Source organism: Silene latifolia, chromosome Y (genome assembly GCF_048544455.1).
Source record: "Silene latifolia isolate original U9 population chromosome Y, ASM4854445v1, whole genome shotgun sequence".
Classification (NCBI taxonomy): domain Eukaryota; kingdom Viridiplantae; phylum Streptophyta; class Magnoliopsida; order Caryophyllales; family Caryophyllaceae; genus Silene; species Silene latifolia.
In genome coordinates this window covers 85,419,852-85,549,900 of record NC_133538.1, presented here as the reverse complement: position 1 = coordinate 85,549,900, position 130,049 = coordinate 85,419,852, and the positions used below count along the sequence as shown (strand labels likewise).

Here is a 130,049-nt window from a genome sequence, read left to right as displayed (position 1 = left end):
TATCTCCCCCCTTATAGCAATAGTCTTGGCCCCCATTTTCTCATTTGAAACAAAAATTTTCACGCAGACCCCTATTTTTCTCCCCTATTCACACACATGATCTAAAACAATCTCATCCCTTGAAAGATCGATCCTTGTCTCCGAAACTTATCTCAAATTTATCCAACCTAGTGAAAAACTAAACCCTTATTTATAGAAAAATCCACCATCCAATGGAAACTAACCCTTGCTCTCGACTTTGTTGTTTTTTAGGAAAATAAAACCAATATGAAGTTCATATATATAATACTTGGGACTGAGAGTTTTTAGATTTTGTTGATTAATACCTATTTGTTTTTCAATTGGTCAAGAAAAATAATAATATCTACTTTGCATAATCAACTCAACGATGCAACAAATCTCCTTCTTTAGAATAACAACCATAATTTAATCATTGTTGGGTCAAATGGTAGTTACGTAAAAACATTTACATGTAGCTAAATGTTATATCTCCCGGTCAAACTATAGACGTACCTTTGAATGCGAACCAAATTTCAACGCAATACTACATGGCTGGGGCTGCTTATGACATCTCCCTATAACAATAGTCTTGCCCCCATCTTCTCATTTGAAACAAAATCTTTCACTCAAACCCCTATTTTTTTCCCTATTCACACACATGATCTGAAACAATCTTATCCCTTGAAAGATCAATCCTTGTCTTCAAAACTTCTCTCAAATTTATCCAACCAAGTGAAAAACTAAACCACTACTTCTTGAAAAATCCACAATCCAATGAAAACTAACCCTTGCTCGCGACAATGTTGTTAGAATTAAGATTTTACTTTAATTTGGGTTGATGGGGGTCAAGATTAAGTTTATCAGTATGATCTTTTGAGGTTTCTCCTTATTATTCATGTTACCTATATGTTTTAATGCAAGCGATATTTTGCTGATAAATAACCTTATTTATTATCACTATCCTCGTTAAACTCATCACCCTCCACAAATGCACCCTCCCTCTACCCCACTAATTTACCCGCAAAGTAAAACATCAGCCACTATGATTAGTTCTCACTACTTGAAACAACCTCCAATCCACTATCACTATCACTACCTTTCTGCCACGTTTTACATCTAAGAAGTTATAAATCACATTCACCTCCATTAAACACCAATCTTTACTCCAGATGATATGGATCCTCTTCTCCCTTATCGAAGATAATTTATTTCTCCTTCAACAAAGAAAAGTTTAAGAAACAACCTTCCATCTTATCTCTCTCCCTTTCCCTTCCTAGTCTTTTTCTCGTCCCCTCCCTTACCTCCATTCCAGATACTCAAACAAAGTGTTTGGGTACTATGTTTGTAAACTGAACAAGTTTGAATAATATATATATACACGAACTTTGCTATTTATTTAATTTTCCATAAATAAATCGTACTACCTCCATCTCATTTTTATTGTCATTTTATCTTCAAATTTTACTATCTCATAATTATTATCCCCTTTTTAGATCTATTAAGAAAAACTTTAGTCAACCAACTCGTCGTAATCAACCGCATTCCCACTCAAAACAACCTTTAGCCGACTACTTAATCCCTTCGGTTCACACATAAAACGGTCTAAAATGAAAAGCTTTCACATCTCTCTTGAAAATTCCATCTAACTAACAGAAAACTAACCGCTACTTTTTGAACTTCATCATTTTTACATCCCGTAAAGATTAAGTTGAACATGACAAAAAAATGCAGAAACTTAGGTTTTGTTTGATAACGACAGATTGAACATTTTTTTTTAGCATTTTGAGAGTTTTTACACTATTTAAATAACAAATTTGCTATTTTGAGTGTTGATGATCGACATATTGAAATAGTAGACTGTGGTGTAATTTTCTGTTTTACATTATGACCTTTAATTAGTATATTATAAGAAAATAAAAATTGAGTTTTTTTTTTATCTCTGAGGAAATTAAAGATCAAACTTTATCTTTATCATATTTATAATTATTTTTCTTCACTTAAAATATATAAATTTAAGCAAGTTCAAATAAGTTAGCTAAAAGTTATAAATCACAAATTGTATGAAGCAGTATATTGATTTTTTTTATTAATATGAAATAAATGTCCTAAATTTCATGAGAATATTAATGCGGTAGAGAACTATAGAAGAGTTGGCAAGTACGTAACCCCCTTTTAGGTTTAAATTTTTTCCATTTGTTTTTATATTTTTGCCTAAAGGTGGTTAAACCATCGTATTATGCATGACGAATATGAACCCTTCCCTAATTCTTATCTCTCCCTAAATTATAGTGATGATGTACTCAATTTACACCAAAAAAAAATATATAGCATCAACAATAATTAGTTTGCTCCATATAATTGAATATTACCGTTTTTTATGCATGTAAATTTGTCAAAAGAAAAGCTTGAGAGAGACGGTCTTCACTATGTTAGGGAAAGACTTGTCTTACCCTTTTATATGTTTTTCATGATTTTTTTTAATGTTGATCGTTGCTTGAATTGAATCTTAACCTTATACATATTTCTATAATAAGTGTATCTAATTTATCTTCAAGCCTCATTCAAATCTATTTTATTACTCGTGGTACCATTTTTACTTTAAATTGTAAAACAATCGCAAAATAAAGTTTTTCAAAATATTTACTCATTTGTCATAATATGATATTTCGATTCGCAAATTAGCACCAACTTTCTTTATCTTTTAATACTCCTTGAAAAATAGATATCAAACTTTGTACTTATCAATAATTTGTGAATATCATATTTAAATTTTGATTAATATACTTTTATATAATGACAAATGAATGTAAATAATATAATAATAAATTATCAATAGAAGTTGAAGTGTTTTGTGAGGGAAATAACTTTAAAATTAGTAGGAGAAATACATATGACCTTTGAAAAATAAACTTCGTATTATGTATAATTAAATATGACATTAGCAATTACAAAAGACGTAGGGGCATATTTCCGCGTTTATTTTACTCTTTACATGAGTAAATTCCATGTAGTACGTATTATACATGCACATTTGTCACAACCCAGTTCGCCCTAGGGCCTTTTAGCCTCATAATACCTCATTTTTTTTAATCGAAAGTTGTTATAAAATTGGATATTATAAATATATCAAAGATTTTTTTCCTTCTAATTTAATAAAAAGTGAACAAATACTAATGAATAATTTTTTAATATTAATAAATTGTAGATAATTAATTTATTTCCTGTTTCTAATAATAAAATTGTAAAATAATTAATTAATTCTCATTTCTAATAGGAAAATCATATTCCTAATTATAATAGAAATTTTTTAAATAATTATTCTCTCCTAATTCTAATAGTATAATTAGGAAAAAAAGCCTTATAAATTGTTAATTTATTTCCTATTTCTAATAGGAAAATGGTGAAATAATTAATTAATTCTCATTTTTAGTAGGAAAATTATATTCCTAATTATAATAGAAAAATTATAAATAATTAATTATCTCCCAATTCTAATGTTAATAGTATAATTAGAAAAAAAAGCCTACTTTAGTTATATATAAGAAAAATTGTAAATAATCTAATTATCTCCGAATTCTAATGTTAATAGTATAATCAATGTATATATATATATATATACATATATATATATATATATACATATATATATACATATATATATATATATATATACATATATATATATATATATATATATATATATATATATATATATATATACATATATATATATATATATATACATATATATATATATATATATATATATATATATATATATATATATATACATATATATATATATATATATATATATATATATATATATATATATATATATAGATTTGGGATCCTGTGAGAACCATCAAGATAATGAGAACCGTGAGAACCACTCACAGCCCTTGGATCAAACTGAAATTTGGCGGTGAGATGAACATTGATTTGGCCATATTATAATTCTAATTTTGTAAACCGTCGTCCTACCCCTAAAACCTCAAGGCACTTTCATTTTTACAAATTTCCTTTCTCTCTCATCTTTGTTTTCTCTCTCTTCGACTATCAAATCGTTCAACGCATTCTAGCTCTTTCTTTCTCTACGTTAGATCGTCACAAGCATTCTGATCAAAATCTCCGACGATCAAAATATTACACGCTTCTCCGTCAATGGATCCTAGTAATTTGACAAGGTGAAGTTTTGATATTGATGATTAATTTTTGTGAAATTACAGTTTATGTCTTTTTCTCTTTGTAATTTTTTAATTTGTAGATTAAATTAGTTGAATTTAGGCTTGATTAATGTGTTAAAGTCGTAATGATGGATTATGTTTGTGAAAATTAGGGTTTTCGTGAATTGGATTGGGGAAACTGAGAAATTAGGGTTGGGGAAGTTGGGAAATTACATACATTGGTTGAAATCATGAAATTAGGGACTGAATTTCAAAAAGTTTCCCTAATTAAGCTAATTCATTGCTCTTATCAAATTCTTAGATTCATAGTGTTATTGTTCAACCTATGTGGAATTTAAGTTTCAGTCCCAGTTAAGCAATAATCAAACGTACGAAAATGCTTTATTTCGCTTCGTTGATCATACAATTTTTCATCATGTTTCGATTATTTTCGAATTGTTCTTTATGAAATTTGCGGTATCATCGCAAAAAGTGAATCCAATCGAAATCACCTACCATCAAGTATAGAACTCTATAAATGTGCATTTATTGAGAAAATAATTTTGGATATTGCTTTTCGTTTTTGTATGCTAAACGTAATAACTGGATGTTTGGTAGGCTTGATCACAAAGATGTGATGATAAAATTATAGATAGCAAAACATGTGTCCAGTGTAACTATTTCTAGAATAAATAAGAAAAAATTTGTCTACTGTTGTGTCCTTTTTCTTTAGAATGTACCCCAAGAATCATTATAGTAATAATTGATCAAAGTGTTTAGTTTGATTGAGATTTTATTCTTTTTTTATACGTATATTATGTTACTTCGACACCTTAATTTTGGTCTCGTGTCGCATGTCCGACACTTTATTTTAGACTAATAAAATGAAAATTTCATGGGAAATAATAGTATCTTGACACTTGCAGCCAAGTGAGAGTTACAGAAGTGTATAGTACCTCGATTAATCATTTGTGAAATTAACCATTTATGAATTTACAACTCGTATTAAAATGGTTGATGTCGATGAAAATTGCAGATACATGGAGTGCTAAATGCTATAAGTTGGGGTATACTAATGTCATTAGGAGCCATAATAGCAAGGTATTTGAGGGTGTTCAAGTGAGCGGACCCAACTTGGTTTTACATACACATTACTTTCCAAACCTCGGCCTATATTCTCGGAGTTGCTGGTTGGGGGCACCGGTCTTAAACTCGATAGTGAATCAGCCGGGATCGTTTACCATGCTCACCGGAACATTGAGATCATTCTTTTATGCCTCACCACGCTTCAGGTTCGGATTTTTCACCCTTATTTCCTTTGATGTTAATTAAGCTATAATTGAACAAGCACTCTCTGTTTACTACATAATTAGGCAATTTCTATGGTTGTGTATTTTTTGCTTGATTGTGGAGTAGTTCGTCATTATTAATTTGGTTGACCACACTTATGCTAAGCACTCCCCTTTTGTTTTGATAGGGAACTTGAGAACTCATTCTATGGTTACACTCTTTATTAGGAATGAAGTTAGATGCTTAGGTTTCCCAGTTAATCTTTCTACTTATGAGTCCTTATTTCATGCCAGAATTACATATAAGATGGCTTTGCCCAATACTATCATGTCTTAGTCTTCTTTTATACAGTGGAATAGCATTCCTAAGCTTATGCTTATACTTTTTTGCTTTATATGACAATTGGGACTTTGATTTGTGAGCCACCTTCTGCTCGCTCCAGAACTTTTTGAAGAAGCATTAAATCAGATTATATATGTATGAAATAAGGTTCTGTGTGCATGAAATAAGGTTCTATGTTCATTAAAAAGTTCTTCAGTTGCATCAGTTGGTTCTGTTATGATAATAATTACTGTTGGTTAAGGACCTTAATTTTATACGTGTATGAAATAAGATTCTATATGCATGAAATAATGTTCTATGTGTATGAAATAAGGTTATATGTTCATGAAATAAGTGTTAAATGAGCATGAAATAAGCTTCTATGTGCATGAAATAAGGTTCTATGTGCATTAAAAAGTTCATCAGTTGGTTATGTTATGATACTAATTATTGTTGCTTAAGAACATTAATTTTATATAGGCATGAAATAAGATTATATATGCATGAAATAAGGTTCTATGTGCATGAAATCAGGGAAATAACTGTAGAGGAGATTTAATGTATTTACCGGTCTTTCAAGGTCTATTACATATTTTACTAATATGTGAGAAAAGTTTCAGTGTACTTATATCAGTTGTTTAGGCGGCCATAATCATATGGTACCCCGTTATTTCATACTCGTATTTGTTTAGCTTATTTTAAAGGCTATTAGCTCAATGGTAGAGCGAAGTGCTAATTTTGCACAAAGATATGGGTTCGAATCCCATATAGCCTATCAAATAACAAATTCCATGTTTGCATCTTGTCGAAGACGAGATGCAAGCGGTACAGCCCAGCTAAGATTAGGCATGCCATAATCATATATACATTTATACTTGATGCTCTTCAGTTTCACTACCATTCTCTCAGATGCAATGTGATGGGCAAAAAAATTTTGTTCTTATTTGCAGCCATTTCAGCAAAACCAAATAACACTGTAGAGCGTTCAGAATCTTCATAAGTGGTAGAGTTTCTCAGTGATAGCGAATCCAATCCATATAGTTATGCTGAATCCCTTCTTCGTCTAAGCGGCCATCAAAATCAACTACGACTAGTTTTGATTTCAGTGACATAACTTGGATATTTCTTAATTATGTTCATAATCTATGGCATCAGAAACAAAATAAACACCAACATCAATCATTTTGATATTCAACAAACATAAAGAAAGTATCGGTCTCATTACACTTATTAGGAAGTTTTAACCCTCGATGAGTGATATTCGACAACTAACGTGCAAATGTGTTGGTAAAGCCAATATGGGAGTTGAACCCATATCTTGTGCATTGCACAATGCTCTCCCTTTTGAGCTAATTGACTTTTATATAAAGTAAGACGATAATATTCGTAATGTAAATGTGCCAATGTGCGATATCAAAAAAATTAAACATGAACAAGGGAAAGGGAAAGTGAGGCTAACAGAATTGGCCCCGACTTGCCATATGAAAAGACTAAAATATTGCTTCAGAAACTGGGAAGTGACAGCGCCATGGGCAGGTGCGCAAGTAAGAGTTCCAGTGAAGTTTATAGTAGGAGACATGGACCTTACTTACCATATGAAAGGAGTAAAAGATTATCTCAACAACGGAAAGATGAAGAATGTCGTGCCAATTTTGCAGGAAGTCGTTATACTTTGAAGGAGTTGGCCATTTCCTTCAGGAAGAGACGCCTGATGTTGACCTTGCTTGTCACTTTATTTGAGTATCGGATTGCCGCTATGGTTGTTCCTGTCATAAGGAATGTGTATGCCCACCATACTAATGAAAATCTCCAATTTCATCACAAAAATTAACCTCGGATATTAAATTTCTACTGTCAACTTTAACAGAACAAGGAAAAAAAATTGAACAGTGCAACTTAAATAAGACCGGAAAGTCGGAAACCTGAACTGGCCAAATGTTCATAAATCGGCACTGTGAACTGACATTAAGATTAACTACCAGCCAAATAACATAAACCTTAGTACTCATGACCCTTCATTACTAATTACCCCACTAAAACCCGATTGTCTGACTCTTAACAATTGAACGAACATAACCACATCCCAAATAATCAGATAAGTGCATAATACAACTGAAAGGACTCAAATTGGCTGTAGCTAAATGGCATGGTGAAGGTTTGTAGTGACTGATGGAGGGATTCTTAGAATTAAAAATAGGAGGGTTATGAATGGAGCGAAGAAGAAGCTGACTCTTATTGGGTGGTAGTACGCACAATGAACTGCCTCAAAATAAAAAGTTATCTTCAGTGCATAGAATATGGTCACTATGATTACTAAGGCTACTGAAATGTATCATAAAATAGTGTTTATAATAGCTAAGAATTCATTCTACAAAGTGTTTGGTTGAAAACTATGAGAGCATAGCCATAACATCTAAAGCCGTGAAAGCTATGTACTTGAACTCGTCTTTTCCCTTAAACTCATTAACCCGCATAATATCATTAGCTGCTTCTTACCTTCCTCATCCCGAGGCACAAGCCCAACTGGAATATCTTGTTGACAGGCCATAAAAGAGCGAGGCTTAGACTTGGATACAAAAGTCAGAGTTAAGGTGGAGCATAAATAACAAGAAATTATACGAGACAGTCTTAATTACATGGGAGATCAACTTAGTTTCCGTCTTAATTACATAAGAACCTAATCAAGTCAAGATGGTATAATTGAAATTAAAAATTCATTAAAGCTCCTATTGATGAATAGAACGGAGCCAAATTAAAGAAATCCCAATGCATTTACAACAGAGCACTCAAGTGATGACAAATTTGTTTATTAAAAATGAATGGCTCTTAGAATTTCATTCTCAAATCAAATAAAACATTAGAACAATACTTTTATCAGAGAAATTGTTGGAAACGTAAAATGGAAAGGAGTATAGATAAATGTGAACCTTGCTCCCAAGATGACACCAACACATCGTCAATTAGAAGTTTTGTTAATATGCCACCTCTTCTAGAGCCAATATAGTGCAGGTACGTAATTGAGCTCCCAGGATGACATCACTGCATTGGGATTTCTTAATATTTTCCTTATACGTGCGTGGAAAAGCGATGTATGTGCATGAAAAAGACTTGTTCGTGTATGAAATATGTAAAATCCTAATTTTATTGCACATAAACAAAAATTACACGCACCTAAATAATGATATGACGATTATAAAGACTATCAATTTCACGAAATTAACTCCCCAATTTCTTGTTTTCAACAAATTTAGGTAATTTCTGAATTTCTGCAACCCTGATTTCTCAATTTCCCCAATCTAATTCACGAAACTCTAATTTCACAAGCATAATTCATCAATTTTGAAAGTTAATCAACAAATCAAAAAATCTACAAATGATGCAAACATAAACACTCCATAAATCAATGAATTCAGGGAAAGAAACAATATTTACACATTTATACTGGCAAAATCAAAACTAAATTAGAAAAAAATAGCGAACCTCAACGAAATTGGTGAACTTTGGATCTCTGTTAACAACCAATCGATGAACCTAAACAGAATAAACTCAAAATTAGCAAAATTAATGGTGTATGAGCGTATAATTAAAAACTCATCAACATTAAATAAAAAAAAACAAGAGAAAACTCGAATTCGACTTCATGCTTCTCGGAATCTTCAAGAGGAACGTAATACTTAGCAAGCCGCGTCTTTCCTTGCCGATTCTGCAACAATATGAATTGGATCTAGGAATGTTTTTGAAGAATTAACAAAATAAAACAAATTAGTGATTTAAAAGGGAGAAAACTATACTGTAAATCAAAATTAAAAGCGATAAAGTGCAGGAAAAGAAATTAGTGATTTAGTAGAAGAGAGAGAAAGAAAGGAGAAATAGAAAATGACTAAGGATTGGAAAATTGGAAGGTCGTTTGATTTTTTCAAAAGTACAGTCGTCCGTGTTATTTTTAGATTTCAATAGTGGTTCTCATGGTTCTCATTATACTAGTGGTTCTCACCGGATCCCGACCCTATATATATATATATATATATATATATATATATATATATATATATATATATATATATATATATATATATATATATATATATATATATATATATATATAAGAGGCTTTTTCCAAGGCACGTGGTAGTCTCTAGATTTTTCAAAACACTTATTATTTAAAGATAATTACTTATTTTTTAAAACTTAATCTGTTATACTCCATATAATATTTTATACAATCTATGGAAAAATTTATCATAAACTCCTATAACTACTTAATTAATTAATTAATTAATATGTACTAGATAGGAAACTTTTGTCGGTTGCTTGAGTCCGGCCAAGATTAATTAGGACTCCTTAGACCAAACAAACACGTAATCTATATATAAGTCAATCCATGCCAAACAAACTACTTCATCTTTAGCTATATAAACTTCATATCGCATGCATTGTATCCTACACCAAACATTCCCACGTTTGATTTTGCATTATTGATCATTAGAGAATTTTTTTTCTATATATACTTATGATTGATGAAGTTATTTAAGTTTTAATCCTTAGATGTTTATATTAATGGTTGTGTTTTTTTTTCATGATTATATATACATGCACGAGGTTACATCTTATGGAGCAAAATATCATGATATATATCATCTTATGGAGCAATATATATTAGTTTTTCTTTGTTTATTACTATGTATATAAATTTATTTTGGGTTAGCAATTTTTTATCTGTTGTTTTCATTCCACGCATTATTTATTAAATTGTTCGGTACATAAGTGAAACCGTGATCGTGATTCTTGATATAAATACAATTGTGAATAAGCCTATGATATAACTAATACTTACTAATCACCTTTATTTCTTTAAAAAATAGGGGGTAGTAGTGGTAGTTTACCCATTAAACATACTAAATTTAGAAAAGGACAATTATTAATTGAATAAATTTCAAGAAAAATGGAACATAGCTGTTATAAGTTCATCACATATTCACATGTTGTACGACTTAGAGAATTAATGGACAATTCCATATCACAATTGTAATTTGGACAATTGGACAATATAAACGAAGGTACAATGGTACATATGAATGTAGTTTTACGTTAAATGCATGGTTAGCATCATATGATTTCAATATGAAACCTTTAATAAATCGAGCTGTAAATTTGATGGCGTAGAACAAATTCTACCTCATAGTTAAGCAAGATGAATTTTATACTAACACAAATTGTGGATAAAATAAGCCGTTTTTAATTATTTATTGAGTACAATATAAAATAAAGATCTTATTATTGTAAAGATCGATATAATATAAGATCTTATATTCATTCTCATTTTGAAAACGACAACTATTTGAAGATGGATGGAAAATAATATTTGAGATTAATAGACGAAATTATTATTTCTAATTACACCTTTTTTTTAGATCTTACCATGGCTAAATAAATAGAACCCTCCAAAAATTACAGAGGATAGCTATTGTTTATATGTGACTATTCAAATCTCAAATTATATATGTAATTGATAATACTCCCTCCATTCAATTCCACATTATAAGTTTGCTTTTTCACGTTTGCTAATGCGTGTTTTATGTTGGAGCTTGCGTCCTCCACAAATTAGTGTGATAACATTTGTAAATCTCTTACAGGTTCACAAGGGTATACTTTGTATTTTATCAGTTGATTAACGATTACCTAATAACGGTTGGCTTGCTAGAAAGTTTGACGTTATTATCATACAGATGGCGGTGATCAACTGGTCCCTAAAAGTCACACCTAAAGGATGTGTTTGAGAGATGTGATTATGAAATGTAATCACATTGATGCCTTATATGACTACAAGGTTAGTTAATGTATTTGACTAAACAGTTAGTCAATGTGATGATGAGACGATTATTTAATGCCGATTAAATAATATTAGCTGAGACGAATTAAGTTGTTAATTCGTAAATTGAATATAAACTGTTATATTTAATTAATGTATATAATGTTAGCTTAAACGAATTAAGTTGTTAATTCGTGATTAAATGTAACCAGTTATATTTAATTAGCAAATTATAAATATGTTATATTTATAGTTAATGTATATATTATGCGGAATTGTCATAATATAATGTTGACATACTGGTATTGATAAATCGACTACAAACTGTTATAAGTGGACTTATTAATACATGTCGACATATATATGACAATTGATATAAAATACACATTTGATACATTTATAAAATAACCAAAAATAAGAAGATTTATCTCCTTATTTTTGGTTTGGTGAAACCGAAATAAAGAGATAAAAGAGGAAGAATAAAATCTCCCCCTTGGTCTCATTATTCTACACGGTTTTGTAGAGCAAAGAGAGGTTATTTTTCTCTCTAATTCTCTTGACCTAATTCTCTCATCATTCACACAAACCCTAAAAATTAATCATCTAATTTTTGGGGATCTATTCTAGCAAGAACAAAGGCATATCTCATACCATCTTGGGTGCAACTGATAGGCGAATATCATTGCGATATTGTTCTTAGGCCAATTTTGCTAGGACCGAAGGTTGATTTCATAATCTCTCTATTTTGTTTATGCGAATTTCTTTTATGACTAGTTTTCATATCTGTAATTTCGTTATAATCCTTATAATGTTAATGGAAGTATACCGATATTTCCTACAAGTGGTATCAGAGCCAAGGCCACGGAATTATTTTTGTGATTTTTATAATTGAATTTAAACAAAATTTTAAAAAAAAAAATCATTTCGGCAGAAATTTTTTTTAGCCGTGATTTTTTTTTTTTCATTTTGCCGATTTGTTTTTCCTTTTGTTTGATGATTTGTTCCATTTTGATTTATTCATATTATTATTTTAATAGATTAAGATGATAATATGATAATTTGTAGATGTTTTGATTTGATGAGGATTAAATTAAAATGTAAATGGAAATCGTCTTGATTGATGATGTTAAATTTGTTTTTGCTATATAGTTTTTAGCATATATGGTTGTAAATCGTTGTTTAACATCATGTTTCATTAATTTATATATTCATGATTATGCCAATCTTGTTCTAATAGCAATTATAAACAAATTTGTTCTTCTAAATGTTATTTTTCGGTAAAAGAAAAAATTATAGGGCTGTTTTCGTTTTTTTGATTTCGGCCGTGAGTTTTGAAAAAAAAAAACTGTTTTTTTTTTTATATTTGGCTGAAATGCCGTGAAAAGAAAAAAAAAACATGCTGTATTTTTTTATGCCGAGTGCATTCTATAAAATTTTTTTTTTCTGTTTTTTTTTATTTGGCACATTGCCGTTAGTAAGAAAATAACAGGGGCTGGTTTTATTTTTGTGCAAATGCCGAGACCATAAAAGAAAAGAAAAGGTTTTTTTTTGTTTTGGCCAATATTGATTATACATTAAATTTATAATGTATTAATTGTTGTGAAAAGGTTCACAAATCATAGATACCTAATTATTTTAAAGAGGTTTAAAATAATGTGAGATTAATTCATATTATAGGTCAATATGAATTTAGATTGGAATTATTGTGAGTAATTGAGAAATTGTCACATAATTTGATCATTTAATAAAGGTGGTTTGGGAAATTAATCTACATAATAAAGGAATTATGTCTTGCATGTTTAATTTTTAGTTGATGCATTTCTTTTGTTGAATGAATCGTTGAGTGGATTTATTTACGTATTTTTGCAATCAGTTGTAATTTGTAATACCTAGTGTGGCCTTAGTTAAATTATGTTTTCGTAATGATGGAAACATAATTTTTAATGTAATTTGAGATCTTGTATCTCCGTTTGGTTTTTTTTATTTATTACGGTTTTGAAATTAGAATGTAAATAGGTCTATTATGTAATTTTAAATTGTAATTTTTGAGAAGACTAAAGATGGAGATTGGATTGCTCACTCCCGCTACATGGATCAAGATGGAACATCAAGACTAGATTCTCGGGTCCAAGGATGGATTCCAAAGTTGTATTTATGTTCATTTTGGTAGATAGGCCACACTAGGACTTTATTTTGTTTTACGTTTTACCGTTCTTGTTGCTTTTCATTCACATGTTAGTTAGTGCATCCTATTCTGCCTAAAACCAAACCACCTACTAAAATGCATGAAAATTGACTCATATAGATTGTATGTTAGTTTTCATAGACATACAGATGTCACACAGTTTAACCCATCACCTTAGTTTATTCATTCTCGCATGCTAGATATTAGTTCACTTAAAATGAATTAAAATAAAGTTGATGAGATCTTCCTCTAAAACGGAAATTGAGACTAGTCTTTATAAGGGCAAACAACTATGAATCCCTTCTTCGTCGGTAGGCATAATATGACCCCTTCTATGTTGGGTAAGTAGTTTGTGTTGACTTAGTTTATCTCAACATTATAGTCCGAAGAGTTTCTCGTGATTATGATGGACTAATGATAGAATTTACAGAAATTTATCGACCAAGAATTCTAACGGTAGAATTAGCCAAAAGGTTGGCTTATAAATTCACAGATAATTGAGTCTTGGGATCATTTATATAATTCTTGAGGGAGGTCAATTGTATAAATGCTTGAGTCTTCGCTTATAACAGTTTTGCATTAAGACTTAAAATCATAACGATGCATATGCTTATTATTTTTATTCTTGTTTTCGCAGTGTAGAATACGTTTATTTTGATAATACTGTTACAACAAATGGCTGGAAATAACGAAATCCCAATGCCGAGTGCCACACTTGGACGTGAGTCCTGGCTAAAAGTTTTTATGGACAACATGAATTAGTTCACACGACTGAAGAATGATGGGTCCAACTTTGCGGACTGGGAGGCAGCATTACGAAATGCTGCCATTGCTGACGGTAAGCTCAAGTACTTAACTGAGCCAATACTAGTAAACCCAGGCCCCAATGCATGAGTTAACGCGTCACTTGCTTATAGTGATTTCATCATGGAAGCGGGTGCGATAAAGAACGTACTCATCTTTGCAATGGAAACCAATTTGCAGAGACGCTTCATTGCCCAAGTTGCAAACAAGATTTTCACCACGCTCACTAACGAGTTCTAAAAAGCACCGAGAATCGTTACTTATGAGCATACCCGTCGCTTGTTTGATGCGAAACTTCAGAAGGGCCAACCGGTTAGCCCACACATTCTTAACATGATTGAGAATGTCGAGAAATTGGAGGCACTTGATTGTAAAATCAGTGAGAGTATAGTCATTGACCGTATGCTTCATTCACTTCATGATGGTTTTGCCCTTTTTAGGGCAAATTACTACATGAATGATTTGAAGAAAAGTCCTCATGAGCTACACTCACTTCTCGTACAGACCGAGAAGGATATGAAATTGAGTGGGAGCATGAAGCAGGATGTTCTTATGATTTCCAACAAGAATAAGGGTAAGAGCAAAGCTCCCGGCGACCTAACTGTAGGTAAGCCAAAGTTCAAGAAGCCAGGAAACAGTATGAGTGGGCCTGGTGAGACTAGTGGCTCACAAGGCAAGGCAAAGAGCAAGGGCGGTGACATTGAGTGCCACCATTGTCACAAGACTGGACATTAGAGGAGGAACTGTCCCGTGTACCGTGAGTTCATAAAAGCAGGCCGCGTTGTTCCTGTTGGTATGTCATATTATATTCATATGATTGAGATTAACCATGCAAGTTTCGGAACTTGGGTACTTGATACTGGTTGTGGTTCTCATTTGTGTAATCATTTGCAGGGCCTAAAATACATTACACCTCTCGGAAAGGGTGCTGTGGACCTGCGAGTCGGGAATGGAGCTAGAGTTGCTGCAGTCTCGAAGGGAACATACGTAATCCAACTCCCTAGCGATTTTGAGTTATATTTATATAACTGTTACTATGTACCCAGTTTGTCTAAGAACATTATTTCTGTTTCCGTACTTGATAAGGACGGTTTTTCATTTTTAATAGAGGATAATAGCTGTAGTTTCTCTTTCAATGAAATGATTTATGGCAAAGCAGTTTCCATGAATGGAATTTACATCTTAGATCAAACCAAGAAAATATTACACGTGAATAATAAGAAATTAAAGGTTAGTGACAAAGATCAAACCTATCTATGGCATTGTCGAATGAGACATATAAATGAAAAACGTGTAAAGATACTCGTCGATAATGGGACTATTCCCGCATTCGATTTTTCTACATTTGGCACGTGTGAATCATGTCTTATCGGCAAGATGACTCGAATTTCCTTCAAAGGTGTTGGAATGCGCGCTAGTGACCTATTAGGACTCATACATACTGATGTTTGTGGACCTATGTCAATTACCTCTAGAGATGGCTATAGATATTTTATCACTTTCACGGACGATTTGAGTAGATACGGATATGTCTATGATACCCGTCGTTGTGAGTACCAAAAATAAGATTTATAATTTCCTATTAAAACTAACCTAGGCTAGTGGTAACAGGGTCGAACCACAAGGAGGCGAATGTAATTTCTAATTGTCTAATTTAGTCTACGGTAACAAGTGGGGGTTGAATTGATTTGGTCTACAGCTAATAGCAAAGAAAAACAATAAACTAAATACGTGAAAAAGACAGATATAAAAAGGGGTGCAAGGATGATCGGTTCACTATAGTTTCGGCGGCAGCATACTAAACAGGTCTAAATCAAAACACATGAGGCGGGAAATAAAGAGGTCCTCTCGGTCCACTCTTAACAAATAGCATCTTTCGACCTCGCTATAAGTCCCTTAATATCACTAATACAACTTTCGTCCTGAAAAGTGACTTATAATCTAAACTTTACCTATCTTTCGATCTCAGCATAGTTTAGTCATTTTAATTGGTGATCTAGCAACTGTCCCTATCTCTCGATCTAATGGGTCAGTTATATCCTAAACATTCAACTAGTCGTGTGCACTCGATTCGTCGAATTAAGAATTAAAACAACTAAAACGAAAATAAAAACCTCACGTGGTCAGTCGATCGACCAGGCATGGCGGTCGATCGACCAACACGCGAATCAGGCCGTGTTCATCATATTGCCGCCTACGCTATAATTCCCCTACATCCTAGCACAAACTAATTAGCTACTCATACTAACGATGATAACGACAATGAAATTAACGAAATAGGTAGAAGAATTCATGCTTAAAACGAATGAACAAACAATTAACAATAATGATAAATTGGGTTCGGGAGACTAACTAACAAATCTAAATCTATGAATGCGAATAAAGTAATAAACTGGAATAAGAAGAATACCAAGATCGCAGAAGAATTGTAACGGAATGATTGAAAGCACAACGAAAATCCAATGCGAAATAGTTTCCCAAACCCTAATTATTTGATAAACTAAACTGATAAAGAACCTAATGAAAAACTCCCTCCTTAAAGTTCTTAGTCAGGTTACGTTATATAGCAAACTAACGTAACTAAATCCCTAAACCTAATATAGCTTTGGGCTTTGTATTTCTCGATCTTTATGTTTAATCCGCGTATCAGCTCGTAACTTGGTCGATCGACCATGTTTCTCAGTCGATCGACCAACCTATACTGAACAGTAGCTTCTGATCTCGTGCTCTGGTCGATCGACCAAGGTTGCTGTACAGTAGTGCATTCTGACGAATTCAACAGCGCGCACCGATCTTAAAATAGCTGCCATTTCTTCGTTCCTTGGTCAAATCAGGCGTTCTACGCGGCGTTGGAAAGCTAAGAGGATAAGCTTTCACCTCCAATTGGAATCACTGGATTATCAGCTCTAGAACTCGAGATATTGGCATCTGAAGCAGGCTGCAATATTGTGAAGTGCTTCTTTGCTTGTTAAACTCGTACGCACCCGTGCTTTTGCTACCTTTAGGCCTTGAAACGCGCACCAAGTTCATTCCTCGAGTCAATACTCCATGTCAAATGCAATGCTAAGTACTTAGGGACGGATTTGGCTCGATTTCCGCTGGATTCTTTACATTTCTGCAATAATGTACAAAAATACGAAAGTAGACGGAAATAGGGAGAAATGTAGCATTAACTACATAAATGAGCTCTGAAATGCGTGTAAAAAGGGATGTAAAATATCATATAAAAGACACGCATCAAACTTCCCCAAACCAAACCCTTGCTTGTCCCCAAGCAAGAACTAGACTCGGTCCTAAAACCTAATGGAACGAGTTCAATCTCAGAGCGAAATGCAACCTGTCAAGCCTAAACCATTTTAATGCACAACCAACAATCAATTAGCAAATGAATCATGCAAACGAGTTATGAAGTCGTTAAAAACTGCTGAACTGTAGAGACTTATCAAATTGGACTCTCACGGGTCGCTAAATCACTCAATAAATACAGGTGAATATATGTAAGATAGAAAGAATTAATTTTGTAGTGACTCTCACCTAACTACGACCTATGAAGACATTCCAGCAATAAAATATGAAAATGATCTCTATGACCGTACTTATGCATTCCAACCAACAAAATGACCATGACACATGCCGAGGTATATATGGGATATGTGAGGTATGGGTAAGAAGAGGCAGAACATTTATGGAAAAGTGGAGGTACAGGTGATCAAGCTAGTACCAAAACGGAACCATATGGCATCATCCAACTTCTTGCTCAAAATCAATAGAAACGGTGCTATAGCAAGCACAAAACTCACAATCTCCAGTATAACAGTAATCAACTAACTCCCCATAAGATATAAATAAATCATGGGAGCAAAAATCGCCATCTAACAAAGACTTGAATCATGCGAAATTGATTTTCTTTTTCTTTCGGACCTCAGTCGATCGACCAGAATGAGCAGTCGATCGACTGATTTGAACAGTAAGAACTCCCTTTTTTTCTTTTTTTCGTATCATTTTTCATCTTTTCTATTTTCTTTTTCAATTCTTTTTTCTCCTTCATTTCATTTTTCCAACAACATCTCAAAAGAGCATATGCCACCAAAAACGAGGTAACAATCCCAACAGCAAAACTACTAGCTTGACAAGGGCAGGCTAAATGTAGGATGTAGTAATGGGACAAAAAGGCTATTTTTGGCAGTGTGGAGCTTATAGGTAAAATGAGAAAAGGGAAACCTCTACCACATGTGTCAACTAACCACGAACCGAATACATACAGGTATTAAGCAGATTAAGTTCATATTTATGCAAATTAAAGAAACATGTCTAATAAGGAGTACTACTCACATTCCTAGATAAACCGGTCATGAATGTCACCAGTTATAGGCTCTAAATCTCAGAAATATGATGTAGGTTGCCAAAAATCTAAGTCAAATCTCAAGTTCAGCAAGAATGTAACGAAAACTCGTAGATATGCATTTACGATTCTACTAATAACATGTTAATCAAGCAAGGCTCAGGCAAAACAGGTGCAATTGCAGTATCATCCTTGAAATACTACCGTTCCGACTCGACCTATATGCTAAAATAAACGTGCATTTAATGGAATTTTTTTGAAATTTTTTCAATTTTTTTGAATTTTTGTATAAATGGATGAAATGGAATAAAACAACGCAAAACAGAATTAAACGTGAATGCAAACAAATGAAATGAGACGCAAAACCCTTCCCCAAACCAAATCACACAATGTCCCCATTGTGCAAAATCATATAATGAAGAAAAGAGAAATGGGAATTTGCGAGAAATAAATAAATATGACATGAAGTGGAAATCGGGAACTCACAAGACTTTGAGCGCAGCAAAGGAAACCTCCCCAAACCAGCGTGAGCTAGGAGGTTTCAGTAGCCAGTAGTGCTACCAAGAAGTGCCTGAAAAGACAGAAAATACCACGCATAAGGCTTGAGAAAAAAATTTTGAAGCGGTAAAGTTGTGCATAAATGAGAGAACAGAAGAAATATATAAATTTTACGGAAGATAAAATGGAGTAGAAAACTCCCTTAAGTCCGCATATCGACCAAACACAGCAGGGGAGAGGTCGTGGACAAATACAACAGCAGCAGTGGTCGATCGACCAAGAAGATCAGTCGATCGACCAAGTGGGCGTGAACAGTAGCTCCTGTAAACCTGCAAATCAGTCGATCGACCATATAGGCCAGTCGATCGACTGAAAACACTGCTGCAAATTCTTATTTCTTCGTATTAGCTCAATAACTAGAGCTACCGAGGTCTAAAAACCTGCAAATGCACAATAATACACGCCCAAAATCGCGCAAAACCCGAAGTAAAGTCTAAAGTATTAAAAATCCAAAGCAAGCAAAATAAAATGCGAAGTCTCGCGCACACATAATACTAAAAAGGAAGTCTAACAAAAAGCAACAAAAACAATGTTTTATGAGGAAGCAATTGATCAACTAATAGTTGATCAAGAACGGCCACGGAATGGCCCACTACTAGGCTTCTGACTGAACGCAGTGGCTTCAGAAACTGTCAAATCTACCCCCGGCCTCCACAACATGGCAACGGAAGAACAACAACATCTCGCAGCATCCGGATCCCAATCTTTCACCTTAGCGCACAGCTTCTTCTTAGACGGCATGTCCTCATCAGGACCTCCTCTTGGATCATATATCCGGGCAGTGCCAGACTTCAAGCTAGGAACACGCAACTCACCTCCGGGGTTTTTGAACCTGCCAAGACCTGTAGAAAGAGAAACAAAGCGATGTTCCTCCAATTTATTCCCAAACTGGGACAGAGGCGTCAATCCTACAGCAACAAATGGTTCAACAGAAGGAGTAGGAAGGTATACATAATCGACTAAAGGAGTGGAATTACCTCTAATCGGATAGGAGTGGTCTTCATTTACCTTCTCATCATCATCCGGAATAGGCGTTGGTGACGATTTAACAATTCCCAAGGCTGCAGGGGTTGATCGAACAACATCACTAATCGATCGAGTAGTTTCCTCCTCCAAAGATAATCGGTCGATCGACCACCGGTTCCGGTCGATCGACCGCTCTTCCTTCTCGCAATGTCATTCGTTCGACCACACAAATCGCTTGATCGAATTCTTCATGTGGCACAAAGCATTGAAGTCTTCAATTGACGCTTCATCTTCCTCCAAATCATCATCCTCCGAGTCATACACATCATCGTTTTGCTCGGCAGCTACTTGAGCCAAGAGAAGCTCAAGTCTTTTGAAAGAAGCTTCTCTCTGTTCAGCGATTTCTTGCATTTGGAGTTTAATCATCTCCATCATAGACTTCATTTCCGCACTCTCTCTTGAAGGAAGAGGGTCTTCACGAGGCGGTGCAAAGGAATATGAAGGCTCTTGGAAGTCTTCTTTGGTAGTACGGATGTGGTGGCACATAATGACCTTGTTTATAATGCCAGTAAGCATAGACTTGGTCCATATCATTCGGCACATAACGAAGCATGCCCCTCGCCGCCACATCTCCCACAAATCTCCACATGCCGCTCCCAAGAATGGAACATGAGTGGACTCTCTGAAATACCGCAAATAAACAACACTAAAGGAGAAGATAAGAACGCCTCAAGGTACTCGGTCTTCCCTTGAGGCGAAAAACAGACTAAAATAAAGACAACCAAAAATTAGAACAATTGCCTCCCAAGAACGGCGCCAAAATTTGATACCCGTCGTTGTGAGTACCAAAAATAAGATTTATAATTTCCTATTAAAACTAACCTAGGCTAGTGGTAACAGGGTCGAACCACAAGGAGGCGAATGTAATTTCTAATTGTCTAATTTAGTCTACGGTAACAAGTGGGGGTTGAATTGATTTGGTCTACAGCTAATAGCAAAGAAAAACAATAAACTAAATACGTGAAAAAGACAGATATAAAAAGGGGTGCAAGGATGATCGGTTCACTATAGTTTCGGCGGCAGCATACTAAACAGGTCTAAATCAAAACACATGAGGCGGGAAATAAAGAGGTCCTCTCGGTCCACTCTTAACAAATAGCATCTTTCGACCTCGCTATAAGTCCCTTAATATCACTAATACGACTTTCGTCCTGAAAAGTGACTTATAATCTAAACTTTACCTATCTTTCGATCTCAGCATAGTTTAGTCATTTTAATTGGTGATCTAGCAACTGTCCCTATCTCTCGATCTAATGGGTCAGTCATATCCTAAACATTCAGCTAGTCGTGTGCACTCGATTCGTCGAATTAAGAATTAAAACAATTAAAACGAAAATAAAAACCTCACGTGGTCAGTCGATCGACCAGGCATGGCGGTCGATCGACCAACACGCGAATCAGGCCGTGTTCATCATATTGCCGCCTACGCTATAATTCCCCTACATCCTAGCACAAACTAATTAGCTACTCATACTAACGATGATAACGACAATGAAATTAACGAAATAGGTAGAAGAATTCATGCTTAAAACGAATGAACAAACAATTAACAATAATGATAAATTGGGTTCGGGAGACTAACTAACAATTCTAAATCTATGAATGCGAATAAAGTAATAAACTGGAATAAGAAGAATACCAAGATCGCAGAAGAATTGTAACGGAATGATTGAAAGCACAACGAAAATCCAATGCGAAATAGTTTCCCAAACCCTAATTATTTGATAAACTAAACTGATAAAGAACCTAATGAAAAACTCCCTCCTTAAAGTTCTTAGTCAGGTTACGTTATATAGCAAACTAACGTAACTAAATCCCTAAACCTAATATAGCTTTGGGCTTTGTATTTCTCGATCTTTATGTTTAATCCGCGTATCATTTCAGAATTTGGTCGATCGACCATGTTGCTCAGTCGATCGACCAACCTATACTGAACAGTAGCTTTCGATCTCGTGCTCTGGTCGATCGACCATAAGCATCGTCGATCGACCAAGGTTGTCTGACAAAGAGTGCATTCGACGAATTCAACAAAGCAAGCGCACCGATCTTAAAATAGCTGCCATTTCTTCGTTCCTTGGTCAAATCAGGCGTTCTATGCGGCGTTGGAAAGCTAAGAGGATAAGCTTTCACCTCCAATTGAAATCACTGGATTATCAGCTCTAGAACTCGAGATATTGCCATCTGAAGCAGGCTGCAATATTGTGAAGTGCTTCTTTGCTTGTTAAACTCGTACGCACCCGTGCTTTTGCTACCTTTAGGCCTTGAAACGCGCACCAAGTTCATTCCTCGAGTCAATACTCCATGTCAAATGCAATGCTAAGTACTTAGGGACGGATTTGGCTCGATTTCCGCTGGATTCTTCACATTTCTGCAATAATGTACAAAAATACGAAAGTAGACGGAAATAGGGAGAAATGTAGCATTAACTACATAAATGAGCTCTGAAATGCGTGTAAAAAGGGATGTAAAACATCATATAAAAGACACGCATCAGTCTACTTGATGAAGCATAAAAGTGAGTCCTTTGAGAAATTCAAGGAATACCAGAACAAGGTTGAGAACCAACTGGATAGAAAGGTTAAAGCACTCCGTTCAGATCGGGGTGGCGAATATCTTTCAAATGAGTTTGATCAACACCTTAAAGACTGTGGAATCGTTTTACAGTTAACTCCACCTGGAACACCTCAATTAAATGGTGTGTCAGAACGGAGAAATCGAACCTTACTTGATATGGTTCGATCCATGATGAGTCACACGGTAGTACCTGATTCATTATGGGGTTTTTCTCTTTTGTCAGCTGCTCTTATACTTAACCGAACTCCGACTAAAGCTGTCGACAAGAATCCATATGAAATGTGGAAGGAAACGGTCCCCCAACTTGTCCTTTATTCGGGTTTGGGGCTGTGAGGCTTATGTCAAGTGGAGACACGAGGATAAGCTTGGCCCGCGATCGGTCAAGACATACTTTATTGGTTATCCAAAAGGAACGTTTGGTCATTACATCTATTCGCCTACCGACCATAGAGTTTTTGTTGCGGCTAGTGCGACGTTCTTAGAGAAAGAATTTCTCGAGAACAAGACAAGTAATAGAACCTTCGAGCTGTCGAAGATTCCAGAACCAACAACCGAGGAACAGATGGAGGAAGTTGTTCCTCCAACTGATGATACGGTTAATATTCCTCAGGAACCTAGGAGGCCGGGTAGAGTTTCTAATCCTCCGGACAGATACATTGGTATGGTCGAGGAGAGTGACATTTTACTCCTAGAGAGTAATGAATCCGCTACCTATAAAGGTGCAATGACCTGTTCCGACTCAAAGCTATGGCTTGAAGCCATGCAATCCGAGATGGACTCCATGTATGAGAATGACGTATGGGATCTAGTTGATTTACCTTATAAGGTAAAACCTCTACAGTGCAAATGGCTTTACAAAATAAAGCGTTCTGTAGACGGGCAACCAGATACCTATAAGGCACGACTAGTGGCAAAAGGTTTCACTCAAGTGCACGGATTGCGTTATGATGAAATTTTTGCACCTGTAGTCATGCTACGTTCCATTCGGATAATCTTAGCGATTGCCGCTTTTCATGACTATGAAATTTGAAAAATGGATGTGAAAACCGCCTTCTTAAACGGTTATTTGGAGGAAGAGTTGTACATGGTGCAACCCGAAGGTTTCATAGATCCTGAAAATCCTAAGAAAGTGTGCAAGCTTAAGCGTTCCATTTATGGACTCAAGCAAGATTCTCGGAGTTGGAATCATCGTTTCGACCAAGTGATAAAAGAGTATGGTTTCACTCGATCGGTCGAGGAACCATGCTTATATATCAAGTCGAGTGGGAGCAAGATTGTTTTCTTGATATTTTATGTCGATGACATACTCTTGATTGGGAATGACATTCCTCTCCTATCTTCGGTTAAAGGATGATTGAAGAACCATTTCTAGATGAAAGATCTGGGTGAGGCACAACGTATATTGGGAATCCGTATCTACCGAGATATATCACGACGGACGTTATCACTTAGTCAGGAGTCTTATTTGGATAAGATTATTGAAAGGTTCAGCATGACCAACTCCAAGAAGGGGAACCTTCCAATGACGTCTGGTATGCAGTTGAGCAAGTCTCAGTCACCCACGACGCCTGAAGGGATTGAGCGCATGAGTCGTGTTCCTTATGCATCTGCAATAGGATCAATCATGTATGCCATGATATGCACACGTCCAGACGTGGCATATGCATTGAGTATGACGAGTCGGTATCAAAAGAATCTAGGTGAAGCACACTGGATAGCTGTTAAAAACATCCTTTAGTACATACGAAGGACTAAGGATAGAGTATTGACTTATGGAGGAGATACTAAGCTATGCGCAATCGGTTACGCAGATGCTAGCTTCCAAACGGATCGAGATGATTCAAAATCTCAGTCCGGGTTCGTCTTTACTCTTAATGGTGTTGCGGTCGGCTGGAAGAGTTCCAAACAGGATGTTGTAGCAGATTCTACCACTGAATCCGAGTACTATGCCGCTTCGGAAGCAGTTAAGGAAGCTATATGGATGCGTCAATTCTTACAAGGACTTACGATAGTTCCTAGTTCGAATGACCCGATCACCATCTATGGTGACAATAGAGGTTCCATCTTCCAGGCTAAGGAGCCTAAGTCTAGCAACAAATCTAGACATGTACATCGGAAAGCTCACCTGATCCGTGATTACGTGGAGCAAGAAGAGATAGTGATTGACAAGATAACTTCGGATGATAACATCGCGGATCCTCTCACTAAACCGTTGAATTATGATAAGCATGAAGGGCACGTTATTTCCATGGGAATTAAACGTGTTCCTGAGTTGTAGTAGTTGATTATGGATTCGATACATTATCTTTTTCATATACTATCTATAACTTCATCGTTTTAATATAATATTTTGTTTTTCATGTGGATTGTACTGACAACATTGAACGCCACAAAGTGAACTGAATTACATTATATTTGTTTTGGTCCGTAATCGCCTTAATGAGCTGATAACTCTGGCTATTATATTGTGCAGTCGATTGATGGCGGGTTCAACGAGCCATAAGTCAATCAGTTGGCTGATCGATCATAAATACGGGTTATAACTGTTCCGGGTGTAATTCCAGAGCAAGTATTGTTACCACCCGTGCTTGTAGAATGACGTCCTTGCTTGAATCCTCCTTTCGGTCTCCTGAAACAGTGAACAAACTGAGGGCTCGGCCTTGGACCGAGCGAACTCACTCCGACGCTCAAGTCAGTAAACTTAGAGAGATAAGTTGTGTGTTACTTGGCGAAGTATATATTGTAGAGAGATAAGGAAGATATTACCAGATGAATAGTGTATCTAGGTTTAGTTGTGAGATTCATTCCCCCTCTCCTCAATGAAGGTTGAAGAGTATTTATAGACTTTCACCTTTTGTCACGTAGTGGCCAAGTGGCCAAGTGACAGAGCAGGTGGAAAGTCTGTTCTACCCTCGGCCGAGGGACCCATGGCAGGCCGGCGGGCCCTGTTGACTCGCCGCCGAGGGTTCTTGGATATGAGTTCGCGGATATGTGCCTCGGCTGGCTGGCTGCCGTGGCCGAGGCACAAGAGACAGGCCGACAGGCTGCGTCGGTTAGGCTGTCCAAGTTGTTGACTTGCTGTGGATATCTTTGACCTTGCTCAATATGTTGACTCGGTCAGCGGGTGCAGAATATGCCCCATCAATTTGCCCCCAGCGTAGTCTATGCCGTGGTATGGGCTCCGATGTATGTTGAGCGTATATTCTGCGGAAGGAAAAATTTTCTGCCCCGGCTTCCTCTACCTCGGCTTGGGTCCTTAGGCCGTACCATATCCCCCTCCACATGGATGTGTAATGGACATCCGATGTGGAAAAGAAAACGACGCTGGCTGAGACCAGGGTGGAGAGTGCCGGTTGTTTCTGATTGCCCCCTGGCCGGTGCTATCTGACTTGGTTGATCATGTAGCCGGCGGTGAACAGATACTAAGGAGCTTGTTGAGGAAGATGAATAGGCAGAGAGATATAAAGGGGCGTGTTGAAGACGCTTGGTCACTGTAAACATGTTAGCGTATCGGTCGTTGTGGCCCCGCTGCTTCCCGGCCTTGGCCGAGGGAATCGGGGTTACGGCGCGACAGCGTTCGTATCTATAGACCATTATTGATTGCGTCCTCGTTCACGCTCGGTCTTAATTCGCCGAGGTGTCAGATTTGCGTCTCAACGGTACTTATACATTCTTAAGCTCGGTCTTAATTAGCCGAGGGCAAGTCGTGGTTCCCTCGTCACTCTCGGTCTTAGTTAGCCGAGGTGATTACGTTCTGACTGCCGTTGTAAATATCTAGGCATATCGGCTCGTTCCCCCGTCGCCCTCGGTTTTAATTTAGCCGAGGTGATCGAGGTTTTGGCTTGATTGCATTTACCGGCTCGTTCCCCCGTCACTCCCGGCTTTGGCCGAGGTGATCGAGGTTTTGGCTCGATTGCATCTTTCGGCTCGTTCCCCCGTTACTCCCGGCTTTGGCCGAGGTGATCGAGGTTTTGGCTCGATTGCATCTTTCGGCTCGTTCCCCCGTCACTCCCGGCTTTGGCCGAGGTGATCGAGGTTTTGGCTCGATTGCATCTTTCGGCTCGTTCCCCCGTCACTCCCGGCTTTGGCCGAGGTGATCGAGGTTTTGGCTTGATTGCATTTACCGGCTCGCTCCCCCGTCACTCCCGGCTTTGGCCGAGGTGATCGAGGTTTTGGCTCGATTGCATTTACCGGCTCGCTCCCCCGTCACTCCCGGCTTTGGCCGAGGTGATCGAGGTTTTGGCTCGATTGCATCTTTCGCTCGTTCCCCGTCACTCCGGCTTTGGCCGAGGTGATCGAGGTTTTGGCTCGATTGCATCTTTCGGCTCGTTCCCCGTCACTCCGGCTTTGGCCGAGGTGATCGAGGTTTTGGCTCGATTGCATCTTTCGGCTCGTTCCCCCGTCACTCCCGGCTTTGGCCGAGGTGATCGAGGTTTTGGCTCGATTGCATCTTTCGGCTCGTTCCCCGTCACTCCGGCTTTGGCCGAGGTGATCGAAGTTTTGGCTCGATTGCATCTTTCGGCTCGTTCCCCGTTACTCCGGCTTTGGCCGAGGTGATCGAGGTTTTGGCTCGATTGCATCTTTCGGCTCGTTCCCCAGTCACTCCCGGCTTTGGCCGAGGTGATCGAGGTTTTGGCTCGATTGCATCTTTCATTGCTCGTTCCCCGTCACTCCGGCTTTGGCCGAGGTGATCGAAGTTTTGGCTCGATTGCATCTACTTTGTTCCTGGGCCTCCAGCTACATACTTGCTGAGGCTCCCCTTCCGGATAAGTTCTTCGATGGCATTCTTCGATGATGCAGCGATTATCGATTAAGTGACCGGTGTGGCCGTGGTACTCGCAGTACTGGCTCGTGTCACCGTCACTCCTCGGCCTGGGAGGTCTTTCCCACTTCTGACCCTCGCTCTTGCTCAGGGCGAAGACCTCGGCAGCAGAGACTCGAAGGCCTCGGCATGGTCGCTTGGCATGTGACCATACCGACATGTGAGACTCGAAGGCCTCGGCATGGTCGCTTGGGTCACCTTCTCCTTTGTATGATATGGGCGGCAACTTTAACTTAGTCGGCACCGGGACGTCAAGGACATAAGCACTGAGGGGCTGTCTGACCACGTGTCGAATGACACGCGGCGATCGGCTCCTCGCATTCCTAGTCCGGCTCCTCTCCTCGTAGCGGGAAGGGCTTCTCCTTCAACTATGGTAAGTCGGGCTTCTTCTCCGACTCTGACGAGTCGGACTTCTTTCACTCCTTTGGGACAGGCCTCGTGGGTGCCGCGGCGACGCTGTCCTCCCACGAGTGCGGGAAGGACTTTGGTCTGCCACTGGCACTATGGGCACTGCCGTTGTCTTCGTTCGGCCTGCTTCTTCTAGGACTCCGTTCAAGTTTCTCGGAGTTATATTTAGGGCCCTGGTCTCCTGAACGGGTTCCGTCGCTCTTGTCGGTGTGACAGTGTGAGCCGGCGTACTACCAATTAGGTCCAGGAGTAGCTTCAGTTTTGCTGCATCAACCACATGTCCCATGATGGTGACCTGGTCGGCGGGCAGCGGCGTATCTTGTTCCTTTGGCGTCCCGTTCGTCGTATCAGTGATACGGCCGGTGGGGGACTGCCCGATTTCCGAGTTGTGGAATGTGTCGTCTTGGTAGAATTCGTTTTCCACCAACACCTTCTCTGGTTGTTTCGACATCTTTTTTAGCTTTTTGGGTGGGTTTTTGTTTTGAGTTTTTTTTTTTTTTGTTTGGGAATGAATGTGACTAGCTTCTAGTGTCTTCCCCACAGACGGCGCCAATTGTTCCGGGTGTAATTCCAGAGCAAGTATTGTTACCACCCGTGCTTGTAGAATGACGTCCTTGCTTGAATCCTCCTTTCGGTCTCCTGAAACAGTGAACAAACTGAGGGCTCGGCCTTGGACCGAGCGAACTCACTCCGACGCTCAAGTCAGTAAACTTAGAGAGATAAGTTGTGTGTTACTTGGCGAAGTATATATTGTAGAGAGATAAGGAAGATATTACCAGATGAATAGTGTATCTAGGTTTAGTTGTGAGATTCATTCCCCCTCTCCTCAATGAAGGTTGAAGAGTATTTATAGACTTTCACCTTTTGTCACGTAGTGGCCAAGTGGCCAAGTGACAGAGCGGTGGAAAGTCCGTTTCTACCCTCGCCGAGGGACCCATGGCAGGCCGCGGGCCCTGTTGACTCGCCGCCGAGGGTTCTTGGATATGAGTTCGCGGATATGTGCCTCTACCTGGCTGGTGCCGTGGCCGAGGCACAAGAGACAGCCGACAATTTCGCGTCGGTTAATTTGTCCAAGTTGTTGACTTGCTGTGGATATCTTTGACCTTGCTCAATATGTTGACTCGGTCAGCGGGTGCAGAATATGCCCCATCAATAACGATACCTCGTAGGACAATTTTTTTTGTGACAACATAATGGGGTCCTAAATATTTAAAAACATTCGGTGCCAGGTCGTGGATTGGACGTCCATTGTGTTCCTAGAGTCGATTCTTTTGACTATCGACTGTCTCTTGAGATTAAGGCAGTTTTTGGGTGACTTTGGTTTCTTTCTCATGGTCTGCCGTAACAGGAGACTAAGTAGATTATTTCTGGGTCATTTCATACTGTGCTTACATCTGCAGGATTCGAGTTGAAGAAAATATCCAACTTTTATCAGGTTTAGTTATTTCTCAGGGCCACTCGAGGAGTTGTAACTGAAATGCATGGCCATGCTCGAATGATGATTCGTTTATCAGTTAAGTTACTCTCTAGTCGGGGAAACCACTCTTGATATTGATCACTTGTAAAATACGACCTTTGTGAATACGGATTTTGCAAATTTTTTTACATTGAGTGGGAGAAATTTTAGGTTATGAGAATCGGTTATCGCACATACACTTGTGAGGACAAGTGGGAGTTTGTTGGAGCTTGTGTCCTCCACAAATTAGTGTGATAACATTTGTAAATGTCTTACAGGTTCACAAGGGTATACTTTGTATTTTGTTAGTTGATTAACGATTACCTAATAACGGTTGGCTTGCTAGAAAGTTTGACGTTATTATTATACAGATGGTGGTGATCAACTGGTCCCTAAAAGTCACACCTAAAGGATGTGTTTGAGAGATGTGATTATGAAATGTAATCACATTGATGCCTTATATGATTAAAAGGTTAGTTAATGTATTTGATTAAACAGTTAGTCAATGTGAGGATGAGACGATTATTTAATGCCGATTAAATAATATTAGCTGAGACGAATTAAGTTGTTAATTCGTAAATTGAATATAAACTGTTATATTTAATTAATGTATATAATGTTAGCTTAAACGAAATAAGTTGTTAATTCGTGATTAAATGTAACCAGTTATATTTAATTAGCAAATTATAAATATGTTATATTTATAGTTAATGTATATATTATGCGGAATTGTCATAATATAATGTTGACAGACTGGTATTGATAAATCGACTGCAAACTGTTTTAAGTGGACTTATTAATACATGTCGACATATATATGACAATTGATATAAAATACACATTTTATACATTTATAAAATAACCAAAAATAAGAAGATTTCTCTCCTTATTTTTGGGTTGGTGAAATCGAAATAAAGAGATAAAAGAGGAAGAATAAAATCTCCCCCTTGGTCTCATTATTCTACACGGTTTTGTAGAGCAAATAGAGATTATTTTTCTCTCTAATTCTCTTGACCTAATTCTCTCATCATTCACACAAACCCTAAAAATTAATCATCTAATTTTTGGGGATCTATTCTAGCAAGAACAAAGGCATATCTCATATCATCTTGGGTGCAACTGATAGGCGAATATCATTGCGATATTGTTCTTAGGCCGATTTTGCTAGGACCGGAGGTTGATTTCATAATCTCTCTATTTTGTTTATGCAAATTTCTTTTATGACTAGTTTTCATATCTATAATTTCGTTATAATCCTTATAATGTTAATGGAAGTATACCGATATTTCCTACATTTTACGCGCTAAATATCTTTAGCTATGTATTTGCAAAAATTATAAAAGTTAGATATTCTTAATGTGCTCCTAAAGACGAATTAAATAAGATCTCACATGAATATATTTTCATTTATATATCGAGAGAAAATCGACATTGAATGTTCACTTGTGAATAGTGTACAAAAGAAAAACTTGTAATGTGGAGTTGAATGGAGGGAGTAGTATCTACCATATCAGTCTTACAAAACACTAATTTAGAATTAAAGACTAGTTGAACTTAAATTTTTCAGAAGTCTGTCACATATTAGGTGGTATTTGGTCAGAGTTTTGAATAATTTGGAGTGAATCAATTCATTCTAATATTTGACTGAATCATTTTTGGAATAGTGTTTTAAAAGTGAATAGATTCTAACACATTAAAACTTCATGAAATTTCTTACCCTAAATTTCTAACTCCATTCCACCTAATATTATTATTATGTAATTTTTGTTCCATCTCACGATCTAACCAAATAAATACAAACAATGGTGTTATTCTAACTCTACACAATACACATATAGGGTATTAAACCCCATTTAAATTCATTTCGATTACTTGAACTAAGTAACCCTAAAGTCAATAGTTATTCTACAAAAAATACATATTTTTCAAATGCAAAAAGTTCCATTTTTTACCAACTCACATAAAAATAAAACAATATTTAGTTACCCGTGCAATGCGCGGGCATGAAATCTAGTTAGAAAAAAAAAGCCTCCTTTAGTATATATATATTGATTGATTGATTCCATAACTACCCTTCCTCACAAAAAGACCTAAAAAGAGTTGTCTCTCTTCTCTCTTACAAGCCTAACCAATTCATTAACTCGACAATTATGAATCGTAATTCGCACCAATTCATTAACTCGTAATTTCTCTGCTTAATCAATAATTTTATTAATACCGTATTCTAATTGCGTTTTTTTACAATTAGGGTTTGGAATATCAGAAAACAAGAAAAAGACGCTACCGTCAGTAGTTCTGCAATGACGATGTTCAATGTTTCCATCTCCATATCATGCAAGTTGTCAGGAAGCAATGAGTAATTGTGCTTTTGAATCACTTTAACGCACAAATAAGAAAGAATTCACATAATTGAAAGGGTAATTATGTTAAATTGACAGTAAAAAATTCACGCAACTAAGAAAGAATTCTCATTTCCGATTTGCTAATTAAATTGGCTAATTAAATGTTCAACAAAATGGAAAACTGAACTATCAGTCTATACTTACGGTGGTAGTCTGTTCGGCGGCGAAGTTTTCGGTTTGCTGTCACTTGAGGTTGGGAGGGGACGAAGGGGCCAGTGAGAGGGTTTTTTGGGTTTTTTCATTAGGGGTGAAAAAAGAAAAGGGGTACATTCGGAATAAGGGGAGAAAATGTGCGGAATTAAGTAAAATATTGTGCGAGATTTAGCACATCCCTACAAATTCTAATACGTGATCATATGTTGTAGACTTCTTAATGTAGACGTTATTGGATTGGTACTACTCCGAGTCATGTTAATACTCATGAGTCATGACAGATGTAATTGGTAGTTGGCGCATAATGAATGAGTGATAAAGCGATGAAATGGTTTGTGATGGATCATACAAAGGTGCTCCGGCGCAAAAAATAAATTGGGATGCATATATACTTAAGTGACAAATGTCGCCAAGTTATGTAGGAAACAATTGAACTGCGCGACATTAACATTCACGATAGAATAACAATATTATGACGAAAATCCGTCGCAAAAATCATACATAAGACTATCACATACAGTATATCATTAAATTTCATCCTAAAATTGTGTATTTATGTTTCATCATTTGATCGTTCCAAATCAGAGAATTTTGCTTCATTTAGGCAATGTGTTTTTGGATTGAAATTGTTTAAATTGAACTAAACTGAACTTAATGGAGGTGAACTGAACTGAACTTAATGGAGGTGAACTGAACTGAACTTAATGGAGGTGAACTGAACTGAAATAATAATAAAAAGATGATAATAATAATACCAATAATAATAATAATAAATATTATAATAACAATAATAATAAATATTATAATAATATTATTCATTAATAATAATATATTAATATAATATAATAATAATATAATAAGATATATAAAAAATAAAACATTAATATAATAATAAATATAGTAATAATAATAATAATAATAATATAAATATATTAGTAATATAAATAACATTATTAATAATAATATAATATATTAATAATAATAACTAAAAAATAAATATGATAAGTAATATAAATAATAATAATAATAGGTCTAATATAATAGCTTATTAATATAATAATATTAAATATAATAATAATAATAATAAATATTTTCTTAATAATATTAATAATAATGAACATATTAATAAAATAATAATAATAATATATAATAATATATAATAATAATAATAAATATCAATACTACTAATATTATCATTAATCAAAATAATATAATAATAAATAAATATATAAAATATAAATATAATAAAATAAACAATACGAATTAATTAATAATACATACAATAGTAATATAATAAATATAAAAATAATATAATAATGAAATAATAATAACAATAGTAAATAAATTAATATAATAATAATGATAAAAATAATAATATAAAATAAGACAATAATATTAATGTTGAAATAAACTAAGCTGAACTGAACTTAATGGAGCTGAACTGAACTGAACTGAAGTTATTAGAACTGAAATTAAGTCCAAATAAAAGATCAGGGTCTAAAGTGTGTGTATTATAAGGATTGTGAATCTTGCGATTCTCTCGAGACGTATCCTTATTTTAATATTTTATTCTAAATTTGGAGAAAAAATAACTAATATAGTTAATAAGATTGCTTAACTATCAATAGTTAAATGATATGGAGTAGTATATAGAATATACGATCAGTTGTAATACAATTGGTGGTATAATTGTGAACTTTATACGAGTAATAAAGTATTTAAACTTAAGTGTAAGTATATGAGATTTATTGTAAAATTTATGAGTTTCTTTACATAAATATTGTGCTCAAAAAGTAATAATGAAATTCAGAAATAATACAGAAAAACTCAATTAGATTTTAGTCTCGATGTCAAAAAAAATTAAAATATAATCCAATTTTTTTTTAAAGTTCAAGAAAACTACACATAAATTATTATTGTATAATGCTCCTTTACAACTGGTAATACTGGTCATATAATTTTTTTCTCTGTTACGTGATGAGTTGGCCTTGTTTAAATGATTTGTTTTTCCACAAGAGATACTACTCGAAACAAAAAAAATGGCAAAAATAATAGTTTATTTTGATTGGGTAAAACAAGCCAAAAAGAACATAAAAAACATACGGTTTTTATGACTGACTGAAACGATAATAATATTGGATGCAACATCTTCTCAAACGCTACAACTCTAATGTACAATATGTCAATATCTACCGTGATCGGAACACGTAAAGTGCCGATAATCCGCTGATAATTCGCTTAATAAAACCATACAACTTATTTAGTCGATGTTAAAACAAATCACAAATTTGTACACATAATTTCATCATACAATTAAACTAAGTATTATCCCCCTCTCTAATAAATATATTTCCCATTTGACCTTAAAATGTTTTAAGTTTCACTTTGATTATAAATTTCTGGATTCATCTATTACAAGTACTTATGATGCGGGAGCATTAGAGTACAGTAAAAATAAAGTTAAAATGTGCCTCAAATATTTTGAAGGATTAAAAAGAGCTCAAGTCAAGTGAACATGATAACGTGGAAGAACAACGAAGGCTACAGTAGGCCACGGATTCCAAGGGTGGTTAACGCGCTGTTGCTGAACACACTACTATTACTTGGTCAAGTTACTTGGAGCACAAGGAATTGGAGTTGTTTTATACGATTTCCAAAACCGTGCAATAATTGGTGGTGATTATATGATCATCTTAGTTTCCTTGTTTTATTTAGCTAATAAATTTAAGGTAGTGTTGTTTTCTTTCCTAATCTTAGCAAGGTTGTAATAAGGTCATTTTGCCATCTAGAAGTCGGTTTTAGGAGCTGTTTTAGGACGTCTTTCCTAGTCATTTCCTAGTCAATTTAAGTGAGTTGGTATTCAGTTTTAAGAATAGAAGTTAGATAAATTAATACAAGAGTTCCTTGTTGTTCTAATTGCTTGGAGTTATTAGATTTTATTATTTCGTTCTTGTGAAGGTGAGATAATACACATTCTTCCTTGCAAGGTTAAGTTCCAGTCGTATTCAAATTCTAGTTCCTTGCAAGGGAGGATAGCGTGATCACGTCATATTGTGGACATGGGCCACCCGCGCCGCGCCCACGGAACCTTGGTTTTGCCAAAGCACGTCATGGGCCGTTACCGATTGGTGAGGCATTGAAAACGGTGAAAGGTTGAATAAGCCTGCATTTGTGGAGTCGCCACCAATTTATTGTGTAAAAATTGAAAATCGTTCGAATACCTCATGCCATGTCAAGACACAAAGTAATGACCTGAACACTAAGAACTCGTTACCCTTAGCATTCCATGTCTAGAATGACTCTCGAGATGCCAATGGACACAGGTCTCCAAAGATGACTAGAGTAAGGGGTGAGGGTACGTATTAGAAAGCTCTTTAATTCGAACACCTAATCCCGCCCGCCTCGATAGCGGCCTCTATTAATGATTAGGGAAATTGTTCATAGTTGATATGTCGTCGATGTAATGCATGCAATGCAACAAACAATAAATTAATCCTAGCATGTGCAAGTAGACTAAGTCGGTTAACACATATTTTAGCACTCAATTGGGTTTAAGTAGATGTTATATTAATTACATGTGAATGCCATACAATTAAATCAATACTTAAAAATAATTACGATAAATGAATTACATTAATTAAAATTACAAAAATTACAAGCTCCATTTGATTTACGTCAAAAGCACGCTCAAAGACGGGACTTTGAAGAAGAAAGTAAAAGGAAAATAAAATTGGAATTAAAATATGAGAATATGTCAGAACATAGGTGATAATACGGATAATAGTTGATTTAAATCGTAATTAGAAGCCACGTCAAATCGAAAGAGAAAATTCAGAGATAGAAACCAACCCAGAACAGGCGCAACATCTACTGCGTCCTCTGGAAGAGGCGCAACACTTCCTGCATCCATTTCTGAGTTGGATTCTGGCTGTGAAGTCAGAATCGCGGATTGTTATCGTTCATTGGTAATTTAAGATCGATTATTGATGTTAGACTCGAGTTGAAGTGATTTAATAGATTATATACATACTAATATCGTCACAAGTCAGATTAAAGGCTAAGTTTAAATGAATTATTACAGCGATTTGCATAATTATAATCATAATCATACGATGTCAGATTTACAAAGGTCGAAACTTTAAGCTTGAAAACGGAATGAAATTTGATGAACTGAAATCAAATAAAAAACTATGTACAAAAGACGAACTCTAAAGACTCGATATGAGAAAATCAAACCTTTAAAATCCGGGTTTGAAATAGATGACGAAAACCCGCAAGTATTGAATTATAAGGGATTTATGACGAATTATCTTTATAATTTGAAAAGGATTAATTAAAACCATGTTTATGTACTGAAACAAACAAAAGAAACGAAAGAATAAGAAAAAAAAGAAAACTGCAGAAAGTCCAGGAAGAAGAAGAAGAGCAGGAGCAGCGGCAGCCTCAGGAAGAGGCGCAGCAGATGCTGCAACTCTTCGAAGAGGCGCAGCTGCTGCTGCATTTTTTCTCGACGTCAGACCTCCATTGTTTTATTAAAACGGTTTTGAAAGATAGATTTTAAGACGGGTTTGAACGTGCTTTTGATATAGACCTTACATTAGAAGATACAAAATAAAAAGTACAATTAATAAAATGGGATTTACACCCTCATACTTACATGTTTGACGAAACGAGATTGACTAAATTTATCATTCAGTTATTGCTCGACTCGAATATGCGTGGAGAGTGTCCTTGTTAAAGGATTTAAGATAAATTGATTAAGTTGATTAAAGTGAAGTTGGTCAAATTGGTCGGTCTATGCAACATGACTGGGACTCAGAATGATCTGAGCTTACATGGTCGATTGATCAAGCATGTAGGCGTCGAAAGCAATAGTGTAGTCTAGAATGCAAAGAGAGAAGAGAAGGGGCGGAACACTCGCGTGCCAAATATGGAGGCCGAAGGTCTCTATTTATACTAAACACATGAAGGAGTTTAGGAATGACACGGATACGGAAACAAATCACGGAAATATTCTGGAAAGCATGGAAAGAGGGCTGGGGAAGAGGCGCATCAGCCACTGCGACCCTTGGAAGAGGCGCAGCACCTGCTGTGTCATTTCCCCAGAGGTTTCCTCCCCAACAAGAAAGATTTTCGCATTTTTTATGGAATTTCAGTAGATATACACTTCCTTATTCCGTGAAACACAATATGTGGAAGATATTTTCTTAAAAATATTAAATTTAACTAGGACTAAATATCCAGAGAATTCTAGAACACTTCGGAATATTCCAACTCGGCATTTAAACGGTTTTTAGAAAATGAAGTGGTTTTTGACTCGGACTCCAAATAAACTATAATTACTGTCAAAACGACCGTATCGGCATGTAGATGATGACCATGAGGTTGACTCGAGTGTTTGAGCTATCACTTGTCGATGAACTTATGAATTGTCATAAAATCGTTCCGCGTATCAAATATGCGGCCCAATCATCACTGGGTGGTTGGCGGGAGGTGCTGAAATGAGGTATCTACAGAGCCCCGACTTTGGCTGAGGCTTGGACAAGGCAAAAGTCAAAGTATAGTCATCAGATCAATCAAAGATTACAACCTGACGACTATGGCGACGCGAGGCGGCTCAAGGGGTCTGAACCAAGGACTTGTCGTCGGGAACATTTTACAGTCTGTCGACTATCGGGGAGGGTCGTTTAAAGTCCATTAGACTACGTAAGGAAGCTCGCCAGCCATAAGAAGAAACATACCTGAGTTGGCAACGGCGCTCTTGGTACCGTGAGGGAGAATCATGAAGGTCGACAACGATGCGTCCTTAGCATCGCTGAGGAAGAAGAAAATAAATGTTCGACATGCCCTTTGCATTGCTGAGGAGAAAATAAAGGTTCGACACGCCCTTTGCCTTGCTGAGGAGGAAATAAAGGTTCAACACGCCCATGCTGAGGAGAAAATAAAGGTTCGACACGCCCTTGCTGAGGAGAAAGGTTCGACACGCCCTTGCTGAGGAGAAAGGATCGACACGACCTTGCTGAGGAGAAAGGTTCGACATGCCCTTTGCCTCGTTGAGGAAAGAAAAATCCGCCCGGGTAGTCATAAATGAAATTCCGGTAAAGAGGATAAGCTCATGAACTGTATTTGGTGATCATGAACTCTCGCTGGGGAACAAAATGTCGTGGTTATGTGTAGTCTGTTGAGGAGAAAATACCGATTCGGACGAAGAGAACACCCAAAAAGAAGCCGTATGTTGGGAAAGAGGCGTATGAAGCCTGGCCCCACAAATAATGAACTTATAACGAATTTTGACGAATTTTTAGGAAACCTGTTAAGGAAAAGGCGCAGCAAAAGCTACGACCTTTGGAAGAGGCGCATGAGGTGCTGCATCCTTCCCTGAGCTCGTCCCTGTCTGGGTAAAAACCCGACTTAAGTCATGTTTTATTTTCATTTCAAAACACAAATATTTCATTTTCTCATAAAAAGTTAACCAAATTCCGTCAAGAACTTGATCAAATCTTGCCCTAAACCATGACTAATCAAGGTATGTGTCTTGTTCTTGCTTTACTTTGCATTTGAGCTTGATTTTGGGTCAAAAATTAGGGTTTATACACCCATTTATGTCGAAAATTTGGGGCTTTCGTCCCAAATGAATTTGCCTCATGAAATTGATATTAGAAATGAGTAATTGGCCATGCTAGGAATATAACCATATATCCCTTTCGAATTTTTGTCGAGTATTAAGGATTTGAGGGCGAAATGTGACGGTTTCTCTGCTAAACCGTAAAACCCTTCGAAAATGGCCCTATACTAGTCCATTTTTGATGAAACTTAGTGTTTTGGAACCCTTGAGTAGTGGGAAACTTGCTACCATGTCGGATTTTTTATTCGTGACAGCTCCTCCGGGACACTTTTATATGGCATGGTTGACATTGTAGCGAAATGCTTCCGAATTTTTGACTCAAACCCGCAAGTAGGCTCGAACTTAGACTCATCTTGACTCATACTACCACATGTGTGGTTGGACTTTGGAAAGCGTGGCCAAAGATGGCCAGAAATGCCGCTTTAAAATGCTTGAGACGTTCGAAAATGCTTTAATACACGCTTAACATTGCTTTGTTTGCTTCGATTTGCAGAGGATATTCCTTCTAAGTTGGGGAAAGACTTAATAAAGACCGATGTTGAGCCTTCTACATACGGGGTGGCCATTAGCTCGCAGGAGCGCCTGAGTGGGCCGAGAAATGGGATGGTAGACTTCTCATTTGGGCGGCAGAGAACCACTTGTCGTACAGGACGGCGAGGAGTTTGGTAAGCCTTCAACTTATCCATTACACATTCATTTATTTATTTTTAATTTCCTTGTTTATTTATTTATGCTTTTCTATGCTTAAGAAAGCTTTCTTTTGAATTGGCGCAGGAGGCTGGGAACATGAGGTCCTTTTATGGTTACACGACGATGATGGACGCCTTTGGGAAGCTATCGGAGGAGGAGAAGGCAATCATCAAGCAGGGAGCTCTCGGTGCCTTGGTGCGAGGCTGGAGGGAGATCAAGGAAATGAAGATTCGGGCTAACCTTTGCCTGATTCGAGGCTTTCTTGATCGGTTCTGGGACACGACCTCGACTTTCTATATGCCTTTTGGAGAGATCATGGTCACCCTGGAGGACTACGACATGATGTCGGGCCTGCCGTGTGGAGAGGAGCCAGTGGTGTGGCCGTCAACGGGCATGAGAGTAGACTCGACCGAGGCGAGGAGTCTGATCGGCTGGAACCTGGCTACGAGTGCGGCCCAGGTTCCTAGTTTAATACCGAGTACTTATGTCAGGGACTACTTCAGCGGTAGGGTTCCGGTGAGGGTGAGGATGGATGGACGCATGGTGCCTCCACCACCTTGTACTGCTGAGCAGAGGGCTCGTCTGTGGCTGTGGTGGTTCTTGTCTTCGATTTACCTCGGAGACAAGGGGAGAGGCTGTCGAGGAAGCTTCTTCCGTTTCTTACTGACTTGAGTAGCCTAGGTCATTGGGATTGGGTTACTCTTAGCTTTGCGGTCCTCACACGCTACATGAGGGCCATGGTTCGTCCGAAGTTGATGGAGAAGGGGACTTCTCCTACCACTGTCGGTCCTGAACTTCTGTTGGAGGTATGAACCTTTCTTACAAATATGAAAGATCATTTTGTCATTTTTCTCCTCTTTTTTAAAAATATGAAGGATAATTTCGGTGGAGAATAATTTATAATTACTATTATCTTATCTGCAGGCGTGGGTGTGCTCCTACTTTCGTAGCTTCGCGCCCAAGAGGGCGGCGGATGTGCCGAGAGCGTACCCTGTCATGAAGGACTAGTTTGTTGGCTGTTTGTTGTACACTTGTACATTTTTTGGATGTCACTTTGGGCAGGAGCCCGTACTTTGATGTACATTTTGCATTTTTGGGTTGTATATATGATGGCATGTGTGCCTTTGTTGCTGGGTGTTTGCTGTATCTACAGGTTAGCTTTAAAAAACAGGTTTGGCATGTGACGGTTTATGTAACACCCACCATTTTAATAAATCTCATTTATTTGATTTTCGTTAAAGAGGTTTATTTTTATTTCTTTTTATACTAATTTTGGTTTAGTGTTTTATTTAACACCATTTTTATTAATTTTAGTCCTATTTTATAAATGGACCGACTTTTAATTATATGTCACTTTTTTTTATAAAATGGAAAAACGATTCTGGTTCATCACTTTTTTTTGACCGTGTATTTTATATCTAGAAAATTTATTTTGAAAACTTTTTTTTTATATCTTTTACTTTAAGTCTTTGATAAATTGTTTTTATTCGATTTCTAATTATTTTACAATAAAAATTAGAAGGTATTTTCTTTGACTTATTCCCTCTTGTGGCTGGTTTTTCTAGAGCTTTTCAAGGAGATTTTATTACTTATATTTATATTTATTCTTTCTCTCTTAAACACTCTACTTTATGACTACATTCATTAGGTCATTTATCATTCACATATCTATCCCTCTTGCAAAAAAAAAATATGGAACGTAAACCCTCTTCCGCCGTTCTCTGTTTCTAAAGAATAAAATTTACGTACGTGCTTGCCTTCTTGCTTCCTTATTTACGTTTTACAAATCATTCTACGTACGTGCTTGCCTTCTTGCTTCTTTATTTCGATCGACCTTCCCTCATCATCCGTTCATCTTTTTCTAAGGGTTTGTAGAGGAGATATTGAAGGCTAGCATATGTGGATTGGGATTCGTAACAAGGTAACTACGACGTTACTCGGTATTACATCGATTTAATTGTTGTAGTTGTATGTATTATTGGATTTTTAATGTTTTATGATGATTTATTGATACATATGATGAAACCTTTAATTTCTGATCTTTTGATATCCATAATTTATTTTGACTATGTATAAATTTTATTTTGTCAATAGGAATATATTTTGGTTGATTTACAAGTTTTATGATCAAATCGATTGTTTTGATATTAGGGTTTTAATAATTCGTTTTTATAATTTAAACAGATGTAAATTATTTTTCTGGAATTATTAGTTGATTTTAAGATGCCATGAATTTTCGTGGTAATTATTTTGGAGTTTTAGTATTTATTTCGTAATTTAATGTATCGATGCGTTTCATGATTATAGCATTTCTGTTCGGTTTTAATTATGTTAAAAATACTAAATAAAATTGTAAATTTACAATATTTTAGTATATGGCAGAGACATGGAGTATTAGGTTGTGTATAAATTTGTAGGTCTTAAATCATTATTTTCGATTTATGGTGTATTTTACAAGTTTGATGAAAACCGTTGTTAAATCTGTCAAATATGTTCGTCTGTTTGTAAAATTCATATCACCTGTTTTTATTTCGAATTTGCAAAAGTGTAAAGAATAGACTCCTGTTATTTTAAAGTGTAGAGTCTGTATAAAAATTTTCATAAGATTTAAACTTACAGTTTGGTCAGAATAAATTATTTGTGAACAGCTCGTCTGTAAAACGCGTTTCTAACTTCTCTCAAAGATTCATTTTTAAAAGATATTTCGCTTTTGATACAGTAGCTAATCTTTTTCTCAATGAAGATTTATCATGTTTAGTTATGTTTAAAATTATGCCTTGCCTTAAAATGTTTTCTAAAAGTAGATTTATTAACTGAAACATTATGGGTGACGTTTTCTGACAGTTTTTAGAAATGCATTTTTAGACCCCTGATACTTTCCTAATTTAAAGTTTGTCAAAACATGAAAGTTGTAGATAAAAGCTACAGGAAACCATGAAAATTGGCCTTACGTCATTTAGATTTTTCTGTAATTAATTATAAATTTTACAATACTGCTGTTCAGTTTTATAAACTAATGTAGAGCTCCGTCTCATTTAAGCCTAAGTAATAAGTCTTTACTAAAGTACCTTAAGTCAAAGGATGGTCTTTAAAGTTTAATTTCAGTAACTTAATTTATTTAAAGTCCTTAAATAAATTTTATACTTTTGGATTTAAGTTTAAGCTTTCTAATTCGAAGAAAATAAAAGTGTAGTTCACTTACGAACCATTTGAATAATATACTATATCACTTGGAATACTTTTAAGTTTGGAATAATGAAAGTAAAGGCAAAGAATAATAAACTAAGGCATACGGGTTCTTATACAGCTATAAGATTGGGTATCCTGCGGGCGGTACAGATTGTCGTAGAGTCATGTACATGTACTTAGACTAGGACTTCGACATGCGTGGTAAGACGTGTCCTATTATAGCTTGTTGTCTAGTGAGCGAACTTGGAGTTGGTCACCTTTGCGTGACACCGAGTTCCCGAAACTAGTGTAAGATGTCATGTGTCAAGGAGTATAGCTAAAGTGAATATCTAGCCTCGAACTATATTATTTCCATTCTATCATTTGAGGAATTTTGCTTTTAAGCAAAGACGACGTTGGTTAACGTGATTTGGTAATCATATTTTGTTACTTATGTTTTATAACATTTCAATTTACTTTGATATATTAATTGGATCTGTAACATTTATATCATGTGATATGGCTGGGAGAACGTCGAGTTACTCCCCATCGATTGTGGGTCATTATGTTTATAACATGACAGGTATTAGCTTTGCTGGGGATTTCTGTGTGAGCTAGCGAGTAGTTTGCAGATCCTACTCTGTTTTCTACTTTCTTTTATGGTTTTTAGTTTTAACACTTTTGAGGAATTTTATTTTCGCCCTTTTTATAAAAGTGGCATTTGTTTAGACTTAACCATTTAATTTTATCCTTGAGAATTTTATACATTCTCAATTTATAACAGTTAGAACTTTTATCTTTGTGCATTTAATCCCATTCGACAGTGTTTCCGCCACTGTTTTGCACTAGATTTTATAGGGGATTACATTGGTATCGAGCATCATTTGCTCCCGACGCTCACCCATTGATCTTTAGGAAAATGCCTAATAAATGATTTGACTAAATAAATGATTTAGTGAGAGATGGGTAGAAACCATAAGGACTTGAATGTTAGTTTATGTGTTCCTGCAAAATCAATGACTAGCATTGAATCTATGTTTTGTTTTTATTTTCTCCGACAAAGAAGATGAAAGAAGGTGGACGTGAACGTTGTGTTTTTTAGGACTTAACGCGATCATTATGGTGATATTGAACTCGCTCAACAACCTAGCTAACCGCTTGGAGAACTTGATGCCACAAGGAAGAGACAATGGTTGTTCCAGCCCAGATTCAGTTTTGCTCAAGCTACAGACCAGTTGGCCAAGAGAGGACTCAAGTTCCATAATGGTGCAGTACACCCAGAGTAATTACACTGTGGATCCGTCAGATGGAGCGACCCAAGACTGTTGTGTTTGTTTTCTCTACAAGGTGATGAAGTGATCCAACGAGCCATATTGCGTACTCTGGATGCCTGAAGATTCCTTCTCTGATCTCAGACTTTATTAGTCTGCGATCATCATTCTTATTCCTTCAATCTTTTTCAGTCTTAGCTGATTCCAATGTCCTTATTATAAATTTTCATCTTCTATTCTGATGAATTAATCCTTCTTTGTGATTCCTCCACATTGGTATCTATTCTCTTGAGATTCATTGGTTAAACTGACTCTTTCTTGGAGAAATGTGACGGAAGTTAAGTAGGTTTGAGGTCTAGTGAAGCATTGTTACTTATGGTTTGAGGATAGTAAGTTTTATCTTTAATGCCTAATCTTGTAAGAGCTTTCATTCCATAAGGATTAACTTGAGTGGTGGCTAGTGGATTATGGATTTTGGATTTTAGCTTAGATGTTGGCTTTGGATTACAACCAGCTTACATATTTTGGACTGGAGGTGATTAAGGTTTTATAGTATCCATGTGTCATTTTTGGTTGATCTAGATTAATCTCAGTTTCTATTCTTATGGATTTAGATTGTTGAGTTCTGATGTAAGGTTGTAACCTTGGAACTTTTGGTTGTGTGACTTCACTTTATTTGGGTTTCTTAGTGTTAACCTCGAGAATAAGGAGTGTCTTAGCCCAACTGCAGTTTGGATTGATTATATTGATTTGAAGAATTATGAACCCGGAGTTGAGAATTATGTATACGTATCATATCTTAATGTCTTAACCTTAGTACATGTATTTCTCTAAGGAATATTTTGGTCTGAATTACCTTAAAGGAAATCGTTGTTTGATGACCTTATATGATCGAAATTGTTGCTTGGTTGAGTTCTTAACCCCTAGTGTTAAAGTGTTATGATTGAGAATTTAATGAACTGCTAAGAGACCTTTATATTCATTTGATGGACTTCTAAGAGAGCTTTATCTTCGTTAGATTGTACTTGTGGATGTTAGAGGCATTGTTGCTTTCAGTTCAGAGGAATTCTCATTAGAGCTTTGTTAGACGATGATTTATGTTTGGTGTTTTGAGGAGTCTTATGGATTTGATAACTTGAGGAATTTAATTAGTCAGTTGGATGTTGAAGTACTTGATGGATTTCTTTACCATGATGTTTTGAGAGGATGATCAGTCATGTAAGGATTTGAGATGGAAGTTGTGTTAATCGATAATTTTGGAGGATGTAGACTAGGAAGTTTGGCAATTCTGAGCTTGACAACTTAGTTGCCTGAGTTTTATAACCTTGATGTTGTTTTCGATGGATATAGAAAAAGCTTGGGTTCCATAGAGGAGTCGTACCAAGAATCTTGAGATCTTTAACCTCTTCTGTAATCCTTGAGAGAGCTTTGTATAGCTCTTGAATCTCTCATTCTCACTTCTTCACCTGAGCATCTGTTACTACCTTAACCTTGGCTTAAGTTTGAAATTTTTACCTTTAGCCTTTTTCCTCGAATATTTCTTTTTATACAAGGTCTGACTCCAAAGTTTTGATTATCTTGAAAACTTATGATTTCAAAGTGTTAAACTTTTATTTTCGTTTTACTCTTGGTTAGTATCTAAATTTTGTCTTGTCTTCAAATGGTTTTTAAAACTCGTTTGAAAGTATTTTGGAATTGTTTGAAAATTTTTGTTTGGGTGCTTCTAAAACTTTCAAAAGTTATGTGTATTTACAATTCGATTTGTACAAAGGTTTTAAGTAAAATTTGCACTCCTTCTTTTGAATCTCGAGATGTTTATCCCCTTTCATAATCCTTGAGAGAGTTATATATGACTCTTAAATCCTTCTCTCCCTTGCTTTAGTTTCAAAACTTTTGTCTTGATTTACCATTGACCTTTTTCCTAGGATATTTCCATTTTATACAAGAGTTTCGGCTTTTACCAAGTTTGGTTCTCGGAAATTTTAATTTTGAGTTATGATTTAAAAACATTTCATATTTAGTGTTACTCTGGATTAGTGTCTAAACTTGGTTTTGTTTCAAAATGTCTTAAAACTCGTTTGGAAATATACAGGAATTGTTTCAAATAAAGTTATTTAATGCATAAAAAAAAAAAAAAAACCATTCAAATGTTATGTTGTATATACGAATTTGATTTCTCGTGAACCTTTTTCTTTGACAAATTCCATCTTACACAAAATATTTTGACTTTTATAAAGATATTTTGATTATCTTGGAAGTTCTGAATTATGACTAGCTTCAAAGTTTTGAACTTCTCTTTCTCTTTTAGTTTTGGGTTATCATTTAAATTTGGTTTTGTTTCGAAATGACTTGAAATTCGTTTGAAAATACTTCCGAATTTTGTTTTTCAAATACTTTGATGCCTTGAGAAACTTTCAAAAGTGGTGTTGTATTTTCAAAATTTGATTTGCTCAAAGGTTTTATGTTAAATTGGCACATTTACTTTTGAATTTCGACATTGGTGGATGCTAGGACTTGTCATTAAAGACGTCTAATGACTGGTTCAGTACTTGCTGATGCATGGTTGTAAGATTTGATTTTTCCAATGTTGACTTACCCTTATCTTGGACGACAGAATCCTGGTTCGCGACAGTATTCTCTCGTTCCATGAGATGAGATAAGTGATTTTAATAGTTCAATTTTGAAAACTTGTTTAAAAATTGTATGACCTCAACGATGATTTCTCGAATTTAAGTGTCAACTGAAATGATAAAAAAAAAAATCTTGTTCTTTAAATTTTATTTTTTTACTTTTAGTTTCGAGGACGAAACTTTCTTTTAGTGGGGGAGATTGTAACACCCACCATTTTAATAAATCTCATTTATTTGATTTTCGTTAAAGAGGTTTATTTTTATTTCTTTTTATACTAATTTTGGTTTAGTGTTTTATTTAACACCATTTTTATTAATTTTAGTCCTATTTTATAAATGGACCGACTTTTAATTATATGTCACTTTTTTTTATAAAATGGAAAAACGATTCTCGGTTCATCACTTTTTTTGACCGTGTATTTTATATCTAGAAAATTTATTTTGAAAACTTTTTTTTATATCTTTTACTTTAAGTCTTTGATAAATTGTTTTTATTCGATTTCTAATTATTTTACAATAAAAATTAGAAGGTATTTTCTTTGACTTATTCCCTCTTGTGGCTGGTTTTTCTAGAGCTTTTCAAGGAGATTTTATTACTTATATTTATATTTATTCTTTCCCTCTTAAACACTCTACTTTATGACTACATTCATTAGGTCATTTATCATTCACATATCTATCCCTCTTGCAAAAAAAAAATATGGAACGTAAACCCTCTTCCGCCGTTCTCTGTTTCTAAAGAATAAAATTTACGTACGTGCTTGCCTTCTTGCTTCCTTATTACGTTTTACAAATCATTCTACGTACGTGCTTGCCTTCTTGCTTCTTTATTTCGATCGACCTTCCCTCATCATCCGTTCATCTTTTTCTAAGGGTTTGTAGAGGAGATATTGAAGGCTAGCATATGTGGATTGGGATTCGTAACAAGGTAACTACGACGTTACTCGGTATTACATCGATTTAATTGTTGTAGTTGTATGTATTATTGGATTTTTAATGTTTTATGATGATTTATTGATACATATGATGAAACCTTTAATTTCTGATCTTTTGATATCCATAATTTATTTTGACTATGTATAAATTTTATTTTGTCAATAGGAATATATTTTGGTTGATTTACAAGTTTTATGATCAAATCGATTGTTTTGATATTAGGGTTTTAATAATTCGTTTTTATAATTTAAACAGATGTAAATTATTTTTCTGGAATTATTAGTTGATTTTAAGATGCCATGAATTTTCGTGGTAATTATTTTGGAGTTTTAGTATTTATTTCGTAATTTAATGTATCGATGCAGTTTCTGCGATTATAGCATTTCTGTTCGGTTTTAATTATGTTAAAAATACTAAATAAAATTGTAAATTTACAATATTTTAGTATATGGCAGAGACATGGAGTATTAGGTTGTGTATAAATTTGTAGGTCTTAAATCATTATTTTCGATTTATGGTGTATTTTACAAGTTTGATGAAAACCGTTGTTAAATCTGTCAAATATGTTCGTCTGTTTGTAAAATTCATATCACCTGTTTTTATTTCGAATTTGCAAAAGTGTAAAGAATAGACTCCTGTTATTTTAAAGTGTAGAGTCTGTATAAAAATTTTCATAAGATTTAAACTTACAGTTTGGTCAGAATAAATTATTTGTGAACAGCTCGTCTGTAAAACGCGTTTCTGACTTCTCTCAAAGATTCATTTTTAAAAGATATTTCGCTTTTGATACAGTAGCTAATCTTTTTCTCAATGAAGATTTATCATGTTTAGTTATGTTTAAAATTATGCCTTGCCTTAAAATGTTTTCTAAAAGTAGATTTATTAACTGAAACATTATGGGTGACGTTTTCTGACAGTTTTTAGAAATGCATTTTTAGACCCCTGATACTTTCCTAATTTAAAGTTTGTCAAAACATGAAAGTTGTAGATAAAAGCTACAGGAAACCATGAAAATTGGCCTTACGTCATTTAGATTTTTCTGTAATTAATTATAAATTTTACAATACTGCTGTTCAGTTTTATAAACTAATGTAGAGCTCCGTCTCATTTAAGCCTAAGTAATAAGTCTTTACTAAAGTACCTTAAGTCAAAGGATGGTCTTTAAAGTTTAATTTCAGTAACTTAATTTATTTAAAGTCCTTAAATAAATTTTATACTTTTGGATTTAAGTTTAAGCTTTCTAATTCGAAGAAAATAAAAGTGTAGTTCACTTACGAACCATTTGAATAATATACTATATCACTTGGAATACTTTTAAGTTTGGAATAATGAAAGTAAAGGCAAAGAATAATAAACTAAGGCATACGGGTTCTTATACAGCTATAAGATTGGGTATCCTGCGGGCGGTACAGATTGTCGTAGAGTCATGTACATGTACTTAGACTAGGACTTCGCACTGCGTGGTAAGACGTGTCCTATTATAGCTTGTTGTCTAGTGAGCGAACTTGGAGTTGGTCACCTTTGCCTGACACCGAGTTCCCGAAACTAGTGTAAGATGCGGTGTCAAGGAGTATAGCTAAAGTGAATATCTAGCCTGAACTATATTATTTCCATTCTATCATTTGAGGAATTTTGCTTTTAAGCATGCAAAGACGTTGGTTAACGTGATTTGGTAATCATATTTTGTTACTTATGTTTTATAACATTTCAATTTACTTTGATATATTAATTGCATCTGTAACATTTATATCATGTGATATGGTAGGGGAGAACGTCGAGTTACTCCCCATCGATTGTGTTCGTTATGTTTATAACATGACGGGTATTAGCTTTTTGGGATTTTTGTGTGAGCTAGCGAGTAGTTTGCGAGATCCTACTGTTTTCTACTTTCTTTTATGGTTTTTAGTTTTAACACTTTTGAGGAATTTTATTTTCGCCCTTTTTATAAAAGTGGCATTTGTTTAGACTTAACCATTTAATTTTATCCTTGAGAATTTTATACATTCTCAATTTATAACAGTTAGAACTTTTATCTTTGTGTATTTAATCCCATTCGACAGTGTTTCCGCCACTGTTTTGCACTAGATTTTATAGGGGATTACAGTTTACATCGTCATGCTGCCGAAATTCACGTAGAAAATCACATAGCAAAGCATGTAATAAAAGGAATTAACTTAAATAAATGGCCTAAATAAACGCGAAAATGAAAAAAAATGCCTGAAAAAGTGACGAAAATGTGCCTAAAAATGGACAAAAAAGAGGAAAATGAAAAAAAGTGTCCGAAGATGGACAAAAAAGGACAAAAATGACGAAAATGAAAAAAAGTGCCCGAAAATGGACAAAATGACGCGTATGACAAAATGACGTGACCGGACGGTAGGGAGGGCTACCTCCTAAAAAAAATTAAAAGAAATGTCTAAGTGTATTAGAAACATTTTTGAAAAGAGAGAGTGAAATGATTCCCCAAAGAAAAAAATAAAATAAAAATGAGTAAGTGTGCGTATTTGGCGAAAATGTTGATTTTGCCTCAAAAAACGAACCCGTAAAGATTAGGAAACTCAAATTTGGTAACTATTCGGAATTACCGAATCAAATCCCTATAGGAATATGAAATTTTAACTAAAATGGATTTAGGAAAGATCCACGGCTGTCAAAGGAGGTAAAGCACCTGGGGAAGAGGCGCAGTAGGAGCTACGATCCTTCGAAGAGGCGCAGCAACTGCTGCGTCTTTTCTCTAGCTTGTCCGTCCTCAGCTGAAATTAGGAAACAACGAATATTATAAATAGAGACCTCGGTTGAGCTTCTATTCTTACAATTCTCTCTTTCTCGACTTCGTCTATTACATAAAACCTCCTATATATCTTCTCAAAATTTTCCAACAAAAATATGGATGCCTTTGAAAATCGCATGAAGGTGTGGACGAACGAATTTACAAATGTGGAGAAACACGATATGGGTGCTTTCAATTTGGGATCAATTATAAGTTTGAAACTGGTGAAGGTAGTTAGGCCCTTTTTGGATGCTTATCTTGTATATTGGGACCCGAATTTCCATCTATTTGCCTTTCCGGGAGGCGAAATTTGTTCCTTTCCTGAAGAAATTGCTGCGGTTGGAGGATGGGATGCAGAAAGTGTTCCGGTTATTCCCCCTAGCTCTCAAGGGTATAAAAACAAATTTAGGGATTTGCTTGGATTGATCAAGGCTGAGGTAGATCATCTTGTGACCTCAAAAGGTGTCCGCATGTTTGAATTTATCGATCGATTTATACATAGGGAGGACCCCACTATTTCTTATGTGGCGAGGGGCCGAGATTATGGATTCTGCCTTCTTCATTGCTATGTCCTTCGAGGGCATAGGGTGACCCTTGATTTTTAGGCATAGTGGAGCAAATGGAACTGCGCAGGAGCCCAGCATGCTTGATTCTAGGGGAGACCATTCTAGGATTGGACAATAGGAAGGTGAACCGCGAGCAACCCTATCTTGGGGGTCCTATCATTTTACAGGTAAGAACCCGTTTTCTTATCCTATTCGGCCGTTTTTTTTATATTTTTTTTCCGGTTTTGGAACTGACTCCCGTCTCCTCTTTTTGCAAGTCTGGTTGATGGAAAGACTGCGGTTGATCGAGCCCCCAATTGATGTGACAGGATATCGCTCCCGATCAATTGCGATGAGGACGAGGCTATACATGGTGGACTTCACTCAAGTATGCGATTATTGGGAAAATAAACTGAAGAGTGAAGGTGGGCCCTTGATCAGGTGGATAGTGCCATGGTGGCATCTCAGATCGGTGACTGGAGTATCGTCTTTGGATCCGACACGGTCCATTCGCGTTCGTGGCTTGGAATTCATGGCCCACACCTTTCCGGAGAGATTGATGAGGCAAGTGGGCGTAAGACAGAAAATCCCGAAGCTGGACACTGTCCCTCAAACTGCCTTGGCGCATATTGGGGAGGCTTTTCGAGAGTGGGCTATTCGCTGGGCCTAATGGAATATGTGGTTCATACGTATCCCGGTTGGCTCATTATGGGTATCTAACTCATATTTGCAGTGGAGGAAAGCTAGCACCCCCCGAAGAGCGTGAAAAGTTAAGGAAGCACGAGCCCGTAGACTACAAAATCCGCGAAGTGGCGAAGGAGAACCAAAGGTACTTGACTGAGGAGGAAGAAGAGGTCGGATATCGAGTTGTGCGTCCGTCGAAGAAACCAAAGAATGCTCCTACTGAGAAGATGGTTGTGGATCGAAATGAGAATGCTAGACCGCGAGAATGACCGTTGGTGATTAGGTCAGAGATAACACAAGAGCGTCCTGCTCGTGGTCGAGACAAGAAATGTGACAAAGGTGACAAAGGCAAGGGGAAAATGGAAGAGTAGTCTTAGTCATTTTAAAATAGTATTATTTATTATTATTTGAATTGTAATAAATGGCGGGGTTTTTAGAATCCTAGCCTAGCATTTAAAATTTCAGCATTTAAATTTATTTGTATTCGGCGTACTACTATTTATGGAACAATGAATAAAAGATTTATTAGTTAAGAAACTTTCATGAATTTCCTTTATTTATTCTTGTCGAATTTCAAATGTGAATGCAAATGTCCTTCTATTTACATCTTGAAATGATGGGTTGTATCCGGTGAGGGATTGCCTACGTATTCATTAGAAAAAATGAAATCAAAACCTGTACGTAGTTCGAGAAAATGTAAAAGAATAAATGTTCGAAGCAAGAGCTTGTAATGAACTTAGAAAATAAGCATGTGCTTTACTTACTCTTAAGGAAATGCAATTTAATTTATTTGTTGATATGAGGATGTCAAAATGTCAAAATGCAAGAGCGAAATGTCATAAGCTTTTAGCGGGCTTGGGGCTGGTTTTATTTCGTGTCGCACGATCGGCACGTGGGTCACGCGAGGCGCGTTTTATACTATTTCTAATGGTAGTACTGTTTCAATTGATCTAGGTTAGAAAACTCATTCCCGTCTAGGTCTGTGATCTTAATCGCACCCCCTGAAAGTATGGACTTGACCAAGAATGGTCCTGCCCAATTAGGCTTAAATTTTACTCATGGATTGACAGGTAAGAGAGCTCTGACTGACTTGAGTACTAAATCTCGTTCCTTGATATTTCTGGGTTTGACCCATTTGTTGAAGGCTCGTTTGATGCGTGTCTGATATGTCTGCACATTATGTAATACGCGGAGCCTTCGTTCGACCAAGAGGACAAGTTCGTGATACCTATCCCATTTCCAATCAGCTTCTGGAATTTAACTTTCGAGTAGAATGTGCAGAGATGGGATCTCTAGCTCTACTAGTTGTACAACTTCCATGTCGTAAGTCAAATAGAAAGGAGTAGCCCCAGTGGGCTGTAATACTACGGTTTTATGAGTCTCTGGGTACTCTATCGAGTGGGCCTTACTCTGTCGAGTACGTCAGCTACTCGATCGAGTAAGTGGCACTCGATCGAGTACGTCAGTTACTCGATCGAGTAGCTCGGTTTACGGGTAATGTTTTGCCGGGTTTTGTTAATAATGCGAATTAGTATATAAACCTTTCCGTCACTTTCATAATACACTTTTATCAAACCTAATTACTTCAAAAGAGATTTCAACCTACGTACTTCGCATCTTTCGCATTATTGACAAATCCCGGAGCTTGAGAGCTCGGAATTCATCATCCTTTACATTCTTGTGATCCTTGTGTCGAGGTTGAGATCTACGTACCAATTTTATAGTATTTTATTAAGTTTGTTTAAACCCTAATTTGGGGGTTTGGGGGTTTTGTTAGTTTTTATGATTGTTAGTAATTATGTGATCATATGTTAGGAGGAGGATTCGTAGAGGAGGTTTTTTGATATCAGCTGTTGAGATCGTCTGATTGTATTGCATTCCAGGTAGGGTTTCCCTACTCAGTATTAGTCACATGATGTGTTGGTTGTGCTTTGTGATTGTTGAGTTTTATAAATCGAGTATTGTGACGAGTTGTTGGGTTTGATTCTTGATTAGTAGTTGTGTGTGATCATGTATCCGTCCGTGTTCTTGAAAAAGTGCGTCCCTGGTTGAGTGGAGTCACTTGCGGGAGTGGCTTCACTCCCATGATTCGCCTTCTGTGGAACCCGCCACAGAAGGGATGTGCACATTAATGGATTTGGGTTTATCGCTCAACGGAGATGAGCAGGGCTTAGGTGGGAACGGCTGCGGTCCCCCACTGGCGGCGAGGATTAACCTGTTGCGATGGGTACTCTGGCAGGGCTACAAACTTTAGTGTGTAGTCAGTATGGTGGAGTTGGTGATGTAGTTCGGAGTATATCTGTGACGATTGAGCTGTGTTGTGTGTTGTTTTGTTTAGTTATGTAAATTGTGTTATTAGTTCTGACCCCGTTTAATTGTTTTAAAAACAGTGGTGATCCATTCAGGGATGGTGAGCAGTTGTTGAGCAGGTATGAGTCGAGATACATGGAATAGCTGGGATGTGTCGCCATCAGATGATAAAGTCTTCCGCTGTAGTTTTGATAGTTTGTTTAAACAGTGTTTTGAGATCATGTAAACCGTATTTTGGCAGTTTGTTTTAGACTGTATTTACTCACTTAAACTTTATAATATTTAAATGTTGTTTCTTTATTGTCTTTGATTATCATTGCCTCGAGAAACCGAGATGGTGACAGCTTTATACCTGAGTGGTCCTGGTAAGGAACTTGGAGTATGGGGGTGTCACAAAGTGGTATCAGAGCGACGATCATGAAACCTGTAACTAATGAATCTAATGAACATAGGGAGTCAATTAAAATGAACCCGGGGTAAAGGTTGTAGGAGATAATGCAAAGACTTGGGAGACGTCCTAAAGTCGCGAACTCGCCCTACAATTTTGAACCGGTCACATGGGGGGGGGGTATATGTCAGAGTCGTATGTGTTGTCTTTTGGTTTGTATGAGTACGTAACGATATATGTTGAGAATCATTGAATGTTGGAAGTGGAGAATTGAAATTGTGGTTGAAAAGTCGGTGAAGTATGTTTATATGTTGATTTTAATAAAGAAGCATGATGGTTGTTTATAATGTGGCACTTGATAACATGAAGTAGATTATTTTGTTGATTGTATGAGGAATTGCGTAGATTTGCATGCGTAGTTGTAATTATAATGTTGAGATAATAATGAATGCATAGTACGTTGGGGTATGTGAGATAACATACGGGTAGTATTCACGAGTCTGCATTACTCGATCGAGTGGGGGGCACTCAATCGAGTGGGTGAGGTACTCGATCGAGTGGGTATTTGACGTTTTTTATGATCAGAATCGTGTTTTTGGGTACTCGATCGAGTACATAGGGGCACTCGATCGATTAAGGGACACTCGATCGAGTGGCTTGTCAGCTCGATCGAGTAGGTTAGAGATCAGAAGGTCTGTTTTGGGTCTGGAGTCGGGGTACTCGATCGAGTACGTGGGGCACTCGACCGAGTAGCCTCAGCTTGATCGAGTGGGTTTTGGCACTAGATCGAGTGGGTTCTGGGCAGGCTGTTTTCGTGTTTTGAGTTATAGTATGTATGTTTATATCTACCTTTTCTTATATAGTTTCAAGATGCCGCCAAAGAAAATCGCTTTGTATGCGAGAGCTGAGAGCATGAATTTTGACGATATAGTTAAGATGTTGGAGCATCAAGATGCTCTTACGGAGGCCATTAAGAGAGTGGGGAAAGATAAGGAGGTTGATCACTCTAAGATCAGTCTTTATATAGCGAGGTTTAACCCCAAAGAGTATAAGGGGACCGGGGAGCCAATTCTTCTTGACAATTGGCATCGTGAGATGGAGAACATTCTGGATCTGGTACATTGTCCTGATGAGATGAAAGTAGAACTAGCTGCGTTCTACTTGAGGGAAGCGGCTGGTGAGTGGTGGGATAAGGTGAAGGTGGGTGCTAGGGAGATGTATGCGGTGGTGCATGACTATACCTTGGGAAGAGTTCCGGAGGGCTATGAGGAGAGAGTTTGTACCTGAGCATGTGAGGAGTAAGCTGAGGGAGGTGTTTGATGGGTTCAGGATGACATCTGATATGTCGGGAGCTTAGTATTACCGGCAATTCAATGAGAAGTCTAGGTATGATGAGTGATGCGTGTCAATTATATGATGTTTTACACCCTATTTTGCACGCATTTCAGAGCTCATTTATGTGGTTTAAGGCTACTATTTGCCCCATTTCGTCTACTTTTGTATTTTTATGTAATATTGCAGATTTATGCGGAAATGAGTAGATATTGAGCCAAATCCGTCCCCGAGTATCTTGCATTGCATTTGACATGAAGTATTTGCTCAAGGAACGAGCTTGGTGCGTATTTCGAGGCCCGAAAGACAAATCCACGAGAAGTTGGAAGTCAAGTATCAGCTACTTCAGTCGATCGACCATTTCCCTTAGTCGATCGACCAAACCACGACTTCCAGGAGCCACTGTTCAGAGCTTACCAGTCGATCGACCGGCTTCAGTGGTCGATCGACCAAGCCGCTAAACTGCGTGAATTAATAGAACGAGGAATAGCAAGCCCATAGTAGCTAGGTTTTGGAAATAAGAACTATGTTGTATTCTATATAACGTATGCTAGGTTTTGAGAACAGGAGCCAGTTTCTTATCAAGTTTTTAATCTAGTTTTATTATCAGAAATTCTTTAGGGTTCTTTAGTTTATAATCTTTTCCATTCAATAAAAGTTACTTTGGCATTCGGGTTCTTGGATCTTTATTCTCGCAATTACTTCGGTTCGGTTTTTTCTGTTCTTATATTTAGTTTCATTGTTTTATTATCGTTCGTAGGATAGAATTGTTAGTTAGTATCCCAAAAGCCAATTATCGTTTATTGTTATTTGTTATTTAACTGTTTTAAGCATGAATTCAGTAGTTTTATTAGTCAATTTTACTATTTTTTTATCGTAGTCATGAGTAGCTAAATACCCTGTACTAGGATGTAGGGAATCTGTAGTGTAGGCGGCATTAGAATAGGGAACCCTGAATCGCGCCACGATCGATCGACCGCCTACCTTGGTCGATCGACTGACCTCGTGAGGTTTTGCTTCGTTTTAATTGCTTTAAATTCTATTTTTGACGAATCGAGTGCACGCGACTAGTTGAATGCTTAGTAATTGACTGACCCATTAGATCGAAAGATAGGGAAGGTTTCTAGACTACCAATTAAAATGACTAAACTATGCTAAGATCGAAAGATAGGTAAAGTTTAGAATATTAGTCACTTTTGAGGACGAGAGTCAGTACTAGTGATATTAGGGACCCGTAGCGAGATCGAAAGACGCTACTTGTTGAGAGTGGACCGAGAGGACCTCTTGTTTTCCCGCCTCATGTGTTTGTTTTAGACCTACCTAGTTTGCTGCCGCCGAAACTACAGTGAACCGACCATCCTCAGCACCCTTTTTAATATCTGTTTCGTCCATTTATTTAGTTTATTGTCTTTTATTGTTTTAGCTATAGACCAAATCAACTCAACCCCCACAATTGTTAACTTAGACTGAAATTAGACAACTAATAATTACATCTGCCTCTCTGTGGTTCGACCCTGTTACCACTAGCTTCTGTTAGTTTTAATAGGTATTATAAATTTTATTTTTGGTACTCACAACGACGGGTATCACTGAGGACATGGGGTTGAGTGATGAGAACCTAGCGCTGAGGTTTGAGAAGGGGTTGACCCCCAGGATTATGGAAAAGTTACCCGTGGGAATCCTTACTGATGTTAAGGAAGCTTACGAGAGAGCTAGGAGAGCTAAGAGGTTGGTGGAGATGGCCCGAGAGAGAGGAGGTGAGAAAAGAAAGGCAGAGAGTGAGGGTGGTGGCCAATCTAATTACAAGAAAGGCAACCACAATCAAACTAGAGCGTTTTCTTCCGGTTCGTGGTTCAGTGCTGGGGCTTCCTTTGGGCGTGGTCGTGGGAGCGGTAGTGGTAGTGGTAGTTGGGGGATGACCTGCTTTGGCTGTGGCGGTGTAGGCCACAAGAGACATGAGTGCACGAGTTTACCGGGAGCTTTTCAGAGATCGGCTTAGGGGAGCTATTCTCAGGGTCCGGCACAGAGTTATGCGAGCAATAGACCAGCTGGGTCATGGAACAACCGGGGATGTCAGGGTAACCAGGGTGGAGGTAACCACAAAGGCGGTAATTCTTATCAGAAACCAGCTACGAACAACAACAACAATTAGGGGTCGGGTACTAAGCCGACTACTTCAGCCAGTACAGTCCAGGGAGGTGGACAGAAGACTAGTAGAAAGCTGTATATGATGGAAAAGAAAGCTGCTGAGGACGACGCACATGTTATCACTTGTACCTTTCTTGTTACCGGTATTCATACCTTTGTTTTGTTTGATTCGGGGGCATCTCAGTCGTTTGTATCTTCGAGTCATGTTAAACGGTTGGGTCTGAGGGTATACGAGTCTATAAGTAAGCAAGTTTTTATACCTTCGGGATAGTTTGTAACATGTGGGAGGTTGTTTAGGGATGTATCTATGATAGTTGGGCAAGTGGATCTACCTGTAGACTTGCTAGAGTTTCCTTTAAACGGTTTTGTGATGATAGTCGGGATAGATTGGTTAGGAAAGTACAAAGCTAATATAGACTGTCATCAAAAGAAAGTGTCTTTAAGAGGTCCTAAGGGCGTTAGTGTGTCTTATCGTGGGTTTGTGGTCAAACCTAAAGTTAAGTTGATTGCAGTTGTGACCTTAAAGTCTTATCTGAGGAAGGGGTGCCCGTTGATCTTGTGCCATGTGAGAGATGACCGGATAGAGAGTCCGACAGTTGATCAGATACCAGTGGTGGGTGAGTTTTCAGATGTCTTTCCAGAGGAGATTCCGGGGTTGCCACCGAAGAGGGAGATAGATTTCACGGTTGAGCTGAAACCGGGGACGGGGCCAATCTCTAAGGCACCGTACCAGATGGGTCCTAAGGAGTTGGAGGAGCTCAGGAAACAGCTAGATAATCTGATAGAGAAGGGATATATTAGACCTAGTGTATCACCGTGGGGAGCACCAGTTCTTTTTGTGAAGAAGAAAGATGGGAGCTTGAGGTTGTGTATAGATTACAGGGAGCTGAACCGAGTGATGGTGAAGAACAATTATCCTTTGCCAAGGATAAATGACCTGTTTGATCAGTTGAGTGGTGCATCAGTCTTTTCCAAGATTGATTTGAGGTTGGGGTACCATCAGGTGAAGATTAGGGAGGTGGACATACCAAAGACAGCTTTCACGTCGAGGTATGGCCATTATGAGTATGTGGTGATGCCTTTTGGGTTATCTAATGCACCGGCTGTGTTTATGGATTTGATGAACAGAGTTTTCAGTCAGTTTCTGGACAAGTTTGTGGTGGTTTTTATCGATGACATCTTAGTCTATTCCAAGACTAAGGAGGAACATGAGGAGCATATGAGGATTGTGTTGCAGACCTTGAGGGAGCACGAGTTATATGCTAAGTTATCCAAGTGTGAGTTCTGGTTAGAGTGAGTTGCTTTTCTGGGGCATGTGATCTCTAAGGATGGGGTAGCTGTGGATCCGGCAAAGATTGAGGCAGTGACCAAGTGGGAAGCACCAAAGAATGTTGCTGAGATCAGAAGTTTCTTGGGTTTAGCTGGATATTACAGACGGTTCGTGAAGGATTTCTCTAAGATTTCTAGACCTATGACAACGTTGATGAGGAAAGAGAACAGGTTTTGTTGGGATGAGAGTTGTGAGACGGCGTTCCAAACATTAAAGGAGCGTTTGACCACAGCTCCTATCTTAGCATTGCCTGAAGGGAGTGAGAACTTTGAGGTTTATACAGATGCCTCAAAGAATGGGTTGGGATGTGTGTTGATGCAGAACGGTAAAGTGATTGCCCATGCTTCTAGGCAATTGAAGCCTTATGAGGAGAATTATCCTACACACGATCTAGAGTTGGGTGCAGTGGTGTTTGCTCTCAAGATTTGGAGACATTACCTTTATGGGGTGACCTTTAAAGGTATTTTCTGATCACAAGAGTCTCAAGTATATCTTCACTCAAAAGGAGTTGAACATTAGACAGAGGAGTTGGATGGAGTGGATTGTCGATTATGACATGGATATTATCTACAATGAAGGGAAAGCCAATGTTGTTGCTAATGCCTTGAGCAGGAAGAGTGTGTTGGAATATGTGTCCTCCGACAATAATGCGATCACAACTGTCGATCATGATGATCACATGTTTAAGTCTCATTCTAAAGAATACAATTGGGAAGTAATATTTTACTGTCAACTGGTCCACACATATCGGTAGTGATTGGCTGACTAAAGTTTGACATTACTGTCGTGCGACAGTGGTGACCAGTTGATCCCCTTAGGTCATACCTAAAGGGTAACACTCATAATTGATCATTTAATTGATCGTATGACGATACGGGTTAATTAAATTACTTAAAATTGATGGACGATTTTGGAAGTAATATTTACGTGTCTCATTGTAATTTGATTAAATAAGATACGGTCTAAGTAATCGAATTGTTTTATTACTTAGATGAAATTATTGTTTAAGGAAACAATTGCATTTGAATGAATAAATTATTATAAATACAAGACGTTGTGATTTATAATTGGTAAAATATTTTGGTACAAGTAATTATGAATTACTAAGTCAATTTTGTATATGACGTATTTTTATTAATGCGTTGATTTTTAATATGTTAAAAATACATAACAATTTTACATGACATGTTACATGTGACAAATTGACAAAATAATGTGTAAAATTGATTTTCCATTTTACACGATATGGATCGAAATTAGGGGTGATATTAGGAAAACATTATGTTGATTAAGTAAGTGGTAAACATAATCATTTGCCTAAAACCTAGCCATGAAAACCTAGTGGTTATTGTGAAGAGCACTTTGATCAGGCATTGGGCATCACCACCTCCCCCTTCTACCCGGTTTTGTGAGAGGAAAAACCATGGGTTTTTCCTTCTAATTTTTACCTAATATACACTACCAAAAACATTAGTGCATCATTCATTCACACATCTAAAAATAAGAGTTTTTAGAAAGATAAATTCTTCCTCTTTCTCCCTTTCTCTTAACCGAAATATTGAGAGAACAAAATTATATTCTGGTCAATTTTATACAAAATTAATATTGTTCTAGTAATAATAATATTAATTTTATTAAGTTGTTACTTTGGGTATTAATCCTTGGGAGGGATTCTCTACTTGAATCCTTGTTCATCCATTTAAGGAAGCTTAAGAACAAGTGAGTAGGAGAACTCACTTGTGCCCAAATAATCCGAAATCTTCAATGTAAGATGATGATTTCTTCCTTATTCTTTTTTTATTGTTTGCATGCATAAGATCAATATTTAATTTTATGACTAAATTAAAACTAAAACATATATGAATATGTTAAGTAAAGAGATATAGATTTCTAACAAGCGGTATCAAGAGCCTAAGGTTGTTTGCATGCAAATCGGTTATAGTTTTTCCGAGTTATACGATTAACATATAAAACTCATAAATTTGTGTTATTATGATATATCACGAAATAAATTATGCATGTTAAAGTTTCTGATCCTAAAATGTATTTAGGATATTTTGGTTAATTTATGGATTTTTATTGTTCATCCTATATAATAATGGCATTAAAAATGTGATTTTACGATTAAAATGTCATTTTCGGACTAAAATTAGCTAAACTTCGAATTTTCCAGTGGTTTTTGGATATGTTATCACATGTTTTATTTTTAGATGATCTGTAAAGTTTCAGAATTTTTGGAGTTTTATGCTCGAAATATGGATTTTTCATGATAAAAATCGAATTTAAATGAAAAATAGGTTAATATGAGAAATATTTCGAATCTGGTCATATAAATTTAGTATGCTGTCACATGAAATTTTACAAGATGTGTGTAAAATAATAGGCTATTATGAAGTCTTTATGCATGATTTATGAATTTTTGATAAAAAATAGCATAAATAGTGACTTTAATTAGTGAATAATTGCTAAAACATACTTCATGACTAAGGAAAAACGTCACATGTTGCATTTTATTACCTATTTCAGATCTAAAATTGAAAAGTTGATAAATATAATTTTTCTCATGTTTTTTATGATTATATTTGATAAATCCGATAAACCGCAACATTGTTTTTCCCGATAAATTTCGGAATTTTTAACCTAAGTTTTTGAACATTATGAGTGTCATGGTATTTTTCCAGAATGTTCATGAGTTTAAATTTCAAATTTCAAATTTATTTGAAATTTTTGTGATTTATTTGAAGTTTATAGCATTTTATTGTAATTTTGAGTCCACTAATGAACAATTTTAAGAAATATAAGTTAATTATAGTCAATATGTTAGTGGAGACTAATTTTGAGTCCTAAGTTGGTTAGGGTAATTAACTTATGCATAAATATGATTTCATGTAATTTATTGTGATTTTAAAAGGTTGAATCACGCAAATCCGTAAAAACCGTTTAATATACGATATTGGCTCCTTAAAGGCGATTTAGCATAAAATTGGGCATGTTCATACATATTATAATGCTGCATTTTGTTTATGATTGTCATAATTTTATTTTATGTAATTTTTTGAATTATGTAATTTTTACTTAGTATGGCCTTAGTTTTTAATTGGTATTACCCGAAATGTATGGGAATATCGATTCGGTTGTAATTTATTGTGATCTCGTATCACCGTTTTGTAATTTAATAAATTTATTTTATTTTAATTACAAATGTATAATAGGAAATTATGTAATTTGTTATGTAATTTATTTATTCCGGAGTTCCTTGAAGACGGTGTCACTCAAGAAGGCGATACATAAAGACGGTGTTACCTCGAGATGCGTGCCAAAACCGAAGTTCAAGGGAACAATGGAGTTGGTTTCCGAATATGTAATAGTCAATTAGATTTTCTATTTTAGGAAGGCCATACTAGGATTTATTTTATGCTTTGCATTTTATTTATATGTTGCATGCATCGCTAAATCCCATAACTAAAACATGCATCATCTTTTAATCGAGTTTATCGACCGTGTCAATTAGAATTATCGTAGTTCACCGCTTTAGTTCACTTAAAACGTGATAGATAATAAATTGACATGACCTCTCGCTAAAATAATCAATTGAGACATAGCCTTACCAAAAAGTAGAAACCATGAAAACCTATTTCGCGAGGGAGTGCACTCGGCCCTACCGGGGTACAAACCTTGTTACGTAGGGGAAGTGGGTGATAAATGTCTATCCATCGAATTTATATTAATGAGGGGTATTTCGGCACACCGTGCCCTAAGTTGATATGAGTTTGGATCATGGACACATTTATTCGAAATTTGGGTTGAACTCAACGAAAGTATTCACGACGATTTCCGTATGTGTTTCGGGCTAAAGATAAATATTAATGTAATTTTATCGACCAAGAGTTCTAAAAGTAGAATCGATTAAGAGGTTAATCCACCAAGTTATATTAATAAAGGGTATTTCGGCATACCGTGCCCTAAGTTGATATGAATTTGGGTCTTGGAATCATTTAGCAAGTTGGGTAGAGGTCACTAGATAAATGCAATTAAATTTGTTTAAATTTAAATTGAATTTTACGAGTATTATTATTTTGAAAAAGACATATGTTTTATTCCTTCTATATTTTGTTTTGTAGACCGCTCTTTTTTCTCATAAAAAATGGCAACTCCAAACACCAACGCCACACCTCTCTCTAATACTTCATGGCTCCGATCCTTCATGGATCGTTGTAAACTTGAAAAGAATGGGTCAAATTTCTCCGATTGGGATGCCCAACTCAAATTAGCCGCCCAAGGTGACGACAAGCTTCGTTACCTTACCGAGGCTTCTCCACCCGAACCTAATACTAGGTCGACCGCCGCTACTAGGGAAGCATATGAGGCTTACCACAAGGAGTCCGCCGCAATGAAAAATGTGTAGATCTTTGCGATGGAGGCGGATCTCCAATGGAGAGCCTTTAAGATGGGCACCGCTAATGAAATTTATTCCAAGCTTGTGACAATGTTTTCACAAACTCCGCGGATCGTCCAATATGAGCCGGCCGCGGCATTCTTTGATCTCGACTTCAAAGAGGGCCAAAAGGTTAGCCCTCACGTGCTCAAATTGATGGAGCTAGTCGAGACCTTGAAAATTCAAAAGGTTGAAATCCCCAAGGAACTCATTGTAGATAGGATTCTACACTCCTTATCCAAAGTCAAAGCGTATGTTCAATTCCGGGTGAATTTTAACATGTAAGACAAGGACGTGTCTCTTGAAGAATTGCACAAGTTACTTGTGCAAGCCGAAAGAGACATGGGGTTAAATGTTAACCCACCTAAGGATGTGCTTAACATAAGCACCAAAAGAAAGGGGAAGTTCAAGAAGAATGGGAAGAAGGGTAAAAAGCAAGCTCCCACTTTCACCAAAGCTAAGACTTATAAAGCTAGAACTTCCAAAATCAAGAAGGGTCCTCTTGATAAATGCCATTATTGTAATGGTGTTGGACATTGGAAAAGAAATTGTTCCAAATACCTTGGTGATATTAAAGCTGGAAAGATCACTCCAGTAGGTAAATGACTATCCTTTCTTTTATGTTTCTAATTCAACTATGGTATTGTGATACAAAGCTGTGATAATGTATCCCCTTTTTATTGTAAATAGGGCCTCCACCAAGCAAGGACAAAGGAAAAGAAAAGCAAGCTTGAGAAACCATCAAGAAGCTAGGAGTAGCTTCCATGAAGCTTGGCTTTTTATTGTTTTATTTTAATTTATGTTTCGGATTTTAGAACCTTTTGATTTCCGTGTTCGACATGGAAATGTATTTTGGATAATGGTTGTATTTTGGATAATGGTGGCTTGGTTTGCAACCCAAGTCACCCGTTTTATCGTATTTTATCCTTGTTCTAAAATTCGTCTTTATCCGCTTGCTCATAGAAATATATGATCATTTAATGTGATCTACTAAACAACTATAACGATGGGATTCATTATATGTCCACAAACTTAAGGCTTGTGTATGATCAATTATAAAGTGATATTGAGTTGATGAACTCTCTTAAAGGAATGTCAATCACCAAGTACAATCGTCAAATTTAAAACAATTAGTCAACCTATGAGATAGTCCTCCTTATACTTCAAAATCATTATTTGTGTCTCATAAGCTATCTTTGAATCTCTAGTGTATTCATTCTAAAGATAGAGTGGGAGAAAATGAAGACACAAAGAACATAAAGCAAAATTTGTGTACTTGTGTAAATGAGATCTACGCAAGAACGAATGATTTGTATACCTATACAGATAGTATACTCGAATAGATAAGATCTATGGTCTCGAATAGATGATATCTACATGAGAAAAGAGACTAAGTGAAGTAATCAAAAGAATATGTTCTCAAGATAACTACACGAGGAGACCAAAAGGAAGTTTTGGAATGAGAATGACTAATTTAAAGTCTTAACAATAAGTTTTGACTAAGTTTATGAATAACATTTGACCAATAGTTTCAATATTGATATTTACTTAAGAGCCTATTTGAATTAAAGTTGCATCCTAGAAAATAAATGAGATTTATGACTAGAAGTTGCAAAGATTGATATACCGATATCCACAAGAGCTAAGTTAAGTATTAACCACGCTAATGTCATTACTTAACCTCATTATGAAAATGATATGGTTAAACCTCCTTCCGAAAAGGGTATTTTGAGAAGGACGTATATTAGATATGATTCATATTTAAACAATGACATTACTACACATCATTATAAAATGAATGAGTTAGAGATTAGAATCTCTTTCCATAAGGTTAAGATGAAATCTCTTCAAAATAGGTATTTTGAAAGGATATGGTGGGAACATATATGGTTTTATCTTAAAAACTTAGCAAAGCAATATATATTTCAATTCTTGAAATCTTTCGATTGAGTAGTCAATTGCGAAACATGTGGAATTAAGTGGGAGTTGGAAATTATCATGTGAAGACATGGAATTTAGTGGGAGCAATCATCTTGTAAAAGTTTATAACTCATTACTCATTGAGAATGACGAGCTAATACTTTCTTTCACAAAGAAGTATTTGAGTTTTCAATTCTGGATGAAAATGGACTATGATGAATCCAATCACATCATGAGATGTTTGATAGGTATTGAGACATACATATCGAATCAACGATAAACGTAGGTTATTCATGTCAATGAAAATGGAATTGCCATTAGCAGTCATGGTCGTTCATTGAACCTAGGAATGGTTGATCACATGATTATTAGTTACTAATGTTTCCGCCATTAGAATAATCATGCACATGTCCAATAATGAATCATATGTATAAGAGCATGATGAATCATTGGCAAGCCATAGAAGAATCGTCATGAATTCTCGAGGAGAATCCGATGAACGATTTCAGTAATTGAACAAAACACTCTGTTATGTGTCAAGAGGTTGCACATATTAAAGTTCGAACACATGTAAGGATTTATGAAAATCCTAAGCTTTTCAAGCTAAAAGGAGAAATAAGTAGTTTGGAAAGGTACTTAGTTGAAGTAAGAAATTACTCAAAACTAATATTTCCTAATATGCTAGGACTTGTGAGAAGTGCTAGGCTAATCATCTTGAAAATTGTTACAAGACTCTACAAAACATTTACCTAGTGCATTGTGAGTGGGTGGAGTACTTGATCAGTGCAAGTTATATCATTCACCACAAATTCATTGGTTATGTGATAATCGACAGGGAGGTTCTTTCAAGATAAAGAACCCAAACTGAGGTTGGGAACCTATATGTGTACTTGGTGAGGTTCATGCTATGAGAGATAACATGAACGTAAAGGAAAATGCGATAAAATAAGTTTGAACACATGGACACATGGTATGTTAAACTTCCAATGCAATCGTCTGGTGTTTACACACTTACGATATGCATCAGAAGGTTGGAATATGGTATTGACTACCCGAATGTGATGTCAACATTTGTCGTTTGAGTTATTATTAACTCACCTTATACTTTGTTACATCCAAACGGGTTGTAGAGATAATTGAACCCCGTTAAAGTGAACACGAATTAGAATTGTATTCGCCCATAGTTACTTACATGAGGTGATGTCTTGAAGTGACTAGAGTGTGATGCGATTGATGGCAAGTTCAAGCGCCATGGAGTCATATGAGAATGACTAGTCGATCACATAGGCAGACTGTTAGGAACACGTTGTCGGGCCTTATGACCGCTTATAGTGTTCTGGCAAATTTATATAGCCTGGTCGTGGCGAGAGCTACTATAGTATTCTAATGAGTCGATTCTTTTGACTAAAGACTGTTCACCTAAGATGGCATAGTTACAGATTAACTTTGATTTATGTTACTACGACCTTCGTAAATAGGGTCAAATGGGCATATTTTGGGTTATGATGGATGTGGCTAATCGAAGGGAATAGTGCGATAGGAATTATCCACCCTTTATCAGGGTTATAACAATATCTCAGGGCCACTCGAGGAGTAATGAATTGGAAATGCGTGGCCACGCTCGGAAGATATCTATGGTAGATAAATCCGGTCAATCAGTTATTCTCCAGATCAAGGAAACCACTCTCGATATGATCACTTGCAAGTACGACCTAAAAGACACCTTGCATTGAGTGGGAGATAGTAATAGGACAAGAGAATTGGTGACGCACACTTGTCGAGGACAAGTGGGAGATTGTTGGAATATGTGTCCTCCGACAATAATGCGATCACAACTGTCGATCATGATGATCACATGTTTAAGTCTCATTCTAAAGAATACAATTGGGAAGTAATAGTTTACTGTCAACTGGTCCACACATATCGGTAATGATTGGCTTACTAGAGTTTGACCATTACTGTCGTGCGACGGTGGTGACCAGTTGATCCCCTTATGTCATACCTAAAGGGTAACACTCTTAATTGATCATTTAATTGATCGTATGACGATACGGGTTAATTAAATTACTTAAAATTGACGGACGATTTTGGAAGTAATATTTACGTGTCTCATTGTAATTTGATTAAATAAGATACGGTCTAAGTAATCGAATTGTTTTATTACTTAGATGAAATTATTGTTTAAGGAAACAATTGCATTTGAATGAATAAATTATTATAAATACAAGACGTTGTGATTTATAATTGGTAAAATATTTTTGGTACAAGTAATTATGAATTACTAAGTCAATTTTGTATATGACGTATTTTTATTAATGCGTTGATTTTTAATATGTTAAAAATACATAACAATTTTACATGACATGTTACATGTGACAAATTGACAAAATAATGTGTAAAATGAATTTTCCATTTTACACTATATGGACCGAAATTAGGGGTGATATTAGGAAAATATTATGTTGATTAAGTAAGTGGTAAACATAATCATTTGCCTAAAACCTAGCCATGCAAACCTAGTGGTTATTGTGAAGAGCACTTTGATCATGCATTGGGCATCACAACCTCCCCCTTTTACCCGGTTTTGTGAGAGGAAAAACCATGGGTTTTTCCTTGTAATTTTACCTAATATACACTACCAAAAACATTAGTGTATCATTCATTCACACATCTAAAAATAAGAGTTTTTAGAAAGATAAATTCTTCCTCTTTCTCCCTTTCTCTTAACCGAAATATTGAGAGAACAAAATTATATTTTGGTCAATTTTATACAAAATTAATAATGTTCTAGTAATAATAATATTAATTTTATTAAGTTGTTACTTTGGGTATTAATCCTTGGGAGGGATTCTCTACTTGAATCCTTGTTCATCCATTTAAGGAAGCTGAAGAACAAGTGAGTAGGAGAACTCACTTGTGCCCAAATAATCCGAAATCTTCAATGTAAGATGATGATTTCTTCCTTATTCTTTTTTTATTGTTTGCATGCATAAGATCAATATTTAATTTTATGACTAAATTAAAACTAAAACATATATGAATATGTTAAGTAAAGAGATATATATTTCTAACAGAGTGTACATTCTTTGTGTACAGCTTTATCTTTGACGAGGTTTTGATAAGAGGTGGAGAAGTTTGGGATATATATGATGCAGAGAGGGGATGCCATGGGAGATTTGACAGTGCAGCCTGATCTTTATGATGATATTCGTGGTAAACAGGCTTTAGACCCTAAGATGGTGGAGTGGAGAGCTGGAGTAGAGAAAGGGACAATGTCTAGATTCTCTATTCATTCAGATGGTAGTTTGAGTTTTGATGGGAGGTGGTGTGTCCCTAATGATGAGGAGCTGAAAAAGACAATCATGACAGAGGCACATTGTACATCATATTCAGTGCATCCAAGTGATGACAAGCTATACGAGGATTTAAAGAACACGTTCTGGTGGCTTGGGATGAAGAAAGAGACAGCTGAGTTTGTGGCCTGTTGTTTGAGATGCCAGAGAGTTAAAGGGGAACATCGACGACCACAAGGTAAGATTCAGTCTTTAGAGGTACCTGAGTGGAAGTGGGTAATAGTGGATCGACTGACCAAGTCAGCTTATTTTGTGCCAATAAAAGATACGTGGACCAAGGCACAATTAGCTTTGGCTTATCGGAAGCATGTGTTGAGATTGCATGGAGTGCCTAAGGACATAGTATCTGACAGAGATGCGAGATTTATCTCAAGGTTTTGGAAAGAGTTGCAGGAATCTTTGGGAATGACATTGAAGATGAGTACAACATTTCATCCTGCGACAGACGGTCAGACTAAGAGAACAATCAAGACTCTTGAGGATATGTTACGAGCTTGTGTGATGGATTTTGGTGGTAGCTGGGAGCAGAGATTAGATTTGATTGAGTTTTCTTACAATAACAGCTACTACACCAGTATTGGCATGGCACCGTTTGAGGCTTTATATGGGAGGAGATATCGGAGTCCAATTTGTTGGGACGACAGTGCTGAGGCAGTGGTTCTAGGACCAGAGATGGTACATGAGATGGTTGAGAAGATTAAGATGATCAGAGAAAGGATGAGAGCGGCTCAGGATAGGCAAAAGAGTTACGCAGATCTACATCGCCGAGATATAGAGTTTCAGGTTGGGGATAAGGTTCTTCTGAAAGTGTCTCCTATGAATGGGGTTATGAGATTTTGGAAGAAAGGCAAGTTGAGTCAGAAGTTCATAGGACCTTATGAGATCTTAGACCGGGTTGGAGAGGTTGCTTATCATTTGGCTTTACCAGCTGCGTTGGAGAGAGTGCATAATGTGTTTCATGTATCTCAGCTGCGGAAGTAAGTGAGTGAACCGTCGCATGTGTTGGAGGCAGAGATCATAGAGCTAGATGAGTCCTTGTCTTCTCTTGAGGTGCCTAAGCAGATTCTTGACTGGAAAGTTAGGAAGACTAGGAGTGGTGAGACAGTTTTGCTTAAGATCCTTTGGTCTAATCATGAGGTAGAGGAAGCTACATGGGAGGCAGAGGAGGCCATGAGAGAGTGTTACCCTTTCCTTTTTGATCAGGTATGTATGGTTATGGGGACGTAACCTTGTTTCTTTTAGGGAGGTAGGAGATGATCGCAAAGAGTTTTACACCCTTTTTGTGTTGTGTCGGTATGTTTTGTAGTGGTTTGAGTCGGGTTGAGTTTAGTTGGTAGCATGTTTTTATGTTGAGTTTTATGTTGGTTGTTGTGTCGGGAGTGTGGTGGTATGTTTTATTTTGTTGTGGTTTGAACTTCGGGGACGAAGTTCTTTTTAAGGAGGGAAGACTGTAATACTACGGTTTTATGAGTCTCTGAGTACTCTATCGAGTGGGCCTTACTTTGTCGAGTAAGGGTGTTTGGTTTTTAGAAAAGTATTCTGCCTGTAGGATACTCGATCGTGCATCCTGGGTACTCGATCGAGTAAGTGGCACTCGATCGAGTACGTCAGCTACTCGATCGAGTAGCTCGGTTTACGGGTAATGTTTTGTCGGGTTTTGTTAATAATGCGAATTAGTATATAAACCTTTCCGTCACTTTCATAATACACTTTTATCAAACCTAATTACTTCAAAAGAGATTTCAACCTACGTACTTCGCATCTTTCGCATTATTGACAAATCCCGGAGCTTGAGAGGTCGGAATTCATCATCCTTTACATTCTTGTGATCCTTGCGTCTAGGGTAAGATCTACGTACCGATTTTATAGTATTTTATTAAGTTTGTTTAAACTCTAATTTGGGGGTTTGGGGGTTTTGTTAGTTTTTATGATTGTTAGTAATTATGTGATCATATGTTAGGGAGGATTCGTAGAGGAGGATTTTTGATAACAGCTGTTGAGATCGTCTGATTGTATTGCATTCCAGGTAGGGTTTTCCTACTCAGTATTAGTCACATGATGTGTTGGTTGTGCTTTGTGATTATTGAGTTTTATCGTACGAGTATTGTGACAGTTGTTGGGTTTGATTGCTGATTAGTAGTTGTGTGTGATTGTATCTGTCTGTGTTCTTCGGGGTGCGTCCCTGGCTGAGTGGAGTCACTTGCGGGAGTGGCTTCACGCCCATGATTCGCCTTCTGTGGAACCCGCCACAGAAAGGATGTGCACATTAATGGATTTGGGTATATTGCTTGACGGAGATGAGCGAGGCTTAGGTGGGAACGGATGCGGTCCCCCACTGGCGGCGAGGAGTAACCTGTTGCGATGGGTACTCTGGCAGGGCTAAACACTTTAGTGTGTAGTCAGTATGGTGGAGTTGGTGATGGAGTTCGGAGTATATCTGTGATGATTGAGCTGTGTTGTGTGTTGTTTTGTTGAGTTATGTAAATTGTGTGATTAGTACTGACCCCGTTTAATTGTTTTAAAAACTGTGGTGATCCATTCGGGGATGGTGAGCATTTGTTGAGCAGGTATGAGTCAAGATACATGGGATAGCTGGGATGTGTCGCCATCAGATGATAGAGTCTTCCGCTGTAGTTTTGATAGTTTCTTTAGACAGTGTTTTGAGATCATGTAAACCGTATTTTGGCAGTTGGTTTTGGATTGTATTTACTCACTTAAACTTTATACTATTTAAATGTTTTTTCTTTATTGTCTTTGATTATCATTGCCTCGGGAAACCGAGATGGTGACAGCTTTATACCTGAGTGGTCCTGGTAAGGCACTTGGAGTATGGAGGTGTCACATGGGCATCCTAACTGATGTGCGATATCTGTTAGGTTCATATATCCATATTAGACTCATCCAATCATTTTATAAATTACCTATAATTTATATAGGAGTGGATCTAGTTGCATGCATAACAAAATGAACAAAAATAAGGAGAAAATCACATTTCTTACATTGTTTATGGTTTGAATTTTTGGGGCACAAGTAAGGTCTCCTACCTTCACTTGTTCTTGAGCTCAATACATTTGGAATGATCCTCCAAGATCTTCAAGTCTCATGTATAGAGACACTCCTCTTAGTTGCACCCAAGACTAACCCAAACACTAATACAATTACTAACTAGATAATATGTATTAGTAACCTTAAATAATAATTCTAATATTATTATTACTACACTAGTAATATTATTGAAATCTTAGAATTTTGAACAAGTTTTATGTAGAGAGAAAAAGAGATGAGCATAAAAATTGGAATAAGAATAATGTAAAATATGAGAACCTCTTCCTCTTTTAGCATAGGGCAACCGGTTTTTCATGGGTAAGGGTGAGTGGTCTTTTTCTTTTCGCCTTCTCAAAGCCATAGTTAGGGATCTATCATCCTTAGGTAATTATAGTGTTTCTATTTTTTAATATTAAAAACAACAACTATCAACACTCTAAAATAACCCACTAAAACCGGTGCACATGACTTAAAATGGACTTCATATTATCTTTGTATTTTTCATTTGTAATATGTTGTGACATGTGACATGTGATACCCGTCGTGAGGTGTCAAAAATAAGATTTATAATTTCCAACTACAACTATAGCAAGCGGCAGTCGGGTCGAACCACAGGGAGGCAGATGTAAATTCTAGTTGATTTAAATTCAGTCTAAAGTAACAATTGTGGGGGTTGAGTTGATTTGATCTAAAGCTAAGAGTAAAAACAGTAAACTAAAAAGACGGATTAAACAGATAAAGAAGGGGTACTAGGATGGTCGGTTCATTAAAGCTTCGGCGACAGCATACTAAACAGGTCTAAATCAAACACAACTGAGGCGGGAAACAAGAGGTCCTCTCGGTCCACTCTTAACAAATAGCATCTTTCAATCTCGCTATAGGTCCCTAATATCACTAATACTGACTCTCGTCCTGAAAAGCGACTAACGGTCTAAACTATACCTATCTTTCGATCTCAGCACAGTTTAGTTGATTTAATTGGTGATCAAATAACTTACCCTATCTTTCGATCTAATGGGTTTGTCATAAATTAAGTATCTAACTAGTCGCATGCATTCAATTTGTTAAATACAACATTAAAATCAATTAAAACGAAGGGTAACCTCACGAGGTCAGTCGATCGACCGAGAATGTCAGTCGATCGACTGACACGCGAATCAGGCCGTGTTCAATACTTTGCCGCCTACGCTAAAATTCGCCTACATCCTAGCACAAATAATCTAGCTACTCATGCTAAGGGTAAAAGCAATAACATTAACGATAAGAATTACTGAATTCATGCTTGAAACAATAAAATAAGCAATTAACATAAACGATAAAATTGGTTGCGGGAATCTAACTATCAATTCTATACTAATGAAAATAAAGAAGAACTAAAATTAGGGCAGTAGAATACCGAGATTGCAGAGGAAAAATTAGGAATAAGAACTGAAAATCCAATGCTCAACAATAATCCAAACCCTAAATTATGAAAGCTAATGTCAAACTGATGAATTTCTGAACAAAACTTGATGATAAACTGAATGAATTAGGTTACGTTATAAAGAGAGTATACGTAACATAATTCCTAAACCTAGTAACTAGTGGGCTTGATAAATCTCGATCTTTTAATTCTAAATGAATAGCGTCTTGGTCGATCGATCGATAGGATCGGTCGATCGATCGGTCTTCAAAACAAAAAGAGCTTCTCGGGACCGATGGTTGGTCGATCGATCGATGGAGTGGTCGATCGACTGATCAAGCTGCTACTAGACTTCATATTTCTCGTGGACTTGTCTTTTGGGCCTTGAATAGCGCACCAAGCTCGTTCCTCAGGTGAATGCTTCACGTCATATGCAATCCGAGATACTCGGGGGCGGACTTGGCTCGATTTCCGCTGGATTCTTCACATTTCTGCAATAATGTAAAAAAAACTGAAGTAGACGGAAATAGGGCGAAATGCAGCATAAACTACATGAATGAGCTCTGAAATGCGTGTAAAATGGGATGTAAAACATCATATAAAAGACACGCATCAAACTTCCTCAAACCAAACCCTTGCTTGTCCCCAAGCAAGAACTAGACTCGATCTAATGACCTAATGGAACGAGTTCAATCTCAGAGCGAAATGCAACATGTAAAGCCTAAACCATTTTAATGCACAACCAACAAACAATTAGCAAATGAATCATGCAAACGAGTTATGGAGTCGTTAAAAACTGCTGAACCGTCAACTGCAGAGACTTATCAAATTGGACTCTCACGGGTCGCTCAAATCACACAAATGAGCACAGGTGAATAATGTATAAGATAGAAAGAAGTAATTTTGTAGGGACTCTCACCTAACTACGACCTATAAGAACATGCCTGCAATCTAATATGAAAATGATCTCTACAACCGTACATACGCATTCCAACCAACAAGAGACCATGACACATGCCAAGGTATATATGTGGATATGTGAGGTATGTGTAAGAAGAGGCAAAACATTTATGGAAAAGTGGAGGTACAGGTGATCAAGCTAGTACCAAAACGGAACCAAATGGCAACATCCAACTTCTTGCTCATAATCAAACGAAACGGTGCTATAGCAAGCACAAATCTCACAATTTCCGGAGATACAAGTAATCAACTAACTCCCCATGAGGTAAGAATAAAACATGGGAGCAAAAATCGCCAAAAGATAAAGATTGAATTATGCGAATTGATTTCCTTCTCGGACCCCAGTCGATGGACCTATAGGGGCAGTCGATCGACTGCTGAAACAGTACAGAACTCTTTTTTCTTTTTCGAATTATTTTTTCGATTATTTTTTCTTTCTTTTTCTTTTTCCTCCTTCATTTTATCTTCCCAATATTATCTCAAACATGAGCATATGCCACCAAAAACGAGTAACAACCCCAAGAACACAGACTACTAGCTTGATAAAGGACAGGCTAAATGTAGGATGTAGTAAATGGGACAAAAAAGGGATATTTTTGGCAGTGTGGAGTTTATGGGCAAAATGAGAAAAGGGAAACCTCTACCACATGTGTCAACTAACCACAGACCGAATGCGTGCAGGTATTAAGCAGATTAAGTTCATATTTATGCACATTTATGTGACATGCCTCATAAGGAGTACTACTCACATTCCTAAATAAACCGGTCAGAGATGTCACCAGTTATAGGCTCTAATTCTCAGAATATATGATGTAGTTTGCCAATTTTCTAAGTCAAGTCTCAAGTCCAGCAAATAATTTAACGAAAACTCGTAGATATGCAATTATGATTCCACTAATAACATGATGATAAGCAAGGCTCAGGCAAAACAGGTGCAAAATGCAATATCATCCTTGAAATACTACCGTTCCGACTCGACCTATATGCTAAAATAAACGTGCATTTTTTGAAATTTTTTCAATTTTTTCAATTTTTTTGAATTTTTTTGTATATATAAGAGAAATGAAATAAAACAATGCAAGACAAAATTAAACGTGAATGCAAGCAAATGATATGCGACGCAAAACCCTTCCCCAAACCAAATCGCACAATGTCCCCATTGTGTAAAATCATGTAATGAAGAAAAGAGAAATGGGAATTTGCGTATATTGAAATAAATAAACATGACGTGAAGTGGAAATTGGGAACTTACAAGACTTTAAGCGCATCAAAGGAAACCTCCCCAAACCAGCGTGAGCTAGGAGGTTTCAAAGAGGCTTGATGCTACTAATAGGTACCTGAAAGACAAATAAAACTACGCATACTACCGAGAAAACAATTTTGAAGCTGTAAAATTGTGCACAAATGAGACTATAGAAGAAATAAAGAAATGGACGGAAAATAAAGTGGAGTAGAAAACTCCCTTAAGTCCGTAAATCGACCAAACACAGCAGGGGAGCGGTCGTGAATAGGTACAGCAGTGTCTTCGGTCGATCGACCAAAAGGGGCAGTCGATCGACGGATGAACAGAACAAGCTCCCGGAAAGCGCAACTTCGGTCGATCGACCAATTAAGCGATCGATCCGAAAGTATCTTCTTTGTACTCCTTACTTCTTCGTATTTGCTCAATAACTTGAGCAAATAAGGTCTAAAAACCTGCAAATGCACAATGATACGCGCCCAAAATTGCGCAAAACCCAGAATAAAGTCTAAAGTACTTAAAAATCCTAAGCAAGCGAAATAAAATGCGAAGTTTTCGCGCACACAAAAGCAATAAAAATTGTCTTTAACAAAAGCAAATAAAATGAAGTTTATAACGAGCTCGATCAACTAATAGTTGATCAAGAAGGACCACGGTATGGCCCACTTTGTCGGCTTCTGGCTACTAGAGGTAGCCTCAATGGTGCTTATTTGAGCAGCTGCACCCTTCCTAGCTTCCACGTCCGTATGGCTCAACGGATCAACACTCTCATCATCTCCCGATCAAGGATCTCTTCGGGCTTGTCGAATCCAAATCGACTTTCTCGGCTTTAACCGCTCGTCATCAACAACTTCATTAATTCCATAGCTCGGACATCCAAGACCTCCTCTTTGAATGATCGGTTTCTTCGCAGCCTAGAGTGACTGCACTCTTCCTTCCCCAAACCAACTCCCGCAACATCTAAAAAACAACAGATTCTTCCTCCCTTTTGCTCCCAACTGGGGCGGAGGGGTTAGCACGGAGTAGTAATAGAGAGTAAGTCGGGAAGCACAAAGTACGATTTCTTTTCGTAAACCGTGTTACAAGTCACCGGCCACATGAGGTCCTTTTTCTTAGCCGGTTGGGCAAAAACAATAGAGTGCTTGCCTACCTTGAAAGTCAAGGTTCCTAGACCGACATCTATGATCGAACCAAAGAAAGTGTGCGAAATGGCCTACCCAAAATAATGGGTATATGAGCATCCTTAGGCATGTCAAGTACAACAAAGTCGACGGGGAAAAAGAACTTCCCTATTTGGACAGGGATGTCCTCTAAGACTCCTATTGGCTGGACCGCAGATCGGTCAGCCATCTGAACTGTCATGTCTGTCACCGCGAACCTAGTCAATTTAAGCTTCCTAGCTAGACTCAAAGGCATGACGCTTATACTGGCTCCTAGGTCACATAATGCCTTCTCAATAGAGAAGGTACCTATATTACAAGGAACATAAAAGCTACCCGGGTCCTCTAGCTTATGAGGTGCAGTGTGGGACAAGTCAGAGCAAGACTCTTTAGTTAAAGCGACAGTGTGGACATGTTCAAGCGACTTTTTCTTTGACAATAGCTGTTTCATAAATTTAGTGTATGCTGGCACTTGGTTAACTAACTCAAGGAAGGGTACCTGAACATTCAAGCTACGAATAACTTTCTCAAACTTACTCGAAAGATACATTCCTTTTGTCGGCACTAGTCTCTCCGGATATGGGGCTGTAAGAAGTACCTTAGCCCTCTCCTCTAAATCGCGCGTGCCGGCATCCGTGGACTTAGGCTGGAAGTCCACTGCTTTCTCCTTGTTGAAACTTGAACCCTCCTCAGACCGTCTCAAATGTGAGCCATTGACCGTCATTGGGTCAAACTTCGGAATCGGGACGGACCCATCAGCACTCGGGTCTCGTCCTAACACCTTCGGGGTTGTCGTGCCTCGAAACAAATGGTCCCTCAAGTTATCGGGCATCGGAGGACGAAAAATCTTGCTATCAGCAGTATCCTTGGTCGATCGACCACTGTCCTCAGTCGATCGACCGTTGTGTACAATTCCACGAAGCTCCTGTAACCCGTGTATCAGTTGATCGACCGGGTGTATCAGTCAATCGACTGATATACCTGGTAGACGCCTGTTTCTTTGATTTATTCGTTGAAGCTTTCTTTTGACTTGTTTCCGGCTCATCTTTTTCAACAGCGTCCTCGACCATGGCAGGTCCCTCAAGGGTGGACCCACTCCTCAAAGTGATGGCATTTAAGGTCTCCTTTTGGTCAGTTTGAGTAGGCAAGTGTCCGGGAGCTTGAGTGTTACTTTTGCTAGCCAATTGAGCAATTTGGCTCTCTAGTAGCTTCATCCCGGCCTCTCTTGCTTGGGACTCCTTTAGCAACAAGTTCTTAAGCTCGGAAAATTGCAATTCGCGATTGTTCCGCTGCGGCACATAGGGAGGTTTCTGATATTGTTGTTGCTTTTGATGAGGAGGTACATAAGGTTGCTGCTGCGGCGGAGGTTGAGTTGGATTCAGGACATTTTGGCTCCTCCAACTCAAGTTTGGGTGGGCATTCGGCTCATAGTAGGTGTTTGTCTGCCTATAGTGTTGAAAGGCAGCACAAGACTCAAAGGGACTAGGACAATTCTTCGAAACGTGTCCCTCAGCTCCACACCTTTCGCAGACAAAAGGACCGTCTGACACAGCATTTACTTGGTACATCCCACCTTTAGAAACTCCTCCTAGTTCATACTTGTCAAATCTTGCAGTAAGAGCTTCAAGCGCAGCAACAGAGGAAGATTCAGCAGCTCTCCTCTGGTTCCCTCTAAAATTACCATACTCAGCCTTGTGGGTGGCTAGATCGTCAATGATCTTCCACCCCTTGGTTGCTCCCAAATTCTCAGCAAATCGGCCATTGGCTGCAGCATCCAAAATGGCCCTCTGATCGTCGTACAACCCATTATAGAAATGATTGCACAAGCTCCATTTTTCGAACCCATGGTGCGGTATAGTTCATACCAGCTTCTTAAATCGGACCCATGCCTCGTGGAAGTTCTCATCCGGCCCTTGTTTGAAACTTGTGATTTGGGCTCTAATAGCAATCGTCTTAGAAGCAGAAAAGTACTTCTTGTAGAATGCCAATGCCAAGGAATTCCAATCAGTAATCCCATGAACGGCTCGGTCCAGATCTCTATACCACTCCCTTGCAGCATCACGAAGGGAGAAGATAAACATGGTCTCCTTGATCTGGTCCGAGTCACGCCGGTGGTGGTGGGGGTATGGAACAACAAAGAATCAATAAAGGTCTCCATATGCTTAGCCGCATCTTCATTTGCAGCTCCCCGAATCGGTTTCTCTCAACCATGTTAATGTATGAAGGCTTTGGTTCGAACTTCCTGGCATCTCCTTGTAGTTCGAACCCCTTATATAAGTTTTAAGCTGTCGGCTCAGAATGACTAGCTATACTCGCTTCCTCGGCCATGACTGGAATTTCTGGAGAAGTAACTGTCTCGGCTGAAGAAGTGGAAACGGGTGAAGACTGTGGGTCTTCTTCGAACAACTCGTTCTCGTAATAGCTTGACAGAGTACTCAGCTCTTCCTCTGTCGGTAATACCCTTTGTGTTCGTCTCAACTCGCGCAAAGATTTCTCTATCTCAGGATCAAATGGTACTAGTTCACCACCCTGTGACCTGCGCATAAGAAGAAACTACAAAAAGAATATAAGAAGAGTTTAAGGAACATAAGTCCCTTAAACTAAGAAAGACTAAAATTAAAACAACTAAAATTAGGACTATTGCCTCCCCGGCAATGGCGCCAAAATTTGATACCCGTCGTGAGGTGTCAAAAATAAGATTTATAATTTCCAACTACAACTATAGCAAGCGGCAGTCGGGTCGAACCACAGAGAGGCAGATGTAAATTCTAGTTGATTTAAATTCAGTCTAAAGTAACAATTGTGGGGGTTGAGTTGATTTGATCTAAAGCTAAGAGTAAAAACAGTAAACTAAAAGGACGGATTAAACAGATAAAGAAGGGGTACTAGGATGGTCGGTTCATTAAAGCTTCGGCGGCAGCATACTAAACAGGTCTAAATAGAACACAAGTGAGGCAGGAAACAAGAGGTCCTCTCGGTCCACTCTTAACAAATAGCATCTTTCGATCTCGCTATAGGTCCCTAATATCACTAATACTGACTCTTGTCTTGAAAAGCGACTAACGGTCTAAACTATACCTATCTTTCGATCTCAGCACAGTTTAGTCGATTTAATTGGTGATCAAATAACTTACCATATCTTTCGATCTAATGGGTTTGTCATAAATTAAGTATCTAACTAGTCGCATGCATTCGATTTGTTAAATACAACATTAAAACCAATTAAAACGAAGGGTAACCTCACGAGGTCAGTCGATCGACCGAGAATGTCAGTCGATCGACTGACACGCGAATCAGGCCATGTTCAATACTTTGCCGCCTACGCTAAAATTCGCCTACATCCTAGCACAAATAATCTAGCTACTCATGCTAAGGGTAAAAGCAATAACATTAACGATAAGAATTACTGAATTCATGCTTGAAACGATAAAATAAGCAATTAACATAAATGATAAAATTGGTTGCGGGAATCTAACTATCAATTCTATACTAATGAAAATAAAGAAGAACTAAAATTAGGGCAGTAGAATACCGATATTGCAGAGGAAAGATTAGGAATAAGAACTGAAAATCCAATGCTCAACAATAATCCAAACCCTAAATTATGAAAGCTAATGTCAAACTCGATGAATTTCTCGAACAAAACTTGATGATAAATGAATGAATTAGGTTACGTTATAAAGAGAGTATACGTAACATAATTCCTAAACCTAGTAACTAGTGGGCTTGATAAATCTCGATCTTTTAATTCTCGTCTGGAATAGCGTCTTGGTCGATCGATCGATAGGATCGGTCGATCGATGGTCTTCAAAGAAACAAGAGCTTCGGGACTCGATGGTTGGTCGATCGATCGATGGAGCTGGTCGATCGACTGATCAAGTCGCTACTAGACTTCATATTTTCGTGGACTTGTCTTTTGGGCCTTGAATTGCGTACCAAGCTCGTTCCTCGTGTGAATGCTTCACGTCATATGCAATGCGAGATACTGGGGCGGATTTGGCTCGATTTCCATTTGGATTCTTCACATTTCGCAATAATGTACAAAATACGGAAGTAGACGGAAATAGGGCGAAATGCAGCATAAACTACATGAATGAGCTCTGAAATGCGTGTAAAATGGGATGTAAAACATCATATAAAAGACACGCATCAACATGTAACATGTCATTAGGCATAATAATGCATATTTAACAAATTAAATATCATTATATATTCAATAAATTACATTTCACAAATTAACAAGTAATTCACACTTACATGTATATAAAATGGGTCACATTAAGTCTAGTTAATATAATCTACAATATCTTGTAATTATAACTAACCAATTACTTTTATCTCAAATGTTTCATAAACTTTAATCAATTTTAGTAATATAACAAATTAATTACTAAATTGAATCTTATTTAATCACATTACAATAAGATATATAATTCTCACTTTATAAATAAATTTGTTCAATTTAAAGATTTAATTAATTCGTATCAATATACGATTAATCAACTTTACAGTTTGGGAATCATCCTATAGGTGTGACCTTAAGGAGTTAGCCAATCATTACCGATTAATGTTGATCAGTTGACTATATAATTGAATCATCCCTTATGTATTCTTATTATGAGACTTAATAATGTGATCGCACTATTATTGAGGACACATACTCCAACAATCTCTCACTTGTCCGAGACAAGTGTGCGTCACCAATTCTCTTGTCCTATTACAATCTCCCACTCAATGCAAGGTGTCTTGCAGGTCGTACTTGCATTTGATCATATCTTGAGTGGTTTCCTCGATCTGGAGAGTAACTGTCTAACCGGAATTATCTACCGTAGATACATTTCGAGTGTGGCCACGCATTTTCAGTTCACTACTCCTCGAGTGGCCCTGAGATTTAAGATAACCCTGAAAAGGAGGTGGACAATTCCTATCGCACTATTCCCTTTGAATAGCCACAGCTCATGATGACCCAAAAGATGCCCATTTGACCTCAGTTACGAAAATCGTAGAGCATAAATCAAAGTCATTTAGAAACTGTGCCACCTTGGGCGAACAGTCTCTAGTCAAAGAATTGACTCTAAAGAATACTATAGTACCTCTTGCCATGACCAGGCTTTATAAAAATTACCATAACTCTATAAGCGGTCACTGCCCGACAGAGTGTCCCATACAGTCTGCCTATGTGATCGACTAGTCATCCCATATGACTCTATGGCACTTGAACTTGCCATCAATCGCATCACACTCTAGTCACTTCGAGACGTCACTGTTGGAATATGTGTCCTCCGACAATAATGCGATCACAACTGTCGATCATGATGATCACATGTTTAAACCTCATTTTAAAGAATACATGTGGGAAGTAATATTTTAATGTCCACTTGTCCACACATATCGGTAATGATTGGCTGAGTAGAGTTTGATATTACTGTCGTGCGACGGTGGTGATCAGTTGATCCCCTTAGGTCATACCTAAAGGGTAACACTCTTAATTGATTATTTAATTGATCCTATGACGATACGAGTTAACTAAATTACTTAAAATTGACGGACGATTTTGGAAGTAATATTTACGTATCTCATTATAATTTGATTAAATAAGATACGGTCTAAGTGATCGAATTGTTTTATTACTTAGATGAAATTATTGTTTAAGGAAACAATTGCATTTTAATGAATTATTTATTATAAATACAAGATGTTGTGATTTATAATTGGTAAATTATTTTGGTACAAGTAATTATGAATTACTAAGTCGATTTTGTACATGACGTATTTTTATTAATGCGTTGATTTTTAATATGTTAAAAATGCAAAACAATTTTACATGACTTGTGACATGTGACAAATTGACAAAGATAAAATGGAATCTATTTTATCTTAAATGGACCGAAATAGAGGGTGTATTAGGATAAATATTGTGTTGATTAATTAAGTGGAAAACATAATCATTTAACCTAATACCTAGCCATGCAAACCTAGTTGTTTTTGTGAAGAGCACCTTGATCATGCATTGGCCAAAGCCACCCCACCCTACCCGGTTTTCCTAGTGAAAGAGACCAAAGGGTTTTCTCAATTATTCACCTTATACACTACATGAAAAGAGTAGTGTATTATTCATTCATTCTATCATCTAAAATATAGAGTTTTAGAGGGATAAAAATTACTTATTCTTCTCCCTTCTCTTAACCGAAGTTAAGAGACCAAAATCAATATTTTTGGGTCAATTTTATTTAGATTAATATTGTTCTAGTATTAATAATATTAATCTTATTAAGAGGTTATCTTGGGTATTATTCCTTGGGAGAGATTATACTCTTGAATCTTTGTTCATCCATTTTAGGAGAGCTCAAGAACAAGTGAGTAGGAGAACTCATTGGTGCCCAATAATCCGAAATTTCCAATGTAAGAATGATGATTTCTTCTCTATATTTACTTATGTTTGCATGCATAAGATCTAATTAATTTTATGACTAAATTAAATTGAAACATATATGAATATGTTGAGTATAATGAGATATAGATTTCTAACAAGCGGTATCTAGAGCCTTAGGTTGTTTGCATGCAAATCGGTTATAGTTTTTCTGAGTTATACGATTAACACATAAAACATATAAATTTGTGTTTATTATGATATATCAAGAAATCAATTATGCATGTTATAGTTTCTGGTCCTAAAATGTATTTAGAATATTTTGGTTAATTTATGGATTTTTATTGTTCATTTTATATAATAATGGCATTAAAATGTGATTTTATGATAAAAATGTCATTTTTGGACTAAAATTATCTAAACTTCGATTTTTCCAGTGGTTTTTGGATATATTTTCACATATATTTTATTTACATGACCTGTAAATTTTCGTATTTTTTGAGTTCTTATGATCGAAATATGGATTTTTTGTGATAAACATCGAATTTAAATGAAAAATAGGTTAATATGAGTAATATTTCGAATCTGGTCATAGAAATTTAGTATGTTGTGACATGAAATTTTACAAGATGTGTGTAAAATAATTGGCTATAATGATGTCTTTATGCATGATTTATGAATTTTTGATGAAAAATAACATAAATAGTGACTTTAATTAGTATAAATTTCTAAAACATTCTTCATGACTAAGGAAAAATGTCACATGTTGTATTTTATCATATATTTCAGATCTAAAATTGAAAAGTTGATAAATATAATTTTTCTCATGTTTTTATGGTTATAATTGATAAATCCGATAAACCGCAACATTGTTTTTCGCGATAAATTTCGAAATTTTTGACCTAAGTTTTTTTTTTTGAAAATTATGAGTATCATGGTATTTTTACATAATGTTCATGATTTTAAATTTCAAATTTTGAATTTATTTGAAATTTTTATGATTTATTTGAAGTTTATGGCCTTTATTGTAATTTTAAGTCCTTTTATGAACAATATTAAGAGATATAAAGTTAATTATAGTCAATATGTTAGTGGAGACTAATTTTGAGTCCTAAGATGGTTAGGGTAATTAACTAATACATAAATGTGAATTTATGTAATTTATTGTGATTTTAAAAGGTTGAATCACGCAAATCCGTAAAAACCGTTTAATATACGATATTGGCTCTTTAAAGGCGATTTAGCATAAAATTGGGCATGTTCATACATATTATAATGCTGCATTTTATTTATGATTGTCATAAGTTTATTTTATGTAATTTTTACATAGTATGGCCTTAGTTTTTATTTGGTATTACCCGAAATGTATGGGAATATCGATTCGGTTGTAATTTATTGTGATCTCTTATCACCGTTTTGTAATTTAATAGATTTATTTTTATTTTAATTACAAATGTATAATAGTAAATTATGTAATTTGTTATGTAATTTATTTATTCCGGAGATCCTTGAAGACGGTGTCACTCGAGAAGGCGATCCATTAAAGACGGTGTTACCTCGAGTTGCGTGCCAAAAACCGAAGTTCAAGGGACCAATGGAGTTGGTTTCCGAATATGTAAAATAGTTAATTAGATTTTCTATTTTAGGAAGGCCATACTAGGATTTAATTTATGCTTTGCATTTTATTTATATGTTGCTTGCATCGCTATATCGCCATAACTAAAACATGCATTTTCATTTAATCGAGTATTTCGACCGTGTCAATTACAATTATCGTATTTCACCGCTTTAGTTCACTTAAAACGTGATAGATAATAAATTGACATGACCTCTCGCTTAAAATAAACAATTGAGATATAGCCTTACCAAAAAGTAGAAACCATGAAAACCTATTTCGTGAGGGAGTGCACTCGGCCACACCGGGGTACAAACCTTGTTACGTAGGGGAAGTGGGTGATAAATGTCTATCCACCGAATTTATATTAATGAGGGGTATTTCAGCACACCGTGGCCTAAGTTGATATGAGTTTGGATCATGGACACATTTATTCGAAATTTGGGTTGAGCTCAACAAAAGTATTCACGACGATTTCCGGATGTGTTTCGGGCTAGAGATAAATATTAATGTAATTTTATCGACCAAGAGTTCTAAAAGTAGAATCGATTAAAAGATTAATCCATTAAGTTATGTTAATAAAGGGTATTTCGGCACACCGTGCCCTAAGTTGATATGAATTTGGGTCTTGGAATCATTTATGAAGTTGGGTAGAGGTCACTAGATAAATGCAATAAAACTTGTTTAAATTAAATTTTTACGAGTGTTATTATTTTGAAAACGACATATGTTTTATTCCTTCTATTTTGTTTTGTAGACCACTCTTATTTCTCATAACCAATGGCCGCTCCAAACACCAACGCCACACCTCTCACTAATACTTCATGGCTCCGATCCTTCATGGATCGTTTTAAACTTGAAAAGAATGGGTCAAATTTCTCCGATTGGGATGCCCAACTCAAATTAGCCGCCCAAGGTGACGACAAGCTTCGTTACCTCACCGAGGCCTCTACACCCGAACCTAATGCTAGGTCGAGTGCCGCTACTAGGGAAGCATATGAGGCTTACCACAAGGAGTCCGCCGCAATGAAAAATGTGTTAATCGTTGCGATGGAGAGGGATCTCCAAAGGAGAGCCTTTAAAATGGGCACCGCTAATGAAATCTATTCCAAGCTTGTGACAATGTTTTCACAAACTCCGCGGATCGTCCAATATGAGGCGGCCGCGGCATTCTTTGATCTCGACTTTAAGGAGGGCCAAAAGGTTAGCCCTCACGTGCTCAAATTAATGGAGCTAGTCGAGAATTTGAAGATTCAAAAGGTTGAAATCCCCAAAGAGCTCATTGTAGATAGGATTCTACACTCCTTATCCAAAGTCAAGGCATATGTTAAATTCCGGGTGAATTTTAACATGCAAGACAAGGACGTGTCTCTTGAAGAGTTGCACAAGTTACTTATGCAAGCCGAAAGAGAAATGGGGTTAAATGTTAACCCACCTAAGGATGTGCTTAACATAAGCACCAAGAGCAAGGGGAAATTCAAGAAGAATGGGAAGAAGGGTAGGAAGTAAGCTCCCACTTTCACCAAGGCTAAGACTTTTGAAGCTAGCACTTCCAAGATCAAGAAGGGTCGTCTTGATAAATGCCATTATTGTAATGGTATTGGACATTGGAAAAGAAATTGTTCCAAGTATCTTGGTGACATCAAAGCTGGAAAGATCACTCCAGTAGGTAAATGACTATCCCTTCTTTTATGTTTCTAATTCAACTATGGTATTTTGATACAAAGTTGTGATAATGTATCCCCTTTTATTGTAAATAGGGCCTCCACCAAGCAAGGACAAGGGAAAGGAAAAGCAAGCTTGAGAAATCATCAAGAAGCTAGGAGTAGCTTCCATGAAGCTTGACTTTTTATTGTCTTATTTTAATTTATGTTTCGGATTTTTAGAATCTTTTGATTTCCGTGTTCGACATGGAAATATTTGATCCTTTTAAACAATTGTTGTATTTTGGATTATGGTGGCTTGGTTTGCAACCCAAGTCACCCGTTTTATCGTATTTTTCCGTGTTCTAAAAATTCGTCTTAATATACTTGCTCATAGAAACATATGATCATCCACTTAAAGTGATCTAATAGACAACTATAATGATGAAATTCATTATATGTCCACAAGCTTAAGGCTTGTGTATGATCAATTAAAAAGGGATGATTGAGTTGATGAACTCTCTTAAAGGAATGTCAATCACCAAGTACAATTATCAAATCTAAAACTATTAGTCAACCTATGAGATAGTCCTCCTTATACTTCAAAATCATCATTTGTGTCTCATAAGCTATCTTTGAATCTCTAGTGTATTTATTCTAAATATAGAAGGGGATAAAAATGAAGACACAAAGAACACAAAGCAAATTTGTATACTTGTGTAAATGAGATCTACGCAAGAAAGAATGATTTGTATACCTATACAGATAGTATACACGAATAGATGAGATCTACGGTCTCGAATAGATGAAATCTACATGACAAAAGAGACCAAGTGAAGTAATCAAAAGAATATGTTCTCAAGATAACTACAAGAGGAGACCAAAAGAAAATTTTGGAAGAAGAATGACTAATGTAAAGTCTTAACAAGAGATTTGGCTAGTTTATGAGCGACTTTTGACCAATAGTTTCAATATTGATATTTACTTAAGAGCCTAAATGAAACAAAGTTGCATCCTCAAAAATAAATGTGATTTATGACTAAAAGTTGCAAAGAAAGATATGCCGATATCTACAAAAGCTAAATTAATTGTTAACCACGCTAGTGTCATTACTTAACCTCATTATGAAAATGAAATGGTTAAACCTCCTTCTAGAAAAGGGTATTTTGAGAAGTACGTATATTAAATGAAATTCACATTTAAATAATGACATTGCTACGCATCATTATAAAATGAATGAGTTAGAGATTAAAATCTCTTTCCATAAGTTTAAGATTGAAACCTTTTCTAAATAGGTATTTTGAAAGGATATGCTGGGAACATATATGGTTTATCTTAATAACTTGGCAAAGCAAAATATATTTTAATTCTTGAAATGTTTCGATTGAGTAATCAATTGCGAAACATGTGGAATTAAGTGGGAGTTGGAAATTATCATGTGAAGACATGGAATTTAGTGGGAGAAATCATCTTGTAAAAATTTATAACTCACTACTCATTGAGAATGACGAGCTAATACTATCTTTCACAAAGAAGTATCTGAGTTTTCAATTCTGGATGAAAATGGACTATGATGAATCCAATCACATCATGAGATGTTGGATAGGTATTGAGATATATACACATCGAATCAACGAGAAACGTAGGTTATTCATGTCAATGAAAATGGAATTGCCATTAGCAGTCATGGTCGTTCATTGAACCTAAGAATGTTTGAACACATGATTATTAGTTACTAATGTTTCCGCCATTAGAATAATCATGCACATGTCCAATAATGAATCATATCCCATAAGAGCATGATGAATCATTGGCAAGCCATAGAAGAATCGTCATGAATTCTCGAGGAGAACTAATGAGCGATTCCAGTGATGGACAGAACACTCTATTATTTGCCAAGAGGTTGCACATATTGAAGTTCGATCACACGTAAGGATTTAAAAAAATCCTAAGCTATTCAAGCTAAAAGGAGAAATAAGAAGCTTTGAAAAATACTTAGTTGAAGTAAGAAGTTACTCAAAACTGATATTTTCTAATATGCTAGGACTTATGAGAAGTGCTAGGCTAATCATCTTGACAATTGTTGCAAGACCCTGCAAAACGTATACCTAGTGCATTGCGAAATGGTAGAACACTTGATCAGTGCAAGTTATATCATCCACCACAAATTCGTTGGTTATGTGATAAACAACAAGAAAGTTCTTTCAAGATAAAGAACCCAAACCAAGGTTGGGAACCTATATGTGTACTTGGTAAGGTTCATGCTATGAGAGATAACATGAATATAAAGAATAATGCAATTAAAGAAGTTTGAACACATGCACACATGGTATGTTAAACTTCTATTGCAATCGACTAGTGTTTACACGCTTACGATATACATCACAAGGTTGTAATATGGTATTGACTACCCAGATGAAATGTCAACATTTGTCGTTTGAGTTATTATTAACTCATCTTATACTTTGTTACATCCAAACGGGTTGTAGAGACAATTGAACCCCGTTAAAGTGAACACGGATTAGCATTGTATTCGCCCATAGTTACTTACATGAGGTGACGTCTCGAAGTAACTAGAATGTGATGCGATTGATGGCAAGTTCAAGTGCCATGGAGTCATGTGTGATGACTAGTCGATCACATAGGCAGACTGTTAGGAACATCTTGTCGGGCCTTATGACCGCTTATAGAGTTCTGGCAAATTTATATAGCCTGGTCGTGGTGAGAGATACTATAATATTCTAATGAGTCAATTCTTTTGACTAAAGACTGTTCGCCTAAGATGGCACAGTTTTAGATTAACTTTGATTTGTGTTACTACGACCTTCGTAAATGGGGTCAAATGGGCATATTTTGGGTTATGATGGTTGTGGCTAGTCGAAGGGAATAAGTGCGATAGGAATTGTCCACCCCTTGTCAGGGTTATAAAAATATCTCAGGGCTACTCGAGGAGTAATGAACTGGAAATGCGTCGCCACGCTCGGAAGATATCTATGGTAGATAAATCCGGTCTATCAGTTATTCTCCAGATCGAGGAAACCACTCTCGATATGATCACTTGCAAGTACGACCTGAAAGACACCTTGCATTGAGTGGGAGATAGTAATAGGACAAGAGAATTGGTGACGCACACTTGTCGATGACAAGTGGGAGATTGTTGGAATATGTGTCCTCCGACAATAATGCGATCACAACTGTCGATCATGATGATCACATGTTTAAATCTCATTTTCAAGAATACATGTGGGAAGTAATATTTTACTGTCAACTGCTCCACAGATATCGGTAATGATTGGCTGACTAGAGTTTGACATTACTGTCGTGCGACGGTGGTGATCAGTTGATCCCCTTAGGTCATACCTAAAGAGTAACACTCTTAATTGATTATTTAATTGATCGTATGACGATACGGGTTAATTAAATTACTTAAAATTGACGGACGATTTTGGAAGTAATATTTACGTATCTCATTATAATTTGATTAAATAAGATACGGTCTAAGTGATCGAATTGTTTTATTACTTAGATGAAATTATTGTTTAAGGAAACATTTTTTTTTTTCGGTGAAATGTGAGAAATATATTAATATGAAAAAATAATTACATTATGGTGTTCATACAAGAGATATCATTCTATAAGATGCATTTTAGTCAACCAATCTCGTTCTGCAAGAGTCAACACTGTTCTTTCCCGGGTTCGAACTCTTGATTTCATATTCTCCAAGATAGCACCTGCCACCCTTTCAGGTCTAAGCAAACTCATCTCATTCCTACTTCTATTTCTCTGCTGCCAGACCTGGTACATCAAGCTCATCACTATGGCATTTTGTACTCCCTTCTGAAGCCCCGTGCCTGCTCTAATACTACACCACTCAACCAAATCCCTGACAGGGAAAGTCCAGGCAGTGTTCTTGTTCAGCTCCACCACCACTCTTCTACTGTAAATGCACTCACAGAACAAGTGCTCAATTGTTTCATCAGCTATGCCACACAAGTAGCATTTCTCCTCAATGACCACCCCAAACCTGACTAGCCTCTCTACTGTATTCAGTGCCTTATGAGCAACCATCCATCCCATAAATTGATGTTTAGGGATTGTCCATCCATTCCAAACTGCCTTATCCCACTGAACTCTTGGCCTTGTACCTCTGAACCAGGCATAACAACCAGCAGGAGAGTATCCTCCTGGTTGAACACTCCACTCCCCATTAACATAACCATTCCTCATTTCTTCCTTAACCTTGCATATTCTCCTCCATACCCAACTTGAGTTCGAACTAGGCTTGTATTCCATCCACGCCTGTCCCTTAAGATAGTTACTTTGCACCCAGTTAACCCAGATAGAGTCTCTTTGTGTAGCAACCCAGTCCACCAGTCTTCCTACCATTGCCTTATTCCAAACTTCCTGGTCTTTGATCCCCAAACCACCTTCCTCCTTAGGTCTGCAAATTGTGTCCCATCCCACTAGGGTAGCTCTCCTGTAGTCTGCTGAGTTATCCCATAGGAAATTCCTACAAACTGCTTCAATCCTTTTGATGATTCCTTTAGGGAGAACAAACATAGATGCCCATTAAGAGTGTAAAGAATTAAGCACACTCTTGACTATGACTAACCTACCTGCATAAGAGAACTTTCTTGCCCCATACCCATGTATCCTTGCACAAATTTTATCCACAAGACACTCACAATCTTGCTTCCTGAGCCTTGTAGTTTGGATTGGCATACCAAGATATTTAAAAGGGATGCTCCCTTCATCGAAACCCGATATCCGCAATATCTCGGCTTTAAGTTGCTCGGGTACATTCTGAAGTATGCATTAGATTTCGAGGCACTAACTTGTAATCCAGATGCATTAGAAAATGTAGAAAATGACTGTAACAACAACATCATAGAGGTGGCATCCCCCTTACTGAAGAGCATGACATCATCAGCAAACATAAGACTAGTGAGTCTTTGTTTCTTGCACATAGGATGGTAGTGAAATTCAGGCTTTGAGGAGGCATATTGCAGGGAACGAGTCAGGTACTCCATACACAATGTGAAAATCAGGGGGGAAAGGGGATCCCCCTGTCTTAAGCCCCTCTTCCCCTGGAAGTATCCAAACATTTCTCCATTTAAAGAGAGGGAGAAGGAAGTTGTAGTAATGCATTGAATAATCATTGCTTTAAAATCAGAAGGGAATTGGAGCTCCTCCAAAAGATTCTCAACAAAGCACCACTCTACAGTATCATATGCTTTCTGCAAATCTATTTTGAACATACATCTTGGAGATGCCTGAGTCCTTTCATATAGCCTGATCAAGTCTTGACAGATTAAGATGTTCTCTTGTATGCTTCTTTGCTGAATAAAAGCTCCCTGGTTCTGACCTACAATGTGAGGCAACACTTCAGCTAGTCTGGAACAAAGTAACTTTGAGATGACCTTGTAAACAACATTGCAGCAGGCAATTGGTCTGAATTGGAGCACACTTTTTGGTCTGTCACACTTAGGAATTAGTGTAACATTCGTGGAGTTAAGCTGCTTGAGTAGTTGCCTGCTTTGGAAAAAATCTTGGACTGCTCTTATCACATCCCCTCCTATCTCCCCCCAAGCATCTTTGAAAAACTTACTTGTGTAACCATCTGGCCCTGGTGATTTAATGTCAGGTATACTAAAGAGAGCTTCTTTTATCTCCTCCCCAGTCACAGGTTTCCTTAGCATATGCCAGTGGTCAGCAGTACACACAGGTCCTTGAGCAATGATTCTTCTATGTATCTTCTTAGTCTCCTTACTTGATCCAAGTAGAGATTGATAGTAGTCAATAAATGCCGTCTGAATTTGCTCCTGAGTCTCACACACCTTGCCATTCACATCCTCAATCATAGCAACCTTATTCATATTCCTTCTCCTTTTCAGCAGACCATGAAAGTATGAGGTATTTGCATCCCCATCCTTTATCCAATTATGCTTAGATTTCTGAACAAGGAAGCTTTCCCTAGCCTTTGCTAGCTCCTGTAGCTGAATAAAGGCTTCATATTCTTCAGTGATCTTTTGCACATTAGTAGGATCCCTGTTAATCCCTTCCTGCAGCCCCTCCACCTTTTTCTGTAGGATAGCAGCTGCATTTTCAATATCACTGAAACACTCTTTATTCAGCTCCTTAAGTACAGCTTTCATGCCTTTCAAGTTCTTTACCAGTCTAAACATGGGTGTGCCCGTGAAGCCAGCATCCCAATTCTCCCTCACCAACGGAATGAACTTCTCTGAACCACCCCACATGTTGTAGTATTTGAAATTTCTTTTACCCTGACTATGACTAGTGCTCTTTAATAAACAAGGTGTGTGATCCATCAAACCCTCAGGCAAAAAATGAGCATAAATATCAGGAAAGGAATCACACCAGACTTGATTGACCAAGAACCTATCAATTCTGCTATATATACGCTCCTCAGGCTTCTGCTTATTGTTCCAGGTAAACAAGGCTCCTACTGCAGCAACATCTACCACCCCACAATCTGCATTACATCTTCTAAACGGTTCCATTTCACCAGCTGGAGTGTTACCCCCTACTCTCTCTGATGCATTCAGAACACAGTTGAAATCTCCTGCAATTGCCCATGGTCCATTAACCAGGTTTGAAATCTTCCTCAAGCTATCCCACAGAGGCTCCCTCTCATGCTGTCCATTGAAGGCATACACCATTGTTAACCAAAAACTCCTCCTATCCACCAATGAATCAACTTTCATATGAACAAATTGAGCATTGTATTCTATCACATTCACCCTAAAGCAACTTGGCTTCCAAATGATCCAAATGCGTCCTCCAGAATGATATCCCGAATTAGTAGTGATACACCAATTAGAAAAACTATTCGCAGCTTTTTGAAAAGCTTTATTCTTTATTTTTGTTTCAAGTAACCCAAATAAACCTATATTATTAGCTTGCAAAAAATTATTTATATCTCTTTGTTTGCCTACCCTATTCATACCCCTTATGTTCCAGAATCCTATCCTATCCATTAGATAAAATAGTATTTGATGCATTACCCTTTTCAGAACTGATCTTCTTAGGAGGGGAGGCAGCAACCTCCTTATAAGAGTAAGCTCCAAAACTCTCATTACTGTACCCCTCCTTTGGTCTTTCATTAGTATGCATCTTCACAAACCTCTTTCTAGGAGTATGAAACCCCACAGCTGATCTCCCTTCCACATGAGTAGTATCCTGAACTGCTGGCTCAGGAGCCCTAGCAGGGGCATTCACCTTCTGCACTGGCCTCCATTCCTTCCTAATGAGTTGCTGGTTTGGTTACTTTGGTTCCCCCTTCCTACAATTCTCCATTTCATGGCCCATACCCTTGCATTTCATACAAGTTACAGGTTTCCATTCATACTCAATATCCACCTTTACCACATCTCCATTCTCATCTTTAAACGATACATTCTTTGGTAATGGTTGGTCCACCTGCAACTCCACCATAACCCTAGCATACCCTAACCTTGTTCTTTCCTCTGTGGCCACATCACATTTCACATACTTGCCTACCAGATTAGTGATCTTAGGAAGACCCTTGCCCCAAAATTTGATAGGCAGATTATGAATTTTAATCCATGCAGGCACAGTTTTAACATTTTCCTTACTCATCTCCATGTCCTTCTCCCATGGCTTGACAATCATGGGTTTATTATCAAAGAGGTAATGTCCTGAACATAGCACTCTATCTTTCATCTCCAAGGTTTTGAACCGAACTAGGAATATCCCATTTGGCATGAATGAGATTTTGTCGATGTTAAACTTTGTCCATATTCTCCTTATGAAACCTTCCTCAATCTCCCATGGCGGGTTAGCACCTAGGATAAAACATACTATTGCCTGCTTCCAGTACTCTACCTCTTCTTCAATGTCCTCTATTTGGATCTGTAACATCTCCTCTTGCTCATCCTTCTTATCATCTTCAGTATTTTCAATCTCCTCAGTCTCTGTTTCTCCCCTTTGTTCAGGGTTTTCCGGGTTTACTATCCCCTGTTCCACGCTATCTTTCACATATTCTTCCTCCTCATCACCTCTTCAGTTTTTCCTTCCTCTTCCGTCTCCACAACCAGTTCTGGTATGCCTACTATGTCATGTATCTTTTTGGATTTACCCATCTCATCAACATCTGGTCCTTCCAACGTAGCATTAGGGTTACTCTGTTCCATATTCTCAATTTCTTCCACTACTTCATCATCGTCCTTCTTCTTTGCAATGATACTCCTTCCTCTCAGGTTCATGTCACGCTGACGTTGTTGGCTAGTTTTCCTAGCCATATGCACGAACAATGGCGGCACTAGTCGTTCATTCTCTTTCTCTCTCTAGGTTTTATGTTTAAGGAAACAATTGCATTTGAATGAATTATTTATTATAAATACAAGATGTATGTTGTGATTTATAATTGGTAAATTATTTTCGTACAAGTAATTATGAATTACTAAATCGATTTTGTACATGACGTATTTTTATTAATGCATTGATTTTTAATATGTTAAAAATGCAAAACAATTTTACATGACTTATGACATGTGACAAATTGACAAAGATAAAATGGAATCTATTTTATCTTAAATGGACCGAAATAGAGGGTGTATTAGGATAAATATTGTGTTGATTAATTAAGTGGAAAACATAATCATTTAACCTAATACCTAGCCATGCAAACCTAGTTGTTTTTGTGAAGAGCACCTTGATCATGCATTGGCCAAAGCCACCCCACCCTACCCGGTTTTCCTAGTGAAAGAGACCAAACGGTTTTCTCAATTATTCACCTTATACACTACATGAAAAGATTAGTGTATTATTCATTCATTCTATCATCTAAAATATAGAGTTTTAGAGAGATAAAAATTACTTCTTCTTCTCCCTTCTCTTAACCGAAGTTAAGAGACCAAAATCAATATTTTTAGGTCAATTTTATTTAGATTAATATTGTTCTAGTATTAATAATATTAATCTTATTAAGAGGTTATCTTGGGTATTATTCCTTGGGAGAGATTCTACTCTTGAATCTTTGTTCATCCATTTTAGGAGAGCTGAAGAACAAGTGAGTAGGAGAACTCATTTGTGCCCAATAATCTGAAATTTCCAATGTACGAATGATGATTTCTTCTCTATATTTACTTATGTTTGCATGCATAAGATCTAATTAATTTTATGACTAAATTAAATTGAAACATATATGAATATGTTGAGTATAATGAGATATAGATTTCTAACAGTCACCTCATATAAGCAACTAGGGGTCAATATTATGTAAATCCACTTCACTTTAATAGGGTTCAACGTTGTCTTTACAACCTATTTGGATATAACAAAGTAATAAAAGAGCTTTTTTTTTAAATAAAACTCAAACGATGAATGCATTATCACATATGAAAAATTGATACCATATCAATTACTACATAATCTATAATCCATACTTAATATTGTATATAACTGTACATCTCAACTCAATTGAAATGGCATGACTTATCATGCTTAGCCTATGAAAAAGCCTTGGTTAGCAAGTTTTAGCAATACTTTGCACTTTCCCTAACCTTACTATATACTATTTCCCATTCTTGTGAATAATATTGTATTATAAGAACTTCTGTGAGTACGTGTCTAGATCCAATCTGGAAATAGGCTCTCTTGGCTTTGAATAACTCCCACTGTCCTCACAGTATGTAGGGGTAGGACCTTTGGTTATTGGAACGAACTACCATAGTTCCTCCAATTCATAAAACCGAATCCTAATATGGTCCCTTCCTTCTTGCATATGCCATTATTGCAAGTGTACTCAATTTACGTTGTGTATATCTCATTGTTCAACTGCCTAGGATGTTTCTAGCAGATATCCTCCTTAAATAATATAGCCAAGATGGTTCTCTAACCATCCTTATGTGTTTAGAATATGGTTTTTGTGTAACTCCTTGCACATAAATCCATCTCAATTCAAAATGCTTAGCTTCATATCTTTAGTACTTCCTGAGTGCTAACTAATAAACCATGTGGCTATATAGAGACTTCTCTCAAAGATTCGATTTGTAACTTTTCGTCATACTCCAAGTATACGAAATTTAAGAATGGTGATACATCTTTGCGTAATGAATTAATCCCGCAGCGGAAGCATGTGGATTCAATTTCTACATGTTCAATACTTTTGAACTTGTTAAGATTCTTATTAACATAAGAATATTAATTCAACCCTAATATCCTCTTAGAACTATCTTTATAGGTCTGGATACCTTAGAAATATATTATTCTTCTCCTAAGTATTCCATCATTCAAAATGATCAATATGTCCCTTACACATAAGACTAGTAACACCATATTACTCCCACTAAACTCCATGTATAAACAGAACTACTCGACAATTCGAGTAAAGTTTATCACATGATCAAAACATACAATTCAACTCCTTTACTTCTACTTAAGACTTCTTCCTACCTTAGGATAGTTGCGATTTTAAAAACTCATACAAGATGATTTTTAAATCCAACTATAAAATCCTAATTTTAATGAAGCGTTGTTGTTGCGTGCAAAACCCTTTGCCACCAACCAACCAGGCTAAATAAACACTTTCATGTTTATGCTCATTTCGGACTTTTGCGGAGTTGAAACTAGATAAAGAATCTTAATAAGTTAGAGGCTTGTTACTTTCAAATATAACATGACTCCTGTCCACTTTAGATTTCGAAGAAATAATTACTGATTTTGACCAAGAAGGAACATCTTCCTACGTCTTATTTTCAGTTTGTGGCTCTTGAACATTTTCTCCCACTCTGTCTTTAAGAAATACTCCTCATTTCTTTAACAGACAGCATCACGAGCCACAAACCCTTTGTTCTCGTGATCATGTAGTGAAAATGAGCACATGTTTACTATCGAAATGAGCTACAACTTAGGAGCCTGGCCTAACCATATCTCATATGAATTGTACTTGATTGCTTTAACTATATTCTGTTTTAGTGGAAAAATTAAAAAATGCTAGACAAATTTGCAACAGAAACTATCTCCAAATTTATAGTAAATATTCAATCATATCGTATAGGATTTTATGTAACTTTCTAATACACCTTATCTTGATAGGGTGTGAGTATGAAAGTGATCTTGTGATACCATATCACACTCTATATGATGCAGATAAAAGTCATCACTTTATTGTTCCTCATTTTAATAAAGTACTAATACTTTAGTTTTGTAATATGTAGGTTTTGATACTTTTTAAACATTCATTGAACTTATTCAAAGAATTTCTCTTATTACCTCATTAAGTGGATATCAAGTATCTACCTAATTTGTTGGTAAAAGAGATGAAAAAGTAATAACCTACTATGATTGAAATTGTATTCGACCATACACTTCAAAGTGTAAATAGGACGAATATTTTGTTCTATTCATAATTCTTTTCCAGAAAAAATCATGAATTAACTTGCTTTGAATAAAAGATTCGCATACACCAAAGATCCTCAATCAAGATTTAAGAAAGGATTGGGGTCACCAACTTGAGTCTTGTATATATGACATTTTATTTCTATTTTGAATATAATTACCTTGATTTGTATGGTCTCACCATAAATTTAATTGTGGTATGTTAGGGCACAACGCTTGTTTTAATTGCATAATAGAGGAACTCTGTGCGTTTTATTCAAAAACTTGAATTATATCCTTATTTAGAGTTAGTGTACATCATAACAATTATTGAGGTACATTTCAAAATACAAAACTAAAACGAGTATACTATAACACTTATATGTCCATGGATGAAATGGCAACTACCTTAGTTCCATTCATGTGAATTTCTGAATTTATTCTTGCTAGTCATCACATGATAATGCCAAATTTTATGAAATCCATAAATTTGTATCAAATACTCATGATGTGGTTGAAGGAAAAGTAGATCTATATACTTACATATTCATATATGTTATAATTTAATTTGTCATAAAATTAATGATTGATCTTATGCATGCAAACATTAAAACAAAATAAGGAAGAAACATTGTTCTTACATTGTGATTTTTGGTTTAATGTGCACAAGAGAGATCAACTTTCTCTCTTGTTCTTGAGCTTTCCCTTTTGGATGAACTAAGACCCAAGTGTAGGATCTCTCCCAAGGATTTATACCCAAAGCTTTCTCTTAATTAAAATTAATATTATAGATACTAGTACAATATTAATCTTGTAGAAAAATGACCCAAAACAATTTGGTTTTTAATCTCCCAAAAACCGGTTGGGAGAGAATAGGAGAGGAAGTATTTTCTCTTTCTAAAATCTTAATTTTTGATAAGTTAGAATGAATGAATAATGCACACTCATGCATGTAGTGTATATCAAAAAATATAAGACAAAAACCCTTTGCCTTTTCTTTGGTAAAACCGGGTAGGAGGGAAGAGGAGGGATGAAAGGAGACCCAATGGATGCTCTTGTTTGCCTTCACAATGCAAACTAGGGTTGCATGGCTAGGCTATTAGTGAATGATTATGTTTTCCACTAATTTAAACAACACAATTTTAGCCAAAACCTCCCCTTAATTTCGGTACATACATAAAATGGAATCCATTTTATTTTTGTCAATTTTGTCTTATGTCACATGTCATATGTTACATAAATTAGTTATTTATTTTTAACATAATAAAAATCAACGTATTAATAAAAATACGTCATATACAAAAATCGACTTAGTAATTCATAATTACTTGTACCAAAATATTTTACCAATTTACAAATTACAATAAATTGTATTTATAATAATTCATTCAATTTTAATTGTTTCTTTAAACAATAATTTCATCTGAGTAATGATACAATTCAAATACTCAGACCGTATCTCATTTAATCACATTTCAATGTGATACGTAAATTTTACTTCCAAAATCGTCCGTCAATTTTCAAGTAATTTAATTAACTCGTAACGTTATACGATTAATTAAATGATCAATTAAGAGTGTTGCCCTATAGGTATGACCTAGGGGATCAACTGATCACCACCGTCGCACGACAGTAATGTCAAACTCTAGTCAGCCAATCATTACCGATATATGTTGATCAGTTGACAGTAAAATATTACTTTCCAATTGTATTCCTTATAATGAGACTTAAACATGTGATCATCATGATCAACAGTCGTGATCGCATTATTGTCGGAGGACACATATTCCAACAATCTCCCACTTGTCCTCGACAAGTGTGCGTCACCAATTCTCTTGTCCTATTACTATCTCCCACTCAATGCAAGGTGTCTTTCAGGTCGTACTTGCAAGTGATCATATCGAGAGTGGTTTCCTCGATCTGGAGAATAACTGATTGACCGGATTTATCTATCATAGATACCTTCCGAGCGTGGCCACGCATTTCCAGTTCATTACTCCTCGAGTGGCCCTGAGATATTGTTATAACCCTGACTAGGGGTGGACAATTCCTATCGCACTCATTCCTTAGACTAGTCATGACCATCATAACCCAAAATATGCCCATTTGACCCCATTTACGAAGGTCGTAGTAACACAAATCAAAGTTAATCTGAAACTGTGCCATCTTAGGTGAATAGTCTTTAGTCAAAAGAATCGACTCATTTGAATACTATAGTAGCTCTCGCCACGACCAGGCTATATAAATTTGCCAGAACTCTATAAGCGGTCATTAGGCCCGACAAAATGTTCCTAACAGTCTGCCTATGTGATCGACCAGTCATCTCACATGACTCTATGGCACTTGAACTTGCCATCAATCGCATTACACTCTAGTCACTTCGAGACGTCACCTCATGTAAGTAACTATGGGCAAATACAATGTTAATCCATGTTCACTTTAACGGGGTTCAATTGTCTCCACAACCCGTTTGGATATAACAATGTACAAGGTGAGTTAATAATAACTCAAACGACCAATGTCCACATCACACTCGGGTAGTCAATACCATATTACAACCTTGTGATTCAAATCGTAAGTGTAAACACTTATTGATTGCAATAGAAGTTTAACATGCCATGTGTCCATGTGTTCAAACTTCTTATAATCGCATTTTCCTTTACATTCATGTTCTCTCTCATAGCATGAATCTTACCAAGTACACATCAAGGTTCCCGACCTCGGTTTTGGTTCTTTATCTTGAAAGAACTTCCTTATCGATTATCACATAACGGCGAATTTGTGGTGAATGATATAACTTGTCTTGATCAAGTACTCCATCCACACACAATGCACTAGGTATATGTTTTGCAGAATCTTGCAACAATTTGACAAGATGATTAGCCTAGCACTTCTCACAAGTCCTAGCATAGTTAGGAAAGATTAGTTTTGAGTAATTTCTTATTCAACTAAGTATCTTTCCAAAACTTCTTATTTCTCTTTATAGGCTTGAAAGATTTAGGATTCTCATAAATCCTTACATGTGCTCGGATTTTCATTAATATGCGCAACCTCTTGACACATATAAGAGCATTCTGACAAACACCGAAATCGCTCATCGGATTCTACTTGAGAATTCATGACGTTTCTATTGTGGCTTACCAATGAATCATCATGCTCTTATGCATATGATTCACCATTGGACATGTGCATGATCATTCTAATGGCGGAAACATTAGTAACTTATAATCATGTCATCAACTATATTTAGGTTCAAGGAACGACCATGACTGCTAATGGCAATTCCATTTCATTTAGATGAATAACCTATGTTTCTGTTGATCCGATGTGTATCTCCCAATACTTATCCAACATCCCTTGATGTAATTAGATTCATCATAGTCCATTTTCATCCAGAATTGAAAACTCAAAACTTCCTCTATGAAGGAAGTTGTTAGCTCGTCATTCTTTAATGAGTGGTGAGTTGTAAACATTCAAAGGATGATAGCTCCCACTAAATTCCATGTCTTCACATGATAATTTCCTAACTCCCACTCAATTCCACATATTTCGAAATTGACTTCTCAATCGAAACTTTTCAAGAATTGAAATATAAATTGCATTGCCAAGTTATTAAGATAAAACCATATATGTTCCCATCATATCCCTTCAAAATACCTATTTCGAAGAGGTCTCATTTTAACCTTACGGAAAGAGATTTTAAATCTCTAACACACTCATGTCATAATGATGTGTGGCAATGTCATTTATTAAATATAAGTAATATCTAATACACATCCTTCAAAATATCCCTTTTAGAAGGATGTTTAACCAATCCATTTTCATAATGAGGTTAAGTAATGACATCTGCGTGGTTTAAAACTTTGGCTATTGGAGATATCGGTATATCAATCCTTGCAACTTCTAGTGATAAATATCGCTTATTACTAGGATGTTACATTGATTCATTTAGGCTCTTATGTAAATCTCAAGGTTGAAAATATTGGTCAAAATTTATCATAAACTTAGTCAAAAACTTGTTAAGACTTTACATTAGTCATTTTGTTCTGAAACTTTCTTTTGGTCTCCTCGTGTAGTTATCATAAGAATATGTTCTTTCGATTACTTCACTTGGTCTCTTTTGTCATATAGAACTTACTTGAGACCATAGATCTCATCTATTTGGTATACTATGTAAATAGATATACCTTCATTCAAATCATTCTTTCTTGCGTAGATCTTCATTTACACAATAGATCTACTTTTTATCTTGTCTCGTGTGTTGTGTACTCATTTTTCTCCCACTCTATCTTTAGAATAAATACACTATAGATTCAAAGATAGCATATGAGACACAAATAATGATTTGAAGTATAAGGAGAACTATCTCATAGATTGACTAATAGTTATAGATTTCGTAAGTGTACTTGGTGATTGACATTCCTTTAAGAGAGTTCATAGACTCAAAATCGCTTTATAAATGATCATACACAAGCCTTAAGCATGTGGACATATAATGAAACCCGTCATTATATTTGTCTATTAGATCACTTTAAGTTATATGTTTCTAAGAACAAGCATTTAAACATGAATTTTAGAACAAAAGGATAAAATGATAAAACGGGTGACTTGGGTTGCAAACCAAGTCACCATTATCCAAAATACAACCCATTATCCAAAATACCTTTCCATGTCGAACACGGAAACTTAAGGTTCTAAAATCCAAAATATAATTTAAAATAAGACAATGAAAAGCAAAGCTCCATGAAAGCTATCCCTAGCTTCTTGATGGTTTCTCATGCTTGCTTTTCCTTTCCCTTGTCTTTGCTTGGTGGAGGCCCTATTTACAATAAAAAGGGAGATACATTATCACAACTTTGCATCATAATACCATAGTTGAATTAGAAACATAAAAGAAGGATAATCATTTACCTACTGGAGTAATCTTTCCAGCCTTAATATCACCAAGGTATTTGGAACAATTTCTTTTCCAATGTCCCATACCATTACAATAATGACATTTATCAAGAGGACCCTTCTTGATTTTTGAAGTGCTAGCTTCACAAGTCTTAGCTTTGGTGAATGTGGGAGTTTGCTTCTTACCCTTCCTCCCATTCTTCTTGAACTTCCCCTTACTCTTAGTGCTTATGTTAAGCACATCTTTTGGAGGATTCACATTTAACCCCATGTCCCTCTCGGCTTGCACAAGTAACTTGTGCAATTCTTCAAGAGACGCATCCTTGTCTTGCATGTTAAAATTCACCCGGAATTGAACATACGCTTTGACTTTGGACAAGGAGTGTAGAATCCTATCTACAATGAGTTCTTTGGGGATTTTAACCTATTGAATTTTCAAGGTCTCGACAAGCTCCATGAGTTTGAGCACATGAGGGCTAACCTTTTGGCCCTCTTTGATGTCGAGATCAAAGAATGCCGCGGCCGCCTCATATTGGACGATCCGCGGAGTTTGTGAAAACATTGTCACAAGCTTGGAGTAAATCTCATTAGCATTGCCCATTTTAAAGGCTCTCCTTTGGAGGTCCGCCTCCATCGCAAATATCAAGACATTTTTCATTGCGGCGGACTCCTTTTGGTAAGCCTCATATGCTTCCCTAGTGGCGGTGGTCGACCTAGTAGTAGGTTCGGGTGGAGATGCCTCGGTAAGGTAACGAAGCTTGTCGTCACCTTGGGCGGCTAGTTTGAGTTGGGCATCCCAATCGGAGAAATTTGACCCATTCTTTTCAAGTTTACATCGATCCATGAAGGATCGGAGCCATGATGAACTAGCGAGAGGCGCTGCAATAGGGGTTCGTGTTGCCATTTGTTATGAGGAAAAAGTGGTCTACAAAACAAAGGAGTAAAACAAATGTCGTTTTAATAATAATACTCGTAAAAATTTTAATTTAAACAAGTTTTGTGCATTTTTTCTAGTGACCTCTACCCAACTAGATAAATGATTCCAAGACCCAAATTTATATCGACTTAGGCACGGTAGGGCCGGTTCATCCTTTATCAATATAACTCGGTGGATTAACGTTTAATCGATTCTACTTTTAGAACTCATGGTCGATAAAATTACTCTAATAATTATCTATAGCCCAAAACACATCCGACAAGGGCACGGTATGGCCGATGAAACCCTTATCGAAAAACTTTTGTTGAGTTCAATCCAAATTTCGAATAAATGTGTCCATGATCCAAATCCACATCAACTCGGGCACGGTAGGGCCGATTCATCCCTTATCAACATGAATTCGGTGGATAGACATTTATCACCCACTTCCCCTACGTACCAAGTTTTGTACCCCGGTAGGGCCGAGTGCACTCCCTTGCGAAATAGGTTTTCATGGTTTCTACTATTTGGTAAGGCTATGTCTCAATTAATTGTTTTAGCGAGAGGTCATGTCAATTTATTATCTATCACGTTTTAAGTGAACTAAAGCGGTGAACTACGATAATTCTAATTGACACGGTCGATTAAACTCGATGAAAGAAGATGCATGTTTTAGTTATGGCGATTTAGCGATGCATGTGACATATAAATAAAATGCAAGCATAAAATAAATAAATCCTAGTATGGCCTTTCCTAAAATAGAAAAACTATTTAACTATTACATATTCGGAAACCAACTCCATTGGTCCCTTGAACTTCGGTTGTGGCACGCATCTCGAGGTAACATCGTCTTTATGTATCGCCATCTTGAAGAAATCCGTCTTTGGGAACTCCGAGATAAATTAAATTACATAAAAAATTACATAATTTCCTATTATACATTTGTAACTAAAATAAAATAAATAAATCTATTAAATTACAAAACGGTGATACGAGATCACAATAAAATTACAACCGAATCGATATTCCCATACATTTCGGGAAATACCAATTAAAACTAAGGCCATACTAAGTAAAATTACATAATTCAAAATTACATAAATAAAATTATGACAATCATAAAGGAAAAATGCAGCATTATAATATGTATGAACATGCCCAATTTTATGCTAAATCGCCTTTAATTAGCCAATATCGTATATTACTCGGTTTTTACGGATTTTCGTGATTTCAACATTTTATAATCACAAAAATTACATAAATTCATATTTATGCATAAGTTAATTACCCTAACCACTTAGGACTAAAAATTTAGTCTTCACTAATAATTTGACCATAATTAACTCATATTTCTAAATTTGTTCATTAATGGACTAAAAATTTCAAAAATAAGCTATAAACTTCAAATAAATCACAAAATTTCAAATAAATTCAAAATTTTAAATTTAAACTCATGAACATTCCGGAAAAATACCATGACACTCATAATGTTCAAAAAACTTAGGTTAAAAATTTCGAAATTTATCCGGAAAAACAATGTTGTGGTTTATCGGTTTAACCAAAATAATCATAAAAACATGTGAAAAATTATATACATTAACTTTTCAATTTTATATCTGAAAAAGATAATAAAATGCAACATATGATGTTTTTCTTTAGTCATAGATTATGTTTTATTAATTTTTTTTCATTAATTAAGTCACTATTCATGCCATTTTTCTTCAAAAATCCATAAATCATGCAAAAAGACTTCACTATAGCCCATTATTTTACACACATCTTATAAAATTGCATGTGACAACATACTAAATTTCTATGACCTGATTCGAAATTTATCTCATATTAACCTATTTTTCACCTAAATCCGAATTTAATAATGAAAAATCCATTTTTCGAGCATAACAAGTCCAAAAATTATGAAAATTTACAGGTTATCTCAAAATAATATATGTGACAATATATCCAAAAATCACTGGAAAATTCGAAGTATAGCTAATTTTAGACCGAAAATGACATTTTTACTCATAAAATAATATTTAAATGCCATTATTGTATAATATGAACAATAAAAATCCGTAAATTAACCAAAATATCCTAAAACATTTTAGGACCAGAAATTTTAACATGCATGAATTAATTTCGTGATATATCATAATAACACAAATTTTACAAGTTTTATATGTTAATCTTTATAACTCGGAAAAACTTTTAACCGATTTGCATGCAAACAACCTTGGCTCATGATACCGATTGAAGGAAAAGTAGATGTATATACTTACATATTCATATATGTTATAATTTAATTTGTCATAAAATTAATGATTGATCTTATGCATGCAAACATTAAAACAAAATAAGGAAGAAACATTGTTCTTATATTGTGATTTTCGGTTTAATGGGCACAAGAGAGATCACCTTTCTCTCTTGTTCTTAAGCTTTCCCTTTTGGATGAACTAAGACCCAAGTGTAGGATCTCTCCCAAGGATTTATACCCAAAGCTTTCTCTTAATTAAAATTAATATTATAGATACTAGTACAATATTAATCTTGTAGAAAAATGACCCAAAACAATTTGGTTTTTAATCTCCCAAAAACCGGCTGGGAGAGAATAGGAGAGGAAGTATTTTCTCTTTCTAAAATCTTAATTTTTGATAAGTTAGAATGAATGAATAATGCACACTCATGCATGTAGTGTATATCAAAAAATATAAGACAAAAACCCTTTGCCTTTTCTTTGGTAAAACCGGGTAGGAGGGAAGAGGAGGGAAGAAAGGAGACCCAATGCATGCTCTTGTTTGCCTTCACAATGCAAACTAGGGTTGCATGGCTAGGCTATTAGTGAATGATTATGTTTTCCACTAATTTAAACAACACAATTTTAGCCAAAACCTCCCCTTAATTTCGATACATACATAAAATGGAATCCATTTTATTTTTGTCAATTTTGTCTTATGTCACATGTCATATGTTACATAAATTAGTTATGTATTTTTAACATATTAAAAATCAACGTATTAATAAAAATACGTCATATACAAAAATCGACTTAGTAATTCATAATTACTTGTACCAAAATATTTTACCAATTTACAAATCACAATAAATTGTATTTATAATAATTCATTCAATTTTAATTGTTTCTTTAAACAATAATTTCATCTGAGTAATGATACAATTCAAATACTCAGACCGTATCTCATTTTAATCAATTTCAATGTGATACGTAAATTTTACTTCCAAAATCGTCCATCAATTTTCAAGTAATTTAATTAACTCGTAATGTTATACGTTTAATTAAATGATCAATTAAGAGTGTTGCCCTATAGGTATGACCTAGGGGATCAACTGATCACCACCGTCGCACGACAGTAATGTCAAACTCTAGTCAGCCAATCATTACCGATATATGTTGATCAGTTGACAGTAAAATATTACTTCCCAATTGTATTCCTTATAATGAGACTTAAACATGTGATCATCATGATCAACAGTCGTGATCGCATTATTGTCGGAGAACACATATTCCAACAGTGGTATTTGGCAATAATGCAATGTCAATGTCATAGATATTCAAGAAGGAATATGTTGGAGTCACACGACCAACTTCCTTGACCTTTACTTGTTTGGGGTTTGTCTTTATTTTAGTGTCTAACACCTTCTCTTTCGAGCTTAGTTCTATCCTTAACAATTAAGATAGAAACTTTACTTCATATTGCTCCCACTCACTTCAAGAATTTCTACTTGATGAACACTTATCTTCATATAAATTCCTAGTTAATCCTTCAGAAGGATGAACTCTATTGTGGTATTTGGTCAATCAAAATTTCTAACAGATCAATTTACCAATTTAACATTGTCATATTCTTAACAACTTAAGTGCTTGATGACAAGTGTTTAGGTTGAGCAATAAGACTTTTGAACCATGGATGCATAGAAGATATAATCAAAACATATTTTGACTAATCATTACCTCCAGTCATATTTCTTCACAAGAAATCATACATAGGTATGTTAAGAATTTTAAGATGCTAATCTTATATGACATAGGACAACTTCTATGGAGTTCTATGGAATAGAACGATTCCTATGGAGCTACTCCACAATCTATGATACAGTTCATTTTTAGAAAGACATTCTTTGTCGATAGCAATAGTGGTTTAGCGGAGACTTGTGTTACAATCGAATGATATCGCATATGAGTAGGAGTAATGAAATCATTAAAAAACAACGAAATAGTGGGGAAAAACAACATTCATCGTAATATATATAAAACATTTAAGTATGTTTTAGCATTTATATAATGACCTCCACCCAATTATATAAACGATTCCGAGACCCAAAAATTCAAATTAAATCTTGGATGTGAGCCTACGGGCCCTCTATACCTCTTGCTAATATAATCTTGGTGGGTTAACCCTTTTAACTGATTATACAATTAGAACTCTCGGTCGATGAGTTTACGTTAAGTTCATCTTTAGCACGATCCTATTGGGACAACGGTCCCTCTAATACTTTCGTTGAGATCAACCAAATTTCGAAGTGTAATAACTATTTATTACCCCACTTACCCAACATCAAAGAAAGCACCCCGGTATAATATTTCAATACCATATTGTACCCCTAATAAAATTAGGATTCATGGGTTCCTACTATTTGGTAAGGCTAAGTCTCAATCTTTTAAAATGAAGGTCTTGCCAATTTATTATCTATCAAATTTAAGTGAACTAAATTTTCGAACTAACGATAATTATAATTGACATGGTCGAATACTCGATATGATATGCATGTGTTGTTTATGGCGATTTTGCAATGCATGCAACATATAAAAATAAATGCAAAGCAATAAATAAACTTCCTAGTATAGCCTTCCTAAAATAGAAAATGAAATAATCTATTACAAATTCGGAAACCAACTCCATTGGTCCCTAGAACTTCAAGTGGCACGCTTCCCAAGGTAACACCGTCTTGATCGGAACGCCTTTCCGCGTGGCACCGTCTTGAAGGAACTCCGGAATTACAAATAATAATAAAAATACAAAGCTATTACTATTATACATTTGTAATACGAAAAACTAGTAAAAATAAAAGTGATACGAGATCACATTAAAATTACAACCGAATCGGTATTCCCTTACATTGCGGGTAATACCGATTAAAACTAAGGCCATACTAGGATAAAATTACATAATTAAAAATTACATAAATAAAATTAGGACATTCATCAATAAAAAGCAGCATTATCATATGTGTCTAACATGCCAAATTAATGTGCCAAATCGCCCTACTAAAACCTTATATCGTATATAATCCGGTTATAAGGAAATGCGTGATAATAACTTATTAAAGTCACAAATCAATACTTAAATAAAATTTAAGCTCAAGTTAATTACCCTAACTCTTTTATGACTCAAAAATTAGTCTTTACTCAATTTTTGACTATAATTCAACTTGGTTTTCAGTTATTGCTTATTAAACTTCTTATAATCATAACAATTATGAAATAGTTTCCAACAAATCATAAAAATTTGCAAAAATTCGAAATCACATTTTTGTAAATTCTTGAATATTACCAAGATTGCAAAAACTAAATAAAATTTGCCCACAAATATTTTTAATTTATTTCATTAATAAATCGTGTAAAACATAACTTTTACCATTTAATCCAAATTAAACATAAAAATTATGGAAAAATCAAAATCAAAATTTTGAACATTCTTTAATTATTTCCATAACCTGGAAAAGGCAAAATTTAAACCAAAAATTTTGAATTTATTTTTATGACTAATGAAGTTGCCCTTTTATCGATTTTATCACATAAAAATCAATAAACATACCAAATCAATCAAAATTAATCATGCAACTTTAGATCTGATGTTCATATCATATCTACAATATTAGGGAATAATTTCAGGCCATAAAATTTATTTTAGCTATTTTTGCTAAAAATAGTCACTATTTATATCATTTTAACCATTAAAATTATAAATTATGCATAATAAATCACATTTATCTAAAATTTTACATACAATATGTAAAATATGCATGTGACATCATATTAAAATTTCATGGCCTATTCGAAGTTTAACTCTTTTACTCATTTAACCTCCATTTTTAGCATTTTTATCACATAAAAATCATAAATCATGCAAAATATTAATCACATTAATACGAATTTTTACTTAAAATACATAAAATATTCATGTGAGGGCATACTAAAAAATCACGGCCAGTAGTGAAGTTTAACTATTTTTAGTAAATAAAAGTTCATTTTACTCAATAAAATGTAATTATTTCACTAAAAATTATTAAAATAAGCAATAATCATCCATAAATCATCAATATGACCTAAAAATATTTTAGAACCAGAATGTATAACATGAAAAAAAAAATTTGTGGCTTTTATCCTTATAAATCACAAAATATCTTGTTTTAATTAAGTTACATTTAACTCGGAAAAATCAAACCGATTATGCATGCAACACCAAAGCTCTTGATGCCAATTGTTAAGTTCATATAGCCATATTAGACTCATTTAATTATTTTATAAATTACCCATAATTTATTTAGTAGTGGATCTAGTTGCATGCATAACAAAATGAACAAAAATAAGGAGAAAATCACATTTCTTACATTGTTTATGGTTCGAATTTTTGGGGCACAAGTAAGGTCTCATACCTTCACTTGTCTTGAGCTCAATACATTTGGAATGATCCTCCAAGATCTTCAAGTCTCATGTATAGAGACACTCCTCTTAGTTGCACCCAAGACTAACCCAAACACTAATACAATTACTAACTAGATAATATGTATTAGTAACCTTAAATAATAATTCTAATATTATTATTATTACTACTCTAGTAATATTATTGCAATATTAGAATTTTGAACAAGTTTTATGTAGAGAGAAAAAGAGAAGAGCATAAAAATTGGAATAAGAATAATGTAAAAAATGAGAACCTCTTCCTCTTTTAGCATAGGGCAACCGGTTTTTCATGGGTAAGGGTGAGTGGTCTTTTTATTTTTGCCTTCTCAAAGCCATAGGTAGAGATCTAGCATCCTTAGGTAATTATAGTGTTTCTATTTTTTAATATTAAAAACAACAACTATCAACACTCTAAAACAACCCGCTAAAACCGGTGCACATGACTTAAAATGGACTCCATATTATCTTTTGTAATTTGTCATTTGTAATATGTTGTGACATGTGACATGTGACATGTAACATGTCATTAGGCATAATAATGCATATTTAACAAATTAAATATCATTATATATTAAATAATTTACATTTAACAAATTAACAAGTAATTCACAATTACATGTATATAAAATGGGTCACATTAAGTATAATTAATATAATCTACATTATCTTGTAATTATAACTAACCAATTACTCTTATCTCAAATGTTTCATAAACTTTAATCATTTTTAGTAATATAACAAATTAATTACTAAATTGAATCTTATTTAATCACATTACAATAAGATATATATTTCTCACTTTATAAATAAATTTGTTCAATTTAAGGATTTAATTAATTCGTATCAATATACGATTAATTAACTTTACAGTTTGGGAATCCTCCTATAGATGTGACCTTAAGGGATCAATTGATCACCACCGTAAAACGACAGTAATGTGAAACTCTAATTAGCCAATCATTACCGATTAATGTTGATCAGTTGACTATATAATTGAATCATCCCTTATGTATTCTTATTATGAGATTTAATAATGTGATCGCACTATTGTTGAAAACACATACTCCAACAATATACCCATAATGCAAAGGGTATTTTGTTAGGCCAATCGCGATAATTGTCGATCTTTTTCTTGAGGATTGTGACGACATTATTGTTAGGTGCCTCCACCGTGCCATTAGTTTGAGGTCTATATGGTGAGGAATGGTGATGATTGATTTTATATTTGGCTAGCAATTGTGCAGCTTCATCCTGGAAATGTGATCCATTGTTACTGATGATTTCATGTGGGCAACCGCATCGACAGATGAGGTTGGTTTATATGAACTTTGCCACGTTCTTGGCCGTAAGGCTACTGTAAGATGCGCCTCGACCCATTTAGTAAAATAATCGATGACTACTAAGATGAAACAGTGACCTCATGTCCCAGCTGATGTGATTTTCCCGATGATGTCTATTCCCCAAGTAGAAAACGGCCAAGGAGATATCATGGTATATAGCATTAAGGGAGGAACATGTTGCACATTCCCGAAGATCTGGCAGTTATGGCAATGCCTGACGTATTTGATGCAATCTGACTCCATTGTCGTCCAGTAATAACCTAGACTTGTAATCTTCTTTGCTATCATAAGTCCACTCATGTGAGGACCGCATTCTTCATCGTGAACTTCTTTCATCACTTTCTGTGCCTGTGAATGATCAAGGGAATGCAAGATGACACTAAGTGGTGTTCTTTTGTACAACTCTCCCTGCATGAGGAGGTATTGAGAGGCAAGTAGGCGTATGGCGCGTTGTCCTCTCTTATCCATATCTGGTGGATATGTACCATTGAGCTTGAAATTGAGAATGGCTTGTAACCAAGGTTCTTCTGGGTTGTTCGCTTCATCTGTAAGGAAGTGTACATAGGCTGGCTCTGACCGCCTTTCGATGCATAAGGGCATTTCAACCACGTCGTCTGGCATATTGATCAAGGATACGAGTTTTGCAAGAGCGTCCGCAAACTGATTTTCTTCTCGAGGTAGGTGTAGATAGGTAACCTGATCGAAGAATTGAGCAACCTGATCTATCCTAGCATGATAGGGTGCTAGACTTTCACTTCGGATTTTCCAGGATCCAGTGATTTGGTTGATGATTAAGGACGAGGCCCCGTGAACTCGAAGATTTTTGATTCCCAAACTCACTGCCGCTTGTAGACCAATAAGACAGACCTCAAACTTTGCTGCATTTTTTGTCACCTCAAAGTCGAGCTTAACAGAAAGCGGTGTATGCTCGCCTTCAAGAGAAATGAGCAACACTCCTATTCCAAATCCTCTCAAATTGGATGCCCCATCAAAGTAAAGATCCCAAGAATCCGTACTGGTTTATAAAATGTCCTCATCTGAAAATGACCACGTGTCTATTGCTTGCATATCGTTGATTGGATTATCTGCAAAGAATTCAGCCACAGCACGCCCCTTTATGACTTTCAAAGGTACGTACTTGAGATCGAACTCCGAGAGCATTAAGGTCCATCTTGCTAAGCGTCCATTGAGGACGTGTTTCTCGAAGAGGTATTTGACGGGATCCATTTTAGAATACAACTTGACAGAGTAGCTAAGCATGTAAGAGCGAGGCATGTCTTCTCGAGAGGTGTGTACTTACACTCATACTCCAAGAACTTCTTACTAAAGTAGTAGATAACTCTTTCTTCCTTTCCAACTGTTTGCGCGAGCATAGCCCCCATGGCTGTTTCGGTGACTGTGAGATATAAACCAAGAGGTTGATCTTGTTGGGGAGGCATTAGCACTGGCGGTTTAGCCAGTATCTCTTTTATCCTGTCAAATGCCTTTTAACAGTCTTCATTCCATATGGTATTGTTCGTTTTCTTGAGCTTTTTGAAAATAGGCTCGCAAATCATAGTGAGTTTCGATATGAATCGACTTATGTATTGCACTTTGCCCAAGAATCCTCTGACCTCCTTTTCTGTTTGGGGTTGTGGCATCTCGATTACGGCCTTGATCTTTGATGAATCAATTTCTATCCCCCTATGGCTAACGACATTTCCCAGAAGCTTGCCTGACGTTACTCCGAATGCACATTTCTGAGGATTGAGCCTCATGTTGTACTTGCGCAATCTGAGGAAGAATTTGCGAAGGTTATCGATGTGCCCTTTCCTATCTTTAGATTTAACAATCATATCATCCACGTACACCTCCACCTCTTTATGCATCATGTCATGTAGCAAAGTGGTCGCAGTGCGTTAGTACGTAGCCCCAACATTGATTAGCCCAAATGGCATAACAGTATGTGCCCCACTGAGTGATGAAGGTTATCTTGTGCATATCTTCCATGACCATTTTGATTTGGTTATACCCTGGATACCCATCCATGAAGGATAACAACGCGTGATCTGCTGTATTATCTACCAATATATCGATGTGTGGTAGAGGGAAGTCGTCTTTAGGACTCGTTTTGTTCAAGTCTCTGAAATCAACACAAACCCGGATTCGCCCATCTTTGTTGGGTACGGGGACTATGTTTGTAACACCCGCGAATTTCCCTTTGTGACATTTAAAATTTATTAAACCGTTTGATTACTTTATTTTATATTATTAAATTATTCAAATCAATTAATTCATTTTGAGCACGGTTTTTATGAAAAGAATATTTTAAAGCGTAGTTTATATAAAAATACGTATTTTTGGTCGAATAATAATAGTGACAATAATAATGACTGTAATGATAATAATAATTCCTTCTAGCAAAGATAGTCGCATTTCTCTTATAAAGCTATTTCAATTCGGACCAACCCGATTCCGACAACACACTCTCTTACACTCTAACTTTATTATTATTATTATTATTATTATTATTATTATTATTATTATTATTATTATTATTATTATTATTATTATTATTATTATTATTATTATTATTATTATTATTATTATTATTATTATTATTATTATAATTATTATTATTATTATTATTATTATTATTATTATTATTATATATTATTGTTACTACTACCCGCAAACCCCACACCCCCTGCAATTTCCCTGCATACTCACCTCCTTTCCATTCTTCTTCTTTCGAAAAAAACAACAAAGCAATGACAACAAGCAATAATAGAACCGTGTAACACCATTTCCGTCATCTTCAAGCTCAGTTTCCGACTGCATCTCTCAACGGTTTTCCTTAATTTTTCCACCAATATCCTCCTTACTTTCCCCCTTCCATTTTTTCCCAATTCTTTTTCAATCCACAGCAACAAAAACAATCAACAGCAAATCACCATTTTTCCTCCCGAGCTTCAAACTCCGATTTCTCTTCCGTTTCTTAACCAAATTCGATAATTTTTGCACCAATGGCTTCCTCTCCTCGTCCTCCTTCTTTGTATGTAAGAAAGAGTCCAGCTTTCATCTTGTTTCATTCGGCCGTCTTTCAAAGGATGCGGATCTTGGGTTGATTTATTCCATTTTTGGGTTTAAGATCTATCCTTGGGCGATTTCTTGGACGTTTAAGGAGAGCAAAAAGGTAACGGTGATAGGTTACTCGACAAAATGTCGATATTTCCGTCTTACATGTCGTTTTCATGCTCTTGTTTGATAAAGTTCGGTTCTTTATACTTTTCCTCATTTTGTATGCTCGATTTTATTGCGTCAATACTATCTTTATGCTCGGATTAGCTGGTTGTTTTCATGAAGTAATTGTGTTAAATTTCCGTCTTGGAATGACGTTTGAAACGGACTGTTTTACATGGGATTTCGAGCATGGTTAAGATGAGCTTAGTCGGTGTCATTCATGTTTTAGTTGCGTCTCACTTCCGTCTCATTTCTGTCTCAAATTCCGTCGAACCGAGTTAAAATGGAAATTTTGTCGAATCCGTCTTATACCCTTGACAGGTGCGGGTTTGGTCTCTATTTTGATGAGTCTGGTTGCCTGCTCTGTGGGTCTGTTTTGGGCAGGAAATGGGGGTGGTTTGACACTATTGTGGGTCTGCAATAAGGGCTTATGAAGTTCTACGGTTTGGCTATGCAGAAGGAAATAAGTTTATTATGGACATAAGGCTTAATATGAGGTTAAGATGGTTATGGTATAATATGTTTGTGTTGGAGCAGAAAGCTTTGTGTGGGAATTTGAGTATGAGATTAGAGATTATCCAATTTTATTGATTTTCTACACTACGTATCACTATATTGTATCAGGATATTAACTTGGCAATGTTGGCGTCAGCTTTAAGTGTATAATCATGATATCTGGTTGTGGGTCGTGAATAGGGGTGCCTAAATGACACCCTTGAGTCGTGTTTAAGGATTGTTTTAGCGGGAGTTTGTTTATTTGAATTATTTAAATCCCGTCTCATGCGTTATAAAACGTAATTCGTTGAATATCGTTCATTACTATATATTCCTCACATGATTTACAATTGTGGATTTCATTCTTCAATTATGTCATTTACATATGAAATGCCATGTTTCCATTATAATAAGGGTTCAAGCTATTTATTCATGCCTTGTAAGTAATAAATGATTTATCTTGCATCTGGGTAATTTATAGTTTAATTCTTACTTTACTCAATATAAAGCGGCTATTCCATCTAATTACATTCTTATTCAAGTTATAAGTATTCGAAGAAATGGGTTAATTGTTCATGTTCATAAATATATGTTGGCATGAAATATCTTACTTGGATTATCATTTGCTCATTGTATATATATTAGTCTCATTCCAAGTTGATTCGTATCGCTTGGTTGAGTCGTACCCGTTTTATAATGCCTACTTGTGCCGTTCTGCCAAGTATGGGTTAGCTCATATCGTATTCTGGTGATAATGCCTTTATGCTATACCGTATTGCTTGACTTATCTTTACGCCTCTTTCGGACTGTCCTGCCGATTGTGGGTTTATGTAACATCCCGTTTGATGTCTATGAGTGTCTTGATTTTGGATTTGATAGTGGATGATATTATGGAGCTAGCAGCGTTAGAGGATGGTAGTTGGTTATGTATGGAGTTGGTGTCGTGAGAGATATATATATGTGGAGTTGATACGATATCGTGAGCCATGTTGTGGAGGTAGGAATAGTTAGTGGAGTTGGTGTTACGAGTTCATGTTTGGGTTGGAGTTTTGTTTCGAGTTCTTAGTTACGTTGTTGTGTCTTGATCGAGTTAGCATGTTTGTTTTTATGTATGGGTTGAACTTCGGGGACGGAGTTCTTTTTAAGGAGGGAAGACTGTAATACTCCGTATTTATATGTCTTGGGGGTACTCTATTGAGTAGCCCTTACTCTGTCGAGTAAGGGCAAGTTGCGAAGATAAATAGTTTCGACTGTTGGGCACTCGATCGAGTAGTGGGGCACTCGATCGAGTAGGGGGGTACTCGATCGAGTACCTTGGGTACTCGATCGAGTGTCCGGTTTTACGGGGGAGTTTTCTCGGGTTTTGTTAATTACGCGATTAAGGTATTTAAACCAATTCGTCTTTGTTCTAAATCACTTTTTACAAAACCTAAAACCTGTTTAAGAGAGAAAGCAACTTGTCTTCTTCCTAATCGCGTTCTTGACAATTCCCGGAGTTCAGACGGTCGGTTTGCATCGTAGTTTGTGTCGTTGGATTCCTTGCGTCGAGGGTAAGCTTTTAATGTAATTTATATAATGTTTTGTTAAGATTAGTGAAACCCTAATTTAGGAATTGGGGGTTTTTATGAATAGTAATTGAATAGTAGTATCTATGTGTTGTATGGTAGGAGGAGAGTTCATAGAAGAGGCGTTTTGAGGCAATTTGTAGATACCGTCTGCGTGTTGTGCTTTCCAGGTAGGATTTCCTACTCAGTATTAGTCCCATAATGGGATATTGGTGACGTGCTGTAGTTAGTTGTTTGATATGATGATTGTGATTGTGATTGTGATTGTGGTTGTGTTTGTTGATGGTTCTCGAGATGCGTTCTCGGCTGAGTGGGGTCACTTGCGGGAGTGATCTCACGCCCTAGTTTCGCCCTTCGTGGAACCCGCCACGAAAGGGGATGTGCACATTAATGGACGGGGTTATCGCTCGTACGATGAGCGGGGCTTAGGTGGGAACGGCTGCGGTCCCCCTGCGCGGTGGTCCAGTGGACGATCGTATTGAGATGATGGGAGTTGGTGATGTATGTGTGTGTGTGACGGTTAATTTGTCTGTTTGTCTTATTGTGGTTATCTCTATTGATTGTGTGATTAGTACCGACCCGGTGTTGTTTTGTAAAACCTGCGGTGATCCATTCGGGGATGGTGAGCGAGATATTGAACAGTATAGAGATGATCTTTGGGATAATTTGGGATGGCCACGACATGACGATAGAGTCTTCATTTGTAGTTTAGTTTTATTTACATTTCGGTTGAGAAAAGATAGTTTGGAATAATGTATTGTGCTTTCGGTTTGGTTTCGAGGATTGTACTTATTCATTAAATTACTTATAATAAATGTTGTTTTTGTTTTGTCTATTTGATTATCATACCTCGGGCAACCGAGATGGTGATGTCTTCATACCGAGTGGTCCTGGTAAGGCACTCGGAGTATGGGGGTGTTACAAATGGTATCGAGCGACGATCCCGAAACCTGTAACCAATGAACTTAATGAACATAGGGAGTCAATTAAAATGAACCCGGGGTAAAAGTTGTAGGAGCTAGTGCAAAGGCTTGGGAGACGTCCTAAAGCCGCAATGGGTCGCCCTACAACTTTGAACCGGTCACATGGGAAAGTGTTTGTCGAGTCGTATGTGTGTTTGGTTAACTGGTTTATGAATGTGATGGAATGTGTTAATTGTTGGATGTTGAAGTAGAAAGTTGAGCATGTGAAAGAAAATGGTGATATGAGGAAACTTGTTGATGAAATATATAGAACTGTGGTTGGAATGAGAAACATGATGGATGATTCATAATGTGACATAATAATAACATGCGAATAGAAATGTTGTGTTGTACACGTATATTTTGTCTGCATAGAGTTGTATGATAAGTTTATGTACTTGTCCACGATTGTTCATGGGTATATGTTGTAAGAAGTGTGTAGCTGTAATTGATGAATTAGTTGGAAGAGATTAAGTAAGTAATTGCATAAGAATATGAAATTCATGGGTGGAGCATGTTTATGTGGGTAAATCGTGATTGACAAGTTAAATAACCTATGTGCATGATGAATGTTGTTGCTTGATTTTTGAAAATAGTAACGTATGATTACGAATACTGGTTTTATGAGTTTTGGACTGGTTTTGTTTGCTTGGTTGTTGTTTAAGTCGTTTGGGAAGTAAAAATCAATAGTTGTGTTTTTCGTTTATAAAGAGGTTGTCTTTAAACTGTTATAACTTGAGATGCATAAATGATTTTGATGTGATTCCAATTGGAGATGATAGCTTGTCCTTTTACGATTCTAACGATAGGTCACACGCCCAAATTGACCAAGTAATGAGTGAGTTATGACTGTTTTACGAAAACTGGACAGTGCTGAGAATTAGGGTACTCGATCGAGTATCCTTGGTACTCGATCGAGTAAGGGGGAACTCGATCGAGTACCTCAGTTACTCGATCGAGTAGCCCTGGTGATTTGTTTTACGTGCTTCTGATCTTCACCTACTCGACCGAGTAAGTCACTTACTCGATCGAGTGGCCTGTACTCGATCTAGTGACCCCTGTTTTGGGTAATATGCTTATCTTTTGAATTCGTTGCATATTATGTTTAATTCAAAGTTATTATTTTGCTCTTTTATGCATTGTTTTACATGTATATTGGTCTTGACGCGTAAGTTACCCAATCTTGTGGTGTAGTGAGTGGCACCTGTGGTGAGTATGAGTTCGGTGGGAGGACATGAGTTATATGTGTTGTGATAGATAGTGGAAAAAGAAAAGGAAGATTGGTATGGTGTATAGAGACATAGAGCATGTTTTGTGAGATGAGATGAGTGATATGTTTGTATGTTGAGTAACATAAAAGTAAGTGAATGTGGGCAAAGGATGATGTGAGTCTAAGGAACGTGAGAATGAAAGGATTGAGAGTAAGGATATGGATAGTGACAACCTGAGATGTGTAAAGAATTATGGAGGGAGGTAGTTAAGAGCCGTGTGGGTTAAGAATGTACATAATGAAAGTTCGTTTTAAAGGGGTTGAGAAGAGTGGTATATAGTGAACTTTGTGGAGACATGTCGCGGGGTGGAGATTTGGCTTTTTAAGAGATGAAACTATTGTGGGTTTTCCTTGGGCAATTAGCGGTATGAAAGGAATTTTGATTTCTAGAGATGTAAGAAGGGAGATGCAATTGTTGAACAGTAAACGTTGATTCTATGGATGGATTAGTGGCAAGGGTGATTGATGACATAATAAGAGAATATTTGTGGTAAGAAAGAGTGAGATGATATCGATATGAAATAATTAGATGTGAGTTTTGGAGCAGTGAGAACGTAACTGGATTTCTAAAGAGTTAGCTAGAAGGAATAAGGAGTTGAACTATTAATTGGTATTATTGAGTGTAAAAAGAAAATAAGGATAAAAGTAAGCTGAGGAAAATATTCACCGGAGTCATGTGATATAAAGGTAAGGAATCATTGAAATGTGTGATAGCGTCACGAGGATGTTAGTTAATGGTTATAGAGGAGTTTTGGGACAACATGATTAGTAATGAGTTTCGAGGAATTAAGGAAAGTAAGAAGTTGGTAGAATATTTGCACGATACGAGATTTTTGGCGGAGAGTTAGATGATGATACAATTAAGGATAGTATTGGGAAGAATATTGAGGTAATTTTGTTGATGGATTCGATGTTTGTTATTTGGGATGTCAACCAAAGATAGGAAAGAAATCGTGATGTTTAGAGATAAGTGTAAGAGGTTTGATGTTCGGACAGTGGTAGTGTTATCGTTTGTGGTGTTGTCACTAGTGGTTAAGAGTGATGGTATATTAGAAAGGTAGCAATTCTAAAGAGGTGGATTTGGTAGGGACACGATTGTTGTGTATGATTGTGAGAGAGTATAAGATGTGGTTAGACGAGGCGGATGCTAATAGTTGAATAGTAAAGGTATGGTTATATTTGGCAGGAAGTGATGGTTGTGCGAATGGGGGAATATGTTATGAGGGGCATATGAGTTAAACTCGGGCGACAGGTAACCTTTATCGAGTGGTAACTTACGTGGTCGGGATTGACTAGTTGGTTGTGATTACGGGTCTATGATATGTGTAAATGTTTGTGTGAGGTTCTGACCTCACAAGAAGTGGTATGGTGTGATAATTATAAAGTTGTTTTATGAATGTTCTGTAATATATATGTTGGACACGGTAATTTAATTGAATGATATCCAAAAGGGTAATAATTTGATTAATTGACATGGCTAGTTATAATTTTATGTGTATTAATAACACATGTGTATTCCATGAAATGGTAGAAATGATGTTCATGAGATGCTTATCTGTGTATCCATATAATATGTTGCGTGGTGACTTAATAAAGTGGATTTGAGTAAGTTTTTCTTGTACGAGAAGTTATCTTGAGTCGGTGTTTATGGGAATTGTATGCGGTTGTGATGTCTATCGGTGTGGTTGTGGTGCTTCGGGTGGTGATCCGGGCACGGTATTTAGTATTGTGATGCGGGTATTTTCGCATTGTGGTGTGGTTGTTGGTGGCGGTGTTGTGATGCCGTCACCGGTTGTGGTGGAGTAGGCGGGATGATTATGATACGAGTTTTCGAAAGTGCATACCAGTTATACATAGATTGTTGTTTTGTTTCTTTGTTGTTCTTTGTGAGTTTTGGTTGAACATGTAGACGGTTGTCTTGCTTATTGATGTTTTCTTTACCGGGTTAAGTTAAGAATGAGGTAGAGTATGATATGAAATAGAGTTGAATATGTTTCGTTGTTGTCATGGTATAGTGATGTTCTATTGATGGGACACGGTTGTGAGAGGTTGTTCTGATAATTTTGATCTTGTTCTAGATAAGGCTTTAGTAGACATGGTAATGGCAAGTGAGTCGTAGAACATGTGTGGTAATGACCCGAAAGATGCAGGTGGTTCATAATCTTTTGTTGAGACAATGAGTGTAGGGTATTGGGAATTAGTGTCATGTTAAGTTGTGTATGAGTTTTGCGGTAATGGAAGAAAGAACTTGATGATCTAGTGTGCGTGTACATAACGAGTGTGGATCGTGAGTTATGCTTCTGGGAGATAAGTGCCTTACATAGAGAGGTATGTTGTTTTGCGGAAATAATGGAGAGTTAGTATGGTGATTTTGCTACGAGTTTTGAGGTATAGGTTAGATGGTGTGACGAATGAGTTGAGGTATGAGGAATGTTTAAGTAAGAGAGCCTTGGATATATGCATAGCGAGTGTTTAGATTATAAGCGGTTATCTTACACATGTGGTGGTAAAGAGAGTAATGAGATGTATCTAGTATTTAGTATTAGTGAGTTACGAGGACGTAACATTTATCTTAAGAGGAGTAGGATGTGATAAAAGAGATTTTGATGGGTGTGCATATGGTAGTATATTTGAAAGTAGAGTGTTGGTGTAGCATAAGATATGGATTTGTATATGTTGTGGTTGATAGTGTTAAAAGGTCACGGACGTGCTTGTAGTAGTTTGATGTTAGGAATGCGAGAATACTTCGATAGTGTTGTCAGTTGGATGATGAGATTATGAGTGTGAGTGAACTTCGAGGACGAAGTTCCTTTTAAGGGTGGTAGAATGTAACATCCCGTTTGATGTCTATGAGTGTCTTGATTTTGGATTTGATAGTGGATGATATTATGGAGCTAGCGGCATTAGAGGATGGTAGTTGGTTATGTATGGAGTTGGTGTCGTGAGAGATATATATATGTGGAGTTGATACGATATCGTGAGCCATGTTGTGGAGGTAGGAATAGTTAGTGGAGTTGGTGTTACGAGTTCATGTTTGGGTTGGAGTTTTGTTTCGAGTTCTTAGTTACGTTGTTGTGTCTTGATCGAGTTAGCATGTTTGTTTTTATGTATGGGTTGAACTTCGGGGACGGAGTTCTTTTTAAGGAGGGAAGACTGTAATACTCCGTATTTATATGTCTTGGGGTACTCTATCGAGTAGCCCTTACTCTGTCGAGTAAGGGCAAGTTGCGAAGATAAATAGTTTCGACTGTTGGGCACTCGATCGAGTAGTGGGGCACTCGATCGAGTAGAAGTACTCGATCGAGTACCTTGGGTACTCGATCGAGTGTCTGGTTTACGGGGAGTTTTCTCGGGTTTTGTTAATTACGCGATTAAGGTATTTAAACCAATTCGTCTTTGTTCTAAATCACTTTTTACAAAACCTAAAACCTGTTTAAGAGAGAAAGCAACTTGTCTTCTTCCTAATCGCGTTCTTGACAATTCCCGGAGTTCGGACGGTCGGTTTGCATCGTAGTTTGTGTCGTTGGATTCCTTGCGTCGAGGGTAAGCTTTTAATGTAATTTATATAATGTTTTGTTAAGATTAGTGAAACCCTAATTTAGGAATTGGGGGTTTTTATGAATAGTAATTGAATAGTAGTATCTATGTGTTGTATGGTAGGAGGAGAGTTCATAGAAGAGGCGTTTTGAGACATTTGTAGATACCCGTCTGCGTGTTGTGCTTTCGGTAGGATTTCCTACTCGGTATTAGTCCCATAATGGGATATTGGTGACGTCTTTGTAGTTAGTTGTTTGATATGATGATTGTGATTGTGATTGTGATTGTGGTTGTGTTTGTTTATGGTTCTCGAGATGCGTTCTCGGCTGAGTGGGGTCACTTGCGGGAGTGATCTCACGCCCTAGTTTCGCCCTTCGTGGAACCCGCCACGAAAGGGGATGTGCACATTAATGGACGGGGTTATCGCTCGTACGATGAGCGGGGCTTAGGTGGGAACGGCTGCGGTCCCCCATCTGGTGGGTGGGTCCAAAGTGGACGATCGATATTGAGATGATGGGAGTTGGTGATGTATGTGTGTGTGTGTGATTCACTGTCTGTTTGTCTTATTGTGGTTATCTCTATTGATTGTGTGATTAGTGCGACCCGGTGTTGTTTTGTAAAACTGCGGTGATCCATTCGGGGATGGTGAGCAGATATTGAACAGTATAGAGATGATCTTTGGGATAGCTGGGATGGCCACGACATGACGATAGAGTCTTCCATTTGTAGTTTAGTTTTATTTACATTTCGTTGAGAAAGATAGTTTGGAATAATGTATTGTGCTTTCAGTTTGGTTTCGAGGATTGTACTTATTCATTAAATTACTTATAATAAATGTTGTTTCTGTTTTGTCTATTTGATTATCATACCTCGGGCAACCGAGATGGTGATGTCTTCATACCTGAGTGGTCCTGGTAAGGCACTCGGAGTATGGGGGTGTTACAGTTTAGCTCATATTTTCCGCCTCTTTCGGACTGTTCTGCCGATTGTGGGTTCTCGACTTCCGTTCTGTCGATCTAGTCTTGGATGCGGACTGTTCTGCCGCATGTCAAATCGGGGACCGTTACGCCCGAGAGTCGGCGATTTAGACTAGGACTGAGTCTTGGGAGTACCATTGTCGTCCTAACAGGGGAATTATATATTGATATATGAGTAGTAAAGGTCTTGCTTGGTTATAGATATTGGTATTTGTCTGTTGTTTCTCTTGGTCCTATCGGACACTAGGGGTGAGCTATAGGCCCTCTAGTTGCGATATGATAGTCGGGATTGATGTTCCCATCCGTTCTTATGGTGAGATGCAAGCCATAAGTATGAATGTGACATTAGTAGCCACGTCCCATATAATGTCTGCTAAGTGGTTTTCCAAATAATGGCTACCATTTCTATTCTTGTAAATTGCATTGGATGACCCCTTATTTAGCTGCTTCACATGATTCGGATTCTAACCTCACATCTATGTTGTATTTCCTTGAAATGCGTGCCTTGGTACATATTACCTTATTCTTGTCTTCTATATTATTTAATTGTCTCATATGAGTAGTTTAACCGTTATCATGCTAATGTTGATCTATCTTGTTCCATCTCATTTAATTACCATGTTTAAACATAAACTTGATATCCATATTTTTGTAAGAGTCTTACATGACTTACCTGTTTTAGTTCTTTGTTATGTTCGTTTCGACATTTTGTGGCTGGGAGAACCTTGAGTTACTCCCCACTGACTGTGGCGTTCATGTTTACATGAATGACAGGTATTAGTGGTGCATTCATGGGGTGAAGACATGTGTGAGCTAGCGAGCACTTCGGCCTAGTATTTGGTTTATTAGGATTGTTTAGACCTACCTTTTATTGTATTGTCATTCGAGGGATATATTTTCCCTCACCTTGAATATCACGTTTGTATAATTTAAAGTCTTTATTTCCGCACTCTTTATTTATGTTTTAGATTTTGGTGAACCCGCGCTTTAAATTTTTAAAAGTTTTAAAAAATTCCCTAAAATTCCGCATTTTATTAGTTATATTTTCCGCTTTATCGCGGGGTGTCACAGTTGGTATCAGAGCCCATGTTGCTCCCGACGCACACACGTGTACCCCAAATTTAAATTTGAACTTGACCTTGAATAATGAATGAGAGATGGGTAGACTTAAGGACCTAAGGTGGTAGTCTGTAGTGTGTTTGCTCTTTGTTAGGTTCTAACATGTTTGTTGATTGCCATTTTATAATTGTTGGGCCCTTGGATCAATGACTGTAAACTTACCAATGTGGTGATCAAGATTTGGTGCCTATTGCTGAGAATTGAAGATTTGTTCAACCTTTGAAGAATGCTTCTACTTCCTTGAAGATGTTTCTCATTCTTTGTGTATCCTGCCTTATTCTTTACCTCTTGGTGCTTACCCTTTCTCTAAACTATCCTCTGTTCTACTTTGAAAGTTACTCTTGTGTTTCCTAACTTGTCTTTTGTTCCTTACTTATCTTCCCTTAACGCATTTTGAAAGTACTCTTTCTTTTGAGAAATGTTGACCTTGGTTGGAAATTTTGACCTTTGAGGAGATTGTTGTGTTTGACCCTTAATCCTGGTTTTGAGAGAATTTGATGTTGGAAAGACTTAGGTAGTGTGATGAGACATACTTAGTGATTCTTATACCTAGTTCTTTGGTAAAGTGAGTATAATTGATCGATGGAATTATGTGTGTTAAGTGTGAGTTGCCTATGATACTAAGACTATGGAACTTGGCCTTGTTGTTTATACTTGGAATTTGAGGATTTGGTAACTTGAGTTTTGTTGCTTGGGTTTTGACATGGAGTAGAGTTTATGATGAGAGTTTGGAAGGAAACACCTCTAGGACGTTGTTAGACATTGGTGATGAAAGTGTTACTTGGAAATTTGAGTTGAACTCGAGGCTAGAATAGTCGATATGCTTTTGTGAGTGTTGTGATGGTTACATAAGAACCATGTTAGGCGAGAGTTGTTGTTAGTTTTGGAATCACATTTGGGTATTCGCCTTGCGGTAATGAGGGTCAATAGCCAGAGTTCTTGAGATGTAATTATAAGTTAGGGTCGATAGATGTTGAGTTGAGATGAGTTAGATGTTTTGGGTGGTTGTCTCGTGATTTGGAGAATGTCACCATCTATGCTTTAGGTTTCGAGAGTATAACAAGATCTCTTTGGGATGTTATATTGTACAAAAGAACTTTTGAACTTGGATTTTTGATTGATGGTTTACCATTTTGAGAAACTCATAGTTGACACTAGTTGGATATGGGTATAACGTTGTTAGGAGCTTTGACCTGGACCTCGTGGAGGTGGTTAGTAGATGTGTGAGGATTTGGAGTGGTGAAAACACACTTATTGTGAAATACCTTGTTTCATGGGATGACTTAAGATGAAGTAACATAAGTGTTTTGAGGAAATCCTTGGGAGTGTTGTGGTTATAAGTTTTGTTGTCAGGAAGTTTTCGGAACCGTTTAGGATGATGTTGTTTGAGATTTGAGTACATAGCCTTTCTTCTTTGACCATAAGCGTTACTGTTCATACCTCTCTTCCTCGCTTCATCATGCTTCTCCGTTAAGTTTGACACTCGTAACTTGTGAAACTCTATCTTTGTCCTCCTTGTTGACCTTACTTTGAACCTTACCTCTAGGAAATTCATCATAACTCTTTTGTTGGTTAAGTTTGAACTCTCTTAGCGTACCTTGCATTTATGATATCTAAGTTCTTTTCTTTTCGTACAATTTCTAAACGTTTCAAGCTATCATTTTTGGTTCATTGTTAAAAGTTTATATTATTTTTATAAAATCTTACCTATTTTAAAAGGTTCGAAAATGAAAATTTGATTTAGTTCCCTATGAGTGTAAAATTATTTGTCATGATTTTTAATTGTTAAACCCGAGATTTCTTAAATTTTATCCAATTTCTATTAATTTTGATCTATTTATGATGTCTTTGTCAAGGCTTAATGTTACATTTTAAGAAATTTAACTCCCTTTTGAGTTTAAAGGTGAAACCTTCATTTTTATTTTGACTTTTGCGAAAGAAAATTTGAGTATATTATCTTTTCTTTTGATTTTGACGTTGATCGGATGTTAGAACTCGTTATTGGAGACGTTTGATTACGTGTTCTACGCTTGTCGGCGAACTGATTTTGTTTTCAATTTGTCTTTGACTTGGAAAGTAAGCGTTCTTGTGTGCACGACAAGAGCAATTTCGTTCCATGAATGAGACTTATACTTTTGAAAACTCTTCGTTAATGTTTTTGAAAGTGTTTTGATTTTGATTTATACAAATGATTTGCCTTTCGACTTGGTTAATTTTCGGAAAATTTTAGTTGAAACTTTTGAAAGAATTTTAATTCTTACAAGTAATTAACCTTTTAATGTTTTGGTTATCGATTTTAAAAGTTCAGTTTTATTTTTATAACCTTTCATTTCTACTTTCAAGTTTCGAGGACGAAACTTTTTAAAAGGCGGGGTGATTGTAACACCCGCGAATTTCCCTTTGTGACATTTAAAATTTATTAAACCGTTTGATTACTTTATTTTATATTATTAAATTATTCAAATCAATTAATTCATTTTGAGCACGGTTTTTATGAAAAGAATATTTTAAAGCGTAGTTTATATAAAAATACGTATTTTTGGTCGAATAATAATAGTGACAATAATAATGACTGTAATGATAATAATAATTCCTTCTAGCAAAGATAGTCGCAATTCTCTTATAAAGCTATTTCAATTCGGACCAACCCGATTCCGACAACACACTCTCTTACACTCTAACTTTATTATTATTATTATTATTATTATTATTATTATTATTATTATTATTATTATTATTATTATTATTATTATTATTATTATTATTATTATTATTATTATTATTATTATTATTATTATTATTATTATTATTATTATTATTATTATTATTATTATTATTATTATTATTATTATTATTATTATTATTATTATTATTATTATTATTATTATTATTATTATTATATATTATTGTTACTACTACCCGCAAACCCCACACTCCCCGCAATTTCCGCATACTCACCTCCTTTCCATTCTTCTTCTTTTGAAAAACAACAAACAAAGACAACAAGCAATAATAGAACCGTGTAACACCATTTCCGTCATCTTCAAGCTCAGTTTCCGACTGCATCTCTCAACGGTTTCCTTAATTTTTCCACCAATATCCTCCTTACTTTCCCCCTTCCCTTTTTTCCCAATTCTTTTTCAATCCACAGCAACAACAACAATCAACAGCAAATCACCATTTTTCCTCCCGAGCTTCAAACTCCGATTTCTCTTCCGTTTCTTAATCAAATTCGATAATTTTTGCACCAATGGCTTTCTCTCCTCGTCCTCCTTCTTTGTATGTAAGAAAGAGTCCAGCTTTCATCTTGTTTCATTCGGCCGTCTTTTAAAGGATGCGGATCTTGGGTTGATTTATTCCATTTTTGGGTTTAAGATCTATCCTTGGGCGATTTCTTGGACGTTTAAGGAGAGCAAAAAGGTAACGGTGATAGGTTACTCGACAAAATGTCGATATTTCCGTCTTACATGTCGTTTTCAAGCTCTTGTTTGATAAAGTTCGGTTCTTTATACTTTTCCTCATTTTGTATGCTCGATTTTATTGCTTCAATACTATCTTTATGCTCGGATTAGCTGGTTGTTTTCATGAAGTAATTGTGTTAAATTTCCGTCTTGGAATGACGTTTGAAACGGACTGTTTTACATGGGATTTCGAGCATGGTTAAGATGAGCTTAGTCGGTGTCATTCATGTTTTAGTTGCGTCTCACTTCCGTCTCATTTCTGTCTCAAATTCGTCTTTAAAACCGAGTTAAAATGGGGTTTGTCGAATCGTCTTATACCCTTGGTGCGGGTTTGGTCTCTGTTTTGATGAGTCCGGTTTGCCTGCTCTGTGGGTCTGTTTTGGGCAGGAAATGGGGGTGGTTTGACACGATTGTGGGTCTGCAATAAGGGCTTATGAAGTTCTACGGTTTGGTTATGCAGAAGGAAATAAGTTTATTATGGACATAAGGCTTAATATGAGGTTAAGATGGTTATGGTATAATATGTTTGTGTTGGAGCAGAAAGCTTTGTGTGGGAATTTGAGTATGAGATTAGAGATTATCCAATTTTATTGATTTTCTACACTACGTATCACTATATTGTATCAGGATATTAACTTGGCAATGTTGGCGTCAGCTTTAAGTGTATAATCATGATATCTGGTTGTGGGTCGTGAATAGGGGTGCCTAAATGACACCCTTGAGTCGTGTTTAAGGATTGTTTTAGCGGGAGTTTGTTTATTTGAATTATTTAAATCCCGTCTCATGCGTTATAAAACGTAATTCGTTGAATATCGTCCATTACTATATATTCCTCACATGATTTACAATTGTGGATTTCCTTCTTCAATTATGTCATTTACATATGAAATGCCATGTTTTCATTATAATAAGGGTTCAAGCTATTTATTCATGCCTTGTAAGTAATAAATGATTTATCTTGCATTTGGGTAATTTATAGTTTAATTCTTACTTTACTCAATATAAAGCGGCTATTCCATCTAATTACATTCTTATTCAAGTTATAAGTATTCGAAGAAATGGGTTAATTGTTCATGTTCATAAATATATGTTGGCATGAAATATCTTACTTGGATTATCATTTGCTCATTGTATATATATTAGTCTCATTCCAAGTTGATTCGTATCGCTTGGTTGAGTCGTACCCGTTTTATAATGCCCTTATGCCTACTTGTGCCGTTCTGCCAAGTATGGGTTAGCTCATATCGTATTCTGGTGATAATGCCTTTATGCTATACCGTATTGCTTGACTTATCTTTACGCCTCTTTCGGACTGTCCTGCCGATTGTGGGTTTAGCTCATATTTTCCGCCTCTTTCGGATTGTTCTGCCGATTGTTGGTTCTCGACTTCCGTTCTATCGATCGAGTCTTGGATGCGGACTGTTCTGCCGCATGTCGAATCGGGGACTGTTCTGCCCCGAGAGTCTGGCCAGATTTAGACTAGCACTGAGTCTTGGGAGTACCATTGTCGTCCTACCAGGGGAATTATATATTGATATATGAGTAGTAAAGGTCTTGCTTGGTTATAGATATTGGTATTTGTCTGTTGTTTCTCTTGATCCTATCGGACACTAGGGGTGAGCTATAGGCCCTCTAGTTGCGATATGATCGTCGGGATTGATGTTCCCATCCGTTCTTATGGTGAGATGCAAGCCATAAGTATGAATGTGACATTAGTAGCCACGTCCCATATAATGTCTGCTAAGTGGTTTTCCAAATAATGGCTACCATTTCTATTCTTGTAAAATGTATTGGATGACCCCTTATTTAGCTGCTTCACATGATTCGGATTCTAACCTCACATCTATGTTGTATTTCCTTGAAATGTGTGCCTTGGTACATATTACCGTATTCTTGTCTTCTATATTATTTAATTGTCTCATATGAGTAGTTTAACCGT

At 36.3% G+C, this 130,049-nt stretch overlaps 1 protein-coding gene across 1 annotated transcript; it reads right to left on the bottom strand.

The window, feature by feature from the left end:
- Positions 1–19,458: 19,458 nt before the first annotated feature.
- On the bottom strand, positions 19,459–90,846 carry LOC141628462 (uncharacterized). Its single transcript, XM_074441604.1, has 3 exons — positions 90,018–90,846; positions 20,187–20,383; positions 19,459–19,488 (listed from the first exon to the last, which is right to left on the bottom strand). The coding sequence occupies exons 1-3, from the start codon at positions 90,844–90,846 to the stop codon at positions 19,459–19,461; spliced, it is 1,056 nt and encodes a 351-aa protein (XP_074297705.1).
- Between the last annotated feature and the right edge of the window lie 39,203 nt (positions 90,847–130,049).

What these genes read in the sequence shown, in the direction of transcription:
- LOC141628462 (XM_074441604.1), bottom strand. Translation starts at nt 90,846, where the DNA reads ATGTTTGTTCTCCCTAAAGGAATCATCAAAAGGATTGAAGCAGTTTGT. An exon ending in TAGACCTGAAAGGGTGGCAG is followed by an intron (nt 20,384 to 90,017) that starts GTGCTATCTTGG and finishes TTGTTGCTGTAG; the next exon opens with GATTGACGCCTCTGTCCCAG. An exon ending in AGAAGAAGCTGTGCGCTAAG is followed by an intron (nt 19,489 to 20,186) that starts GTGAAAGATTGG and finishes CTGTCTTTTCAG; the next exon opens with GCACTTCTTGGTAGCACTAC.